The sequence below is a fragment of the Epinephelus fuscoguttatus genome, linkage group LG7 (genome assembly GCF_011397635.1).
Source record: "Epinephelus fuscoguttatus linkage group LG7, E.fuscoguttatus.final_Chr_v1".
Classification (NCBI taxonomy): domain Eukaryota; kingdom Metazoa; phylum Chordata; class Actinopteri; order Perciformes; family Serranidae; genus Epinephelus; species Epinephelus fuscoguttatus.
The window spans coordinates 23645003-23787724 of NC_064758.1; the positions used below are offsets into that span (position 1 = coordinate 23645003).

A 142722-nucleotide genomic window follows, 5' to 3' on the forward strand; every position below is an offset into this window, starting at 1 on the left:
TAAAGACTTTAAAGGTAACACGGGGTGTCCAGAGAAGTTCAAATAGATACTCTAAATGTAGATATTACAGGAAACCTCTCTTTTTTTCCAGAACAATTGTAGGAGGAGTCAGCTCTTGGGGTCAGCATTTGGTTGAAATTGAGTGAAATTATGAGTAGCCCACCCCTTCACCTAACAATCCCCCCTCCTTCCTCCCTCACATCTCCTCTCTATTGACTGGCTCTCCTGCATCATACTGGAGACCCCGTTGAGAGGATCTTTTCTCTCTATAAAGAGAAGATGCAGCTCAGGCGCCTTTGAGATGATCGCAAGGATTTACTGCGCGCCTCTCTGCCTCTAACTTGAGACGGGCACCCTCGGCTGCTTCAACGCCAAACTATCTGGACTGCTAGCACGTTTAAAATACTTACCTCGCGGACTGAGGGACACTTGAATGACGCGGGATTTCCCAGTCTACTCTGCCAAACTGTCTGAGTCATCCGAGACCCGAATGTGAGCATCTCTTTCTTCTGCGCTCCGAGCTGTTAGTTTAGACTTTGTGCGTCGTCGCCTCTCGGCGCAGTTTGTGTTGCAGGTGCGTGGAGAAGGAGCGCGAGGACAGATGGCTGCGCTGGCGATACAAAGGACTGACAACTTTTTGCACACCTTCTTACAGGTTTGTTGTATTATCATCATTTTGACGCATTGCACGCGGATGTATTACCTGATTTAATGGCGGCGAAAGCTGCAGTTCATTAATACGCAACTTGTGCGTAATGAATAAATGCTTCACATGTTTTGGGGGGTCTGTGTGAAGACAATTAAACTTGTTATAGTGGTAAAATTATTTTTAAAAATAGGGATAACAGTCAAGGTGACTAGAAAATATCAGAAGAAAACCAATTAAATGTTAAAAATTGATAATTATTTTAAACTTTTTTGGATAATATAAAGTGCCAAATTCAGAACATTTTATGATCATGTAAGGAAAAAAAACATTTATTAATATCAATCAAGATTTTAATGTTGTCTTCAATGCATCTCATGATGTGTGTTTGTGTATGGCTACACAGGACCGGACGCCCAGCTCCTCTCCAGAGGGAGCACCCAACGCCCTCTCCTTCCTAGCCACCACCTGTAGCCAGGCCTGGCAGGTGGGAGGCACAATGGGCTCTGAAGGCTCCCAGTTCCCCTACGAAGGCACTGTCAGCTCCACATCAGGAATGTTCCAGCTCTGGAGCAACGACATGGCACCCAGCACAGCCCTCAGCACACACCAGATGACCTTCACGGTGCCCAAGGTGCAGTTCCCTGGACACATGCAGCCTGCTCTGGGTCACCATCATCATCACCCCCATCATCACCACCACCATGAGCTGCCTCTCACCCCTCCAGCTGAACCTCCGTCTTCCTACTCCTTTGAACTCTCCCCTGTCAAAGTGCTGTCCTCGCAGCAGCAGGCCACCGGCCCCTATTACCCTCAGCACAACAGTGTGGGACAAAACTTCCCCAGCTTCCTCCAGAACTCCTCAGCCAGGCATCACCTGCCTGGAGGCCATGTGGACGACGGGCAACAATGGTGGAGCCTACCCCAAACCAATGCGACCCCATCCAACCATCCCTTCTCCATAGGCAGACAGCTGGTTTTGGGCCACCAGCCCCAGATAGCTGCTCTTCTCCAAGGCACCTCCAAGGGCCTGCTGAGCTCCACACGCCGCTGCCGCCGCTGCAAGTGCCCCAACTGCCAGGCGAATGGCGGGGGGTTAGAGTTTGGAAAGAAGAGACTGCACATCTGCCACATCCCAGAGTGTGGCAAAGTGTACAAGAAGACCTCTCACCTCAAGGCACATCTGCGCTGGCATGCCGGGGAGAGGCCCTTCATCTGTAACTGGCTCTTCTGCGGTAAAAGCTTCACCCGTTCAGACGAGCTACAGCGGCACCTCCGTACACACACCGGTGAGAAGCGCTTTGGGTGCCAGCAGTGCGGCAAGAGGTTCATGAGGAGTGACCACCTCTCCAAACATGTCAAGACCCACCAGACCAGGAAGAGCCGGTCTGGGCCGCCTTCACAGAGCACGGACCCTCTGCTAACCAACATCAAGAGAGAGTAATCTTTGTGCTCCATCATTCAGAAATCAACAATGAACAGACTGTGTGACTCACACTTACTGCCATAGGTTTGCACTAGAAGGTGAGCACCAAGCTCTCCGAACATCTTCTGTTGTCAAAGCCCTACTTTTTGACTTCAAGTAGTACCATAAAAATATATTTAGAGACCATTTTTAATCAAAGTTATTGTGTGCTGTTTGAGGCAAGGCACCTTTAAAGAATACTTGAAGCCTTTTTCAGTGATATTGTGACACTTTGGCTGAACTCAGTGTACTTTCCAAGATGCCACACAAACTGGTTTTATGCCTTTAACAATTTTAAGATTTGTTTAAATTGCAACTGATGTGAAAATCTAAATTTTTTCAGCGTTCATTTTGTAAATATTTTATCCATGTGAAGGACGTGGCTTGAGCGAAGGCTATCCTTAATATGTTGTCCTTATTATCATGTTCAAAATAAATGTATGCCTTAGTACAGCTAAAGGTTGCTGTATAAAAATTAGAATTTCTTCGCTGGAAAACAGGTTCAGAATGGAAAGATGTTTCTGTTGCTGTTAATTAGATTTTTATTCCAAAAACATATCCTAATTTGTCAGCTTCAAGGTCGTGATCTTTTTTGAAATGTAAGTCTTTGATCTACAGATTTATCTCGCCTGCTCTTAAGCAGTAATGTGAAGCACCATTGCTCCAAGTTAGCAAACATTTTAAATGTTTAAAGTCTTTGTAAATTATGTATAAATATCATGAACAATTTTATTGGGGTTATGGCCGCATGTAAATTTTAATAAACATTGTCCTTGCTAAAACAATTTCCCTGTTTCTAATAATGTTATTTTCTTACACCTTGGTGACTGATTGTGAAGTGAATATCTAATATGACTGACAGTGAGAGTCAATGGTGTTAACTCCTCTTAGCTCATACAGAAAATGTGTGAATTCCCGATGCCCCCGGAGCTCCTTAAGATCTAACATTTTATTTAAATGATAATTTGATTGCATTCAGAATACAAATGCTGCTCTTTGTGCTGCTGGTGTGAAGGAAGAAGCTCCTAAAGAAGCCCTAACATGGTGGGCTGTTCAAAGATTTTCACACCTCAAAGTAAATACTCAATCCATTGATGGGGCTGTTTGTCTCGCCTGCTGCAATCAAGTTCACAGTCATGTGGCTTTTAATGAGTGTTTTCTTTCTCTCAATGGAGAAGATTGAGTCAACAGATGCAACAGAGGGCAGTGGAGAGGAATTCCCTGTGAATGGGACCCCTGTTGCTGAGACCCCCTCAGTGGTGACAGGAACTCCCTTTGATTTTGCACCCTTGTGAAAGTTAATACCCCCTTCTCCCCCCCTCCGTCCCCAGCCTCCATATATCACAGCCGTGTTACGATCGGCCCTGCTTTACTGCCCAGAATGGGGCTTTATTCAAGAGGCCAGCCAACCAGATGTCTGCTCATCCAGGGGTTTCTTCTCTTTGTTTTTAATCCTGTTTGAACTTTCTGCACGGGGGATGTCACAGCAAGCAAAATGCTTTGCCTTTGTCTTCGTCAAAGATTCCCAAATGTGGAGTCTGAGGACCTCCATGGGGTCTAAAGCAAAAAAATCTATACTTGCACTATAGTTAATTTAATAAGAAAGAGCACACTGTGAGAATGAGTAAGGGCAACAGTATTAATCATTATAAGGGGTTAGAAACATTTACAGTATAAGAAATCAACAGAAGAGAAGATTATTCATTTAGAGAAACACAAACACTGCACTCTGTTTCAAAAAGTCACTTTTTATTTGATATGATACAACAGTTTCTACACAGTCAAACATGGCATTAACCAACCCTCTCCTGGTTTTATGTCCTTGCTTTGGTTCTCTGTAGTGGTATTATTGAAGCAAAACTGCCTGATCAGTAATTCCCATGAACACACGCCGGTTCACATTAACTGCAGATGGATCCTGTGAGATGCTTCCACTCACCTATCAGTTTGTTTTGTGTCATTTATTATTGTGTTTCGGGACAGGTTATTGAGCAGCTTCGGCATCACTGTGAACACTGAAATATGAGGCCTATTGATCTTTGGTGCAGCTGTATGATCTAACTGGAAGTCAAAGCCTTGTGGGGACCTCTACTGGCCACGGAGAAGAACTGACCTGATATTGACAGGATAGCCTCCCTCATCTGCTCCGCTCTCCTCTTGTTGTCATTCAGGCGTTAAAATCCAGATAGTAACACAGGTATCTACAGTTGTTTTGTAAGAGTAGTGGCAAACTGAACTATAAGTACGAGCATGAAACATTTGAGTGGTGAGCTGCTGTTTTGTTTTTTTGGCACTGTTGTCTGAGGAAGAGGGAGCATGCAGATTTATCAGCATCACTCTGTTTATCCAGCAACATATTATCCTTCATTTTAACCAACTGGAACAGTGACACTTCTTGGCATGCCGGGGCCATTCTTCATCTTACAAGTGGAAATGTGTGATTGCCTTTACGGTATGCACTGTACAGTATTTAGTTCATGAGGGCAAAAGCTAACAGAGATTATAGAAATGGTGCACAGCCTTGACATGACAACAGTGGACTAATAAAACAATTCATATTAGTTTAAACCAATGTACGTTTAAGGACTAGTGTCCCCAAAACCACAAGCACTCCACTTCGGCCTGGAAAGAAAGATCTGTGTAAAGTAGCAACGTGTCAGTCAATCACCAAGGAGATGTTGCATGCAACACTTTGGGTCAGCACAGCAGTCCCTTTGAATGCACCTACTGTATCTCGCAACTCCTCTGGAGTTGCCCAAAGAGCAAAAAAGTATTCCGAAGTGACGTCATACCCACAGAGAACCTCCAGGGGGCTCCCTCACGCCTTTTTTGTCCAGATCAAACGAGGGCCAGTCAAACAGAATAAGAGAACATACCGGGGCTCTCAACGCTGTGGCAAGAAAGAAAGTTCTTCACTTTCAGTTGAAATTCGAGTGAGTAAAGTCCTTGTGGCGTGTTCACATCAAGTGTTCTGCCTTTCCCATTCTTGTCGACACAAACAGCAGTTGTCAGCAGGGGAATGACAAAATGTATTAATGTAGCTGTCCTTGTCTTCACAATGGGGCATCAGAAGAAAAAAAAAAAACGTTATCTAGGAATTTACCAGAGGGTACAAGAGGAGCCACTGCCACTCCTTGCACACTCTCACGCACTCAAACACATCCACACTTAGTTGCACACACACAGGCACACACGCAACTCCAGTGACCGCCCCAATTAGGAATGGATATTTCTTCAAACAAATTCCCCTTGCCCTTTGAAAGAGAGACGAGTATGGTATACAAACTCTCAAAAAGGTAAAAAGCAGAAATTGTCATAACACTGAGTGTCCACTGAGTGTTTTCACTGAGCCCAGTAACATCCCACTGGGTGCTGTTCATGTACTCTCGAGGTGGCCAAGTCTCACCACCTCCCACTGAATGGCTCTCTAAAAACAGGAGCAAAGTGATTTTATAGTCCATAATTCCTTCATATGTTCAGGTTCCTTCATTGTCCTGCAGAAATCATGACTGAACCAGGTAAGGGTCCAGCCTGGCACACACACAGTAGACAAGTCCTCTTGTCTCCACAGCTGTGGCGTTAGCCGCTGTCCTCCTGACCCAGGAGACAGATAGCATCAGAGTTCATAGGTCATCCTCGGCCAGCTGAGCCAGGTTGCTGGGGCGTCGTCCTGCTGAGGGGCCCGACATTGGAGCCTGGCTCCCAGCCTCAGCAGCCTGACCTCTTCGGCAGCCCTCTCCTGCTCTCTGCTGGGGAGAGAGGGAACATTCATCACACAGATAGAAAGTATTTCTATGTTTTGACTTATCTACTAAGAAAAGTTTACTTTCAAGAGCAAAGAACTTCCGCATGCTGTCTCCTACACTTGGAATAATGATACATTATGGGGAACAATGTTTCGGTGCAGAGACCTTCATCATTTTTTTTTCTTTTCTTTTTTTTTTTTTTTTTTACAAGTCAAAGGGAAAGACCATCTAAAATAGTTTGTATGACCCATCTGGACAAATCAGGTCACACTATAGACTGATGCGACTCCTTAAATAAATCATTATGGCACCATACAGTATGCTGCCTATATATATATATATAGACAGAAAACGTCATATACAAAATGCACGCCATGGTGCTTGGATTCTTTGCTCTTGTACAGTCAACCCATGGTCTTCGTCTGTTAACCTACAGGTGTACAAAAGTCTTGCCAGTTGTTTTTTCACTTTATACCAAACTAAAGCAGTAGAAATGAAACCTATAATATCAGCTATTTCTCATTTACACCCACAGTCTTAAAATGCGCTGGCCCAGCAAAAGTATGGGAAACGATTATCTGCCTTTGATAGGCATCTCTCTGACATCCTCATCTGGCTCAGCCTGCTTCCTGTTTATTATGTACCAAGCCTATCCAGCCTGAGTAAACAGAAAGAGAGCTGGAAAACAACAACTGCCGGCCTGTCAACAACAGCCCAGTGATGACAGAGGGAGACGTCGCTAATGGTAATGTAAAGCCCAACAACAGGATGCTCCCATTATTGACCGGCCAGATGGCTAAAACCTCAAAGTGAGGGCAGACAGGCTTGAAATGGAAAATGTTACATTTTGTGTATATCACTGAGACGAGGGAATTTCCCCTCTTTGTATTCAACTAAGTGAAACAAGCACAACTAACACTGTAATCTATTTCCTTCAGAAACATCCAGATTTGTATTGATTCCTTTTTCATCCAACAGGGGGAGAAATAACTCTTCTTATGACTCAACAAATCCCTTCACTGTATGTGTCTAAATAAATGGTTACCATTTACCAAAGTCTTTCATCTTTTAATTACCCGTAATGAGCACATTGGAATTATTGTTAGTCGTTTTACAATGGCCCATTATTTCCCCGGTGGTTAGCTTCCTGTGGCTTGTTTTGTCATTAATTTTTTTCCAATGTTGGTGTTGAATAATGACTGCTATGCAGCCCAGGAGCACCATGTTCAGCTATGTGCAAAACCATTCCATTCTGAATGTAATACTGAGGCCCCCATTTAGACAGCTGTGTCTCTATTAGCATGCATATACACTACCTGTGCACTTTGTGTGGTGGGTGTGTACAGCCCATTTGACACAGCTTGACAGTTTGGCTGATCAGTGAAACCCAGTTGGACATGTGACGGAGAAACAGTGTGGGGGTCAGCAGGGCATGGCTGGACCACAGTGGGCTGCAGATGCAAATAACAGGTAGGTCACTCACCAACACTGTAGTGCATGCACACAATACCATTTGCTGTTTTTTATTATCCCATTTGTGCGACAGACCAGTGCCGCAGCCAAAAAAGCTTTAGAGATAAGCAGGCCTGGCGGTGTCTTAGGTGTTTCAGAAATAGAAATACTGAGTTTGAGTGGGCAGTTACTGCAGAACAGTGTCGCTGTACAGTATGTAAGGCAGAAGGAAGAGACAGCTAAAGAAACCTACGTCCCGCAGTGAGTATGTCTCGCTGGGTCCTTGGCCCTGGCCTTGGCTGGGCAGGTAGAGCGTGGGCAGGGAGGTGTTGTGAGAGTGAAGGGAGGGCAGCTTATGACGGTCAATAGAGGCGGAGGAGTGGGGCCGCAGGGCACTGGTGGCAGACAGAGGGGGCCTCATGCTGCGGCCCAGGCTATTAGACTTGCTCTCTCGTCGCTGGTACTCAATAGGAGACTGTAAGGCTGAAAGACACAGAGGAACAGAGACAGTTCTTATGAAGCTTAGATATATCTTTTGATATATCTTGTGAAAATGTAGCTTTTTAGAATTACGGGCGTTTTCATAGTAGGAACGAAAAATTCGTATTGTGCCTGAGTACAACCTCCTCCAACTGTCACTCAGCTTTCACATCAGTAATGTTGTTCCGTACCCAGGTACACCTGTGTCATCATCTGCATGACATTTTGTGGTGCTACAGTGTAGAAAAAGACGCCACACATGGACACTGTTGCCCCGGGAACTATCATCAGCGGGGACTGTCAGAGCAGCGAGGCGAAGCTCTGCTCCTGGCCAGAGGAAAAGCTGCTGCTGTCAAGTGTGGAGCTCTCCAACTGCAGATTGAAGGTGGCAGCAAAACTGGAGCTGGGTCTGTCAGCGGCAGGCTGCGCTGCTGTCTTATATAAAGCCACTAATATTAAATGACACTGTTTCGCAACTGGTTAAAAACTCATTGTGGTCACGTTAAATAGCAGTCGACTTCATGTTTCAGTGCAGATGGTGTTTGAATCTCTGTGTGTCGTACTGGAGTACACATGAATCGTACTCGAGACCAACTTTTCAAGTGGACCAGCATGCCGTGCCCAGGTGCAGTACAGTGTTCACCCTAATCACACGGGACTTAAGGGTCAAGTCAATTCTGAGATTCCTATCTTCTCTTTTTTTTGGCTGCAATGGGCTTCCATAGCCCAAGACTGCAGGGTCAAACAAAGCACTCATCTCAACTAACACTGATTCAACTGTGAGCTGACAACAAAGTCAATAAATGCCGAGCTGAAACATGATTTATGGATCTAGGCGCACTTACCATTGAGGAAGTTGCGCTGGCTTTCCAAGATCTGAACCACGTCATTGACCCAGGCCCTGCCGGTCTCCGGGGAGGACGCCTGCAACTGGAAGCGCACCACACTCCCGTCGGGGTTGCGTGACGTCAGCACAAAGCGGGCGTCATCGCCATCCACGCTGGGCTCCACCCCCAGGCAGCTCACCTGGAACATATCACATCTGATTATCATCTATGAGAAGACCTTCCTGCCAAGTTGCTTGTTAAATACTTCACTAACACATGCAAGCCTCTAAAATGTCCCTGCTCGGGGATTATGTAAGATGTGTTGATTGAGGCAGAAATTAGTGTGGTGGAAATCTCTTGTGTAACTACTAACCTGGGAGTGAAATGTATTTTCTCATTATTTTTGGTGTTCTGTTTTGCTAAAACATCCTGTGTAGCTGATCTGAGCTGAATGAGGCAGAGCAGGTGCTCACCTTGATGCTGTTCTTAAAGATGTATCCAGGGATTGAGAAACCTTTCTTCCTATCAATTGGCTCACTAAAGATGACCAGCTGCTCAAACAGGAAGATCCGTCTTTCCTTGGCTCGGGACAAGAAACCACTGTCCTGCTCCGTCACAGTGAAGGTGTCCTGCTGGAGCAGTTTGCCCTGGGCTGTGATCTTCCCCTGGTACCACAGCAAAGATAAACATAACAAACCGAGGAAGTGGTTACGGTTTGAGTTTCTTGAGCTGAATAGTTGGCATGAGAAATGTTTTGAAGGCTTTGAAGGATGGTTTAAATTCCTGAGACGTACCTCGAAGCCTTGTAGTCTGCCCACATTCATCATGTCATTGCAACGTTTTGGCACAAAGCACATCACTTCTACTGCTTTCTGTTTGAAAGACAAAAGTGAGGTTGTTACCAAGAATACTAATAAAAAACATGACTTTACACACACACGGAACATCACTATAAACCTTATATTTATAAATCAGGACACCCACCTCCAACTCCTCCGTGTCCATCCCAGCTTTGGTGTAATACTTCAGGAAGTCCTGCTCAAATAAACACAGCATGGTCACCAGAGCATTCCAGGTTTACTACTCAGAGTAAGGTGAGGACATCTGGAGGAGTATTTATGGGTGTTGAACCCAACTTTCATTTGAATGCCAAAGGGCAAAGTTTTAAATTTAGACAAAGTTTTATGCAAGGGGTGTCATTTTATGGTCATCTTCAAAGGCTTTTTACTTATGATTGTTTAAATCCTCTGGTAAGAAACTCATTATGTCATTTGCCTCTTCCTCCGACTGGAAAGTAGCCTGAGCAGACATTGAATACACCATCAGTGTTTCTGCACAGAGGGGGGTGTGTGTGTGTGTGTGTTTGTGTGCATGCTTATATGTTTACAACAGCGTGACTGACCTTGCTGTGTGTCAGACAGCTGCACATTGTGTGTATGTGCGTGTGTGTGTGTGTGTGTTGGTGTGTGATCAACAGCACAGCAGTGCCCTGCTTTTCACCTTGAGCAGCAGCTGGTACTTCATGATCCTCTGGACAGGTTTGATGAGCAGGTCGTTGAGCTGCAGTCTGTGGCCCAGCTGCTGCCGCAGCTCCTGACAGCGAAGACGGACACGACAAGACGCCAGTTAACATGACAGTGACAGCATAAAACATGGCAGCTAATGGCCAATATAATCCCTCTAAGACTGTATATCACAGGGACTATACAGTTTGCCTGATAGTCTTCTGTTTGCTGTCAAAGGCAGGGAACTGATTACAATCTGAATAATAAATGGCAGCTGAAAAGACACCCACATGTATAATATATAGTATAGGAACAGTTAGACATCCATGCATATTAAAGGCCTTATTAACTACAGGCCCGAGTGGCAGGTGACCAGCGTGTCATTGACATGCACATGTTTGCCCTGAATCAATAAGTAATTCAACTGAAAAGTTTAAAAAACTTTAATAGTTGAATAACTGTTTAAATTTGTTATATAAAAATCCCAAACATTTGCTATGGCTTTTAAAATGTGAGAATCCATTTTTGAAAATGTCATATTTTGGGGTTTTAGACTGTTGGTCACCTTTTTGCAAACATTTTTTTCACTATTGCTGACATTTAGAGACATAAAAATAAGTAAATATTGATTGTTTAATCATAAAATAAGGCACTCACCTCAAAGTAAGTCTCAATATACTCCGAGACGATATGTTCCGACTTGGGCTTGTTCTGACAGTATACAACGTACATATGCAGACGCCTCTCCTGCATCACAAGCCAAACAAACATCTCATTACAAAATCATTCAGCTGAACCTTTGACATAAATGAGCCACAAAATGAAAAAGACTTCACTGTGAGAGAAACATATCCGAAACAACATATCTTTAATTGCATTACAGATAAATGAAAATACCCCCGAAACTGTTAGAAAACAACAATGGTGCTGTCTCAGCGCAGAGCAATAATGATTTGTGGTGGAGTCCTTTGAAGCCGACTCTGTCTAGTTAGCGCTTACTCTTCTGTGACTAATTGGCATGGGAGTGCAGATGTTGCAGTCCCCAGAGTCCTAATGGAGCTACATGTAGATGAGGATCAGGTTATGTATAATTCACCCAGGTTACCCTCAGTGTAACCGGAGCCTTTTAGAGACTGCCGATATAAGGCTGTACCTAGCAACAAGCTGCACGGCTCTGTAACCTAGAGACCAGTGAGCTGCTCCACCTGAATATGGACATTGTGTAACACTGCAGGAGAGGGCTGCATGTGAAATATATGCGTATCTGTCTAAGCAGCATTCAATGTGCCGGCGTGGCTGCATGTTTACATGTGTTTATATGTTGCATGTGTGTGGGAGTGAGCACACATGTTGCACATTGGTGACACAGCTCTTGTTAAAAGCAGATTGGGCTTTCTGCTTTTCATTAGGGCCGCGTTCCCAGTCTGCTTGTTTTCACAGTTTGACACCGTGCTTAGATTTAGTTACAAGTTTCTTTATTCCCCCGCAGGCTTTATAAGTTGATTATCCAGTGGGCTGAGCCTTATTGAATTGTTTAAAGAGCTACATACACATACACACACACACACACACACACACACACACACACACACACACACACACAGAGTGAATATAGCAAAAGAAAGACACAGACATTTCACTTAATCATCTTTAGAGAAGGAGCAAAGACAAGTTGGTCAAATTACGCGTCATGTCTGCCCCGTCTGCATGTGCCACCACTTAACCAACATATATAAATCTAATTTTGCTCCCCATATCAGCCCTGTGACCCCGCACCAGCTCAGGCTCTATTCTATTCTAAAAACAACGTACTTCACAGTGAATCTTTCTTTGCATGCATTGCTTTGCTTCATTCTTGCGCCAGGACATGTAGGAAGAAGTAGGTCGCCGTTTTGGGTGGAATAAAGCCTTCATATCAAAGAGGCTGAGCTGCGAGTTTGTTATTTCTCGCCTTATTCATGTTGTCTTTTCTGGCTGTTTTTTTCCCCTGGTGTTTCCTGACTGGTCCAGCCCAGACTGGAAATGGGCCAGTGTGTCATTGGTGTGTATGTGAGTGTTTGCCGTGTGCACTGTTGTAAAAACACAGCCAGGACTGAGACGTATCAGTAACAGGGAAGTGGAAGGAGAGACGCTGGCAGAGTTGAGAGTAAGGGAGAGAGGTACGGTATAGCATAAACAGGAGCTCTGAATGTTTTCTTAGCTCTATTTACCTAGAGCTAAGAAAATGGACTCACTTCCACTGATGTTTGTGTGTGTGTGCGTGTGTGTGCCTACACGGTAGTCATACTCACATGTTTAATGAAGAGCTGAGCCAGCCTCTCTGGCTCTGCTAAACACTTCTCCAGCTCTCCCAGGAAGTAGCTACAGAGAGAAAACACACACACACACACACACACACACACACACACACACACACAGCCACACACACACACGTAAGCACAGTCATCCCCAAAACGGAAGGTCAGATTTGTCTCCTGACCTATTGTTCCTTTGTCCACCACTCAGCCGCAAACACAATACTCTGCAAGTCACTGTTTGTCTTTCTCTTTGAATGCAACTGGAGCAAGCAGAAAAATTTTCCACATCAAATGCATTTAAAAAATTAGAGACTTACTCTTTATGCCAGTCAAATATTTGGTGAATGTTCCCAAAAACGATCTTGTCTTTTCCCTTCATGTCCTCCGGTATACCTTTGGATTGCATCGTGGCCATGTAGCCCTGCAAGGAAACAACAGAGCTGACGTCTGTTCACACCCACAAAAACCAACACCTGGCTGAGAATAACACCAGTAAATATAGCTAGATTAATATAACACACCGCAACAATCACACACCCACTATTTCTGAGCTTTTATTAACTTTAACATGGCAAGAATTCTCCTCTGAACCAAAATATCTCCAGCTATTTAAGGCACCCGGGAGATGGATTGCCATGCAACATAATACTCTTCAAGCTAATAATTCACAAAATCTGCTTAAGACTGGAGACGGTGGGATGGAGGCAGACAAAAGTGTGGAGGAAAGTGGAGGAATTGTGATGATAAGGATTTAGGGCTCTCTCTGACAGACTGGGTGGATGACTAAGTTCCTTCTTCTCTGTCAGGGCAGATTGTGTGTTCTTAGCTGGCAGACTGTGAGGTTTACCTCCACTATGAGCCCCAGGTCCACCACATAGTGCTTCTCTGTCTCGACGAGCTCCTTCAGTACATACCTGTGACCATACAAATAAGGAAGGGTTAGTGTTAGAGTTATGCTAGCAAAGTTATTTTGCACACAACAAAAATCTTAGTAACACTTTATTTTACAAGTCCCAGTTTGCCTTATAATTCTCCTAATAAGGACGTGATTGCATGTTGTAATTTTCTAGGAAGTTTCCTGGAAATGTGATGTGCTACTCTTTACAAGGAAAACTGAGACAGTGTTCAACGGGTACACTTTCAATGAAAAAAATCCTATTTATCAGTGTAACCCACAGAGTCAGCAAGCATGCAAATTTTAAGCATGAAAGTTTACCCTGGAAGAAAAGTTTAAAGAAATAATCTTAAATCTTCTTTTTTTCAGAGCTTTGAACTATATCTAACAGTCTTCATCAGGTAATAGGGTTTGTTCTGTTGTCATGGAGCTGGCTCAGTTGTCAAATGACTCAAGTAAGGATGTCCGGACACACGAGAGCCACTGAAATAAGCAACTGCTAATAAAGTCAACACAACCATTTAACTCGTACATATAACAGTGGATCTAAACCAGGGGGTGTCCAGAAAAATAGGGAATAGTTTATTTTCATTATTTAATTCACTATAGTGGTGAGCCCGATGTGAGTTAGAGTCATAGGTTTCACCTCCTCCTCCACAGTTATCTGCTCAACTGTAGTTGACAACTATAGAATTCTGGTCTTCATCATATCTGACAAGCAACATCTTTTCAGACAGAGGTCCCTGAAGCAAAGACTTGTAAAATGGGGGGGTCTGTGACCAAATGTGTATCAGTTTAGCCCAGAGGAAGATTTTTTTGCTGCTCACAACAGTCTTTTCTTTGTCTCATCAGAAATAAATCAGTTTCTTATTTGGAGCTTACTAAATTATGATCTGTTTCTCCTAACCACCACCACCCTTTGGAGAAATAAGAAGCAAGAGAAAAAATCAGCAGAAGTTTTTTTGCTGTGCTCACAGGCTTCTCAGAGGTTTCTCAGCTCTGAGAGCAGAAAAAATACACAGCATTCAGACTTGAATTTGATCACTTGGACAAATTTCTGAAATTGTTCAGGGTTTTTCTGGGATCTTACTGTTACCTCAAGAGCTGATTATTTCAGACAAATAACAATTTCAGATCGCAAATTAGGATCAGGGTGAGACAGGAAGGCTATTTCTCAGGGGCTGAATTGAGGAGGTATGAGAAAATGGACAAAATCTCACATTGATGTTATATTGAGGTCAGTTATGTCTTTGTGAAACAGGCTGGACAAAGAAGACATCTTATTTTGAATTCTCTCCTTGATATGAAAAAGGTTGAGCAACACTGATATATATGACTATAACTACTTCGAATTATGTCCTGGTACTTTCTTAAAAACTCAAATGTGAGTACTTACTTTATGTGTAGCCTACAGTCTCAGGACGCTATTTTACCTAAAAGTAGTTTCAAATTACATGTTTCTCAGGAAATCTACAGATAGTCTACAAATAGTAGCATGCTAACATGCTAATATAGGATGGTGAACACAGTAAACACTAACATCTAAACATCAGTGTGTTAAAAATTTCAATATTAGTATGACAAGATGGAAACTGTAGTATAGATGGTAAAACTGTTACATATACTTGAGCTAATATGTGCTTGGTTGTTTACACTGACAAAACACATACATGCTTTTCTCTAAGGCACTCTTCCTCTCCTCCTCGGTGTCGGCCGCAGCTGACCATTGGCTGGAGGTGTCGTCCATCAGCACAGAGCCGCTGTCATCTGGCAAAACACTGGTGGACTGAGTGTCCTGAGGAGGCAGAGACAGACAGACAGACAGACAGACTGTTTATCAAAGGTCCAGTGGCAGTAATGGGGATCATGCCAGGAATAAAGTAAGCAAGGGGAGATAAAGAGCAGGAGAGAGATGATAATGATGCAGGTTGCCAAGGTGACCAGAAAGAGCAGAGAGACACGAGGAACAGAGATTGGATGATAAGGAGATCAGATTCAGATTGTCACCGTTAATGATCCGTGCTGTGCACATCAGCCACAGATAGATGGAGGGAAAGAGATTAAAAGATAAAGAGTTGGAGGAGCAACAGGCTCCATAGCTGTAGGAGATGACAAATACAGCTGTGAAGGTTCTTGATGGAGTTTCTGCGTCAGAGGAAGAGGAATACATTTACTGCATGCCCGCTGGCTATTACGTTTCTGATTTATGTGTAAATTACTATTTTCTTGTTTTGCCACCTGAGCATTCAACCCTGCATGTAAATACATCACAGTATTTTTTTTCTGTGTCTGCAGGTGCTACAGCAACATCTATGTCAGTATTTCCTACAACTGCCTTGATGGAGTAAAGAGTGCAAACAGAGATGCATGCAGGATAAACCCAAGGTTACTCTGATCTAATCGATTGTGTTCAGGCGTTATATACATGACCTCCTTTTCATGCTTTTTCCTGGAATTGATATCATTTCCTGTGGGGGTCATGGTGCAAATATAGAGTCATTGTGCATGCCGCTGATGACTAAAATCATCACTAACTCAATGGATACATGCACACGACCCTCATGTTTGTGTAACCCATTTCTCTTGCACAACAAGCACACTTGTCCGCATTATATGGCCCTAAAATGACTCAGCGCCATGTCTCTGTACAATTGTATCCACCAACAAAGTTCATCCATCTATTTTTAGCCACGCTGCTCAACCATTTCTTTTTAGGCTATTCACTCTCCGACTGTGTAAACTTATAGGAGCAGCTGTCTGTCTTCACCTAAATCCCTAGTCAAGCAGAACCTCCCCACCTTAAACACATACACAAACCTGCACACACACCGCAGACAGCCCTCAGACACCCCTTGCAGGCGGCTGCCCCGTAGAGAAATAAATACATAGATTGGATAGATAGACATTTAAGCAAATGGAAAAACCTACGGAACTTTCTCCTCTTCCCCTCTGGCCTAGTTCAATTTGTTCACCTGCCATCTCCATGATAAACTTGTTGACATCTACAAGTTGTGAGCTTTCTATTCTGTCACAGTGATGTGTGTGAGAGGGAGAAACATAATGAAAGAGATAAAGTGAAGTAGAGAGAAAGGGGTGTAGGGAAAGACAGAGAGGCTCCATAAAGACCCTTGCTCCCCCAACTCGTCTTGCCCCACTAGGAGTGCTCCAGCCTGGCTGACAGGTCTTCCTGGCTCCTTGATCACTTCCAGATGTGCTGTGGCAAAGCCCACAGGAAAAATTCCCCCCTTGTCTCCCTCTGTTGCAAGTTTTGTTTTTCTACTCAGAAGCCCACGAAAAAAAAAAAAAAACTGACAACAGTTTCAGTAACAGCCAAAGTTATGCTTTTGTGTAAGACCTTAAAATAAAATCCATCCAAACAATTCCATCAATCAAGAGAAGGAACAAATTGTAATAACATATTTATTCTCAAAGTCTGAACAAGTGTCTGAGTAATAAAATCTTAGGCTTTAAGTCTCACTTAAAAAATGACTTACAATAAAACAACTGTTATTAGTTTTACAACTTCTGCTGCTTTTATTCTTGTCCCAGAGCACAATCAATAAATCATAAACTTTTTTCTTTATTTTATCATTTTATATTTATCTATTTAAGTATTTTATATGTAGTATTATAAGTTCTGCATTGCTGCTTTAAGCACTAACAAACCACTAACTGTTAGAATACCTTAAATGCCATTAAAGAGATTTTCATATAAAGAAATGTGACTCTGTCTGGCATTACGTGTGATGTTTTTAACACCAATTGTTGAGTAATATTTGATGATGCTTAAAGCTGATGTGTTTTTAAATTTCCAGCGTCGCCATCGGCAATTTCTTATTTTTGGAATGGAGCAGACTCAAAGGGCCCATCAATACTTAAACATGCAGGCACAAATCAAACATATGGTGCTGTGCCAACGACAAACACACTTACATCACCCACTTTGTATGTTATCACTCAACTGAAGGGGTGTTATCAGTGGTTTTCAGTCTCATATATAGATATGGGTTAGTGGGATCAGAAGGAATTATCAGCCATATAGTCATTCAGTCATTAAATGACCATTGTCATAAAATGTCAGTTGTCATTAGGAGCACAGGCGGCAACCTCTGGTGGTCATAGGAAGTCAGATGAGGCAACATAAAGAGCGACAAAGTCCATCTACAGAGGAGGTGGGGCTGGTGGATGAGTCAAACTAACACAGGACTTTCATCCAACCCGGTCTCACTCCCAAATCGGCGAAATCTGGTGCTTGGGTAGTGATTTGTGGCGTCAGACACAAATGAACAAAGCTGTTCTTTCACGTTGGCATGATACGCAGCCAGTCGCCGTTATAGCTTAACACAACTCAGCTGCGTCAGGGGTAAATGTGGTGGGACAAGAGTGAAAGATAGGGTGACTTAAGCCTGAGTGGGGTGGGCAGGAGGGGTGGTGGATGGGTCCAACAAACACAGACTTTCAACCGTGTGAGCAGTGTGAGCGTCCCGTAAAATTATAAAGCCAAACCCTGTTCTTTTTCCTAAACCCAACCACGTGTTTGTGTTGCCTAAACCCAACCATGTGTTTGTGTTGCTTAAACCCAACCACGTACGCTGGGCAAAAAAATGTCAATTTGCAGTGTTATATCAACGTAGTGTGTTTATTTGTATGTAAACTTTAAATTTCCTGTGACAACGGAAGAGTATTTTGAAAGAAGACAATGCATGTAACAGGCACAACTTGACACAGCATCCCAGAACATCAACAACCAACGCACCCAGGGTACCTTGCATGTCGCATCTGGACATGGAAAGTCTATGACCAAACGTCGATATGTGACGAGGCTGGAGTAAGAATGTGTTTCATCCAGAATCAGCGCTAACTTATTTTAACTGATGTACATGAGTTCGCCATGTTACATTACATTACATGACAAATAAACTTATTTTAACCCAACCCATGGTCTTTTTTTCTAAACTTAACCCATCAGTTTTTGCAGGTAACCTAAGGAAATTAGACACGAAATCTAACAAAACTGTATCAATGTTAATTGACTGATAACACTCTTCTGAACCTACTATCAGGTGTAGATGGCCCTTCCTAACCCATATCTATGGGTTGATAACCACATGCCCATTCAATCAAGTGATGACATTCGAAAGAGGTGGTTACATGGTCTCTAGTGCTGAAAACTGCAATTTGATAGCACTGTTGCCAGTGTTGCAAATCAAGGCATTGGGCTTTAAAGAGATCTCACAGCACCATCTGTTTCTTTTCAATATTTCTTTTCCCGTTTCACAGGGAAACGGTTTCTAAGTTATTTGTTTGTCTCTTTTTTCTTTATCTGCAGGTCGAGATGACAGACTGTACAAATTGTTCCCCGGGAAAAACTGTTTATTAAATACTATAATCTGCAGTTCTGGCTTCCTTTTTGACACCACATCTTGTTTAACTGCTGACACACAATCACAAGAACTTTCCACTGACCACAGAAACATTCAATCAAAAAACTATGTTCTGCTGAGGTTGTAAGATTAGAGATGACCGCATAAAGGAAAGGTGGAAAGACAACAACGCATTTAACAGTGGACATGAGGCCACTGAATGTGGGGTACAGAGACAGAACCCACAGCTCGGAGATGACTGACCTACATAATTTAATCTCCCTACCTCTACCTCTCTCTTCTCTCTGTTTCCCTCTCTCTAAAGATTGGCAGTAAAAACACCAAAGCACTGACCTCATCCATCTGATGTAATCGTATTAATGGCTTTTGATGTGTTGTTGAGACTGAAATTAGGATTTAATTGCTCTGGTGTCGATTCACCAACGGGAGACACTCCACAAGGCTCATATGCTTAGACATCATTATTGTTTCACCGTATATCGACAGGGTTAAGGCAACCCAGTCTCTGCCATTCCTCCACCTCACAGTAAAAAAGAGACCTTCTGAACACTTGAGATGTTCCTTTGCCACAAGCAACTGACTCAGAGTGTTTGATGGAAAAATGAAAGCGTATGCGCACACAGGGTTCTTTGTCAGCTCACACAAGAGGAGTCATCTTTCATCACATCTGCTGTTTTGTGCTACAACCTATTTATTTCCAGGCATGTCCTTTTGTAGCATGTTGAAAGTGAGTCATGCATCACACAGGTTGCTGACAAGCTCTGCCCTCTGGCCCTGTGGTGCATCGATCTGCTCTGAGAGAGCCTTGTATTCATTTGGACTCCCATACATGTGTGTGCTCTACGTCTGTATGCATGGGTCTATATATCTTTGCATCCATGGCTGTGTGAGTGTGTGGTTGCAGGAAGCAGTGCTCCTGTGTGCATCTGTGTGTTTGTTTTGCTTGATAGTTGAACTCCGCCCGCAGCAGCAGAGTTAGTCATTTCCAGATCTGGCTGGAGGGCCATGGAGGCAAACAGCACTGATGTCACCTCCCCACCAGGCTGAGTCCTTACTGAGAATGTTACTGCTACTCTCTTTAGAGACTGTCTACAGTAAACTATCAGCTAAAATGGACTGTAAGTGTATTTCCTCCTCACAGTTCAATTCTCATCATTGCCAATCACTGATTGTATTAAACAGAGGGATACACTCAGGTACTCTGGCATCCTGTCAAAAAATTACAACTTGTATTTAAGCCAGAAACATCAGCTCTGCTTGATGTTATTTTTACGTGACAAAAATAATATTTGGTGATAGAAAAGGTTGCATGGTGTCAGACCTGGGTGTTTGGCAGTGACGTGCAGCCAATCAGCGAGTCAGTTATGTAGCTGGGGGACTGGAGTGTGGCTGGTGACAGGTCCTCAGGGCTTGCCAGGCCATCTTTCCACTCCTGAAATACGCACACATAAACACACACACAAACAGACACACATCCTCAGCGTCAGAATAACACACTATCAACATGATGCAAAATGTTTGTAGCATTCCGACACACAGGCAGCTGCGCAACAGCAAAAGAGAGCACATGAATCACAGAACATGGCGGCGTGAGCTCCTGCGGGCTGAGCCAGCAGTGTTGCTGTTATGTAACAGCCTCGCCACCTGCCATGATACTTAGTCCTCTGTCGAGCAACTCTACATTAAACCTGTGTTTGCACTAATATTCTTGAGCTACCTCGTGTAAACAAACCGCCGTCAGGATGTTGGCTTTAGTTTCAATTTATATAAGACTGAAGCTTTGCATGTTTACTTCGGAGCCAGTTTATACAAAGGCCTTGTGATAAGACAGTGTGGGAATAAATCCAGTTGATGAGTTTACTTATGAGGTGGTTCATCTTAAATGTGTAAAGGGGAATTTCAAGCACAAAGCCGACATGCCATCCCTTGTTTGATTAGTTCACGTGACCAAGAGAAAAAAAAGATGCATCTTTGCAACAACTTTTCATTTCTCACCAGTTCTCTGTGGGTGACGGGCAAAATGGTGAAGGTCTCATCAGGCCTCAGGGGGCTGCCCACATCCTGGCTCTGGCTGTGGGATGGAAGAGGTGGAGGCTTTCCCTCAAGTTTGCGGACCTGACGCTCCCCTTTGCCAGCGGCCCCGACGCTGAGTTTGCGGACAGGGTTTGTGAGCCACTTCTTCAGGGTGCTCACAGAGCGTCTGGAGCCCGGGGAGCTGGGGGCCGAGCTGCCTGATGCCTGCGGGGGCAGGGACGCCACAGATGTGGAGATGCTGCCCTCGCTGCCTGCTGCCGAGTATGAGTCTGGAGAGAAGAGACAGGGAGAGAAAGAGAGCAGAGGGTTATTGGTAAAACAATGAGTGTCTGAGGAGGAATAATGCGGAGGTGGAGATCTGGTAAATAAGGTTTTTATGGGTCAAAGTGAAGAGCAGAGTACATCCTGACTCTCTATGCTCAGACCTCCACAATCAATGAATCAATTCATCTATGGACGAAAGCAACAGTGCAAAAAGAGCATTTTGTTCGAGGCAATAGAACTCCTGATTGACTATTAAATGAGGGCAGCTATGCTGGTCAGTGAGGTGATGGAGGGCTGGAGGCAGACATGTCAACACCAGGAGAGAAGAAGTAAACGAAGACATAAAACAAAGGGTGGATGTATAAATAGCCTTCCTCTTCAAACACAGCTGTGCAGCTGTGAGCCATACTATAAAAGACGCACTGTTCTGTTTATGTCAAGCAGACCATGGTTTTTATGTTTGAGCTGTGCATCCAATCACATGACCAGCACACTCTGATGCAAAGCAGACAGCAGAGGTCAGACCGGTGGATGTGAAAAATACCCCAGACCGGTTGCAGGCCGGCTGCTGCAAAGTGGTGTCAGGAGGACATGGGAAGTAAGCTGGGGGGGGGCAAGTCAGGACCGGACATCCACTTTAAGCCTTTGTAGAGGGGAAGATCCTTGCTCGGGACTGTTTGTTTTTTCTGTCTTGTCCCCCATTCCCATCCTGCCTCATCCACCAAACCCTACCGCCCTTCCTGAGTCCTGAGATAGCTCTTCCTCTGAGCTGTGTGTCTGGAGTGTTTTATCTGTGCAGGGTTCACTCATACCTCCCCATCCATCTCTTTGCCCTCGACCCGACCTCCGACCCTCAATCACCACTCTCCTACAGATGGAGAAACACTCTGTCCCACTAAGACTCACTGTCAAGGCTTATTATTGTTCGCATACAGCTGCTGTTTCACACCAATCTTCAGTTGAGTGTGACAAAGCTGATAACTAAACAACCGTTTGTTTCCAAGAAAATGCAATTTTCAGAGAGCTTGTATTGAGTTTGTGAATTTGTTGTTCATCAGAAGACAACACTGACCTCATTTCAGTGTTCCTTATGTGAGCCACAGAGGAAGATCTTATCAAGTGTACTCAGCAGTTAAGAGCCAGACTGCAAGAGCCACACTGACACAGCGTGGCCCATTTTGTGAGTGTACCGTCTTCAAAGGCAAAGCCAGAATAAATTCCCTCAGTTTTAAATACTTAAAGCGATTGAGCTTCTCTGCACTTTATTCATTCAGTTACTTTCCCTCAGAAATGCAATAGTAGCCACTGTACCGATCAATGAAAATGAGCTGAGGAAAAATGTCCCCGACTCTCCAGTGCACAAACCACAGTCAGTGTGTCTGAGAAAAGGCTAACCTCAGAGCTAAGCAACTCACGCTCACGACATGCCATCGCTGCCAGTGCACACAAGTTAAGGTGAAATACGTTGTTTATGGATCCTGCAAACAAAGAAACCTCTGACTTGTCTGTTTGTGTTTATTCACCACAGAGACAACATTTCCTCTGTAATCTTTCTCTCAAATGTCTCGCCATACATTTTACAGGCATCGAGCATGTGTGAGTGATCCAAGGGTGGCCAATTTCCCCATCGTCTCCTCCCACTCCTATCCACATGAAAGACTGGAGAGTGTAAGGAGATCTGAGCCTGGCAGGATGGGGGGTTAAACAGAGGGAAGAGACAAGGAGCAGAGAGGGGTTCAAAGAAGGGAGATGACTAAACCCTGCAGGGGATGGACAAAAACTCTGAACAAACAGCGGATGGGTCCACAGACAGTAAGACGACATTAAAAAGAGCAGCAGTCTAAGTTCATGCTGTCGGCCTTTGTGAAGTATCATAGCAGCAAAAGACAATAGGATATCAAAAGCATCTGAAAGCTATTGAATTTATGGCAGGAGCTGTAAAAAGCCCGAAGCAAAGCATACACCATATCTGATGGTCCCCAGCTAGAGAGAGGAGAGAGAGAAAATGATGCTGAGCACATGTGATAACCCCAACCCCAGCTTCTCTGACCTCTAACAAGGGCCAGGCCTCGAGGTTTGTGTTTCCCAGTGTTCCCTGCTCAAGTTCAGTCAGGCCAGGGTTTAGAGGGTCACAGTGCAGAGACACAGCCGCAGTAACACAGTTTCTAACCAGCTCCAGACATCTGCTGAGATAGCTTATCACAAGAAAGAAATGGGGGAAGAGAGGCTGACACCCTCTCTGCGCCTGGAAGCAATTAAAAGTGAGTGGAGACAGCAGTGCAGCCTCATGATTTGAGGCCCTGCGTCAGAATGACACAGTGGCTCTGTCAAATGTACAGATTTACAACGTGCAGAGTGTACATAATTTACTGGTTTTATAATCAAGATCATTACATCTGATTCTGTCACCATGGCAACTCCGCAGTTCCCCTACTGATCATCGTGCTCATGGGTTGGTTTCCCTGTTGACCCTGGAAAGCTTCATCTCTGTATTGTTGTGAGACCTTACACTCGCCACTACAGGGACATCATTAACAGTTTTTCCACAGTAACAGCGAGGAAACTGTAAAACACAAAGGGAAATGATGAGCTTCCCCTCGGAGCAACATGCCTCCGCTCTCCCTACATATTACAAGATGAGAGGAGTTGATACCATTATACACCTACACAGAGGAAATTGGGGGAAAAAAACATAATTCCTTCCCACTCTCCCTCTGTGTTGCTTCACACTGATAGTTCCCAGTGACATTCATCTTCATAATGGCTCTGCTAAGAAAAGATTACCCATGGCTGATTTTGTTAATGCAACTTGACTATTGTTTATGTGCTGGCGATAATTAACAGTTGAAGGCACAGGGCAACAGGGCTGCATTAAGCTGGCCAGATCTGTTGTGATCAGTTAATGCTGGGCTTTCACCAGTTGCCCACTCACTGTCTGAAAGGCTGAGCGGAGGCCGGGTGGGAGGCTCGCCCAAAAAGTTGCTCCACTATGTAACTTTAGAGCTGAGTGGGTTTCTGCTACAAAGTCGTTCCAGACCTTTTCTTGATGCTGTTCACTCACAATAGTGAAGTTTGACAGCACTCATCGCCTGAGAGGGCAACTTGAAAGAGTCAAATTTAGGCAGTCTACGCTTCATTTATCCATTACCATTTTTTCTTGCACTAAATCAAGCTTTTGACCCCATGTCTGCTCACATTATTCTGGGGCTGCAACTACTGAGTATTTTTTATATTTTCATCATCAATTCATCTGCTGATTGTTGTCTGATTAGGTGATTATTCATTTGGTATAAAACTTCAGAAAACTGCCCATCAAAATTTCCTTTGGGCCAAGGCAATGTCATCAAATGTCTTGTTTTGTCAGCAGTGGTGCCCACAAGGGGAGGCCAATGGTAGCTATAGCCATTCTAATAGAATCGTTGGTACCCCCAACTGGCAAAAATAATAAGAGGCCGAAATAAATGACTAGATTGAAACTAGACAACCACTAGACAAAGTCATCTATTAGTACCATTTTAGCATAGCTTGTCAGGAAGGTGGCTAAATTACACTCCAAATGTTGGCTAAATTTTGGCAAAGCAACAACAGGCAAGGCCATTTTCAGAGGGGTCCTTTGAACCCTCACCTCACAATATCTGAATGTAAATGGGTTATATGGGTACGAGTCTCCCCTAAATTTGAGGAGGCACGTTCCCCGTAAATGTCTGTTAATTACCAGCAATGTCATCAAAGCTGTCTATTTTTCTTTATAAGGAACTTATTTATAAGGGCAACCAGACGATTGGAAGAACAATGAATCGCCTAAAACAGTGGTTCCTAACTGGTCCAGCCATGGGGTCCAGATTTCTCCTTAGTAATTAGTTCAAGGCCCACACAGTTTAATTCAGCCTCATGCTTGAATTTGGTCGTTCGGTCGTTGAGCTAGTTTGCTGTCTCTGTCAAGTAGCTGTCCGTTATTCACGCACTCTACAACAGGAAATGGCACTTCAAAATAAAGACACTGTGCCGGAAATTCACTGCACTTAAAAATAAAGTATGTTGTTAACAAACTTGACATATTTGTGAGTCACTTGGACCCCTGACCCACGTTTGGACCGCAACCCACCATTTGGGAAGATACAGACAGATACATAAATCACTGAAACAGGATTGCTGTAAACTCAAAATGTTAACTTTATCTTTATTAGTTTATGCACATCAGATAATTAGTAATATTAACTGTAAAAACAAGAAACCAAAGTATATCAGTATGCGATTCCTTTATTCTCATGTTGACATAGTTTTCAACTTGTCTTTATACTTCAACAGCATAACTGAATTCCTGAAATTTAGTTATGACTTCGGTTTTGGTGTGCCACCCCAAGATTCTGGCAACCTCTATTAAAAAATATCTAGGGGCGCCACTGTTTGTCAGACCACAGACCACAAAAATACTCTATTTACTGTGATACAAGACAAGATAAAGCAGGAAATAGTCACATTTGAAAAGTGGGAACCATCAAATATCTGACATTTCTGCATATAAATTGAGTTAAACTACAAATGATAAAGATTGATTAATTGCCTGGTTGTTGCAGCTCTAAATCATTTGATGTTCATCCGTCTTTTTCATGTGGTTTACAGTGAACCATGAAGGCTCAGCAAAGTTTTAAATTTAATTGCAGCTGAATTGAATTACCCAGTACCTATTTGCAACACAGCTTTCTCAGTCATGCGGAGAGGGAAAACATCAGATGCAATAATCGCATGAAGGTCACAAAGGTCTGATTTGGATGTGATTGAATAAAAGATACATTTCCTGGTAATTTGTGTTTGAAACAGAAAACTAGAGGGCAAAGAAAATAAGGGCAAAATCAGCCTCAAGTTTGTGGGTGGATGATGTGGATGGATGGGCTGTAAATGTTGGTCCCCCTGAAGAAGTTTGGTCTAACTTCCCTTTATTGATTAGTTGATAAGTGAGTGCTGCTGAGCCAACAAATCAGGCTAAAAGCGTTGGCTGTAATGGAGCAAACTTGTTCACAGCCGCTTCGCTCTGGAGCTCTCTGTCAATCCCACTGCCTCCTGGGAACATATAGGCAATTTAGACATCACTGGAATCCACCAGTGCACACATACAAACAGACCAGAGGGTGCCCACACACAAAAACGGCACATGCGCATTTTCTCCAGGGTAGCTGTCCAGATGTATGGCTGAAGACTGTTCACTTGTGATATGAGCTGTCATCAATCTGTCACAGTAAACAACACGAAACACATCAGAGGCAGGAGACCTGCTGGTCTCCACAGTGCCAAACATGTCAAGCATCCAGCTGAGTCTAAGAGACTCTTAGTGCTGCCAATCAATGCCAGCACCTCACAGATTACAACCCCAGGGGTCTGAGAGTGCAGTGGTCAGCACACAGGCACCAGATGCCCACCTGAGTCATCGCTAACAACTCTCAACACAACAACATGCTTATCTTCTGTATCCTCCATCTCTCATTCATTGCCTTCCCCACCTTATGCACTTCAGCCCAAGCTCGACTTGTATATTACATTTCACCTACTCAGAGGAAATGGACACTCTTCCCATCAACTAGCAGGACCTGAGCTGAACCCAGGCACTCAAATGTGCAGACTGATAGACCTTTGAGACAATGAGGCACTTAGTACCTGAAGCATATGACCGGAAACCCTTTAACTGTCCTCTGATGAACTTTTACAGAAACACAGTGCAAGGCAACATTTAAGATCTCAATGTGTCCTCGCAGGGCTCCAGACTATCTTCAGCTGGGAGCACTGGTTCAATCAGCATCCTCACATGGTCACACCAACATATGATTCGGTTGCTCCCTTTTGTCACTGTTATTTGAATCATTTCAATAATCTTTTTTTATCCAGTAGCTGATGCTCTCATGCAGCAGCCTCTCTCTGTCATCACTCTGTAGTTTCACTTAATGTCCCGCCCACAGCACTATCTGTTTGGTCCAACACTGCAGGCCTCTGTGCTACAGACGGGCCAAGAGACTTGAACTGCTGCTTCTGTCAGCAAGAGGAGCTGTGTGTCGAATGTCAGGCAGCAGATAGTACTGAAATTGTAATAAACATCAAAATCCCCTACACTGAATTTACAAAAACACCCAGTGTTTCCGCTGTTGTTTCTAAGACTAGATACTCTATGCAACTTTGAGGACCACAGGGAGAGGAAGAAGGAGTGGGACTGTGCCAGAACGAAGGTGAGAGGTGTGACGAGTTTATCATTATCATTTATAAAAATGCAACGCAATGACAATACAGACTTTTCATACACTAGATGTATGACACAGATCTGCTGATGCGCATTTAACCCATGTTGGACCTCCCATCACATTGTCACTGTAGACTTCAGTCTGCAGTGTCCTTAGTTACACACTTAACTGTTAAACCAAAATGATATAGCCTTTATGATGTAGCCTACACACACTGTGCGTAGGGTTACGTGAAGGCAGGGGCGCCAATGATAATGTGACCATGTTAAATTCTAACTCACACACTCACAAAAATGGTCACATATGCAACTGTTTCTGTCCCATTTTAGATCCCTGTCTTGTCAGCAGTGACTCCCAGTGAAAAGCCGATTTTTGGACCTTTTGAAACTGCTGCCTTTTTTTTTTAACCTCATATCTCTGTCTCATTCACTTTTTTCCTCATTATATTTCATCCTGTTGGCCCCCGGGCTGTTTCATGTGTATTTTGTTTGTGTGCTGCTTCTGATTAATAAATCTTGGCACTTGGCTGTTCTCTCTTTCCCCTGTCCTCCCTCTTCCCCACCTCTTCATCTTGACTCCTTCCCTTTTACAACATGTCCCCCCCCCCCTTTTTTTTTTCACTCCACCACCTCTTTTGCACTCTTACCCGTTCTTCCCCCCTCTCTGCACTGCAGTGTTTTTCAGACTTTAGCAGGGTCCTGTCCTGGGATCAGGACACATAGCTCCCTCCTCTGATGCAATGCCCCGCACTGCCCCAAAGCTGCGGAGACCAGCACATGCTCGACGTGCAAAAACCAACTGGCAGAGAAGACAGTGACACAGGAGCAAAGGAAAAAGTGCTAGGAAAATCTCTCTTCTCTTCTCTAGTGGGGATTTTAACAGTACAACTCGAGTAAATGAACTTTCAACCTTAGAAATCCTCTGGAATTATCTAGCTGATACATCTTTCCAGTGAATATGAACGTGCATATTAATGAACAGCAGAAAGAGGAAGAGATGGGATGATGGGAAGAGCAGGGATTATTCATGAATTAGGTAAGCAGCAAATGAAGGTTAAGCACAAATGCCAGATAGATTGAAGCTAAAACCTTGAATCAGAGAAGAGAAAGAGATACTTAGGAGACGGAGGGAAGGAGGGTAGTTAGGGCATGTATCCTTTTAAATATACTTGAGAGCATATAAGTAATGTCATGCATCGAAACATGCATGTGCAAAAGGACAATGTTGGCATCCTTGTTTGTGTGCCATATGTGAGTGTATTTGCATTCAATAACTTTTGGAGAGTCACACTGCAGTCAGACAGACAAGTGAACAGAGATTTCCTGTCCTCCTACTGACCTAGTTTATGCAGACACACATGCACACGCACTGCTGTGATTCCAGGAGCACAGAAGAAAATACGTGGTAGACACAGTCACACAAACAAGCCATCAGGGTCGATCTCCTGCATCAGCACTCTCAAAAAGACTCCGTGGCGTATTTTTCATCAGCATAACGCATCAAAGCAATGCAAGTTACAGAAAAACAGGCCCGAATATGACGCTGGCATTAATCCTATTGTCTATGGGGAACAATGTGAAAGAGTGAATCAGACACTTCTCCTGATGAGGGCTTACGAAATGACCCTAAGTGATAGATCTAAACCACCTTTAGGGCCATTGACTGTCAAAATCAGGTCAATATGAGTAGAGCGATGCATTTCAAGTGGCAAAGGTTGTGCATTTACGTCACAGCTGCTGCTTCCAAGGTTTCAATCAATCCTACAGCACCTACTTTGCATCTGAATCGTTCTTTGTTACAAAAAAAGATGCATCAGCATGGGTTGGCAGTAGGGCTGGATATGGTTTAAAAAAAATAACAATACCAGTACCCTTACAGTGATACCAAGTACTTCACTTGATACCTCAATTTTCTACTTCATTCGATACTAATCATGGCAGCATTCAGTTGTGTAAAATGCCACCTGATGTCCAGGCCTGTAGTAAAGCCATACTTTCAAACATTTTGGCGGCATCTCGGCACTCCGAACTGTCAACCCTCTGGAATACACGGCACTCGACTTCACCACACCGCAGACTGTATGGGTTGTAGCTGCTGCAGTAGTGGGCCAAGCCACTGGAGTAGTTGATTGTCTGCGAGCAAAAGCATACAACTATTTTTTTGATGATCTAAAAAGGTAGAACGTAGATATGTTTTGACTGCAGAAGTTTCAATACCATCTGGCGCTGGGTTTTTTCAGTCAGTACCTTCAGTGCAAGTAGGCAGCAGTATTTTCACCGCAGACCCGAGTTTTTCCTCAGCCTATGCAGCAGTAGCAGGCTCCTGGCAGTGTGAGACTGGAACCATGTTTGTGGTCACTGGGCCTGAAAACTCCAGACATTCCTCCAGAACCATTCAGAGAGAGACTTGCCAAGTCCCTGGCACCATCTGCCTTTATTTCTCTTAATGTAAGCTCTGGAGAAGCGAATGTGTCAGATTCAGGGGATTAAGGTTTCAGGGTGGTCCATTCCACGCTCACTCTGATGTTACAATTTAGCACCGTCAACAGGAGAATACAGAGACACTGATTATGATTTACTAGTTTCATTACTGAAACTATCAGGAACCGTCAAAATCAAAGCTGCAGAGACCGAGATATTCTAACTTTTATACTCTAGTATGGATCGAGCTCTAAAAAATATAACCAATACTACATTCCCCATAATGAAATGTGTCTTTTATTAGACCCTCTATGCCTGGTAAATGCCCACAACTCCATGTTCTAAGTTTCTTTTAAAAATCTTTATTCTGAATCCCAGTATGAGATTTTTCAAACCCTGAAAACTCCCTTCATGTCAAATAATGGCCACTTAGATTTGAATTTCAAAGTAAAATATTTCAGTGTAATTAAAATCAGTTGTATTTAAATTTCAACAGCAAGCAGCGATAACATTTCAAAACTAAGTATTCAGCTGCTTAGAATAATATTCAAATCTTTATGGCCGTTATTTGCTTCATACCTTCAGAGCCATTGTGGACATTATGCAGCTGTTTCCATCATTCCTCTGTAAGTGTGTGTCTGAATGATGTCTACCTATTGACGTCACAAATCGTAACCTTTAATTTTCCCATGCTGTGTTTGAAGTAAATATTATTGACCCGCATTGATCTGTGAGAGAGAAATCAGCCCCTGTCAGCATGGCAATAAATGAAAGCTGCTGATTCTGAGTGTTTGCACCTTGCTTTGTGTGTGTGTCTCAACAATTTTGACTCACATCAGTGTTTTTGTCTTCATAACACAAATTCTGATAATTTGGGTTTGATTTTGTTGATAAGGCTTTTTAACTTAATGTAACTGCAATGAACAATGTTTTCATAGTCAGACCTGAATTTTGATGATTAGGAACAAAGAGCGGCCATTATAAGGTCGGTATGAATCTGAATATGTTGCGCTGCCAAAGTATACGGAGATGAGAAAATCACACACAGGTGTTCATTCTTCTGTAACTTCCACAGTACTGTTTTCTTCTTCTTTCAGAAGCAGCAGATGAGCATGAGGCCTTCATCAAGTAGCCTGGCAAAGAATATTCGCTTGGCTCATTGTGATCTGAAAAAGAATTTATCAAAACCGATGTCCTGTCAAGTGCAAAAGATGATTTAAACTGAACCATACTTCACTTTATATTTACAACATGTAATTATCCATGAAGGTTCCAGTTCAATTCAAATCTCCATGTAGTTCACTGATTTGCAGTGGAGAAAAAATGTACTCCGATGCTTTTACAAAGTAAAAGTAGCAATACCACGGAGCAAAAAGACTCTGTTACAAGTAAAAGTCATGCTTTCAAAAGTTAACTTATGTTAAAGTCCCTCTCTAGACACTCTGAATGGCATAAATAGAAAGTAAAAGCATACAAAGAAAGAGTGTCAGACCTGCATCAGGAAGACAAAGCTAGTTAAAGTGAAGTGAACGGATACCTTTTTAGCTTTCTTTTAAAAATATTTAGCAAGCTAGCTTCCCTGATATCTATAGGTAGCGTGTTCCTTGTTTTGGGGCATAACTGCCAAAGGTTTCGTCCTCAATATTGTTCCAGCTGTTGCGGGGAACCTCCAATAAACCAGCAGCAGATGATCGCAGTGTTCTTGAAGGCAAACAGCCTACAGTAGTTAACAAGGGCGTTAGCAATGTAGCTCGGTCCCAGCCCATGAAGCCGAGCTGCAGATTTTTGAATGAGCTGAATTCTCAGTGACCATCAAGATGGCTAGCGTTAGGAGGAAACATCAGTGAGATTCAGCCATACATGTCTGAGCCTCAGTCAGACCCAGACTCATATAAAGAGTCTGTTGCGCACCAAAATCGGCAATTAGCAAAAGTATAAGTAAGTAAGAAGTAAGTAAGTAAGTAAGAATAGTAGCTAAGTTTAGTTAGCGTCATATTGTTTGCTAGCTTGTTAGCTTGTAGGCTAACTGGTAGTGGCTGACGCAGCGTTAGTGGTTGTGAAACATAGAATAATATCTGCCACCATGGAGGTTTTGGTAAATAGTGGAAGGAAACGCCAAGATCCGGTTTGTATCCAGTAACTGCACACTCTGCTGTGTTTGCTGTCAAAACTTTCTGTACTGACAAGTCTGCTTTGAGCTGGAGGTTTCAGGTTTCTTTACTGGTGTTGTGTCAAAGTCTGTTCACCTGTTGATTTGATTTCCTATATATGACAGTGATTGGCTTTCGTATTAGTGATGTACCTATGAATCAGTATAGTTAAGTTAGGACATTCCAGGAAAAATAAACACATATTTGAGTTGAAGGGGAGTACAAAGTATTAGCATCACAATATACTTAAAGTACCAAATGCAAACGTGCTCACTGTGCAGAATGACACATTTCAGAATAATCTGTATTATTGGATTATAGTTGTTGATGCATTTGTGTGTACATCACTTTAATACTGCAGCTTGTGAAGGTGGAGCTAATAAATCAGAACACTTACATGACCTTGCAGTGTCTACATGGCGCTCTGTTTTAGTGGATGTGTGTGTGTGTGTGTGTGTGTGTGTGTGTGTGTGTGTGTGTGTGTGTTTGCCTGTGTGTGTTTGATAGTGTGTATGTGTGTGTGATAATCATAGTGATGATCAACACTACCCTTTGAGCCTCTTTAGCAGCAGGCAGCACCAGCGCACACACGGTACTGTTGATCATCACTATGATTAACTGGGCAAATAGACACACACACAAAAAGAAAGGAAGTGAGAGAGTGGCTCACACTCCTGTTTAGGGGTAAACAAGGCTGCCATTAAGCCGGAGGTGGCTGAGAACACAGAGCAAATTAAAAGCGATTGTGATTCCATATGGCAGCTGTGGCAGTGCCAGTCAGGAGGCCTGCAAGGAGAGCTGGAGACAGAGCTGTGGTGCCTGCTGGGCCGTGGGGACGTGGAGCCTCTCCTCCTGGCCCCAGTCTGCCTGACAGCTCTAGTCTTCTCAGCTCTGGGGCTCTTGCTGTTTTTCACGCTAGCCGTATACAAGGTCACTTCTGAACTGCAAGTAGCCGAGACTACTGTTTATAACCAAAAGAGTGAGATGTGAATTATGGGCAGGATTTGTTTGAACTTCGTAAACTGAATTCTGCAAACGTGGCATCTTGTGCAATCACGTCTTTAGCATCCTACACATTCAGACATCCTGTTTATGTGATCTTAGCATTAAAGGGTTTGTGTTGAAACCACAGAATGAAACAAAGAGGTAAGTGTCGCTCTCATGCTGATCTGGCATGCTGTGTTGACCTGCAGATGTAAAGATGTGCTGGTACAGTTTCTCTCAGTCAGACTTGATGGGCTTTCCAGACACATATTCTCATTCCTTTCCATGGCTCTACACCTCTCCCCGCTCTAATTGCCATAGCAACGAAACCCAGAAGGGAGAGAGAGTGGGGACAGCCGCACAAAAGATTAGCCATCAGCAAGACATAAAATCAACCTACATATGTGGGCACACACACATGTACACACATCTGTCTGGGGCAAACACAAGCACACAAACAATAATTATCAACAGATTTGCATCAGTGTTTATACAGTAACACACCACTTAATATTATCATGCCTTATGATTATTTGTAAAACAATGCTGTCTGCACAAAGGATGCCTTTGAAATTCTAATTCAAGATTAAAGAAAGCCATCTGCACCTGTCAGCTTTTGTCTATTTCAGATCAAATCCTGCGTTTGGAGGAGGAGCTCTCCATATGGCCATTAAGAGGGTGTTGTATGAATACGCAAAATCCATTCAAGTGTTGCAGGAAGACTACCTGTTACAGGTCCACCTGGAAGTCCATGGATTAAACAGTGTTGACTACTTTATGGACTATCAGTCCTGGATAGGGTTATACAACCTCATGATGAAAGTGAAGCAAAGCAATATAGGGTGTTACTGCAGTCTCGAAAAGCTGTTTATATCCTCATTGCTCAGTGAACGGCTTTGTTAGCAAACATAAACCAAGTCCATGTTTTTCTCCGACTGTAGTTATCAGCAGGTTTCATTTGAGTGTTACCACAGAAACACATTACTCTGATAAAGCCTGAGGGTAATGTCTTAGAATTATTAGGCTATAGCTTTTCATGTCTTAGTTTTACTGCTGCATAGAGAAAGTCAGCTGCACAAAAATAAAAAGATTATGAGGATTTTAAGAGGGGGAGCTTTGCCTTCATTATATAGTTTGAAGTGAAGATGCTGACAGGAAACATAAGGAGAAGAGGGGCTGACATGCAACACATTCTGTGTCGCAGTAGTCCTTTGTAGTTTTTTGTTTTAACCACTAGGCCACCAAGACAGATTTTAAACCTCAAGTATTATCCGAAACAGACTAGCTGCTGTGTGTCTGTGGTAACAATCAATGTGTACCTGCTGGCAACTGACAATCAATGTCGTCTGCTGACAAAGAAGAGGAAGACAGATCAATTTTGGTTTTCTAACAATGTAACAGAGCAGGCAGAAACTAGGGGAAAAGTTTAGCGAAGTCTGAAGGGATCAGTTGGAAATGTTTCTTTTATCCTCGGCTTTCTTTATCACTGAACTCCAAGAAAAAATAGACACAGCTTTTCTGCTGGAGTGAACAGAGCCAAGAAGCTAGGACCATCTTGATTTACCCAGAATTCATTTGATGATTTTGTGACACGTTTATGTGACTGATGAACTTGTTCAGCTAGCCTCTGGTCAGGTCAACACAACAGCAGTACCCCAGCAAACATGGCCGGACGGTGATGTCGTGATCCTGACAAAAAATGCTTTGACAACAAAAAACTGCAACACAGACCCTCTCTTACGAAGCATGAAATCATTTTTGATATAAAAAAGCAAATGCATGTTTGTTTGTCTTTTGTTTTTAATACAATGACATTTTGTTGAAAATTTGTTTAGGTTGTGAAATAGTTGCGATCTGGTGGCCCCACTGTGACATCCACTCCATCTACAAAGACTAGTATTACTTGAATGCAATTTCTAAAACATGAAAAACAGACCATTTTTTTGCCATTTATGTTTATCTACATGTAAATTATATTCCAGTCTCATCGTCTGAAGCCTGTGGTGTTGTTAAGAGCCAAAAGTCTTTATCTCAACTGTCTTTGATTGTGCATGGGAGAAGGAGACTTCAGGGGTTTTGCCAGAAATTCAGGTTATTATTAACATTATCATATTTCAGCGTTGCTAGGACGCCCAGGTAACATCCTGGACATCGGCCCAACCTCTATTTTGGAACCATTTTTAACCATGTCCATGATTGGACATTCAGACAATGGTCATTCAGCATCTCAGTGTTTGCTGAGAACCCAAGTCCACTTCTTTAGCACAACTTCACATCGCTTTCAATATTGTCACTTTCCATTGTTTGCTTTGCTTTGCACACTGTTTTGGAAAGTTTCTCAGCGAGGCCTCTATCAAGTGTTCTCTGGGGAGAACTGCAGAGGAGAGCGGCCAGAATCAGAGCACCTCTCTACTCTCACAGCCTGCGGGGTCACTGAGGCAATCGTTATAGTTAACCTGCCGCTGAGACTTACTGTAAGCATGTTCCAATCTCACTGGATGAAAAGATGTTCTAAATAGAAAGTGAGCAACTTTTTTCCAATGTACTCAGTCTACCTTCTGTTAGAGTTTGACAGAGCATAAGAAGGAGTGAGTAACACACCATAAGGGTTTTAATAGAGTAAAAACAAATGTCATAGACACCCCTAAAGACTGCAGACATAAAAAGAGCCATATGGGCTGAAAGTGGGGGTTGAATCGTGGGGGGAAGTGGCTCCTCTCCCCCTCTGCACTGTAGGAGAATTCTTTCTAAACAAGGTATGGAATGCACTCCTGTGTTTCATAATTTGTTCCCTCATTCTTCTCCTCTGCACATTTACAAACAGAGCCGTGAGGAGGAGAAAAAAGAGAGGGAAAGAGAGTAGGAGAGAGTAGGAGAAGGGCATGGAAGCCCTGGAAATATGTCAGGGCAAGGCCGTTTAGTAGAGCAAAAGGGAAAGGAGAATGAACTGTGAAAAAAGGGAGATGGCGAAATGAAAAGGGGAGAAGACATAATTAATAACCGTCTGACTGGCTGTATGCCGACCAGTCTGAAAGAGAGAGTGAGAAAGAGAGATCAGTAAAAGAGGAACGAAGGGAAGAGGAGGAGAATGGGAGAAATGAGAATGCCCCAGGAATGATCTTAATGCTCCACTTGGTGTTCACATTCCAAGCCAGCAAATCATGCAGCATTCAGCCCCAAAATTAATTTCTTCATCCAGGTTTGAGACTGGGAACACTGGTTTACTTCCTCATCCTTTCTCCCACTCCATTTCTCCCTCTCTCTCTCTCTCTGTTCTTTTCTCTGTTGCATGTGCGAGAGAAACAATATGGAGGAGATCAGTTGCACAGCAGAGAGGAGACAGGGGGCTGGGTGGGAGGGCAAGAGGAGATGACGAGGTGGAGGGTGGGCAGGGGTGCAAAGTTTAAAAATATCTCAGACTGCCGAACACAAGGCTGGGCCACAGCAGTCCAGCAGCATACCTTCAATTTCAGCTATTTTTGTTGCTTTTTCCATAATGTCTGAAGTCTGCCTTATAAGCTGATGACAAAGACAGTTCTCCAGCTGAGACATAAAAAGACACACCGCTTCTGTCACGGCAATTTTCCCTCACGTTTGCCAACAAGGCTGCTTTCTGTCAAAAGCACACTCCACTTGTTATCAAGTGGGTCTCGGGGGTCTCAGGGAAACCTGGGGATCAAATTCCTGCGTCTGAAAACAACCATATACCGCAGAAGCGCCTTTGAGGAAGACACTGACCCCTACCACCTCCAGGGGCTGTAACACATCACGCACTCTGACTGGTCTGAGAAGGAGGACGAGGGGACAGAAATAATTTTCCTACAGTGATCGAGTATTTTATTTTAAATTGCCTGGAAACCACAACAAATGAGCCGTGTGTTTAAGCTGAACATGGCCAAGAAGCCGTACAAGTACAAGGGTTGGACAGAAATAACAAACACTTTACGAAGAAATGCAATTTAACATAGAGCTGAAATGATTGGTCGATAGAAATTATCGAAAAGTATTTTAATAATCGCTTAATGTATTGTAATTGTGAGAATTTGCTGCTCTTCTTTGTCTCATGATAGCAAACATATTATTTTGGGTTTTGGACTGCTGGTTGGATAAAACAAGCAGTTTGTAAGTTTTTGACGTTTCATAACAAACAATCAAATTATAAAATAAATAATTAGCATTAGCAAATACTGATTTAATTCTACGCGAAATGTGTGTATGAGTTGTCTGCACACGCTTCTCAATACTGAGGTGGCTGAGCTGGCAGCTAACAATGCTAACTCCATAAACAGTGCTAAACAACAGCAACAATGCTAACAGGGTGTAAGGTGTTAACCACGGCTAAACTGGAGGGTGGGGCTACGTTTCTGCCAGGCCACCACCACAACATCAGTGGAAACCACTGTATGAGAGCAGTGCAAAGCAGTGGCGATGAGCTAGTCAGTGAGATACACACATGCACTAACATACACACACACAGCTGGACAGACTTACAGCAACAAACCATAGAGAAGCTCAGATTACAACACACACACACAGACGTAGCACGATTCCATTCTAGGCACAGGACGCCATTACTCCACTAAATCTTTACATAGCAAATAGTGGTTTGCTGCTATATTAGTACACACATACAGAACCTTTAACATTAGGTCTAACTGCCAAATGCACATACATATGGTTAAACAATGGAGTGTGAGGCTGTGCTATTTAATATTCTGCTTTTTTATATATGTCTCTGTTTTCTGTGTCTCTGCCATTCACCCATGTAAATATATGTGTACGTGCGTGTGTGTCATTGCTGGGGGGGATCCTTGTCCTAACTCACTGCATGCATGAGTCAACACCAGCCCCCAACACTCACAAATAAGCACACTCACAGATGCACAGCAAACAAATATAGATGCACGATGCAGCACGTAGCCTCTTCCTTCTGTATGGGGACATAAAGGAAGAGGAAGATAAAGAGAGAGAGAAGAAAGTGATGTGAATGGGGAGATGGAGAGATAATTGTGGAGGAACAGATGGATATTTTAGGTCCACAGATGGAAAAGTTGGTTTAGTTGCTATGCCACTGTTGCAGCTGCAGCCAAGTCATCTTTAACCTAAACTCTCAGACAGATAAATCTGCTTTCTACCTCAATGGGGGAACAGAGCAGGTCAGGGACATGTTGAGGAAAACACAATCGAATGTACGGTTAAAAAAAAGCGTGAGACAGTGAAAGAAGGCTTGAATAGTCAGAACCTTCTTGTAAAGCTAAAACTTAATACTCAGTTTTTCATTCCCTGATTATTATTCCCTAGGAAACCAGAAATATATTTGGCATACAGTACACTTTCTATATAAAAACACATGTAAGTGTGTCTTGCCTCATACATTTTGACAACATATTGTAAAGCTTATCCAGTTCAAGTGCATTTCCTGTCTCTGTGCATGTATTTCTTATTCAAACTCCTTCATGTCTTTGAAATGCATTTTAACACTGCTGCAAATGTATGCCAAACCAATTTGAAACACATTTCAGAAGCTCATTGTCTTATTCAATTGTATATTTATTTTTGCTAAAAGCTGCTTAAAAAGACATTTTAAATGTATTTTCTTTGACACATTCAGGTTACATGCTTTTTTAAACCACATAAAAAATTGTGCTTATTCTAGCATGGCCTTAAATGTATTCTAATTACAATCTGTGATCTCACCTCAATCCCTATCTTTCTTTTGTTTCTTCTGTCTCTCTGTCAGCGTCAGATTTACCTCAGGGTGCATCCCAAATACCATTAGGTGTGTGGGAGGCTGTGCTGCAGTACAGATGCGATGTTGAAATGATTGTGTTGGCTTAGACTGACGTCGTCTATATCATGTTTAACATTACCATTTATGTAGAGGGAAAACATTGTGAGAGTCTTTGGGAATCTATATGAGCTTTTTATGTGAATTTTTTCCTTTGTTTCATAGTCGCCATTTGATCCTCAAAAGGGAATGCACATTTTGCTGCATGCTGTAGGACAGAGGTGTCCAAACTTTTCTGAAGAGGAGCCAGATTAGATCATGTGAAAATGCCAGGGGACCAGCTTCTTCTCAGATTATATGGGTTAGTAAAAAAAAAGACATACAAATAAGGCAAATGCAATGGTTTCATCTTCCAGCAAAAAGGTATTCAACTTTTTATCACTCGCTGTTAACTTTATGCTTGTTTGCTGTGGCCATGTCAGCTACTTAGCGGCAAATGTCTGCTGTTAGGTAACCATTTGTTTGCTTGTTTAATTCAATTCATTGAAACACATTAGTATCGCCTGCATATTTCCTCCTTGGTGCATGTCTACAAACTATATGACAGTCCTGTCATCATGAGGTGAATGGAAAAAATGCAAAGTGTTTTTGCTAGATTGATTGTATTGATTATATGAACCGACCATGAACCCTTGAACAATCATGAGCAGCTAACGCTAAATCACTGTGTGGCACTGGTTCATCACACCAAGGTGACGTAGTTGTCAAACTGTTACATACTATTGAAACATATTGGTCAATAAGCTGTATTATTTCAAGTGTTGGGACATTCTTGAAAGCCACAGTTTTATAACTTTTCAAGCAACCGTCCACCTCAGAAACCACCGGTGAAAGTGCAGTGAGTGAGGCTAACGCACCTAGCCATGCTACAACTGCTGCTGACTTGGCAGCTACCAGAGGCTGTATATAAAATGTGATTACAAAACAACTTCCCAAAGGTGAAGCTCAAACATCTCAATCACCCCCTAGTATCTGGCTGCAGCAAAGGCCTTAAGCCCCGCCCCATACTAGAGGTAGTTTCTGCCATTTTAGGTAGTTCTTATCATGTTGCTGTATGTTGACGTGTTCGTTTTTCTGATAAGTTTGGATTTAATTAGTTATTTAATGCTATAAAAAGGTGTTATGACATCATGATTAGCAGCTATGTGTGCCAATCAGTGTGCTCGTGTTGAAGGCGCTGTTTGCGATTGGTCAGGTGGGGCGGGAACTCAAGACCACAAAAATCGCTACTGCAAAGACTCTGGCTCCAAATGACATTACCAGGGCAAGATGGTAGCCATATCCGGGATCCTTTGGCTTCAATTTTTTACGTTGTCCATCTTTAAATACAGTCTGACAGCTACAAGCAAGCACTAATGAGAGAAGACCCGGAAATATTCAGCAAATTATCTCGAGTGCAACTCAGTTTTATACGATATCTTTGAGCTCAGACGTCCTTCTCAAGAAAAATATTGAACCCTACTCTCTGATATTCTAGATACTAGCAGCAGCAACACCTACTTTATTCCACCCTTCCCTCACATATTAAAAGCCTCTCCCAAAACAAAGCTCCTGCCAGATCTGATTTGGTGAATCCACAGGTTGTGTTTCTTCCCTCTGGCCTATGGAGCCAGTTGACTTAAGACAATATCAAACAATGGCACACCATCTATTTTTAAATGGTTTGTCATCAGTATTTGCTGGGAAGCAGCCCTCACTAATGGCCCTCTGGCAGACAATCTGCTAATGTGCCGTGCAGAGCAGCGCCAACATCAGAGCTAAAATGATACGTGCTTTTCTCTTTATCTCTCCACCTGTCCATCTCCCTGGGCTTCTCTATCAAGTTGAGTACTGCTGCGATCAATAATCCCACCCCCCTCCCACCCCTCCGCACTCATGTTTATATATTTCCTCTTGACTCCATTTTTCATGCCTTCTGGCACTTGTCATGCCTATAATAAACCTGCAACACACACCCTGCAACAACAAACTCCTACACACATATCACAGATAATCATGCTTAGCTACGGACTCTACAGTTCCTCATTTAATTGCACATTGATTAAGAACTAAAAAAAGAAATGTGTTGCAGAATAGTCCGTATAAGGCCACGGAGAGCCACTGATCGCTTGTTTTTTTCTGACGCACTGCAGTCCCTTTTCTGCATAAAAGTGAATTGGCTAGAGGCAGGACTGTCGGTCATTTAATCTGAGTGACAGCAGCTGAAATTACTTCAAGTTTAGTTATTTATTCACTGATTGCTTCGTGTGAATGTGCTGATCTGAGCACGCGTGTGAATGGAGGCACACGCCGGATACACATATGGTGTGACATAATGGCATACTGCGCTGTGTGTCATCATCCAGCGTACAAGTAAGTGTTATTATGCCTAAGTAGGGAATGAATCATGCGATACACTATCATTTCCTCTCGTGTTGTTGGAGTGGCTTTTTTAGAATCAATGAATGGTGTAGCTGCATCATGGACAGTTTTGTGTGATACAATAGACTGAGACAGCCTGTCACTGAGATGAAAATGACTACAAAGAGGAAACATCTTTGTTTGTTGTTGATGCTAGAGTCACATTAGAAATCTGGCAGCTCACTCCAAGCCATTATTTAGTATTTTGACCCTGATTATTTCAGCTTGGAGAAAGCAGTCGGCAAGTGTTTTATAAAAGAAAACTCTCCTACAGTTAAACATAAACCTTTTTCACACATAGTTTTCTGTAGATCACTCGGATAACCTTCAGTCACTGCTAGAGATTTTCACCATTCACACATGCACAACATTCAGGAACATTTCAGATTTGCTCCTTTTCACACACGCATAGATGAAGATTTCGGGGGTGGGATGCAGAGGACATGTTCCCTTTAGTATTTAGAACATGTGCGTTTGCCCCCTTAATTAGGAGAGTTTTTATTCAGACAAAATTTGAGACATTTACACCATAAGATGATCCAGGAAAGGCAAAAACCAGTGCATACAAATTCACCAGAATGCTTAAAATGTTCAGACGAGAACCCACAAAGCCCCTATGTCATATGTGTGTCCCCCAAATTTGAATCAAAACCTACACCCTTGCACACATGCATGGCAATGCCAACAATGCAACATTTCTGGAAGTCAACCGCCATAAAATTCAGCCTAAGAAGAAGAAGAAGAAGATGGGGTAAGGCCGGATGTATGTATGTACGTGTACGAAAGATGTCTTTATTTGTTCATAAATATAGTTCATAAATATTGTTCGGAACACTTAAACTCAGGAAAGCTCGACTCGGAAAGAGCCTGATCCCAGCAGCCATAGCTGCACTAAACAAAAGATCCTGTTAACTCAAAGTGTCCACCTCTGTGAATGAACGTGTGATGTTTTGTGATGTCTGTGATATGTCTGTGCCTGTGATATTTGTGATCGATCTCTGTAAATGTACAGTTAGTTGAAACGAATTTCCCTCTGGGACGTATAAAGTAAGTCTAAGTCTATTTCCTTTCTTGAAAAACACGCTTATTTGCAAACAGAAGAACTTGTTTTATTGTTAGTTTCCAAATCACCCACAAAAGCATTGGCGGAAATGCAAAATCATTAACAAGTCACGGATTCAACAGATCATCAGCGTGGTCTTGTGATTTGGCTTTCTTGCTTTAGGTGAGAGCATCTTTGTTTATATAAAAAAATATAGAGTCTGTGTGACTGTGTGGTAGAAACATACAATGGCTTAAAAAACACACCTAAAGAACATATAAAAGGTAAAACGTACAAAATCAGCAGTACTTTTTAAATATTATAGTGCTGAAAATTTTCACCTAAAATAAGTGCATTATAGTTAAAACAGGAGGAAAAATGGAGAGAAACAGTACAGTATGAACGTTTTTTGGCAGAAGGGCATTTTAAGTCCCCAAAAAATTTGTTGGGAAAAAGACCACAGGGTGCTTTATACACTTGTCAGAGCGTCTCCCATCAAACCGATGTAACCCTTTACATGCTTGTCCCTGCAATGTTACTGCTTTCATTCACAACACAGCCGTACCAACATTTTCTTGGGGTGGGAAATTCTAGGCACAGATTTCCCTGAAAATCAGTCCCTGCTCACATCCACACATGACCCCATGCAGGAAATGTTCCTGAACTGCAAGTGTGAAAGAGGCTAGAGAGTATTTGACACTGTGACGTGTTTAACCTGCATAAACATTGTCTTGGGACTGCCGTAAGTACTGAGGATCTTGGCGAGTGAAGTCAGACCAGCATTGTTCAGTGTTTTTCCTGTAAACACCACAACAGAAACAATGGGGTCCTCGGTCTCAGCTTAGTTCCCAACACAGAGAGACACAGTAAATGAGTTTGGAAAGTCAGATGTATCAGATAAAAAGTCAGAGAAAAGACGAAGAGTGCACCACAGCTGACCCTTTTCCCTCTGACATCGTGTTAATTATAGAAACTGCTTTACAGTATCGGAGAGCACTGTACAGCACGTGAGCTCCGAGTGGGACCAGACCAGTGGTGGCAACATAGAAATGTGCTTTACATGCTCTGTGAGAAGGTTTTATAGAGCACACGGCCTCACATTAATAGTTAAGTTACTCTAAGAGACTACTGTAGTTTTTATAATGCAGTGTCTCCAGAGGGGGTTGAGCGCTTACATTTCTTCTGCTCAGATTGTAAAAGGAGATCAAGAGGTTTTCTGGTTCGAACTGTAAAATATAAAACATCCCATCTTGCCATGTTGGACCAAAAACAGCCTCCTGATACATTACTACTGGCTTGTCGGAATACACTGTATGTTTATTAAGATTTCTTTTAATAGCCTGAAATGTTTCATTCTTCCAGTCACCCACTTGTTTACACATCATGATCTAAGCGTGCGTGTATTTGCTATGATAACAAGGTAGAGGTGCAGTTGGGAGCTGCAGGCTATGGAAAGGGAGAATATCCATTACATAAGAGATTAAACTGAAGGAATCTGAGGTATGCATCCAACAACGCTGGCCAATAATATGAAAGCCTACTTCATGAGCCCCCCCTCAAGTGCAGAGCCTCAGCGGGTAGGTCCACTGTTTATCCCTTTGATGTAGGCTTGTAAAAAGGTAACAACCATGCAGCACGGCACCAAAGCGTTCACTCATATTAACCAATGTTGTTGTTTTAACTTTGCATCCGAGCCACGGGAACAAGAGGTCGCATGAGTGCACAAGACAATGCAAGTTAGTGTTACAATGAGTCTCGAGTTTTGTTTAAACTTTAAAGAACGCAGCATCCGCCTCGTTGTTATTACATATCATGCCACCCGCTGCTTTTACTCAACCACACTATTCTAATGGGCCGCTGCTATGCTGCTGCACTTCATTACAACAAACAGGAGAGGGATAGAGAGAGGAGATTACTGCTGTTTTGTTCAGCTCCCTCTGTCTGGGGGTGAGTGATGTTTCAGCTCAGTCCCCCCTGTGTGTTTCATCCATCCACGTGCTGCACATACCTGAGTGACACACACTTATCAAGATGAGGACAGTCACTTTCCAAATCCCACACATACACACACACAGTCTCTCTTTCCTTTCCTAATGATAGAAATGTGTGTGTTTCCTCCTCTTCCTCACTGTGTACTCATCTGTAGGAAGGAGTCTTTTTTTTTTCCTCCGCCTGCTCTGATGTGTATGTGACACACATCTGTTGCTTTAGCTGGAGGCAGCACAAGCAGGCGAGAGGACTGAAGCTTACACTTAAACCATTAGCATACGCTCGCAGGAATGGAGGGAGAGATAAGGGGAGAGGTGGGTGGACATGTAAGAAAATGTGGAGGAGAAGAAGAGAGAGTGAACGTAGAGAGGTGTTGAATGGAAGAGGAGTTATTGCCTCAGTTCAGTATGATCAACAAAAACACACACGTACAAGTAAGTGCTCACACACAAAATACAACAACCAGCAAGCATTGAAGCATTTTTAAAGTACAGTAACAAGCCTCAAAATGAAACTTCGACTGACAACAGTTACTCGAACATATGTGTGTTTGTAAGTGTGTGACACTGACCTCTGACTCGGGCATAGCAGCAGCCACACTTGGCCAGGACTTTACGGAACAAGTGTTGGCAGCCACAGCCTCGGTGGTGGCGATGATGATGGTGGCCCCCTTTCATGTTGTTGAACCATGAGCAAAGGTGGGCATGGCCCGGCACTCTCTCTTTCTCCCCCCTCCACCCCCCTTCTCTCCCTCTTTCTCTCTCTTAGTCTCCCCCCTCTCACCCTCACACAAGTAGAGGTTTACTCCTCAAAGTGTAAATCCCCCAAAAGGTGTCAGTTGATCCTCCTCCTCGGTTGACTGCAGACAGACTTAAAGCCCACATCCAGACCGAGAAGAAGAGAAAGAGTCCACAAAAGCAGCAGCCAAGAAGAAATCCACACTCACAGGGTTTTTCAGATGGTGATAAAAAGCCAAGGAAACATTCCAGCAAGCTTATCGTTAGATTGAATGTGCTTCCCTTCCCTCTGCCTCTCTTTTTCCCTCTGTTTTCTATTTGGTGCTGAGCTCTCGCCTCTGTGAACTGCCTGGTCAAATGACAGACTGGGAGACTGCTTCAGAGAGAGAGAGAGATAGCGAGGGAGAGAGAGAAAGAGAAAGAGAGGGAGTAAGGGGAGGGGTGAGAAGGGTGGAGTCTGCAGCTCTAGTTGCTGGCTATTCCAGGATAAGGTTCCCACTCCCCTAATTTTCTCTCTTCCTGTCTTCTGTTTCTCTCCTCTCAGCTGTTTTTCTCCGCTGCCCTCTGTTTCCTCGCCCGTTTCCTCTGCCGTCCCCAACTATCAAACTCCGAGACCAGACGTAATGCCCCCCCTCTCTAATGGAAATATAGCTGTCCTGGAAATAGTAACACCAAGGTCTGTAATGATACATAATGCTATTTGCAGAGGAGAGGCTATGTTGGGCTGAAGGTGTCATGTATTTCCCAGTAAGGAGGCGACAGTGTCATCACCAGCATCTGTAAGTGTGTGAGACTGACAGTTTAAGAGTGTGTGTTCACTTCATGGATCATAGAGGGCTTTCCTTGCTGGGACAGATCCAATATTGATTTCTATGTTCACTTACGATCATGGGGCCAGCACAGCGAGGGGTTTTTGTGTGTGCGTGCGTTTCCATGGAACGAGCAGGCGGTCTCAGATTTCACAATGCTGGCATGTTGGCGTGTGTGTGTGTGTGTGTGTGTGTGTGTGTGTGTGTGTGTGTGTGTGTAAAACACTTTCTATTAAGCCTGACAATTCATACAGAGTACTCACTGAGGCACTCTGACCCAAAGAAATCTACAGATCAAGGAAATACCAGGTTTACTAAAGAGATTAAGCCAACACCCGTGTTTTTTCCACCAAAATTAGCGCATACATGCAGGTGCTTTAAACGTGGGAAAATCTGAAAAAAAATAGGTGATAGACTCCCTCTTTTCCAACTGCAATTAGAATAGACAGCTCTGCAGTACATTAGACGCACAGGAAAACAGGTTACTAAACAGTAGAAAGCAGCATCAAGGCATCTTTCACACTCTATGCCAAATAATTCGGAATGTTCAAGCACTGCTTGGACGGAGAAAGACAGAATTTGTGGCACCACGTCAGTGCATAATGCCAGGAAAAGGTTGAAATTTTGTACTTTCAACAGGGTTTAATGTTTCCCTCACTGACAAAAGGAGCCAAAACTGATAAATACCCATGACTACTGCTACTACTACTGGGACTATTTGTCCCAGGAATGAAAGCCAATTGTAACCTTTCCCGTCTAATAGAAAAGCCAGATGTTACTGGGTGTTAAGGGTTTTTTTGTCCAGTGGGAAAGAGGGCTTGATACTGATCCTCTGAATGAGTGATCATCTAGGATGATGTTATGGAAACTGAATTTTATAAAAACATTAGCCCTTTTTAAAAAGGAATTGTGCAAATTTGCAGGAAAGCCCAATCAGTCTTTTTTCTACATTGGCAGTATAAAAACAAAATCAGGGAGTGCCGCAAAATGCCACCTACCTACTTTTGTTCATACAGAATGCGCCTTTCTCGGGGCAATGGGAGGCGTGAGCAAGTAACAAAACGTGTAGCTCAGAGTGTGACGTAAACAGTGACGTACTCGAGAGAAGCCGCGACTGGTCAGTCGTTCGGCGATTCTCTCATAAGTTGGCCCGTCCTTCACAGTCCCCATCATTTGACGATTAATGGCCTCTTCGTTTGCGAGGGCAAGGAGAGCGCGCAATTCTTTGTCTCCCCAGTTGCTCATCTTTACTGTAGTGTCTGTCAGGTTTGCGTTTATTCTTGCTACTAGTAATAGCTGCTCATTCCTGCTATCAGCTGTTTCCTGTTTATCCACACTGAAGAAGACTTTCTGTCGAAACGTCTGTGTTTCTGGTAACGCCACCCAAGTTGGTTTATTAAATTTACCAAAAGGACATTTGTGAGTGCTGGCTTCTTTTCTTTTTTCTGCTGCTTTTGGCCGTGCACCTGTTGAGTGGATTTATTTTTGAGAGTGCTTGCTTCTTTCCTATGTGATCCTGTTTATCCACCGCCAGTGGGTCGCACGTGCGGCGTCACCAACAGCTCCTCCCACAAGTCATCAACAGCCCCTCCCGTGGCGGAAGGGCGCCTTGTTCTTTTTAGCCAATATGACTACCCTGTGATGCGGAAAATTGGGCACCTCGGATCAACTCGCCAATCCGGCTCTGTGTGTCTAAACGCTCGCGTGTTACCGGAAAAATGGCCCAACATTTGCCGAAAATCTGGCAGTGTAAAATAGGGCTATACAGATAAAATAACAACATGCTAATATCTGGGGTTTTTTGCTAATCAAGGAGCATGCATCTGAACAAACAAGATCATTTTACATCATCATGCATAAACCCCTTACTGCAAGAAAGCAGTCTTGTTCTTACAACAATAGTTGATGTGGTATGGTCAATGGCAGGTGGTACAGAGAAATCTCAAATTCATCAGGCTATATACCATCACCAAACGACAACTTCCACAGCTGAAAATTAAAGCCGATGTGTAAGTGCCAAAAACTGCAGCTCATTTAATGGCCACTTGAGACTGGCTCCAAAGCAGGGTCAGTCCTCAGAGACCCTTATGTTAAATGCCCAACTTTACAGCAGAAATAAACATGTGTACAGCCTGTACACAAAAGGTTTTGGTCTTGATAGCTATTTTCAACATTATGACAAATGTTTAGGGGATGAATTTTTATATAACTCACACATACACTTTTTACATAACACACACATACACTTTTTATTTAGGCTTAAAGTTATGCATATTCATGGTTGGGGCCATTTCATTGAGAGGCGTCGCTCCAGTCAGCTCCACCCTCTCGTCTAAATATGGTCACCTCTGACTCCAAAAAACCAAACAGCCAAAATGCCGAACTCAAGGCTTCAAAACAGGAGTCGAAAAACAAACACATCCATTATTTTATGCAGTCTGTAATCATCTCATATCATCAACTGTGCTCTCATCAAATGCAGCAAATTAGCAGATGCTTTTATGAGGTTTCACTCATCAGTGCCTTTCACCAGACGTTTACTTTAAGACTTGCTGTTTCTTTGCTTTATTCTGTCTTTTACTTTGATTCCTTACGTGTTTGACAAATCACGAGCATCTGTGTGCGTGTGTGTCTGAGAATGAATGAGTGCTTACTCAGACAGTGCATACATGGACATTGGTGACATCAGTGTGCATATCTTATTGGGGAGATGTGTGAGAACATAGCACTGTATCCATGCACACACACGCAGACATGTACGCACAGACACTTTTCATTCAGCTTTTCATCATCGCAGTCATTGTGTTGAACCTGGAGGCTGCAGAGGTTGTCTAATCGTACCATATTTAGATGTGTGCTTTACATCAGAGCACATTAAACTCAATCAACACTACGTTATGACTCATCAGCCTTCCTTACAGATGAAATCACAGTCTGTGGACATGTCAGTATGGTAGGAAGGAAACAACTCTAGACGCAACCGACAGAGGCAGGGAAAATGAAAGAGGTTGGTGATGATGCTATTGTGAAATGCTGCGTGTTCTGAAACCCGACCAATTATTTTCTGACCAGCAAACATCATTTCTTCAGCCTGAAGCTGCTGAGCTTATGACTCAGTTTGTGATCTCATCTCATTTTTGTGGCACTCATCACACCATGCTCCTCTCACACGAGCTACAACCCGGCCGCGTGGAAATCACTACCTTGTAACTGGAACAAAGACGAGCACCCACTCAGGTTCCTCTCCGGGGGCATCGACGGAAACAAGAGTATCGGCTGGCACTGAACCAACGTGCACGCTTAGAAGCGCGCACGCACATCCCTGAGGTGCACTGTCAAGTGTTTTAATGATTGGCAGGGCTGTCTCTCCAGCATCCATCTCTCCACAGTGACAGGGTGGTGGCAGATTGCCGTCAAGATGTTTCTGTCGTCTACAGGAGACAGTCAGAGCAAACAGAGAGGCCTGGCTGCCTCACCCATTAGCCACACAAGTAGAGTACACACACACACACACACAGAGTTGCATTAGACACAAATACACAGAGAGGACTAAAGCAACTATAACATATAAAAGAAGAAAGTTCTCCACAAGAGAAAGCCCCACAGTGACAGATATTTTATCTATCCTCGGGTTCAGACAGCACACTGGTTTGCCATATGCAACACTTACACTCTGCACAGATTTATATCTCCCTCCCTCTCTCCCTTTCTTTGCTTATAATGGATGCTTTAAGCGACTGTGATTGAAGGGGCAATTCACCAGAGGAATATTGAACAGCGCTGCTGAATGTCTCCACTTGTCTGATGCCGATATGGCTGCAGCACTGTCTAGGCAAAGGAGCAGGACTCTAAGAAGGCTTGAAAAACAATGGATTTGACAGCAGAACAGAAGGTTTAAAAGAAACGAGATAAAACAAAGACACCAAGACGAGAGAGCGAGGGCAAAGCATTACAAATTGAGCGCACGCCGCCTGCACTGTCGTTCTACACAAACGCCGACTACACAGCGGAGAGATAATGAAGAATACACTGCTCTTGGGATGCATTCAAAATTCATGAAGTGAATGCAGGGGAATCTTTTCATGTGCTCTTAAGTTAGAGGATGTGAATGTGTTTCTACAAGGTGCCCAGTAGGGGGCATTTGTACTTGTTGCATAAGGCTGATGTTGGTTCAGGCACTTGTCAGTGCTGCTTCAAAGCACTGCAAACATGAACATTTTTGTTTTATTATACTTTCATTGATATTTTTTCTGCAATAACAGCAACACAAATGTTTGTTTTTATTACAACACACAGAATGGCCAAATGCTTATTTGTGACTGATCTTATTTCTCTTCAGCCCTGACGTTCACCTACAGTATCACTTTCTCGATATGGAATGAAACCTTTGAATAAGCGAACACCGAAATTGGCCCAGGAGACGTACAGAGCCCTGAATGTTAACAGAAATATGGAAAAAATGTTCCTCCCCTGCCTTGAGGAGGGGGGAGCAGGGGATGTGAGGTGAGGCGTGCATTAACACCCATTCATCTCTCCCCTTTCATCTCTCTCCCCTCATTCTCTCCATCTCCCACACGAGACACACTAAAAGATGATTCATCTGCACACGTATGCTTGCGCAGACGTGGAAAAAGAGAGAGACCTGAACTGCCACAGTGATAGAGGATAAATAAAATCCATACATGTACATTCACACGGGACTGGATTTAAAGGCTTGTCTATAAGATAAGCACGCCAGTAGATGGATGTGTGTGTTTTTGTCTGAGCCAAGCCAGCCAAAAAGGGAGACTGTATCGTCGTTCCACTCTGTGTAGGAGACAGTCACATTTAGAAGGCGTGTTCAGAGTGGAATTTCGAGTATGATTTATGAATGTAAATCAGCTTGTGTAGATGCATTTTCTAATGCTTATTTGTAGAGACATTGTTGGAATACAGATATTGGAAACATAACACACCCTGCTGGATTAGACTCATTCATAATGTACAGTATCAATGCACACACACTTGATCTGCAGAGGGAACAGGAGAATACGCAGAATTCATATGACATAAGCATGCATACTAATAGCCACAGCGAGTCTCAGTTCAGCAGATATGCAGTTGCTTATTCGCAGTGTTCCCTAACCCCCCACTGACATTAGCCTCTCCTCACCCCATCAGCCAGCTGAAATCCTGCCAAAATATGCTCACTTAGATTTTCCTTCCCCCGTCTCCCTCGCTTTTTCTCCCTTAGTTCCTCTCTCTTTTTCTTCCTCCCGTCATCTCTCAGCTGAGCGCCAATTAAGGCAAACTGGCATTCTGGACAAGCCGGTGTGAGGGGGAGGCTTTTGGTTTTTGGCTGAGGTCCCATCATGGAGCAGAAGTCACAGAGTAACTGTCCTATTCTCTCCTGTGCTGCTGGTCTGCAGAAGGCTGCTGTTTTTTTGTTCTATTAGAGCTACACCACACTGCTGGCATACACCAGGGAGACAGACAGGTGGGTTGCTCTGTCTGTGTGTGTGTATGTGTGTGTATGTGTGTGTGTGCACTCTACCATAAGTACCACTCAGTACCTCCCACTGTTATACCTCACTATGCAGTGCAGCTCCCAGGCAGCAGGAGCTCTGCACTACACAGAAGGGAGGTACACCACCCGAGGAGACTTGTTTCTCAAAACATCACATACCACCCATAATGACGAGCACACACACCCAGACACACTTTGTACACTCACACAAACACATTCTCCTTACCCATCCAGCTCCTCTTTTTCCAAAGAAAAAAAAAACAAAAAACGGTGATAGTATTTAAACTGGAGCTTGTCGGAGCTTTCCTCCTCTACCTGACCCACAGCCTCCCTCTTTTTATCTCCCTGGGACTGGTCTGTGAACCTTGCTCCAGAAGCAGCACTGCTAGCGTTGAGACTTTTGGGATTGCTGCTGACTGTGTTCAAGGCTTAAGCCTGAGCTAAAACGCCACCCAAAGGAGAAAACGTTAATTAAGCAAAAGCAAACCCAGGGACCACACATGGAGAGACATGCTGCTTTATCTTTGATTAATAATTACTGAGACCAGAGGTTCTGCCGACAAGGGAAAGAGATTTTCTGTCGGAAAAAGAGATTTACAGATAGTGTTTCTGCTACATTGAATTACAGTCTGAATCATGCTGCAAACCCTTACATATACACTGATAAAATTGCATATCAGTATTCCTGATTTCTGTTGGGAGTGTGCATGGCACATTTGGGAGCACATTAATGTGTGTGGATACTTGTGTGCACATGTGTGCCTGTAAGACTGTGTTTATGTGCCTCCATCTGCTTCCTTCCTTCCAGGTCAGTCTGTGGTCTGAATGCCAGCTGTGCTGCGGAGCAGTGACCTGTGAGGTGTCCTGCCTGACCTACACCTTCCAGCAAGTCCAGCCTGACCCACTTTGCTGAAGCACAACATGAACTCCTACAATTTAACACTACAAAAATACACACATTCAACTCTTTTTTTTTCCAGCCTATGCACTGTAAAAGGGCATGGTTCACGTGTTTCAGGGGTTTTGGCACTCGCGCAGTCATATCAGGACAGGCCACATGAGGTTTTGCCTGTGATAGACCTGTCATACTCACTTCTTTAAAGCAGCAATAATGGATATTTTTATAACACCAATGTATCAAATGTGAAAGGGGGTCACTCACAGTGATGAACCTACGGAGAATTATCACCCGAATCTGCAGCTCCCCTCAGCTTATAGCGAGTTTCAGGTCATTGCAACTCAAGTGTTTTGGTTCACTCTCGTCTTTTAGACACAGCAAGCAGCTATTTTAAATCAAATAAAGCTCTAAAAACCTTCTGTACATCTGGTCAGCACCAAACGACAGACAGAGCAGTTAGAGAATAGCTGGTGAACATGGAGCAGCATTTAGCAGCTAAAGACACAGAAACTTTCCTCAGGAGTTGAAAGAAACCAAAAGCTGAGCTAAAACTTAAATTCTGCAGTTGGCCACAAGCATCATTCCAAATGAATGATAATGTTGCTCAGTAACTGCTGGATATGTAGATAAGCAGTTCGCAAACAAGTCCTCCGTATAAATTTGCAAGGTAAAGATATGTGTCTGGTGTGTCAGTGTTGGGTTCACAGCTTATTTCCCCTGTTGAGGGGCCGAAATGTCAGTTATTGCTGGCTCAACAGCGAGCTTAGGAACTTGAACAACACTGCCAATTGAAGGCAAATTGAATCCATGTGGTAGGAAGTGCACATACACTTGTGGTTAATTACCATTATTTCACAATGAGCTCTGATCTATAGGTCAAAGGTGCTGATAACTGAATCAGGACTTTAGTTTGTGGACTGTTTACAACATCTGGGGTGCATTGCAAAACAGACATGGAAAACTAGACCATCTTGACAACACACAGGAACACAGGCAGTGCTTGGAAGAGGATTTCAATTAGAAATGACAGCTATATGACAACACAATGTCCAATAATTTACAAGTCTTCATACACATAGGATAGATCTGCTATGAAAGCAGGTAGTGCTACATTCATTTTTCAGATTCAGAATGTATAAAATCATCTGACTCTGTAAATCTATTTGGCATTACAACAGAAGGCTCATTAGATATCATAATCATGTAAATAAACCCACGTTATTACACTGTCCACCTTTGTGAGGTAATTCTGTCTAATTTCTGGCCCTTGCAACACAAAATGTTGTAGCTTCAGGTTGATCTCTGCCCATTTAAGGTCACACACATACAGTTCAGTCTCAGGGTCCTCTGGGATCAGCACTCCTCCCTGGATGGCACACTCTCCCAGCCTCTCGTAAACCCAATATGGACAAGAGCATAAATTTTCACATAGTTTACCTCGCATCTACTCATGAATACGGTGAATGATGTCATTAAATTTGCACCCCAGTGAGGTGTTGAGTGATGGGCCTTTGAAACTTAACTGTTCTCATAGGTATTGCTTTTCATCAGGAGATGACAGAAGAGGCTGATTACTTTTTAGAGACTTTAAGAGACTCTAAATTCTTGTTTTGATCTCTAGTATTTCAAATACATTCAGCAATTCAGGATGTTATTTGTATAACTGTGTGTTTAATACTGTAAAAAACACCACTCTTGTACTGACTATGAAGAATGTGTCGTACAGAGCGTATTATGCAAGTGTTCCTCATATTATGTTCCCATAAATGTGCATCATCAGTTCTGTATGTCTAACAGAATATTATGTTTCCTATAAATAACAATTCATTGGCATAACTTTCTCGCCAAGAATAACAAGCATGTGTTGTGTGCAAATGAGTACAGTGAAAGTTAAATAGAGACGTGCATAGTGTGTGTGTGTGTGTGTGTGTGTGTGTGTGTGTGTGTGTGTGTGTGTCTGTACACATGAGCAGTGTGTGCATGCAGTTATGGGTCAGATACATCACTGTTATTTTTACTGGTTCAGTGCAGTTTCCTGTTGATGTGGCTTCATGCATTTTACCTTTAAAAAGACAACATCGTAAAAAAACAACAGAGTGTTTGACCATCCATCACATATCTGTGTTACGAAACAGGCACTGTAGACACATATTGTCTGGGGAGAGTGAGAGTATATGGCTGCTGGGAGTCTGAGAAGACAAGAGAAAAAAGAAAATGAGATTTGAGAGAAATATGACCAGCAGCTCTGTGTACTTGGAGGGGAGGCCAGGTTTAAAATACCACTGCTGAAGATATTGCTTTGAGGAAAAATAAAAGGAGATACATGGGGATTGGTGAACAAAAGGGAGGAGAAAAACAAAGACAACATGATCAGAGGAGAAAAGACAGCCAAACTGTAGTAAGATTCACTACCAAGAGGGGGGAGGAAGAATACGCTGGAATTGACAAATGGGGAAAAAAGGATCTGAATTTGTGGAGGTTGGCACTGTCCTGTGCTTCCTGGGAAGCCACTAGCAGGCATGTTGTGTCTAATATATAACAGATGGCCCTTATGGCCCCATGAACCACGACTTTAAAGAAAGCAGGGGCCTCTCCTCTTTTCCCATCTCTTCCACTAACACAGCAAGGGATGGAAACAACACTTTGACCTCTGCCAGTCAAACCATAGCTAAATGGAGTCACATGCCTCACATGTTTCATGTTTGAAGATTGACTTTAACAACTATTATATTAATTATATCAATAATAACAACAAAAAAATCTACTTTATGGCAAGTGTATTATAGCCAAAAAGATAATGTAGACCAGAGCTATTCAGTTGGGCCAGATTTTAAAACCAGGAAATGTGCCACGGGCCAGATATTTTCAGCAACCTATTCAAAACCTCTCTTCTTTTTTAGCTTTTGGTTATGACACATTTTAAACACATGCAAACGAATGTAGTAAAAAAAAACAACTCTATCATTTTTCTTTTGAAATAAACAGGTGACAGTCACTCATCTGACCCAGATACATCACAAAGTGCAGAAACAGACACAGTGCAGCTCTGTGCCATTAAAGCACAGAACCATAACAAGCGGCAAATATATACAAGAGAAAGTGTTTGGAAAAAGATGTGCTTTGAAATGCGTCACATGAGAAAACACTGATTTGTAAAAAAAAATATCAATGACGGTGACGCTACACTGATCCTGCCTGACCCATACAGCACATGTGTAACTCAACAGAGATGAGAGGCGGGATGGCTCACTCGTTAGCTACTTTCAGACACTATATGTAGATCACATATTTTGTCATACTGGTATATCAGACTTATGTATGCTGGGCCCCTCAGAGGTTGCCTCTGGACCGGATGTAGCCCACTGGCCACTAATTAAAGGGTCAGTGTGTAGTATTTGGCATGGTTTATTGTCAATCTGAATCTGAATCTGAATATTCTACCCATTAATATGTTTATGCAAGTGTATGATCGCTATAAAATAAAATTCATTTGGTTTTCGTAGCCTTATAATTATGCTTTTATATATATATATAGCAAGGGCCTTGCTTTAGAGAGGTCGCCATCTTGCGCCGCCATGTTTGTGGGGCAGACCGAGTGGACAATCCAGCCAGCCAGAGAACGCGTTTCGCATGTATAAATGAACCAACGAAGACAGCGGAAGGAAGGAAGAAGGAGGAGGAAACAGCAGAGAGTGTTAGTAGTTCGTCGATAGAGAGTAGTGAAAAGTTTTTTTAGTTCAGCCTCTCTTCTCGCCCGCTCAGCATCAAACACATGGAGTTCCTCATCTGTATGCTCCAGCTCAAACAGGTATGGTTCTGGGTCTGTGTCCGCTACAAGAAACTCTTCAAAATCGCGTTCAAAGTCGTCCATTGCAGCTACTATAGTCCAGAGATATTGTTACGCTAAATAAACAGCTGAGCTCTGTTTACCGGCGACGCTGTCAGTCAGTGTGCGGGCTGGAGATTGGCGGAGCAGAGAGGGGAGGGGGGTCCCCCCACATACTGGTAAACGAGTATGTGTGTAAAGCGGAGTGGAGTGTTACCGGAGTTTCTGGAGTGCTCAAATAAACTGGCCTTTTTCCCGAATGCTCCTCTGGTCTCCTGCTCGTGAGGGATTCATTACAATATCGTCACATGGTTTAGATTTCTAAATCAACATTCACCTCATCGCTAGATAGACCTACTCCTGAAAAAAAACTTGTGCGCAAGGCTTTTTGTCCCTACAAGGCCACCGTCATTTACCCGACGGGAGGGGTGAGCGAGTGAACCCTGCAATCTAGAATTTGACCACTGATGTCACTGTTTTCAACCCATTTTACACACTGGCCCTTTAAATAGGCACGATTTAGACTGTATAATACTGCCCACATCATTAACCTTCTGATGTTTTGGGGTTGGGTTTAAGGTTGCCAGACCTGTTAATAAGTGCGTAAACATTACGAATGTGAATACTCTATTGGGTAAATAAAACTATTGTGGAAAAAAAATGAATTTTTGTCATAAGGTGTTGTAAAAATTCAAGGTTTTGTGAGGACTACGTTTTATGTCTTCTGCTTTGTGATCTCTGTGCTACAGGTTGATGATACAGGTAAAATGATATTGAAATAAGTATCAATGATTCATATTGATACATTATGGTGTTAACTAAAAATGCTTGCATTGAATTCCATATGAAAAAGCCATTAAGCTCGAGGCCGTGTATGCATCCTTTTTTAAAGATCATGAGTTAATTATTTTGTTTTTGAGATAATAAAGCTTGTTACCTTGTGATAACAGCTTAATTTATGTCAATTTGAGAAAACAAAAGGCTAATTCCTTGAGAAAAGGGGATAATTTATCACGAGAAATGGCTTATTCTCTTGAGATCACGGCATAATTATGGAGAACTCAATAATAAGTTCATTCACCTGATTTCAGCCTGTACAAGGATTTAGTTGAATGTTGTCTCCAGCAGAAAGTCACAATGAAATTTCTGCCTTGATCGAAGTACAGTCTGATGTGTTGATCAATAACGGGTACTCATGGGTACTCCTTGATCTGAGATTTCATCTAAAATCTGTTGCTACTGTTGTCAAGATGCCATCAATACATGCTGGCATGGCACTCTGTACTTATCGGACTCCAACGTTATCTCAAAATAACAAAGCTTATTTTCTTGAGATAACTAAATTGTTAACTTGTGATCTCATGATAAAGGCATGTAAAAAAAAAAAAAAATATATATATATATATATATATATATATATATATATATATATACATATATATATATATATATATATATATATATATATATATATATATGGCAAGTAGGGACAATCTCCGCTACCATAGAAAAAGTAATTTAAAAAACTATTATTTTCAATAATTCCTAATATTAAATCTGTTTATTTAGTCAATAAAACCATGACCCATGATTAAACATTACAAGAATTCTGTCATGGTTCTATATGAAGAGCTGATGAATGAAAACACATCTTGTTCAGCCCTATTCTATGCTACGACCATGTCTGTGTCTTGTTGTGGTTCAGATATTTTTCCACCTTGTGTTTCATTGATTTTCCATCCAATTTCCCATCCGGAGGAAATTGGGCTATGAAAAAACAATTGAGCAAAGGAGCATGTCTGGGCCTGGAATAAACAATCTCCCTTCAGGTCATCATCCTTCCACATGGCCCTGAATAATGCATTTCTTTACTTTTTTCTTGATTTTCTGAGCACCGAGCTGTGCACTAAAATAATATTTGGCAGCATTAACCTCAACAGCACACCCCATCCGAGTATGACCATTACAGATAAGCATCGCTGACAGCTTCCTTTGGCCTCACTCACACCCCTTCTGTACGCCATGTACTCTTCTGCACAACAGTTCGTGGTCCAGCCACATGGTACTTGCCACCAAACCCCCCCCCCCCCCCCCCCCCATATATACACACACACACTCCCTCTAACCCAAACCCAGATCCAGCTACAAAGATCCTTTTGTTCCATTCCACTCAAGGAAAATGGCAAAGCACGCAACCCTTTCACAGGGAAATCAGAATAAGTGCAACCAACAGTGTTGGGGCAGAAGGGGAAGGGAGTTCAGCTGAACATGTTTTCTTGCCCCATCTGGAAAGTGTTGCATGTGTATACACACAAGAGCTCTTTCTCGAACGAACGTACTTATATATGGTACATTACAGCGAAGCAATTTACTGCTATCAGTGCTAATAGAGGATACAGAGGGTGGAGTTTAATAAAAGAAAACTACCAACACTCAGGTGACTCCAATCTGATACTTTCCCTGAAGTTATTACTGCCTAATGACCACCATCAGATATGGCAGATGGGCCTGTTTTTATCCTGAATTCACATATGGCTAACATGCAAGACCAGGCTGAGCTGAAACTGAAGGCCTGGCGATAGCTCACGTGGCATGTACACACTTATAGATCCAAGATTGTGTGAATCAAGAAATCATTACTGCATATTTATCGACCCACACTGCAGCAAGGCAAGTGATTGAGTGGCTGAGCAGGCTGTTTAAGACGTCACCACGCAGAAATCTGAGACCTTTCACACAAAGAATCAAAGCTGAGTCTGGAAGTTTGTGTTTCGGTGGGTCTCTAAGCTCTGACTGGTTTGGTGAGGGACAATGTTTGGACTAGCATTGTGGGTATGTGGTCACAAAATGGTTCAGTGCAGCCCTTTCAGGTCTTACCTGTTCTTTCTCTCCGCTCTGGGATTTCTGTCGTAGTGGCCTGCTGCTCCCAGTCCAGCCCCTCCGGCTCCCACTGGCCCTGCACAGGCCCCTTTTCCTCCTCGCTTGATGGGAGGTCCGCCTCACCCCCTTCTGAGAGCTACACACAGAGATGCCTTTGTCAGCGGCGGAGTCCTGCTCTCAAGGAGGAAGTGATGGTAAGATTGTACAGAGTGCTTATGGTCACATAACCACAACACATTATACCAGTGGCTGTGTTTTTCCACTATTCCCTGCATCTTTTTCATCCTTTTCTCCATTACGCACCAAGCAAGAATGCAATAGAAATCGTTGAGGTCCAACTTTTTGCCACAGAGCTTGGATAAGAACTGCCTCTCAGACAGCACTTTCAATCTATTTAAAACCCAGCAGCACCAGAGGTTAACAGAGGCAGTTATCAGTCCTCTGCAGGGATGGAGGAAGATTCTAATCACTGTTATGTTTTTTACCTCTCTCTGCCAGGGAGGAAATGATTTATCAAGATAAACATTTTTCAAAGAGAAAGCAGAGTTTCAAAGAGAAAACCATTTGGATCTTTTGGTACACCTCTGACCTCTGTGTGTTTGAATCTACCCTGTAGTTGTTGTGTCCAACCTTCCACTCTGCAGTTCAGTCAAGTTCATCGAATCCAATTTGTGTAGGAAATTACGTCAGACTCCATATTGGTTTTGTAGATCTGCATTTGAAGAGCACAATAGTAGTAATTATGTTTATATTAAAGAATGGAAATGAATGTGGCTGCCTTGGTTTCCTCCAACCCACAATAAAACGCATTACTTCAGGAAACCAGATTGCCTCTAATGCAGACATTTTCTGTTTTAATGGCAGATCAAGGAAAGAAAGAAAGTAAATGAATTTGCTGGATTGCAGTGGAGCGTTAGACCTGCATGGGTTTGTTTATGGTCAGAAGGTTTAATCACCACTACTCTGCTTCCTGTTCCTCTGAAACATCCAAGATTCCTCCCAAGCACTGAACAGAGACTAGCAATTCTTCCATTTCTCTCTCTCCTGTCTCTCCTCTTGTCCGGCTTGACCATTTTAGGTTGACCAAGTTATAGAGATGCCACAAATAAACTTGGAATGTAACGGTATGGGCCAAACACAAGCTGAGCCTCATGCTCCGCAAGCCCTTAAAAATACCTCCATATGTGCCTCCTTTTCAAATTTGTGGCATTATGCTTTTTGTACAAACAGCCAGTTACAATACAAAAACAGATCTGCAACTCACCCACTGTTGATTGGGCATGGCCACGGAAGTAAGCACATCAGCCATGGCTCCCAACATCTGGTCAGTGCGTCCCTGATTCTTCTGTAGAGCCTTCATTCTTTCCAAGTGGCAAACAAACACGCTCCTTAAATTACTTTCCCCTGCTGTTGTGACTCTCTCTTTCTCTTAGGGTCCCTTTTCTCTCTTGTCCCCCTGTTTTCTGCTCCTTCAGCTCTTGTCTCGCGGTGCACTGTGCCACAGTTTGGAGCCGAGCCACTGCAGCCCTCCTTGCACTAGCCTGACACACAGGAAACCTCATGCATATGAATAATTGATCCTGGAAGAGGGGGGCATGTTTCTGTCTCGACAGGAGCCTAAGAGCTTGTCCCTCCTTGTCCCTCTCTCACCTCCCCTTATTCAGACACAGGTGAGCTAGATGGAGGTGTCTCTAATTCTTGATTAGTCCAGTGAAAATATCCACCTTGTGCTCTCAATATAACCTTCCCCTGGAAACTCAGAAGATTTTCTTGGGCCTTCTTGAGCAGAGTCAGCCGTCCTCTTCTTCTGTCATCCCTCTAAATGAGGAGTCCAGACAGTGTGGAAGTATTTCTCTGTGAGACTGGTCTTCTCCTGTCTTGTCTGAATGCTGAAACGGTGAGCCGTGACTTCAAGAGCTGAGCACATCACCCTCCCTGGAATCCCTCTTTCTTGTTCTTCATTGGCTATAGAGGATCACCACCCCCCTTTCCAAAACCTCTCCTCCTTCCATCTTTCCTTTTCTTCCTTTATTTCCTCCTCCTTGTCTTCATTACCTGGATTTATTCCCAATCTGACTTTCTCAATCTTTCCTATATCTCTGTCTTTTGGTGTTTCTTTGAACTATCCTGGCACCCTATGCTCTCTCCTCATCTTTGCCCAAGTCTCAGGCAGTGACACATGGATTGTGTGAACTCTTGAGCAGCGGGGCAGCCCCAAATAAGGTATGAATACACAGCCCATGAAGCGCAACTATTTAAGAGACTGTCACCGATTGCACTCACGCACATCTTACACAGCTTTTTTAACTTGTGAGGTACTGATTAGTCATACCAGTAGTGTCTGTTTGTGGCACCTTGAAAGATTATTTGCCAAAGAAGAAGTGTAAAGGCTTCCAACATTGTTTACTGACAGACTGATCCCGCAGGCCATGAGCAAAAGCCTGTATAATGGAAACACACACACACACCCTCCATTATTAAACTCCATTCATGTTTTACAGCCAAAGTCAACATTTGGGCAACAAGACTGCTGGATCATCTGTTATTGAGAATTCATCTGTAGTAATATTAACAGATTACTTTATTGTTAATGATCATGCTATCCTACTTTCAACTTCTATGACCATTAAAGTTATCTAAAAGTTTCACTGCTGCATTTAATAGTGTTCCTCCAAGAGAAACTCGTAAATCACACCACTAATGGTTTCACATTTTGACTTGTTTTATCACTTGGCACAGTAATTGTGTGAATAAATTCACAAATATGAGACCAATGGGAATATGTAACTTGACAATTTATGTTACTGATATACATGGTATGTATTATTAATATCGACAATTCAGTAGCAAAAAGGAGACAAAGAAGAGGTGAACAGGAAGAATGCTGCAGTTGAATAACCCTTTTTGCTTAGAGAGGTTCCTCACTGAGTAAAATGACCCGATGGCAGCCATGATGAGAGCTGATCAAATTCTTTAAATGCTTAAGAAACTTGCTTCAATGCCTCCTTTCTTTTCTCTTTTCGCATAAGGTTCACTGGACCATCTTTTATGCAATTCTTGTAGCAGCAACAGTGACCCACGTCAATAACATCTGCCATTGCATAATTACATAGCCCAGTGTAAGTGCAGTTGGCTTCTTTTAACTTCTTTTCCTTATAAGTTCTCCACATCTTTCCTCCACCTCAGGACATTTTCCATCAAGGGTAATGAAAATGATTAGGAAAATACATGGGACGTACTGTTTTGACTAGCCTATTTGACGGCAAACTAAAAGGCCCAAACACACAAAACTGACATCAAAGGACTAGTGGCGACAAAGGCTGACTGTTGTGTTGCTTTACGTTGCCTGTGTCTGAACCCACCGCAGAGTTTACAGCCAATGGCCAACTATCATCTATGCTCTGCGCCTGCGTGAGAGGAATTAACTCTCCATACCAACAGGCAGGGATAAACTGTACTGGTCATTCAAAAAGGGAAACCAGAAGACGGATTCGAGATGCCAGATAGCCAGTTAGCACATTAACAACACAATCAATGTTAATAGAATAAATTATATTTACTGTGCGCCAGTGAACAATAACACAAGCAGTTATGAACCGTTTCTGTTTAAGAGCTCAGTAACTAAAAATATAGTCTTGCCTAATATAGCAAGTTTGTTTCAACTTCAGTGGTTTGTTTACTTTCCTCACTTCCATCTCTCTTCTCGTGCACTGTGCAGAATTGCTAATCAGTGATTTCATTCGCCAGTAGATTCAACATGCTGAATTTGCCAAAAGGATAGACTGGTGCCATCATGCCGTCGACTTGCTGTGTCGGGGCCCAAACAATCTACAGCCACGTTAGCAACTGTATGCTAAGGCAGGGTTGGGGTTAGGATTAATGGTGCTTTGAGCTAAACGCTAACATGCTGTCTTTAAAGTGATATGTTAGTATATGTCACCTCAAAGCAAGAGGGTTCCTGGTTCGAACCCAGGAGGGAGCCCATCTGTGCGGGGTTTGCATGTTCTCCACGTGTCAGCGTGGGTTTTCTCCGGGTACTCCGGCTTCCTCCCACAGTCCAAAGACATGCAGGTTAGCTGGGATAAGCTCCAGCCCATGATGACATGATGTTGACGTTAGGTAAAAAGTCAAGGGATAACCAAAGACATTAAAATTCATCCTTCCCCAATATTTCATTCAAAACCACAAATGTCAACTTTGAGGTGGTGGGATTTATCCTCTATGCTTGAACTACATTTCATACCAATCCATCCAGTGGTTGTTGAGATATTTCAGTACTAAAGGTATCTTCTATCTCCCCAGAAAAACAGCAGTTAGTCATGTTCCTTACAGCTCATCTTTTTGAAGTCTGTTTTACTCACACTGTGAGTTATGATGACTTATGGCTGCGATTATACTAGAATTCCTCAAGATTTAAGTATAATTCATGAAAGCTGTAAGGTTGTAATTTTTGATAAAAATTAAAAGTTTGCACAGACACTGACCATAAATGCCTCTTGTCAAGGGATTTATGGTCAGTTTAAAACCTGGAGAAACCTACAAAGCCTTGTTAAACAGGTGTGTTTGCAGCAAATCAGCACACCCTCAGAAAGTATTTGTCTTTTAACAACAGGGAAACTATTATCCATGTTTTGCCTATAAATTCTATGAATCCTTGTACAACCGTCTGGGGCAGCTGACTATTTCCAGATTGCAGACGGTCCAAAATGTTGCTGTTTATGGACAACCTATGTTGCGGAGTTTTTAACTTCCACTGAGCCCAAGTGCAGCCTGAGATCCTCATGCTGTCCTGTTTTGGTCATACACAGTCTAGGCTAAGGGTGAGTGAACTTCCACCATGAGAGTCTCTACAAAATCTGAAGACCTGCCCAGCAAAAAGGTTGCCCTGTCCGTGTCTGCATTTATTTCTTGATATCATTAGTTTATGTCTTTTTCTTCATTTTATTATGTTATTTCCCATTATTTATCAGTCACATTTTCGAGGGTATACTGCCAAAAATAAATTAAAAGATGTGAAAGGTGAAAGCTAGCCCACAAGTCACGTAAAACGTCTCTCCCTAATACCTTGGCTGAAAAGCACCTACACACTTCCCTTCACTGCATATACCCAGTTCCTCTGAGCTGTCAGTCAAACAGACATGTCCAGCACACAGAGAAGAAATAACCTCCCCCAGGGAGAGGAGGAGTCATCAGTTTTCAATTAACACACCTGAAGCAATTAGAAAACAACACACGTTACGTATGATCTTCTTTCATTCCTTCATTTCATCTTTTAAACTGGCAAAACATCAAGAGAGACACAACAAAACACTACAATCTAAGGGAAAACAAACACATCTAAGGACATGAGACACAGCAAAATGACCTGAGAAAAACAGGGTGCAAAGTTGTCGTAAATAACATAATGATCCATTGTCAACAAAGGAGGCTGCTACAGAACATCAGAGGGCTTCAGTAATGGAGCAGGTTGTTAAGAGTCCAAAATATGAATCCAGGAAAAAAAAATTTTTTTTTTGGTACTGCTTAATTCTCATCTTTGTTTCTTGCTGATGTCTCCACCACTGTCTTGTTGTTTGTTCTTGTGATTTTGCCAAAAAACATATTGTCTTAAGAGCATTTTTACAAGTAAATCACATCTCAAACCCAGATGACAATTTTTTGTCACCTTTTAATGGGAAATATGATGGTATATGTTTATAATTTTGTGGTATTTAAAATTAAAGATGAAATATGGATTTGAAAACTCTGCCAAAGGGAATACTTCTTTCTATTTTTGTCCTGTTGCAGCCTCCTTTGTTGACAGCGGATAATTACGTTATTTATGACAGTTTTGCATCCCATGTTTTTTCAGGTCATTCTGCTGTGTCTCATGTCCTTAATGTTTGTATTTGTTTTTCCTTATTTAATCTTTAATTTTAAACACAAAGCCACAAACATGTGCCTTCTTATTTAGATTATAAGATAAGATAAGATTTTATTTCCATGTGCTCTCAGTGTAATGTGTATATTGGCCAAACGTCAAGAAGCCTTTAACAACAACACAGTGGAGACAGCAGCAGATACAAACTGACAATTATCCAGTGACATGTCACGTTAATGAATGTTCTCTTTGTGTTTCTGCCTGATGGGTTTGAAGTATTTAAAATTAAAGATGAAATATGTATTCAAAAGAAGATTCTGCCAAAGGGAACATTTCTGGATTCATATTTTGGACTCTTAACAACCTGCTCCATTACTGAAGCCCTCTGATGTTCTGTTGTGTTATTTATGGTAGTTTTGCACCCTGTGATTTTGTTTATTTGTTTGTCTTAGACTTTTCATCATATTGATGTATTGTTGTGTTGAGTTTGTTAGGTATTTTTGTCAAACATTAATAAATAGGGCTGCACAAATAATGGAAATATTATCAACATCGCAATACAGCCAAGTGCAACTCTCAAATTGCAGGAGTTGCAATTTTTCCACTAAGGTAAAATGTGTCACAACATATTAGTATTAATCAAGAGCTGTTTTTTTTTTACAGAGATGCACCACCAGCCTACAAATCAAACTCCAGACATAAGGGATCATGCTTGTTTGGTACAGACTCCAGCAAAAATCACATTGTTGTCACTTTATTTATTTTTCAGTGAAAATTAAATGCAAAAATTACCATTACCTCTAAAATAGCAACGCATCGCAATTGCAACATCTGTCAAAATAATCACAACTTTTTTTGCATGTCCTGCAGCCCTTTAAAGAAAGACACTCATAAATTTTGACATCATTTAAAACAGGTGTGTGGCTTCAGTGCTTCATGTCTGTTAATTGTAAATTATCTCCTCTTTCTTGGAGGTTATTTCTTCTGTGTGTGTTTGGCATGTCTCTGTTTGACTGAAAGCTCAGAGGAACTGGGCGTATGCAGGGGGGGAAGGGTGAAGAGTGTGAAGATGCTTTTCATCTGAACTATTAGGGAGAGATGTCTTTACATGATAAGTGGGCTGCCTTTCATCTTTATCAGGGCTGAGTACAATTAGTCACCAACAGCAGTGAAGTCCTCAGAGAAATTACTGGCAGAGGTGAAGATGTGAGAGCATGAGGAAACATAAAGCTTTGAGTTGGAAGACAACGATTGCTCTCAGCAACCACTTTGTGGTTATACAAAGTTTCCACATCACTCACACCGGCCATTAGTACAAGGTCAAGATTGTGTGTGGACACATCAGAATCACTTTCTCTAGACCAGGACGGCTACAAGTGAAGCCCACAGGCCAGTTGTGCACAGTTCAAATGAGGACAGGGACTTTTGTTACATCCCTCTACTTTCACTATGTAATAAAAAGCCCATTAAAATAATATTGTACTGCATTGCTTTGCTCTGAATATTTCATGTGAATACATCTACAAGAACATTTTTAAAAAACCTCAATTCAAGTAGGATTTGTATTTCTTTGTTGAGCTGTGAAAATAATTATTTTCAGTAATTGCTGATTATGCCTTATCATCTTACAGTGTCAGTCCACTCCATTTAGTATCTGCATGACCTACATTCTTCATCATTGTGAAAAAAAAAAAACAATATGAATTTTATGTAAATGCACTTACTACAAAGCACAAAGAGTGAAAAAATATATTGAGTGAGCTGCGGTGCGCATTTTCATAGTTCATGCTTGACCTAACCTGACCCTAACCCAGCCTACAGTTGCCGACTCATTTGTTACTTGTACCTTATTCATCCACCCTTAAGTCTGAAAGCACAAACACCACCAACTTTAACTTCCCATTGCAATCATTTCTGCCAAATCCCCCAGAATCTCCTCCTTGCCTTACACGAACAAGTTGAGCTTTGTTTCCTCCCTGCTTCCTTTCATTCACCTGATCCCTGCAGGCTTTTAGACGCTTTAAAACAAGTAGTGTAGGGGGTTTATGTCTTTTAACCACATAGCTGGAAATAATGTAGCAGATGCTCATAGAATCTGAGCAAAGTGCTGGTAAGACCGCTCCTGGAGAGACTGCCAACAGTCTAATATTAGCTGAGCACATGGCTGTCTATCAGTCACTAAGCTGGCTAAACTTAGTTCGTTGCTTCCCAAGCCTCTTTCCCAGTTCTTTTGCTCTACCACTGACCTCTGCTGGGTACTCGAGTGTCTGGGGAGAGGTTGGGCTGCCTTTTCCACTGATGAGTGAATGACTCTGTGAGGAATTTGCAGAATAGGAGGGAAATAACTCTGACCGTAAAAGGAAAGTGTGAGTACTATCAGGAGGTGGGAATCAGAACAAAATGTTCTTTAACTTGTACATCCGATTAAGAATCATCTGTAAAAACCTGCTGGATTTTCCTCTGAGACAAACACAAACTGCTGCTGCTGAGCTGTGCTGCCCTCGTCTGGCAAAGCTGTTAGCTCATTCTTGAATATCTAACAGGATTAAGGAAAACACACTCACCACTACCCCACCCTTTTGTGCCAAACAGACTTCCCTTTCCTCTGCATGTCTTCCTATCAACTTCATTTCTGTTTTGGCCTTTCACAAACTATAAATCTCCCCCCCTAAGCATACCCTTTCTTCCTCTTCCTGTGTTTCATATCAGTACGGAGTCAAGACCCCCCCACCTCAGGCTCTTGTGTCTAAACATAGCACCTTTGGAGTAATTAATCAGGTTAGTGTGATGCTACAGGTCTGATCTGGTGGTTTACAGCTGAAGAGGCAGCCCCTGATGAAGAACTGGCTCGGGCATATGATGGGATTTAGTGAAATTATGTTACTGGAGGTGTGTACCCTTCAGCTGGCTGGTATCAACAGCAGTTCTCTGTTGGTTAACTCTTCAGAGCAGATCAGCAGCTATAATTCTCAGGATCAAAATGCTTTAGAATGAGTGTCCAATTTGTCACAGTGGCTTTTCCCAGTCAAGACCGAAGTCATTTTGCACGTTAATAGTGCTGGGGCAAAGCATTTGATAATTACTTGTTAATGGTGTGTTCCACTCAAAGCGCAAACTGGAGAAATGTGAGTTCAAAGTGAACAAGATGCACCTTGTGATAAGTTTGTGGATATATTTGGAGGTTGTGTAAACAGCAGCTGTAACCTACAATGAGGATTAATTAATTCTATGGCTATTTTAGCCTCTAAATATCTTGTTGAGTCACATAAACAAGGTTCATGTCCCAAAACTGCATTACCCAGTTTGAACAGAAGGGGGCAGTGTGCACATCCCTCTAACAGAGAGGAGCTGAACAGGCTACTGCGTATTCACATGCACAAAATCACAGATTGGCCCTACCCCAGCTCACTATCAGGGTTAATCTATTCACACACACCTTTCATACCATGTGATTGATGCTGTGATGCTATCAATAAACCTGTTGACATGATATTTCTGTCCACATAGGTGTTGGCCATCAAAACAAAACAGTTATGGTAACAGTTCAAGCAGAGGACTTGTTTGCTAAGCAACATGAAACTAGGAAAAAGTTAATTCAAGCATTTTAACCTAGCTTCTGTAATTGGAGTATAAGATTACAGAGTAACCAGGTTAAGGAGACAATTACATTAACTATAGGCTAGATGAAAATGTGGGAACTCTCAAAATATCATGTTAGAGCAGCATCTTTTTCGGCATCTGTGTGGGTGTAAAATGAGTTGTGTTTGTGTGTGCCTAGTGTCTTGTACTTTTTTTGCAGGAGCGCATCACAGAATGTTCATGTGTGTCTATGCGTGTCTCTGTGTGAGTCGTCCATGGGAATAATTACTAGCAAGGCCCCCTGGCTTAAGTAACAGCAGGGTTAGTTTGTTGTCCCAGCAAATGGATTTCCATGGGAAAACAGACCCAAGACGCTGTCTCCCATCACGCAGACACGCTGAAATTATTCAGGCGGGGGGTCCTCAGCAGCACAGCCGATTTGGGAGCCATAGCCTCCATGATTCAGTCACAGGCAGCACTTATTTGGACAGGGAGGTTTGCTCTGACACAACAGATTGGCAGCAGAGCGCTGTGGACGGACAGATTCTGAGAGAACTGTGGAGACAAGTGAGGGAGAGAAGAAAGAGAGAGCAGACTAACTCCACAGACTGTAAGCGGAGCAAGGTTGGCTGCTGTCTGTTTCTTTCTCTTAATCCTTAAATCTTCTATAATCAGGATGAGAGGGAGAGAGCATGTTGCCTGACTTAGGACAGCAGAGTCTATGTTGGGACCAGGACGGATTGCCAGCTGATGAAGCAACCTAACTGGCTGGTAGGAGAGATGGAGGGAGGGGGAAGGCATTCAGCTAGTGTCAGTTTGGGAAACTTTAACTTAACCAGTTTCTACCAAGAGCCAACAGGAATACAGGAGGTCCAAGATATGAGGATGGTTTAACTACTGAGAACAAGTAAAAAAAGAAGAGGACTAACCCATGGCTGGATTGTTTTAGGGTGAGACTTTACCATTACCATTTCTCCTAAGATTTATTTTTCACTTTGCTTTGACACAAATTGTTGCATATTCTTTACACTTTAACTCCACAGCTCATATTTAGGATTTCGAGGAAGAAGCTTGATCAGATTGCAAGGTGCTGGTCAGCAGGAAGTGCAGGCCACAATGGCAGAGTTAAAATAGGAGCTTTCTATGTTTGTGCAGACGGAGGAAGAGAGAGAGGGAAAAGTTTGTGTGATAGTAATCTTCATTCTTCTACATGACACAATGCTGAAATAGGAACATATGTTTGTGGGATTAAAGGGGTTGAGCAGTCCTATCTGGCATTTAACAAGCGCTTATCCAAAAGATGCCATTACTCTAATAAATTGTCAGCAGGTGCAAAGCTGCTTCTGAGCAATCTGTGTGAATGTGTGCCTGGTGTGTATGTGGCGTAGGGAGCTACGCAGGGCCAAGGCAGCTTGATGACTGAAACCCTCAATCCCTCACTGGCAGAGCAATCAAGCTCTGTCTCACACTCATCTGCACCTCCTTCAAAACATTACAAATGACTAAGTCTATCCCATTCTAAGCCTGAGCCTAGAGAAACAGTGTCATCATTGGTTTTAAAATACTTCATACAAATTTGTATTTGCATGGTTTATTGATTTATGCCAGAAACCAACTGGATACCTGTGAGTACACTTGTATTGCAGAGCAGTGTGACACAGTTAAGACACCATTACAGATGCTGTTAATAGCCTAGCCTCCAATTGCTTGCAGCACCATGGGGCCTTTCTCAACCCAGTACACTCCTACTATGCCATCGTTCACAGGACTTTCACAGACTGAGCATCTGATGATTTTCAGTGTTTCTTGACCATTTACTGCACCTGTAATCTGTAAATATACACCCATCTTACATTCATACCTACTCCCTCTCTTCTTCTGTTCTATAACGGGCTGAGCTAGTTAACAAACGTCAGCAAAAAGCATGTTGTACAGTCAGCTTACCCATCTTGTAAATCAGACTTGCGGATCAGTCACTCTAACAAGAGGGCGGAGGTGAGCTGAAAGCTTGTCATCCTCTTTAGGCATCGTGCCTTTTACACAAGGCCCGTACAGGTCATCAGATCTATTTAACACGCTAACTTCAAAGGCTGCCAGTCTTTTGTTGTTAGTTTCACAGTCATAGTTGAACTAGTGTAAGAGGCTGATTTTGAGGAGAAGAAATCATACACCATCCTACCCTGCATGGCACTGAGCAAAATGCAGGTGCACACCAATATTTTCTCAATCACTGACACCTTTCACATCAGGATAAGCGTAGTGTTTTTTGACAGAAGCTGCTTTGGATCATGAGATATGTCAGGTCAGATTCTCACTGTTGAATTTTAAATGCTCAAATCAACAGCCTGTGGCCATTAGCGATATTTTTCCATCACTGTAGCACCCAAACAAGCCACTGTTCACTATAAATAAGCTGTTTGATGGGCATACAAGTTTGATGGAGTTAGGTAATGCCCTTCACTACACCTCCTTTTAGAAACTCAGCCTGATACCAGAGGAAGCGCATGGCTGTCTCATGGATGGAGGAACGAAATCAAGACACTGTGTTCATTTTGTATCCACAATAACATTAATGTTTCTTATTCAAGATGTGGGTGATGTGCAGAAGACCTGACACCCAGGTGTGAACCCAGGCAGAAGGGGGTCCGATGGCCACTGCAAATTATGACCCCGACTTGGGCGAAGGCCCGTCCGAGGACTTGGATAGCCTCCTGGATGATTCTGAGTCAGGGAGTTTGCTTTCTGAAGACTCAGTGCTTCCTGACTATGACAGGGATGAAGAGTGTAAAGAGCCAGCTAAAACACTGTATGAGGCCTGTAGTAGGAATGACCCCAACTCCATGCGCAGGATCCTGGAGCGAGGAGTCACTAAGGACGAGGCTATGGAGCTGGACATCAATGGCCGGGTGAGATTTATCACACATGGAATGAGTCTGACACAAAGCTAGAAATGTAAATTTCTACAATGACTAGTTTCATGAAGGTCAATTTATCTCTGCCCTCCTCCCCCTCAGAATGGACTGATGCTGGCTGTGGTCAAGGGATACGTAGATATTGTCACCATGCTGCACACATGTCCACTTATAGACATCAATCACCAAGATAATGATGGCAACACTGCCCTCATGATTGCTGCTCAGGCAGGTATGTCTGTTGACCTGTACAGCACATAAACATAACATCTAGTCTCAAGTCAATTCTACCATGTTAAAGTTTTTTTTTCCCCCAATCCAGGTTTCATCACCATTCTGAACTTTATTCTAAACTATTACTCTGGTGTGGACACCGAGGTCAGGGATCCCCGTGGCTTCACAGCCCTCATTAAGGCAGGTCTGCAGGGCCGAGCAGAGTGTGTGTCCGCCCTGCTAATGCATGGTAAGTTTACAGTACATAAGACCTACTATAAACTTTGCAGTATTTTTTAATTCAGACGGGAGGAACATCTGGTGTGTGTGTGTGCATACATGGACAATAGATTTATGCAGAGGCAGTCAGCCCAGAATCTTGAGACAAAACAACCCTGTCTCCTAGAAATTACAACTATATACAAATAATTTGAAACAGCAACTCTGTGTTTTTCAGCGGATGCCCAGCAAATTATGTTTTTTTTTAGATAACACTGCATTATGTAACTCTGGAGAAAGATAGTGGATTGTTGAGTCTAATTCCCAGGTTATAAAATATGACACTTTGAGTTGGTGGTTCAGTCTGACAATCGGGAATGAGACTCAACTTTCTTTCTCCAGAGTTACATAATGAAACACTATCAAAAAGAATTAACTGCTCGGCAGTCCCCTAAAACACTTGAGGAAATGTGGGAACTTAAAAATTTGTATCAGTGAGTATCATATCAGTCCCATATGGTCTAGCGGTTAGGATTCCTGGTTTTCACCCAGGCGGCCTGGGTTCAACTCCTGGTATGGGAATCTCTCTTTGGTCCAAGTTCCTATAGACTGAGTCACTGTCCCCATCGATTCAAGTCCCCACCTAGACCAGATAGACAGTGTGGACTGGTAGCTGTAGAGATGCCATGCATGTTAAGGCCTTTTTGTACATATGTGTATTTTGGGCCTGTGTGTATATGACAACAGAGTGAGAAAAATTTAAGGATTAATAAAAGTATATCTAAAAAAAATCCATCAGCAAAATGTTGACTGACAATGTATTTCATCTGTTGCCACCAAAACAGGCAACTTGCAAATCACTATCCACTCGTAGTGACTACAGCATAAGGTTTTTATTATACCCTTTTTATAAACATTTAACCAAAATCACGATCTTCCCCTAACCTTTACCAAAGCAATCTTGTTGCCTAAACCTAACCATAGACAGAAGTCTGGATATGAGCCTAGGATTCTGGTGTCACAATCCTGCACCACAACATAATTACGAATGCAGTTTAGTAATATACAAATGTCATTTTTAGAGGAGTTGGATATACAAGTCTGGACGTCTGACCTGTGAACTAATCTGGTCTTTCTCTGGGCTGCAGGGATTAGTCCTGTATAAACAGTACAGGGACATATTTAGGATAGCACGAAAAACAAATTCCAACAACATTCTACTCAAAGTCGAGTCAGAGACAAATAACTTGGCAGGCAAACTTGAGCCAAGTGTGGAATAAAAATATATGTCTGGTATTCTTGGATTTGTTATAAAGCCCTGATTATTCATTAAGTGGATTGCCATAGTCTTTGAAATAGACTCTATACTCTAAGAATTGTGCTCCTAAAGCGACCACATGGTGGGGTGATTTTAGTGATGAAGCAGCTGATTTCCCCACATCCCTCAGCATCCAATCATTATAAACTTGTATCCTTATTTTCACCTCATTCTGATGTGTCCTCCCCTTTTTGTGTACAGGTGCAGATATGAATGCAATGGACTTGGTCCAAGGGAGAGGGCTAAAGGACTGGGTCCTCAGGACAGGAGGGTTTGAGACTCTTAACAGAATACGCCGCCTGCAGGCTCATTGTGTCGCTGAGCAGTTCTGTGAAAGCTACATTCCTGAGTGGCCTGATCTGAAGCAACTGGTAGCAAAGGCCACTGCCGCCAAAACAGCCAGCCAGAAGCTAAGGCAGCGCTTAAAAGACAGCATTACTTTCAGTTTCCCTCAAGACCCTCAAGACAATGGGGTCATGGACCATATGGTGCGGATGACCACAAGCATCCACAGCCCCCTGATAGTCACTGGTTGCCATCCACTCTGTCCCACTAGCCCCCCAGAAATTGGCAAGCGACGATGGGCTGTCCCTGAACTGCTTGAAAAGCATGGCAGCAAAGAGTTGGAGGAGAGCACAGTGTCCCACAGCAAAGGCCCAATCATCACCTCAGCTTCTCCCACTGCTGTGTCAGCCGCCTCTGTGTCTCTGACCTCCTGCTGCCAGGACTCAGAGCGCAGGGACAGCATGCCATCAGGTGGCATGAAAAGCTTCATTCCCCGCAGCATAGCACACAGGAACAGCATCTTCCCCTCAGGCTGTATTCCTAAGATTGAAGTGACAAAATCTGGGGAGCCCACTCCAAAGAAGGAGAAAAAGAAGAAAAGGCAGAAGGGCTACCTGGAGCCTCCTGTCTGGAAGTACAAGGAGGCCAAGGAGGAGAGAAAGAAGGAGAAGAAGAATCAAGAAAAGGAAAAAGAGCAAGAGAAAAAAAACAAGGGGTCTAAACAAAGCCACAAATGAGGAAGTCTTCTCTTTTTCTCAGAGAATTTCACTGTGATAAAGTCAGGCAGGAGGGATCAGCATGCCATTACAGTGAGGACAGTTTTACTAAGGAATTGCAAAACCAGTTTGGAAGTGTGCAGCTGGTAATTAAACACTGATGGATTGGAACTTGGGCTTGGGATGAACATGAGAAAACTGGAGTGACTTGAATTTGCTGGATACAAAGTATTTATGTAAACCAAATGTTATTTGGTTTTGGAGATATATGCTGACATGTCTTAGCATGGCTGTTTCTCATTTCAGCGTCTACCTGGTGGTAGATTAAGTCTCACAGAGATGCAAAATTACACTGATTGCAGACATCTGTCGATGACATAATTTTGTTTTGAAAACTTTATTTTACCAATCTGTGTATTGTGAATAACGTCCAAGTAGCGTGCTATCATGGTATCCAACTGCAAAGTAGCCAAAGCAATAGCAAATACTATACATACAGCACATAACAGCAATGGCCTTCAGCAAATAAATGTATGTTATAGTTAATGAAAAAGACTGTGATGTTGAATGGAGGAAAAAGATAACACATCATCAGACTATGTGCTGTGCTCCTCTACAACACAGGCTCAAAGAGACAGTGGTTACTTTTCGTAGGACCAAGCAATGGGGGGAATGTGTCGGCACCCAACTATTTTGAGATTCATAAACTCTTGTTACTTTTTCCACTCTGCAATAGGAGTAATGCTGTTGGCACAGCAAAGAAACTATTTGTGCATAATGTTGCTCAGGAAGTTTTTTGTTATATGTTGGGCATTATACTTTTAAGGGAAAGTCTGGATCTTTTGAAGTGGGGTTGTATGAAGTACTTATCCATAGTCAGTGTGTCACATATCAGAATCAGAATCAGAAATACTTTATTGATCCCTGAGGGGAAACTATTTATGTTACATATAGTAGATGTCTGTTGGCACACCACCAGTTTGAGGAAGCAGGCAGGAGTACTGTACTGTGGAGGGGTCAAAAAATCCATATGAGTTTGTACGCTTGTGTACACTATATTTAGAATATTACTATACTTTACAGACAGTGATTTCCATTTACATCGCTCTCTGTAAAGCCAGACTCCATTGAGAAAAACAGTAATTTTACAATGCTCAATACAGGAGCTAATGGGCTAACACTGCCTCAATCAGCTAATTGTGTGACTTCACTGAATTCAAACTAACAATTTTAAATGCCAAACCCACACAATACCTGTAACTAACTAGCTGATTGAGGCAGCAGTAGCCCAGCAGCTCCCTTCTTAAGCGAGCTAAAATTAATGTTTTTGCCAAGGGAGTTTGGTGGCTTTGACAAGAGCATGGAAAGGCAAGGTGCGGCAAGGTAAAGTGGTGAAAATATTCTAAATATAGCATACCCTTAAAGTGTTCCGGATTATTTTAGGTGGCTTAAATACGTTTTGCTGCCAACCCCGTCCACAGCAGTACATTGCTTAGCCTCTTTAGCGGTACTCTTGCCTGCTTCTCCAAACTGGGGTGTGTGCCAGCTGACATCTACTGTATGTAATACACTGACTACCTCATGCAACCCCACTTCAAAAGATCTAAACTATCCCTTTCACCACCTGTCAAGGCAAGAAATGTATTTTGGGGTCCAGCTTGCATTGGGGCGTTCTGTACATAGATCAACTTGGTACTTGATAAAATCATAAGTAATAACTCAGAAAGCTATCTCTGCAATATCTATTCTATTTACAGCAAAATATATGTAAATGTGTTATCTAAAAAATAATCTATTTTAGATACCTGTTCTTACAAAATGCTAGAGCATCGTTCTGGGGTTATTTATTTTGAAGTGGAAGCAAGAGACACAGGAAGCTCAGGTCTTCTACATCTTGTGTGTGAGACGGATGAAAATGTGTATTTGTATGCAAGCTTGGAATAAAGTTACTGACCTTTTCAAGTCGGTTTGTTTTTCTTCACCGCGCTTCGCCTCTGATTTGTTGATCTGAAAGAACCACAACACTGTGTGTTAGTATGGTTAAAAGTGCAACACTCTAGATCAGACTCTCCCAACTAGTGGGTCGCGGTTTAAAAGTGACTTGGAAACGTATCAACTTTGTAAAAAACACACCTTATTTTTAAGTACAATGAATTTCCAGCACAGAGATCTTATTTTGAAGTGCCGTTTTCTGCTGTAGAGTGAGTGAATAACAGACAGCTGCTTAACAGAGACAGCAAACTAGCTTGAGACAAACACAAGTATGACACAGAATATATTAAACTGTATAGACACTGAACTAATGACTAAGGAGAAATCTGGACCCCATGGCTGGACCAATTGGGCACCACTGCTCTAGATGACTGTTACACGGGGAGCGGGCACAAGAGGCTTGAATGTCAAAATTGTTCTTTATTAAAACCATGCTTGGTTCATAGATAAAGAACTTCTGCAGTTCAAACAGCTGAGGAGGGAAAAAGGAGTTTAAGTCAGTATTGAGCAATGTTAAAACGACAGTCCCCAATCTGAGAGAGTGATCTGAAAGAACCACAACACCACCTGATAGAGTTTTAGGTTTGGTTACAGTCCCCAATAAACATTTCGTAATGTACAGAAATACACTCTTACACAACTCCCTGTATTTACACGATAGAAATGTAACACTCCCGAAACGGACATGCATGTGATGGATGAGCCTCTTGCCTGGCACCGTGGCAACTCTCTCACAATAAAGTTACTTTGAGCTTCTTAAGGAAGCCTATAATGCGCTCACTGGAGTGGCATGGGATGACTCTTGAACCCTGGTCTGTAATCTTTTAATCCAATGTGCACTATCATTATATAACAATTAGCTTTTATTGGTGCTAACATGAAATCAAAATGGCCACTTTGATGTGTTACATATTTCATTGAAATTATTACAGGTCAATTTCATGTTTCATATGTCGTTAAAAAGCGAGAACAGATCTGCAAACATCGTCACATTGTATTTTCAGTATTGGGCTCACTTCCTCTTCACAGGGGGGAACTTGGTGTGTGAAGGTCAGCTTGCAAATAAATATCTCTCTAGACTTCAATGAAGCGAGACGTTAGACCAGCCATGTGTAGGAGAGACAGTAAACACATATCCTTTACAGTCTTAACATATAGACTGGACCAGAATGTAGATTTTAACCTCTGTAAGGCTTGAACATAAGCCAACATTATATTTTGATTTTATGTGTCATGTTTTCCACAGCAACATATTCACAAGTACTTAAGTGGGGGCAAAATGAGTCGCCCTTTTATCAAGAATAAGCTTTAAAAAACTCAGTATGAAAACATGTCTGTTCAAGCAATATCACATTTCCTCTACTCTCGTAGATAACACAACAAATAGAGGCTTTTTAGAACAACCTTAAGGGAATAAGACCATGTGGCTTTTTGACTCACAGAGATTAGCAGAAAAGAAAAATAAGTGCTGATTAAAAAGAGGGAAACAATTTGCTCTTTTTCCTACATGACAGCTGATGTGAAGGCTTCCAGCTGGTTCTTCAGCCATAAGCCAAAAACGGAGAGATTACGGAGCCTGAGAACAAGGAGGGGAATTTATATTACAGACATGAGGCCATCTCTCAGGCTCTGCTGAATGAAGTGTTTTCACACGGCCAAGTCTGTCTGGCATCCAAGAGACAAATGTATTTGCCATTAAGAGACACTTTGAGTGCCACAACTGCAGTATCAGAAAGGCACTCGAGAACCACTGTGTTATCCTCAATTTGAGGGGAGATGAAAGCTTCATAACACTCATCAAATGCATTAAACACACAAATTGGAAGAAATATTATAATTTCTTAAAAAGAAAAATGTATCTTAAGGTCCCACTCCACTCAAATATATGTTTTGCTTATTTCTATTTTGCATGGATGTTTTACCTTCACTGTGCAGAATGATTTACGCGCAGCGTTTGACACTAAAAGGCTGGTCTGAAATTCATCTTCATCTTTAATGACGTCACAATTAATTTGGAAGTAAATTCAATATGCAACCAACACAAATGTGATGTTGAACCTTAAAACCTCTGATTCACTTATGAAGTAGGGGACAGCTTGTGCAGGTAAAGCAGCTATAAATGATATTTTTATAATAACAACATATCAAGTGACAACCTGAATACACTGTTAATTGCTTGTAATAATGAATCTGCAGAAAATGACCACCTGGATCTGCAGCTCCAGTCGTTCCAGGCCATGAGCCTGAAAGACAGCTCAGGCCTTTTGCCTTATTCTATCCATAAAGCATCAAATAAAGGAGGAGATTGTGAGGAGCTCCCCTCAGGTTTACAAAGATTTATAGCGAGTTTCAGCTCACTCTTAGATTGTTTGGCTCACTTCACCGCTCTCATAGCATTGTTTTTGACCAAAGCAGGCAGCTGCTTTCAGTAAAATAGCTCCAAAAACCCACTGCACACTACCTGTTCAGCTGACAGACAGATAGCAACTAGCTGGTGATCACTGTGGAGCATTTGGCAGCTAAAGAGCCAGATATTTCCATTAGGAGCTGGTAGTGACCAAAAACTCATCTATCAGCTTAAAAGACTTTAGAATATGTAGGAGAATATACCCACTTCTTCCTCAGTAGCCTACCAATCTACCTAGTAGTAGGCTACACCCACCTCATCAACTACCACTACACTACTGCTGATATGGATCTGTTTGCCAACATGTTCAACATATCAGCCTATATCGGCATGGTGGTCTCACATAAGGGAATGCAGGCACATGACCCTCACCTGCCAAGGCAATATTGGTCCTAAATGTGGGCAGTGACGGATGTGCCACACACGGAAAGCTAGCTTGCGATTATACCACAAAATATGATGTTATTTGTAGGCTACATTTCCAAATTCTTACATTCCATGCATCTCTCCCAGCCAGGCACCATCTCTCATGTGGGGCAGTTTGTATTTTTCTTGGTCAATATCGTACACTACAGGTACGATCGACACAGCAACAATCACTGCCTATGTCTCCATGCATACTTGTTAGCTATTTGTTGAGGCAGCGACTTTGCAGGTCAAAGTTCACCAAGGTGGAGCTCCATGCAATGCAAAGATGTGAATTTGCTTTGCCAGCCCTTCGCTCACACTGAATGGAAGTGAACAGGAAGCACACATGGATGTATTAAGAGACAAGGCCCCCAGGAAGCAGCTGGGCTTTGAAGCCAAATTTTGTAGTGGCCAAACAGTGGAATCACAACTCCCAGGTCTGTCACGTGATGCCATTAGGCCCAAAAAAGCCTTTTTTCCCACAGACGTACCTTTGACATCATAACCCCCACGAAATTACTTGTTTCACTATCAGGATTTAATCCATTCAGTCTGATAACATTGGGAAAGTCTAGAAGAGCTGTAAGATTAAACCATTTTATCCCTATTCAAATTAAGGCGTGTACACCAGAAGTAGATGGATCAGCCAGCCAAAGTCTGTAATGTGTTAGCTCCATTGGCCCAATGATGCAGAAGCAGTGCTGATCATACAGGTAATTTTCAGGCTCCCTGAAATGCAGCTCAGCCTTGCAGCCAGTGGCAACTCACAGTATTGCAACAAAAATAATCCCCTGCAGCCCAAAAAGCATCTTCCCCACAGGCTACTAAGATATCCGTAAAACTGATGACAGGACACCTCAAACTGCAAACAAGGTCAGATATGACTCTTTCTATTATGTTTTTTTAACCATGGAGGTTTTATATTTGTAAAAAGTTCCTGCTGCCAAGAAAAGTGATTTAAAAATCTGTGACATCAAGACAGATAGATCACAACATATCATTAATGACACTTTCCGTTAAGCTGTTAACATTTCTGGCATTGTGCTGGATACATTTACACTTATGCATATTACTGGTAACCTTTACTGCAGAGATACTCAACTTGCTTTGCCCGGGGGCCACTTTTGCAAGATGACAGGAAGCCATGGGCCAGACCTCTTTCTGGGGGTTAAGGGAACTTCTTTTGATCAACAAAATGCTCTTTAATGCACTCTAGCACCTTATAAGTACCAAAAAAAAACCAATGTGAATCAATTTATTTTCATTGTGATTTTGAAAATGGTTGGGGGCCATCCAGTACACCACCCAGGGCCTCATTTAGCCCACTGGCCTTAAGTTGAGTATCACTGCTTTACTGCTAATGTTTTGCTTATTTGCACTTTATATATCTGCACTTTTTTCCACTTTGTACTGCAACTGCTGCACAACAGTCTTCCTTGAGATAAAGTTTCGCCTTATCTTCTATCAGATTCAAGTCATTATTCCATTTTCCATATCCTAAAAAAATGCCTGGAGAGGATCTTTAAGTTCATTACTGTAGCTAAAATACATGATAAAGTCTCCACTGACATCTGAAATTAAAAGAGTGGGTAAGGTACTGAGCTGTTCTTGTTTTTACACAGAGAGAGATGTTATTATATGGTGGGGTCTTTGAAGCACATTCCTGTCAGTGCAGTGCAGACAGCAGTCCACAGGGGAAAAAGGAAAATGAGAGGTTTAGCAAGCAACAGGAAAACCGCTATGAGAACACATTCCAGGCAGAGCAGACCCTGTACGGGACAATAAGGGGTGGGACAAAGCTGTGTATACTATTTAAAAATCTCTAATCTTGCCCTTAGATCAGGACCATGGACAACAGCTAAGAAACTTTCTTACTTAATGGGAGAGGACTTACAGAAAGCCTTCACTTGTGGGGCTCTCAAAGCGGAAGCAGGCTGGTCTGAGTCCAAACCGACGACGATGTTGTCGGTTTATCAGCGCAGATTTGGACCGAGATGAGATAGGCTTCAGCCCGCTTTCTGTTTGTCGTCCTGCCAGGACACAGCTGCCAGCTCCTCTCATTTTTAAAATGTCTCACTTCTTCCACGTGTAGAGGTTTCGCTTGTTACTAAAGGCTGTTTTAATTTTTGGAGCAAAGACGAAAAACTGCGGACGAACTTTTTTCCCAGAAACGGCGGTTGGTCGTCACCGAAGCAGGAAAGGATGTGAACATCTGCAGCTGAGACGACAAGTAAAAAAGATTAACTCCACTGTTGTCGAAATGGAGCCTGTTGTATTTTAAACGTTTCCTCTAAAGTTACTTCGTTTGCCTTAAACACTTGGGCAACGGAGGGACACTTCAAGCTAACTTTGATATGGGAGACGTGCGGCGTTTGCGTCTGTCGAGTTAAAAGGCGAGTAGGAAACAGGTAAAGCGTTATATTTCTCTTTCTGTGGGTGTTTTATGATGTGATGTGATTTTAACTGGCTTAAAATGTAAATTATTGTTAACACTGAACGTTAAGTCACAGCTGACAGCGCCATACATCACTCCACGTGTTTCCAGATGTGAACCAACAGGTGTCGAGAAGTAGCCGTACCTGACCAAAGACAAATTAACAACAGTGAATCATGACCTTAAAGCCACCATCTGTGTAGTGATGCTATTTTTCCTACATCTATGTTTAATACTAAGAATGGCCACAATACATTCAGTTTATTGAACTCTATATTCTGTATACCAGTGGCTGAAGGTACTTTAAAGTACATTTAGCTTATATAGTTTAAGTATTGTACACTGTTTAGGTATTCTCGCCCATTTGATTCTGCCTAGCTAAATTTTACTTTACTGCACTTATCTTACAGTCAGCTTGATCGATAAATCAATAAAGCCACCGATATTAGCTTACTGTAGATATCAGGCATCATGGCTGATATAGAGAATCTACAGCACAGAAAATATGTGTCTGAAGTAGAGGCATATATTTGTTATGTGTGCATGTAAAAATCAAAGACTATATTGGCTGATATAATCGTGGCTTTTTTTGAATGTGGGACTTGTGTGAAGTGCTTTTACATTGTTTTATGGCTACTTATGCTAAAGGATCTGGCCAATATCAGCTTATTGTAGATATCAGGTATCATGGCTGATATAGAGAAACTGCAGTACACAAATGCCAAATATATGTCTGAGGTAGAAACGGTGTCGTCATTCTATGGGCCTACAGTGGTTTGTCCACCAGAGACCACTGAAAAGTTTATTTATCAACTGTAAAATGTTAGATATGTCACATATCTCGGCCATAACTCTTTAAGAAATATATGTAGACCTATTTGTTGTGTGTGCATGTAAAAATCAGAGACTATTGGCTTTTTTTTTCTCTATCAAATATTGGTATCAGCCGCAAACAATCTGTTATCACTTGAGCTGTAGCCTAAACAAACCACTTTAACAGATTAAGACTTGACATAAAAGATAATACAATCTTATAAAAATTAGTTGGTATAGATTGAACAACTCGACAGGATTTAAAGTAGGCTAGATAAAAGTAATTCCCCCTTAACTACTTACATGAACTGCTGCTTTAATATTAATCTATCAGTAATAATAGTTATAAAATACATGATAGATAACACTTACAGGTGCCATTCTGCTACATTATGAGTACTTTTGATGATTTAAGCACATTTGGTCATGATTTGTATTTTTTACTTAAAGGGACAGTTCACCCCTAAATCAAAAATACATATTTTTCCTCTTACCTGAAGCACTGTTCATCAGTTTAGATTGTTTTGGTGTGAGTTGCTGAATGTTGGAGATATCAGCAGAAAAGATGTCTGGCCTCTCTCAAATATAGTGGAACTAGGTGGCACTTAGCTTGTGGTGCTCAAAACACCAAAAAATAGATTTTAAAAAACTCAAAAGCAATGTCTCTCTTTTAGAAATCATGACCTGGTTACTCAAGATAAATCACAGACCTTGCTGTGAGAAGTTTCATGTAGGAACTAGGCCTATTTTCTGTCTACTGATGTACACCTGCCAACTGTATCACTGCACAGAAGGAAGTGTGCATCTACTCATGGATAGAGATTAATTTAGAGCTAACTGATACTGCTAGCTCTCCCAACAGCACAGAGCTAGCTAACATTACAGCTCAGCTATCAAGAATACGTGCTTTGCATCCATGAGTAACTTCCTCACTTCTGCAAAGTGAGGGCGTTAGCGGGTGTAGTTCAGGAGAAAGAATATAGTTCCTACATAAAACTGCTTACGACTGTAGATTATCCCGAGTAACCGAGTCAGGATTCCTGGAAAGTGACACTTCTGTTTTTTGGCACTTTGAGCACCACAAGCTAAGTGCCATCTAGATCCATTATATTGGAGAGCAGGCAAACATCTCTACAGCCAATATCTCCAACACTCGGCAGCTCACGCCAAAACCATCCAGACTGATAAATATTAAATAGTACTACAGGTAAGAGTAAAAATATATATTTTTACCTCCACCAAGGAGGTTATGTTTTCACCGGCGTTGGTCTGTTTGTCTGTTTGTCTGCAAAATAACTCGAAAAGTTTTGAACGGATTTTGATGGAAGGGTTGATAATGGGACAAGGAACAGATGATAAAATTTTGGTGGTGATTGGTTGAAGCGAAGTGGATGAAATAATAAAATGTCGGGAAATCCAAGCTGCTTGGCGGAGGTCTGCGCTCTCCAAGTGCTCTAGTTGATTTTGGGGTGAACTGTCTCTTTAAATAAGATTTTGAATGTGGGACTCTGACTTGTGTGGAGTGCTTTGACATTGTTTCGTGGCTACTTTTGCTAAAGGATCTGAATACTTCCTGCACCACTGGCCTGTACTTTGTGGCATGATCCTTCTCTCAAAACATGGTTGGGTGAAAAGTTCATACCTTATGAAATGTGCAGAATTAGCATATATCCTGGAGAAGCTGGTCTGTATCTTAGATCATGAATCATAACTTTATTTCACCTCTCTACACATAAGAGAGAGGTTTACTCTGTCAGTGTATAGGTCGTGATAGATGTGACATAGGCTCTGTCTAGGTGGGTGCTGTTGTTTTTCCATTTTTCAGGCGTGACACTCATTCTCATTCCCATACCCACACCTACACCTTTTCACTTTTAGTTCTTCATCTCTCGATGCAAAGACTAATTTGTGTGCGCATCATGTCTGAGGTATATTCATCCTCCTCTTCCCCAGACACGCATTCATTGTAGGTATGCATGTGAGAGCATGCAGACAACAACTGAGCCGTAAAGCCTGCCAAGCCTGGCTTTGTCTATGAAATGAAGATACAATCAGTCTGCCGCTGCAACCAGCAGACAGTCGCAAGAGGTTTCTTAACACTTAAAACACACAGAACACAAGCGTTTTAAATGTGTGGCTATGTCATTAAAAAGAACTGAATGTGATGTTTTCTTGCCATTGAAACCACATAATAGAAGCTTTTACAGTAACACTGCTTTAAGTTACTTTCCAGAGACAGAGTTATAGGACTTTTTGGTGTGATGAGGCCCAGTGGAGGGGCTGTTAGAGGCTGCTGTGCTATGCCATGCCCCCACCATCCACCACTATAACCACACAGTCATCCAGATGGAATGAGAGATCTGCCTCTCTTAGTTAAAGCCCTGTAGATGAGAGGAAGAGATGACAATGGATCTTTTCCCCCTGGGTCACGAGGGTGTAGCGTTGGACAGAATGGAGACAAACAGGAGAGAGCTCAAAGAGGAAGTGCGCTGGAGTCTAAAGTCAGGCTGCCTATGATGGAGGGCGTGATTACTGCTCTCTCCTATGTCAGGATGATAAAAGTGATAGCCAGAGAAACAAGACACAGTCATGCTCCTCTTCTGGGAATATGTTCATTCTGCGGGTGGAGTTGTGTTTAGTATTCCTCCAGTGGACCCACAGATTAACCACCACCACTGACATGTAGGCTGCATGACACAGGAAGTGCTCTTTTTTCTGTTTGGTAAAATATGGCTTGTGGTTTTAGCGAGTCAGAGCAGAGTGCAGTGGGTTCTCATCTGTTGAGCTGGAGCCTGACAGCTAACCAATGTAGGGGGGAAGTCTAAAGATAGTTCGTCAGACATTTCTTATCAGATTTCTCATGTGAAACAGAAATCTAATAGCAGAGATTTCACTTTGATTTGACACTTTGATAAATATGGAAAACTCCCTTCAGAACATGCTCTCATTTCGAGACAGCCAGCTATGTGAAATTATAGATCAGATGCATTTAAAGAAATACTTTTAAAAAAATCAGATACTCATGCTTCACACCTTTACTCTGGTTTCTCCCCAGTGACATTTGACATGACTCAATGAAATGACTTAATGCAATGGCTTCCTGTAGTTTGTACTTAAATATATCTAGCTAGATGCATCAAAACTAAAGGAGGATATCCGTAGTATTGTGCTGACATGCAAGTTCCACTGCCAGATGTGCGCAGTTCAAGGGTTATGTGCTGTGAGAGAAATGAGGTAGGATCACTTTTTCACTAAAAAAGATTTGATGATAAAACATGCTGTGCTGTTCAGTTGCAGCAAGTGATAGCTAATGTAGAAAACATGCCCATTATAGATAACATACCACCAGTTTCATTTACACAGCCTACGGCAGATAAGCAAACGGAGGATTCTATGTTCAACTGCACATGAAGTTTGTTTTTTTGTTAGTTGTTTTGTTTTTTTAATGAAAGTTGGTACAGTGATCTGTCTTTTTAACAAACACCACATGGTTGAGTTTGAATTTTTACAATATGGCCAAACAGGTTTGACAGCTTTACCTGTTTGACTGAGTCAAAGTTGAGCAGACTGTCCGACTGGTGGGATTTTTTCCTCACCCAGTAGTTGCTTTTTTTATTTTTAATTACATTTGTATGTTACGTCTTGAATCTGTAACCAATAGCTACATTCACTCTAGGCTGCAAAACAACTAAAGTGGCATATAATACTAGTATTGTAAAAAAAAAAAAAAAACAAAATAAACAAATAAAAAATTGAAATTTAAGTATTTTTATGTAATTGTTGAAGCCAAGCCTTATAACAAGAGATGTCCCAGTCCCAGACTTGTGTGTGAATCAGCCGATACTGAGTACCAATCCAATACCATTACATTAACAAAAAAAAAAAAAAAAAAAAAAAAAAGCTGTGTGCTAACTCTGTATGGATGTGAAATGATTGCTATCATTGTATGGCATGGCTTATGCTGAACCATTTGTATCATGTGAACAAATACACACAGAGAATAGTGCAGTACAAGTTTATTTTATCCGGTGTAAAGCATTGCCAAATTGACACTTGTTAGCAGTTCATTGTCCACTATTTAACGGTGATCAATTCTTCTTCACTGCTCTAAAACAGTAGTCGCCAGTGGCTGCAAAGCATAACTTGTTCTGTAGGCTACTGTTTTGGAGCAGTTCAGATGAACTGATTTCTGGGTGAGGGTGCGGAGCTACTTTAAAGTTTATTAATAAATGACTTGTTGCATCGGTGTATAGCCTCGTGTACTTGCCAATACTAGATCCAGCATTTTAGGCAGTATCCGAGGCATTTCAGACACTGGTATTGGTATTGGAACAACTATACTTATAGTATAACTGATCCAATGACAAGTTACAACCCAGAAGCATAGAGTATTATACTGTAGGTTTTCTGAGAGTGATGAATGATTTTTGCCCAACTTTCCTCAGCTTCAAGAGATTTTTTTGTGTTTTTATCCACCTGCCACTGGGGCTGGTGGATTCCAAAATCTACTCATTAGATGACCATTGTTTTGATCTTTTGGCTGGTGAGTGAAGCAAATCAATTTACAGCTCTGGTAAATGTCTACCCTCAGGGCAAGAAAAGTGTATTACAGATAATCAATGTAACCTCTGCATAATGGTTTGCACAAGTGGTTCTAAAGATGCTCGAAGTGCATCTAAAATGTATCTCTATTGAGACATTTAACCTGTACAACTCTGAAGCCACGTGCTACTCTGTGTTGTTCTCTGGGCAGTGACACAGAGAAAAGACTCAGAAGTGTCAGCCCTAGGAATCATCTTGTTTCCTTTTTTGGACTTTAGTCATTGTCTATGGCAACTGTCTCTTGAATCTGAATGCACACAGGCTAGTTGATGCCTATCTCAGTCCGTACAATTCCACACATTTGAGACTTCATTTAAGCTCCATTCACCTCAGAGGTTAGAGGACAGACTTCAGGTGTTGCATAGAATATAAAATACAGATTGCAAGCATCATTTTCTCCTTGCACTCTTATGATTAAAGAAGCTGCCAACAGGCCCTAGTAAATCCAGAGGCTGACACAGGCAAATGGTGTCTAACTACATTATCCAGCTATGCTGATCCTACTCTCAACACTTCTCAAACAATAGCATGCCTTCAAAGTGGTAGGGATACTGCTGCTAAACAATGGTGAAGACAGACCTCAGGGTTTATGTGGGTGCTTGTGTTATTGTGTGCTTTGTCAGACATAAAGTTAAAAGCATGGTGAATAAATCACCATTTTTGTGGCTTTTATAATTCCTTGGTGACAGACAGACAGACAGACAGATTCAAAAATCAATTTAAATGAAATCACAAAGAATAGAGTCTAAACTGTGCACGAGCATAAACTCAAGGGGCTTTTAGGAAACATACTAAATATGAAGTATTTTACGTACTTTATATGTAGCACAGTGTAGGAATGAAATAAACATTTTGATCGTTTGCAGTGTTTTTAACTTAGTCTTGTCACTTTTTACTGTTTTTTTTAATTAAATGTATCATGTCTAAGCTCACCTGGGTGTCAAGTTAAGAACTAGATTGTGCTTCACCAGTGAGAAAGGCTGAGTCGTGCATGAAGGCCCTCCTCCTTGCGTGACCCTCAGCACTGCAGCCCTAAACAATGAGCAGACCTGCGTCTCGCCGGCCAGCCGGGTGGGGCCACTCAATGGCAGGAAGCTCAGCCATCAATATTTACTCTGCGAGCAGGGTAGTCGAGGAGTCGACAGGACTGGAGCCTGGGTAGCACAGCGCCACACACAGCCTCAGCACACATACACAAACACTCTGGAGTGCTGTTACAGCCTCCTTCCCCTAAGCCCCCTTTTCCCACCCAATGCAATTACAGCACAGGCAGACAGGCTGGGCCCTCGGACTGTTGTTTTTGACCTCATAGCTTCCTCTGCCAAAGAGTCCGGGCTTTAACCACTGCTCGACTCCTCATAGACACTATTAAGTTACAGTCTGTAAATTCCAATCACAGCAGTTAAAATGTCAGGGAAATGGCCTTGTTTTTTCTATTATGTCCCAAATGAAATCTTCGGTTTCTCATTATGACAGCTCTCAATAAAGGGACAACACTAATTCTATTATCATCGTTTGATTATATTAACTGTTATTAATTATTTTGTTCCTGTTTCACAGAGATGGGAAGCTCTGCTCTGCTCACAGTGGTGCTAGTTGGGGCGTTGCTGTGGATCTCTGCTATCCACGCAGGTGAGTTAACAGATATGGAAAATGTTCAGTGCTGTAAAGAGCATTCAGTTAAAGCTCCATTACAGGAAACTTTTGATTTTGAATGTGAAAGGTTCACTGGTGCGGCAGAACCCACTGAGTAAGCAGCTTTTAGTCCTTTGTGCGAACTGGAGAACCAAAACACAGACTGTATGTTTCAGTCTCACAGTTGTCACCAGTCCTCCAGTGTAAAACAATAGGTAGCTGTTTGCAGCAAACAAGCTCAGACAGGCCGAGTGCACACCACCCACCTGGCATGAAATGCAGAGGCAAAGTAAATGAGTGGCTGTTGAAGACAGCTGAATATGAGCGCAGGTATTGGTGGACCAAACCACAGCTAAAAGCCTCAGGTACATTGGGCCTCCATTTGTCAGGTGGTCAGACAGCTCTGAGTCTTTCTGCCTCCTAGTGGTCAAAATGTGTGTAACGTAGCTTTAACCATATCGAACATATAGTCTGTTTCAAAATTCAATTCTCTTTTCCACTCCTTGGTGGGTTAAATGTCTTTTCTGCAGAGCTTGTTTCAGACAGAAATGTATGTATGAGATATGTTAAAACTAACATTAACTTTAATGCTGCTGTGTGTAGTTCCTGCCCATTACTTCCTAAACACACACTGGGCTCCAGATTACCTCAGTTTTAAAGTAACAGGGTGTAAGATTTAGGGGGATTTAGTGGCTGATTGCAACCAGCTTAAACATCTCCCAGTTTCAATTCCTTCCCTGTTTATTGTTCAGGAGGTTTTCACCAGGTGCTGAATCATCCGCAGAGGTCTCTTCCTCTCCAAATCAAACAGACCAGGAAATTTAAACCAGAAAAAACATGGATTAAAGTGGTTTAACAGTACACAACAGTGCTTCTCTTACGTTCTTGTCAAGGAGGGGCTGCTAACTAAGGCAGGAAACACAAAAACTCAAATGGCCCTGCCTAGAGCCAGTGTTGGGTTTGTCCATTCTGGGCTACTGTAGAAACATGGTTGTACAAAATGGTGATCTCCATGAAGAGGACTCCATTTAAGTAGATATGAACGGCTCATTCTAAGGTGACAAACACACAACAATTCTTATTTTCAGGTGATTATACACTAAAGAAACTTAATATATTGTTTTCCATTTCTGCTAATATATTCCCCGAAATCCTACAATAGTAAGTACCATAATGCAGAGGCTTGCAATGTAAGAAGAGTTCAGGGTGTGAAAAGTACCCTAATCATCATGAACATCACACCTCTTCATTTAGTGTCTGTGTCTTGTTATTTTCATGGGGATTCCCCCTTGAGGAAGCCAAGGTCTCTTTACGAGAATATTTTATCACTTTACCACTCATCTTTAAATAATGATTTGTGTGATGAATGTTTGGCCATGCTTTTCCATTTCCATTTCCCAGATCACTCATCTGTGGTAGGTTTTTCATTTTACTACTGACGGGTAAGACTTGCCTTTCTGTCAACACTGTCTATGTGTACTTCCTTGTGCTTCAGATTCCGAAGACGATGGGAAGCTACTGTGTGCGTGCGAGAATGCCAAAGGCACATGCGTGAATGGAACTTGCAGAGGAGACATTTGCTTCTACACTTGGTGGTACAGCAATGAGGAGAGGGGCTGTTTCTCCGCAGTTAACTACAGGGAGCAGTGCTTCACCTCCTTCGACCGCTTTTTCGTCCACTGCTGCAAAGACAATCTGTGCAACACCGACACCACGCCACCTCCAAATATTAGTCAGTACCCCAAAGCCTTTGCTTTACAGTATTTGATATCACATCCATTAAGCTGATCACTGAGGGACTGAGCCTCCTCAGTCACACAGTTGAGTGCACATCCTGCATTACTGTGCTGATGGGACTCAGAGCTTCCCTCTAGATAGTAACTGGTTCCCCCTTGTGGTCAGTTACAGCAAATTGGTAATGTTGCTTTTTGGACTGATGATGTACTGCATGTCATATAACCAGCATGTTTACCTTTAATTAAAAAGAACAGCAAACCTTTTCTCCTCAGTTTACTGAAGTGTTCTCAGCTGGTTCCACCAACTCAAAGACGTGTGTGTGCCTGAATGTGTGTGTATCCAGATGGAGTGCCAACAACAACGCCCCCAGAGCTCAGTCGTCCGGAGCTTTGGATCACGTTGTCTTTGCTGCTGTTAATCACGACTGTCAGCGTGTGTGGCCTGGTGCTGTTCCTGCGCTTCCGACGTGCACATGGCAGACTGAGAAACGTTGAGGACCACGATGTCACCATGCTCAAGGTCCCTAACGGAGATGAACCCACATACGGCGTAAGGGACATTCGACGTGTGACATGAGACACAATATAAAAGATGTTAAAGTTTGGGTTCTCACATTTGAATTATTTCTGTGTCTCTGTCTCAGGATATCTTTGATGAGTTTTGCACATCAGGAAGTGGGACAGGGCTGCCCTATCTGGTCCAGAGGACTATGGCCAGACAGATTTCACTTGTCCAGTGTGTCGGTCAGTCCCCTTTCTCACCGCTGTTGCTCTTCTTTTCCCTGTGTTTTTTAAATACTTTGCAGTTGTGTAACTGTGTCACTCTGTTTCCAGGTAAAGGCCGGTATGGGGAGGTGTGGAGGGGAACTTGGATGGGGGAGAGTGTGGCTGTCAAGATCTTTTCCTCTAGGGACGAGCAGTCCTGGTTTAGAGAGACAGAGATCTACAATACTGTACAGCTGCGACACGACAACATACTGGGTACGGCAGCAGATTAAAGTTGTGAAGAAATGTTTCTTGTGACATGTTTTCTGTGTAAAGAAAAGTGCATTTTCATTTAGGGCTGGGCGATACAGAGAAAATCAGACGACACATTATTTTTGACCAAGTAACTATTGATATTTTGACAATATTGTAGGGTTGACTGTGTAATTGTATATAGTTACTAAAGCCCTATTCGCAAGGGCTAGTATTACCTGGGGACGTCATATGATTCAGATATAACCAACCCCACACCTTGTTTCATGCACTCATTCGCACAGGTTAAGTCTAATTTACTGACATTATCCCCTGAATGTGATGTGCACAGTTATTTATAACTCCACTCTACACAACACTACTAGCTGTGATGTACAGTTTTAACCTCCTTTTTTCTATTAAATGGGGTTTAAACAAACAGAACCAATTCTTCCACACACTGTCACATGTTATGTATCTCATCATCTTTCAAGATTTCGCTCCTCTGATTGATTTGAGCTTGCTTTTGCTGCAAACAGGTCTCCATGTTGTGTAGCAAGATGAGTCTCCTGCACCCAGAATGCAGTCAAAACAGATTTAGAATTGCCAAAGCAGCCTCCATACTTCTCGATGAGAAGAGAGGCAAAAACAAGGCGTGGATAAAATGGAAAACGTAAATAGGACAAAGCACTGAGATGCCAATTCACACAGGACTAGTATGATTACAGAACCTCTGTGTTTGACTTGTGATGGCAGATTTGCATGGGACTAAGATAGTAGGTGACCTCCACAGTTATTACAAATTACCAGAGGTCCCCAGGTAATACTAATCCTGTGGAGGAAGGGCTTTAGTCGGTAAAGGCAAATAATTAAGCAGCTAGAACAGTCTGGTTAGTTCAGAAAATGACATCACTTTAATGTAGTGCAGCCTTTAAATCTAGGAGAAGACAACACTTGCTGTGTTCTGGTATCCAAAATCTAAGATGACATATAGACTTACATCACAAAATCAATATATTGCCCAGCCCTAATGTCATTTTTAAAAAGCATTAGCCAAAATACAGATGTGTAAATGGTGATCTCCTGTCCTGGCTTTAGGTTTCATAGCCTCTGACATGACATCTAAGAACTCCAGTACCCAACTGTGGCTCGTCACCCACTTTCATGAGCTGGGTTCGCTCTACGACTTCCTGCAGTACAGCAGCTTGGAGCCGGAGAGTTGCCTGAGGATGTGCCTGTCTGTGGCCTGCGGCCTCGTTCACCTTCACACTGAGATTGTCAGTTCCCAGGAAAAGCCAGCCATCGCCCACCGAGACCTGAAAAGCCGCAACATCCTGGTAAAGCGGAACGGACAGTGCTGCATCGCTGACCTGGGTGAGCTGAGTTGTGTAGAAGCAAGGACAGCAAAATCACAATTAATCCACTAGACTTCCAGTTGTATCTGTTTCCAACTTCTGCTGCTAGTTATGATTAATGTGTTGAGACAGAGCAGCTGGTACACGCTGATTAACTGTGAATTAAAAGGTTGCGTCTGTTCTCTGTGCCTGCTCGCTGGTCAGGTTTGGCTGTGATACACTCTCAGTCCCATGACTACCTCGATGTGGGCAACAACCCTCGTGTGGGGACCAAGCGCTACATGGCCCCTGAAGTGCTGGATGAGACTATTCGTATGGACGTCTTTGAGTCCTACAAGCAAACGGACATCTGGGCCCTGGGCCTTGTCTTCTGGGAAATTACCCGCAGGACCATTGTCAATGGTAAGAAGACAGCTGCCTGTTAGAATATCGTGCCTTTAAAGTAGCTTTTTGCTTTCACTTATCTAAACGTCATGGAGAAAATGGCACACAGTGTGTTTATATATCAGTGTATCTTCTGAAAGTTGATATGTTACCCATCCTCTCAGGCACACCATGTTGAAAATGTGTTTTCTCCGTCATGTCTGCCTGGCTCTGTGTATATAAGAGGCAGTCAGTCCCGTGTCTCTCAGCACCCCAGTGTTTTCCTAGTCTGTGTCTGTCTCTACTATCCTCTCTCATGATTAGCACTGCAGTAATTATAAACAGTCTTATCTGGTGTCAGCACTCACTTGTACATAGTCCAGATGCTCGTGCACACAATTTGTAGATGCAAGCACACATCAGCGCTCAAACGACCACGCATACACACACAGTGGCGCTAACACAGTTAGTCCAGATGGGTAGACCTTCATAACTTTATGAGTGTGTGTGTGTGTGTGTGTGTGTGTGTGTGCGTGCATGTTCTCTCACAAACACACACAGTGAGTAGGCCTCGCAGATCTCCATCCCAGTGTAATCGTCAGGGAATTGATATCTTTCCCTGCTCTCTTGTTTAGTCAAACATGCTTTACAAAATTCCCACTGCAGACTTTCTCAATTTCCAAGTGTGCTATTTCAGGCTTTGCGTGAAGAGAAATGTACGTTTTTAAAAATGTATGAGGAGGTAAATTAGGGGTTTAATGTTGGTGATGAGTTTTCTGATAATGTTAACATTACAGTTATCCACTAAATCCCACAACCAATAATGATGTGATAGCTTGGTAGTTGCTCATCTGCTCAGCTGGAGAAGAAACAATGCACTGACGAGCGAATTCACAAAAGGATTGCGCGGGTTTTGTAGACACTTAATGTGCACAAAAAAGACCAAAGATAAAAATGGTTTAATTCTCTGAGCACCCACAAAGTGTCTGATACACCCCTGACTGTGACGCCAAGCAAATAGCGTCTCGGTGCTCCTGTGCTATTTGCACATATGTAAATTAGGTAATGTACCGTGTATATGTTTAGCGCAAAAGTGGCGCCTTTCTATGCAAATGAGCCTGCCCTCCATGGAAAAGCAGTCAAATTCATAGAGATCAGCACGAATAGCCACACGCAGTCACAGTGAAATGGTGAGTATCTTCAGAGAGTTGGTGGTAACTGAAGCACATTTATAGTGGGTGTCATGCCCAGACTCTCAAGAGGTCATGGCAACAATGATTGAAGCCTGGCGAAGCTTTGAGGAATGCCTCTGCACCTCATCGGTCAAGACCCTGTAGCTTGCTGTCTTTACATTTCTGTTTTCTTTTACCCCTAGCTGTTGTTCTGCCCGCTGTGTTCTTGGCCAAATGAATAATTTCAATCAGGTGCAATAAAATGAGCAAGTTGCACTCAGCTGCAACATTTTATGGGCGTGTTTGCGCTGTAATATCAGAAGCACAGTATCTTTTATGAATCTGACCTTGAGAAGGGGCAGATAGAGGTTGCAAGTGATGTCCAATTCATGGTGCTATCAGTAGCTGCAATCTATTCTTTGTGAATTTACCTGTCTTTTTTTCTTTTTTGGATTGTTATAGGGATCGTGGAAGAGTACCGCCCTCCCTTCTTTGACCTGGTGCCCTTAGATCCCAGCTTTGAGGAGATGAAGAAGGTGGTGTGTGTGGACCAGCAGAGGCCCAGTCTGCACAACAGGCTCCATTCCCACCCTGTATGTCATCTGATGACACACACATTAACGCAAACATACACATAAATGTAATTGTAACTGTTAACTCAGAGCACATACTCTACAGGACACACAATAACGATGCCACATGTTTCATCCAACTGGGATGCCCAGGTTGTATTTTCACATTTGTCTCTTTGTGTTCAGATCCTAACGGCCATTGTGAAGATCATGAAGGAGTGCTGGTACCAGAGCCCGTCGGCCCGCCTCACTGCCCTGCGGGTGAGAAAGACACTCTCCAAACTGGACCAGGACAGTGACTTCAGCATTGAGAAACTCAAGCGGGACATCTAGACCAGAGGCATGAAGCTGGGACAAAAGATTGAAAGCGCCAGAAGGGATTATGCGCCACATTCCAACAGCACGAGGTGCATATCATTAGCATATTTTTGAGCTAATGACTCACACAGTCACGGTATTATATTAAAACCATATGACTTTCAGCAGTAGTGTCTAGACTGGCTCCCAAGGCTATTTTTTTTTCTTTTCTTTTTTTTTTTGCTTAGCATAGCCTAATTTTCATCTGCCATATTCCTCAAACCAAAAGGCCCCCAAAAGACAACCATTAAGACCACAATGTTTTATCAAGGTATATTTATTTTATTATGTTGAGCCAATAAAAAGCATTTCCAAAGCTAAATAAATTAACATCGAACAACTCATGGACTGTTCTACACACACAGGGTTTTATTCATAATTGTCTAAATCCCCCATCTTCATAACAGAAAGGAAATCTGGCATTACTCATCATCTTATCGGGAAGAGAAGGAGCATGACATTTTAGACTTTTCTCTGAAATACAGTGTAATTGCACAAATGGTTTTTTCCCGAAAATTACCAAAGAAAAGACAGAGGCCTTTGTGTTGTTGGGGGTTTTTTTTCCCCTAAGAATACAGGAAGTATGTAAGTAATAACATGCTCATACCAAAGCACATTACCTGTTGTGTAAGCATATTTAACTTATATAAAATGAGCATTTATTATCTGCACACAGGCACATTGAGCTATCTAGTTGTACATATTCTAACAGCGCTGAAGCTGTTGTCTTGTATCACCATTAGGTTTACTGTAAATATATTTTTAAAGGGATCCAATATTGTCTATTATACAACAATGACACATTTTATAAACTTTTTTACAACACATTTTCAGAGATTTTTTACATTTCTGTAGGCCAATAATTTCCCATCACCATTAGTATGGTCAATAAAGGAATTCACAAACAGACATGTAATATTGTATATGTTGAATAAAGGATTGTATTTTTCAACAGTTGGCGCTGTACATGATGTTTTTGCACTACTGATGTTTACAATACCCTCCCTGACCAGTAGAGGTCATCAGATAACAAAGATTGATCCATGTTGATTACAGTCGAGCAGTTTACCTTTTTTATTTGCGGTGTACTCATTTCATTTTGTTAAAGTTGTTAAACAAAAAAAGTTTAGACCATCACAACAATGAATTATAATAAGCACAATGTCAGTGCAAGGTAGGGAATTTAATGTTTTATAGGAGTCATATTCATATTTGAACAACCGTAATAGCCCACGTGTCACTCTGTGCATGAAATGTCATTAAGGTAAGATAACATGTTCACATTTTCTCTCAGTCACACTAACCTCATGTAGCGAGGCGCTAAACTAGGAAATATAAATAGACTCATGGAAGACAAGCCTGACTGAATGGGGACTTCATGAATAAACATGTAAAAAGTAATTTATATATTTATATTTCTGCTTCATTTTAAGAGGAGATTGATGTGATACTCTCTTTACATTGAAAAAACTAACATAACCTTCCATTTGTTTGTCATTTTTTAAAACAATGTCAATTTTGCGGTCTGTCCACTCTGAGGGGTTTCATTTCAAACAAATGTATAGATCCCGTTTAAAAAGGCAAAAATCTGACATATTTTTGTGAACAGAAACGATTCTGCTCTCAGAATCAAAACTACTTGTAAACATCTTTGTTTACACTTCAGATGAGTCACAAACCGACACCCACAACCATTTGGTTTCAGCTTTAACCCTTGCAGCCGTAGTGTACGATCAGCTGTCACGCTTATCTCATTTTATGAACACTTACATAACAACAGTATTTTGCTGTATCAATGAACTGGTGGGGGGATGTGGGCAAACTGAGGCAGAGAAGCAACAAGTTTACAAAATATTCAAGAAGAGTCAAAATTGGCAAGAACGTCCAGTATTCGGTTAAAATAATTGTTATCAGCTCCTTCATGTAATATGTGCATGTCAGTGTTTTCTTTTTCTATCTGGTGTGCTTGTTCTTCCTTTATCTGTTGATGTGTGAATGTGTGTGTGTGTGTGTGTGTGTGTGTGTGTGTGTGTGTGTGTGTGTGTGTGTGTGTTTTCTGTCTGCCTGGTTGTTGAACAAACTCCAGAGAGATAATACTCCCTCAAAGCCCCAGTCTGTCTGGTCAGTCAGATGTAGAGCTGGTTATTTTTAACACTGCAGGGGGGTTGTTCAAGTATCAGAGAGGCCAAACTCCCTCTCTGTGAGTGCAGAAGCCCATCTCACTTCTCCCTCTGTGTATTCTTTTTCACAGCAGGATCATTCCAACTGGCTCGGTAGAGACAGAGGGATTTGTTCGGCAGACAACGTAGACTGGAGAAATGTGGAGATAAATTGGACAGGGCTGATAGCAGACAGATATAAAGCCACAGAGGACACTATGCAGACACAATTAGGCTTGAGGATAGATCAGTGAGAGTGCTAGCAAGAGGACAGGTGATAAAAGCAGGCACAGATAAAGTCCCAAATGCACCAGGTTACAGGCGGACTCACCTCAGCTTGAGCTACATTCTCAAGCAGTGGCAGCTATGTCTGTTGGTTTAGACAGGTCGGGTCCCCAAGCTGAGAAAAAAACTTTAAATGAATCTGGACCGAAACAGCCTTTGTGATCCTTACGTCCAAGATTATTTTATACTTTCTGACTTCAAACTGCAAGTGGCTGTAACTTTCTGAAAAATCTGATACAGCAGTTGATGTGTGATCAGATCCGCTGGAATTGTAAGGATGAAATGTGGCAGGCAAGGGTGTCGGTTTTGTTTCAGTGTATGAAATGGAGTTTGAGGGTCAAAAACTTTGCAGCAGCAAACAATTTCCTGAATTTTCATTCATTTTTATGCACCAATTTGTGCCTTTGTGTCACAATTTATGGAGTAAATGTTTTAAATTTTGTCAAAATAAAAGTCCTCCACCACTTCTATGTTTTTCTGGAGGGGACCAACATGTCCTTATACAATGGTTCCTGTGATATCCTACTAATTAGCACCCAACGAATGGCGTTACGTCCTTAACGTAAAGTTATGTAATTAAATAAAGTTGCAGAGCTTAGGTGTAAGCAAGTTACTATAGTTAGTTTTTGGAAAAGAAACATAGTGCAGACATAAAATTAAATGTCTCAAAGTTCACTTAAGAGTCAAACAATTCTGAAAACCAGTCTCCTTAAGTTAGGTCCGGGGGAAAGTTCTGTGTTTTTTGACCAATTGACCACCCCAAGAAGGCTGGCTAGGCTCAGCCTTAGAGATAGGGTAAGGAGTAAGTATAAGTAAGTATAGCCACTACTCCTTCTTGTCGAAAGGGGTCAGTTGAGGTGGTCCGGGTATCTGATCAGGATGCCTCCCGGGTGCATCTTGTTTTAGGTGTTTCGGGCACGTCCCACTGGTAGGAGGCCCTGGGGCAGACCCAGAATAAGCTGGAGGGATTACATATCTCGTCTGGCCTGAGAACGCCTCAAGATCCCCAAGGAGGAGGTGGAAAACGTTGCTGGGGAGAGGGACATCTGGAATGCTTTGCTCGGCCTGTTGCCCCCACGACCCAGCTAAGATAAGCGGTTGAAAGTGGATGGATGACCACCCCAGCCTTCATCCTTACTGGATGACTTGGGACTGCTTCCTTCTTTACTCTGGTCAGCACATTGGTCACATGATTTCAGCCTTCCACAATAAATGGGTTATGCCCAAATTACTGGCTCATCATTATGTGGGAAATGTACAAGTTTTGGTGCATTTCTTTTTGTAGGAAAACGCACGAACAGTTCATGAGCCCGAGTTGAAATATGCACGTTCTAAATATTAAAGGGAACGTGTCCCCTGCGTCCCCCCCCGAAAAATCCACACCTATGGTGGCAGGCTCTTTTTTATGCAAGCCAAATTGGTCTCACAGGTTTTTGAGCAGGGGAGAGCTGGTGGAAATATAGATTAGACAGCTGCAGTGCCCTGAAGCTATAATATCAATAAGGGATTAGTTTGATAACTGATCAGCCATTGAATATGGATGGACAGACACATGTGTTTGTTAAAGATGAGCCTGATGCTCCCAAAGTCACCCACTGTGCATATATCAGCTCTTCCCCTGCTGCCTTCTAACCTACATCCATATTAAGAGAAAAGGTTCAGCAGTCAGTCACATTAGATTCCTCTTCCATTTGCTTTTGAGGACGATGTCATGCCTAACTCCAAATGTCTACTCTGAATGGAGGTGTGGCCTGCTTTAAATTAGAGTCATGAATTTGGTGACTGACCCTTTGTACACATTTTGAAGGAACAAGATGTTATTGGTTACCGGATATGTTCACAGTTTCTACCATTGTTTTAAATTATCTTCATCAGACCAATGTTTCCTGTCATTAAAAGAGACATTCAGTTATTTTACATTTTTCAGTCATGATGCCAGTGGACGGTTGCCAGTTAGACCCAGTTCCCTGAACACATTTTTGTTTCTAATGGACCACTCACCAAAAGTCCTGTCTTGAGTAATAACCTTAATCAGGAATGCATAAACTTAGCATGACTAAGTTAAGCAATGTAACCACTTGATACTGTTGCTGTTTGTTTCATGCCAATAATCAGATTGGGGGGAAATTTGATTTACTGAAAACATTTAGTTTGACATGATCTGTAGGAGATAACATTATGTAGTCATACAAACTAAATCAGTAATGCAGAAATGTAATCGTAGTTTTCTGATTTTTTTTAAATAATTCTGACTGAAATCAGATTATTAAATCCCTGCTACATAATATGAGGGAAACCGACACTCATTGTTTTCACCGTCTTTAACATCACCTTTATGTGTGAAACCCACTTTTTATGTCATGAAAAGAGAGATTAAATGATTTTAAATTTTCATTAGGCGTTACGATAACAGTGGAAGGTGGCAGGTTAGACCCAGTGTGTTCCCTCAGTGCATTTTTGTTTCAAATACACCATTCACCACCAGAACAATCTTGAGAAACAACGCTAAATCAAGAAGGCCAAAACATATCAAATTTACCAAAAACATTTAGTCTGATACAATCTTAAGGATATAAAAAGGCATAACAATGTAGTCTTTACCCTATTCCTCAGCAAATGGGAGAAATGGACTGTCTTTATTTCCAAACAAATGGATGCAGCTTCGCCGTGAATGTCTGGGCAATGAAAGGACACTTAGCATGTGGATTTATGAACACTCAACCCTGGTGGCCCCACACAGTGTTTATGTTTTGTCTAAACGGCTAAAAATAGGCTACTTTAAATAAAGATTAAAAAAAGGAAGAATGTAAACATTCAGGCCTATCCAGACTATAGAGGTTTATATTAAGCTAATATAGAGATCCTATTTTAAAAGGGATAAAAATATGACAAATCAAGAAAAAAAATATTTAAAATTTCAATTTTATAATATGAAAAATAATTAAATAATTTTAAAAATTAGTCAGAATTTTCTGTTTTCTAATAAAGTACTGATTGGATGCAGATGATTAAATCCCTGGAGGAAAAACAACAAAGATTTTAACTGTTTTCACGTCTAACGTTATCTTTATGAGTTAAACCCATTTATAATGTCATAAAAGGAGAGAGTTAATCGTTTTACACTTTCATTGGTGCATCAGAGTATAATGTGGTATGTTAGACTCAGTTTGTTCTCTAAATATATTTTGTTTCAAGCAGATCATTAACCAAATGCAGTCATACATGACCTCAATCAAGGCTAAAGGTTCAGTGTATTCATCCATAAAATCATGTGCGCCCAAAAATAAAACTTTCAGGAACACATTTAACAGGTTTTTAATCTGACATCAGTCTTTACACATAATAAAAAATCATGTTACAGACATCACAGGTGAGCTGATAATGTAGAGATGAATACGTTATTCATTCAAAAAGATGCACACATTTTGGTAGTGCTCCCTCTGTGTTGTGATGATGTGAATCTGGAAGATTGTAATTCACCCACAACATTTTTATTTACAACACAGAGCCGTGACCTCGGTGGCAGAAGAGGACATGCAGCAGGCAGCCCTCCCCTTTAAACATGCGCGCACACGCACACGCACACACACACACACACACACACACACACACACCCCTTTAAACACGTCACTCGCCAGGCTGGCTGGCTGGCTAGTATTTGGCGGTGTGGTGTGTGCGGTCGGACTGTGGTTGTGTCTCAGGTCTGGGCGCGTTGATAACGACACACTTCGGACGCATTTCCTCGCGGAGAGATGGGAATTTTGAAGCAATGGCTGTGAACGAAATTGCCCTAACGCTGCTGGCCCTGCTCGGCTCGGCGGCTGTCGGTAATGGTAAGTTTCATCCGAGCACCTCTCCGGCTTTTGTCTCGATGTGTTTTCCTGGACTGGGCATCGCCTGTTGTCGCTCATCGTCATGGCGCTCTGTATCGGGGATTTGGCTAACCGTGTCTAGCTAGCGTCGACCTCAAGACCACTGTGGCTGTTCGCTTGAACATAAAGTCACGCTTTTTGTGTTTGTTTGGGTTGAATGTGATTTTTATTGACTGACGAAACCCGCCGTGTTAATGGTCGTTATTGAACAGGGAGCTAAACCACAACAACAACATGGTGGGGCTGTTTGTTTCGAGGCGACGGCTAACGCTCGCTAGCTAACTGGATAATGAAGTGTTTAAAGTTAAATATAGTCGATAATTGAGCTCCGTTTGTCAGCGATAAGACTGAATTAAATTAATTTTATTTGTATTATCTATTACATCGTATACACACAGAAATAAAGGCGAATGATAAGCGACAGTGTACTGTTGATGTTGAAGTTATCTGTCGCTGTTATGCTAACATATTTACAAAACAATCTCCTGTTGGCTTGTGACTGCTTATCGCTGTGTTGCCCGGGTACGGCTCCCTGTAATGATAGCAGACATTAAACATGTGCAGTGTGGTCTGCCACAGTGGAGGGAGCAGAAAAGAGTCGCTGAATGAAGGCCTAACCTACTTTGTGCATGAAATGTGTTTTTGAGAGTAAACACTGGCAGCTCTTCCATTGGTGTCCATTTGTAAGGAGTGAAAAGGCTGCTTAGTGGCCTCCAGCAGAAAGTGAATGCTGGCATAGGGTGACAACAGCCGTGCATTCAGCCATCCCAGACAGAAGTCAGAGTTGAAGTCTGGGTTCATTGTGATGGAAATGTGGCAAGTGGGGTCTTTTGAGGCGCCAGTTATGGGGCTGCTTCAGTCTGAATCCTCCCCGTCTGCTGGGGCAGCTGATACCCAGCTCCACACCACAGCCTCAGATGGACATATGTTGTGCTAAACTTGTTTGCCTCTGCATCACATCTTTGACTTCACTCACTCAAACACCACATTTGACCACAGGAGCTCATAGATTTTCATTTGAGACACAAACATGTTTTTGGTTATGCATACCTCCATTTGTCCTGCCCTGTTGCAACTTGCCACCCAGCAGGTAAACTAAGTAATAAAGAGACAACTCAGTGTGCCAGAACAAATATGCTGCATTGTCACCTATTAAAGTGCATGTTGTGCTTTAAACAGTTGAGTCATCATTCCAAGAATCGTATAAATATGCCTCCCACGCTTGGTTTAGGTAAGGGTGCAGCACACCCAAGTCGATCAGCTCATTGAAGGCACGCTAGCAAAATTGTCACACCTGAGTGATCAGTTTGTTTGACTGGGTTACTCCAATATTAACAGTGATGTGTGAGTGGAGAGTGGGGGTGGGTGTGTGGACTGAGCAGACAGGGGGTGATGATGGGTTTGTCCAGCTGGCGGGGTCTGTCGTGTAAGGGGCCCACAAGTCTGTCTGGAGCCATGGTTTCACGCCATATAATGGATTACACCATGCAAGGACTGAAACCAGACAAACCTGAAAGTAGCAGCACTAGAGCGGATTCCACGCTTTTTGCAAGTGTAGTATGCATCTGGGAGAATACACTTTACTCACAGGTTTGATGAATCTGTCACGTGTTGTTGACTTCATTAGGATTAGGAGTCACTGGTGTTATGGGCATTACATGCCTGTGTGACGCATTCAGCCTGGGTGCGTTGAACACAATAGCAATGTGATATGGGCACTGTCAACCACACTGCCGTAAGGTAGGGCGCGTCCCTGTCTTTCTCCTTTCCTCCTGCCCTCGCCATTCTCTATCCCTGTCATATAAAAAGCCTGGTACTTTATCAGAATTTAATCTGTACTTTGTTATCTGTGGTCCCACTTCTGCTTTCACTTACTCACAGCCACCATAGGGTGCTGAAGCAAGTTTTGGCATGGGCTGTTTTTTCCCTGGGTTAGATGAGCTCCTGCTATCTCTTGAACTCTGCACTCACTCTTAGTAGCCCTTCCACATACTACCAAGACTGTGCCAGAGTCTGCCTCTGTGTAAAATCAAAGACAGGACAACAAAAAAAGTCCCTGCTTCTCAATTTGCTCAGGGAACTGCCCGTGCAGAGCTTAACTCCGCTACAGGTGCTGTTTCATGTCAAATTTGATGTGAATGAGTTCAGGTGGAGGAAGCATGAGCTAGTCAGATTGGAACATGTGTACACCTGCCCATTAGATCAGAGTCAAGAGAATGCACTGAGAAAGGTTGAAACTTAATGGGTTCAAAGGTGTGTGTCTGTAAAGAAACAAGACTTTGGACAGGGGAGGGGGAGCGGTAGTAATTCCAGGCTTAATCTTGAAAAGGAGAAAGTTGTTTTGTTTTTTCTCCCTAAATGTGTAGCAGTTGTTGAGGCCTGTTCTAGATAGACAGATGTTTTGGCTCCCTCATCCCTGCAGCTAAATTATGATTAAATGAAGATGCACGTCCTCTGTATAAAACAGGTTATTCCCTGGCACGGACACCTCCACCTTGAAAAATCTGTGTTTACTAAGAGTTTCTATAACGTGGCGCTGAGCCAGTCAGGGTCAAGAGAGGTCTGGGGTGGTCTAGTTTTTTCCTCCATAATGACCAGTGCCGTTAATGACCTCCGCTGGCCCAGAGGCACAGGGCCCTAATTGCTACAGCAGACAGCGTAGCCTCTGACTGACCCAGCTCTGCCATTACTGATGTTGGACCACAAGGGATTACTGCCACCACAGAGCCAGCAGTTTCACCTTCAGTTGCCCACTTCTCCATGCTATTAATTTACTGTGAACACTTTGTCTTTGTGTAAAGGGGTTTTTTTTTTTGGTAGCCTGTGTCAGTGGTGAAATGACATCTGCTTTTTGTGCCATACCTTAAACGTACCCTGAGAGTTGTTTATTGTCACAGTACACCCAGACCGACCCGGTAGCTATGTGAGTTCACGTCTATAGGGCTGAACCTGACACCTATCCTCCATTACATGTCTCTTTGTAGACGTGCTTGATTTGTGTTTTTGGCTGTTGTTGGAATGCAGATTAGGCTTGGTCTGCCTCCTGATTTTCTGCTTGAAGGTGTGCTGTCTACTGACTGGTGTGATCCAGGAAAGGACAGTTGGTAAGAAAGCTTTTGCGTAGGGAATATAGTGTGAGTGTGCATTATCCAGCAAGTGCTTGAAGTACAATTTAAACCTCTATCTCTTACTTTTCTCCAGCCTCTGTGGTGACACTGGCTTTGACAGAACCTGTGTTTCTCACTTGGCAATAAGCAACCACCCTTGCAATAAACGTCACTATACAACATTGCTTTTTTTAAGTTGTAAATGTTGTAAATTTTATAAGAAGCATATGATTTCAATATGCATGTGGCAGAGCCCTTTGTAACAGCGCATTTCGTACATCAACACTAGTATCGGACTGTTTGATGATGATAACCAGAAGAAGCTGTCATGCTGACAGAACGTTATCTGATTACACACTGCATGCAAAAGACAGTAGATAATATCTCTTTTATTCCATGAATGTTATTGTTTTCTACATTACATTTTTTGTTTAAAAATGATAGTCCCGGTCTAGTTGTCTTGTGAAAATATTTTTTATTCTATTTTGTTCTGTTGGTTATTTAGACCAGTGGTTCTCAACCAGGGGTTCAGGGACCCCCAGGGGTCTCTGAGGTAGTTCCAGGGCGTCCATTTAATTCACTTGGAGTGACTTAGTGACTCGGAGTGTCACTAAGAGTGAAGCCAGTGTGAGTAAGAGTCATGATAACCATGGTTATCTCCTTAACTGTAGTTGAACTATAGAATTCTGGTCCTAATCATTATCACCAAAATGTTTTCTGATGGAGGTCTGTGAAGCAAAAATTGAGTCTGTGATCCAATGTGTATAAATTAAGGGTCCTTGATACGGAAAGGGTTGAGAACCACTTGTATTGACAATTAAAGGTTGTGTCACCAAAAATCAATGTCATAAAATATGATATTAATATGTTTGTTTTAGCACTGATACTAAATTACACATATTTCTATACCTTACATTGAGAAGTATAAAAATGTTTTTCTGTAAGGCCCTTTTTCTTTTCATTTAATGTGAAAGCCAGAGTTCTCAATTGTTAAATGTTGTCGAGATACAAGCAAACATACAAGAAATTGGCTAAATAAAAATTGTGTTTTGTTTAAATACTGGAACTATTTGATTGAAAATTAAAGGTCTAACATGTAGGAATTTAGTGGCATGTAACAGTGATGATGCCAAACTGACAAACTGTAGGAGAACTGTGGTGGCTGGTGCAAAAACGCAAATGGCCTATCCAGAGCAAGTGTTTGATTTGTCAGTCCTTTGCTACTGTAGAGCAAGATGGCAGCATCTATATAAGAGGGTCCTGCTGCATGTGTAGACATAAACAGCTCATTCTGAGGCAGAGTCCTGCACTGGGTCGGGTACCCACGGGTACCCGCAAAAACAGCTGATTTGCGGGTGGTTTTTAAAAAGCAATTTTTTCCCAGGTTCGGATCTGGGTGGAAAAAATAACATGTGGGTCGGATTGCGGGTTTTAGATAAACACATCAGTCATTAGTTCGGTAAACTACAGATAACTACCTTGGTTATTATTTAGGCTAGTCTCTGAGGATCGCCTCTGCTATTTTGCAACGGTCATTGGTTCAGCTGTTTACACACGTTTTACCATAATAACACAATTTGTGATTGGACGACAGAATCAACATGGCTGCCACCGTCTAACAAGTGCCGCTTCCAAAACAGTAAATAATTATTTAGGTATTTGAGAAACAAGTGGATAAAACGTACAACTATCACTTTATAATGTTTCTGAAGTGTTTCCCTGATGGATTACTTCTCTCCTCGATGGATTCTAAAAACACGTGATGGCTCGTAACTGCTGAACGTCGCTCTGGACAGAAAGTAAGTCTGTTATTACACATGTAAAGTTCCTTTACATAGATTAAAAGTTTAAAAGCATTAAACGTAACAAACGAATGCTTTTACGCTCGTATGGGAGAAGAACACAGAGGGTTGATGATGGAGCTGAAGTCAGGTTTTTATTGTGAGAGCTGCTTCATTCAGGTCGTTGTTTACTTACTGGCACCTTAACTGTGGCGATATGCTGTTCAATATTCAGCCAATATGACCCAAAATGATTACTTTAAATCAGGGTTACGGGTCGGGCTGCGGGTCGTGTTTCAACGGGTCGGACCGGGTTGCGGTACTAATTGGCCTGATGCACGGGTTTGCAGTTCGGGTGCGGGTTTGTACGTCCCCGGGTCGGGTCGGGGCGGATCTTGAAAACTGGACCCATGCAGGACTCTGTTCTGAGGTAACAAAGACACAACAAATCTTATTTTCAGGTGATTCTAAACTAATGATAACATTATTATGAATATTACATACCATTCTGCCAGTAGATGCCCCGAAATCCTACACACTGCACCTTTAAGTTAATAACGTTTGATATAGCTAATACTTCAGGTTCTATTGCTCTTTACCAAAACATCTTTGGGGTTTGATTGCCAGTTGTAACTGTAGTCAGGGTAAATCTTATTCAACAGTCAAAGAAAGAAAAGGGAGTAATTGTTAGATTTCTAGTCTGCTTAGACTCAAAGGGGTTTTTAAGCTCAAGTCACATGGCAGATGCCCTGGCTCAACAGTACTGAAACATACTGGGGCATTATAGAGGCAACATGGACCAGTTTGAGAATGTGAGCAGCAGCATGAAATCCAAAGTGAGCCAGTACTCACACTTGTGTGCCTTTGAACTGATCCAGGGCAGCCGACAGACAGACAGACAGGATGGGATGTAGCCTAGAGGCTGGTGGTTAGTAGAGATAGTAGAGGCAGCCTCGGCCCTAGAGACTTCACTTTAGAATCAGATCAGTAATCTGACCCTGAGATGCAGACAAAGGTAATGACTTTCCTCCTTCCCCTAGCATTGATTAGGACACAGTTGTGGTGTGTGTGTGTGTGTGTGTGTGTGTGTGTGTGTGTGTGTGTGTGTGTGTGTGTGTGTGCGCGCGCGCGCACGCGCGCCCCCGTGTATGTGTGTGTGTGTTTGCACTCACACTGTCTGGTGGCGTCTGCTTGTCTTGATCAGCTCTCAGTCTGGTATCTGTATGGATCTAATTTCAGCCAGTGCATTTTGGTAATGGTGCTCTGCTCCCCGCACACACGCATGCACCCGACTGTCTCTGTCTGCGTCGCTTAGCTCCCAGAAACCCACTGTGTTTGTGTAACCCTGCTGCCCTGCACCGAGCACGCGTATTTTCCACAGACTTTATCATCTTCCCGTACTAGAAAGTTCACCTCCTGTTTTGACTGGGTTTCTCCCGCGTGAGTAGGTCTGAGCAACACATACACACACTCACGTACACGCACAACACAGTCATCAGGGTTAATGTGTAAAGGTGTTTGGAGTGGGCTCTGCTGTGGTTTTTAGTTTGGTCCCAGTTAAAGCGATGCTGGTTATGGCAACAATGTTTTATTAATCCCCTCCTCACTGTGTCTGCCATTTCCTGTCTCAACATGAACGGAATGATAGGAACTTCACACACTCGCGGCTCAAAGGAGTTGCTCTTTGCGCTGAGTTCTCCCCTTTTTCCTCCACCGTTCCCTTTTCCTGTTATTTACTCCCTCCCGTAAGTCAAAGTCTAGACTGGGTTTTAATGACGGTCGCAGCTGGTCACTTGGGCAGACCCCAATCGCAGCTGGGGGGCCCCTGCTAGTACCGCTTGTTACCCCCTCTGCCCCCTCCCCTTCGTATTATCCCGACCAACTCGGGACCAGCCCCCATCCTGTCTGGCCTGGAGCAGCCCCCAAATATCGGGGTTGTTACTGTTAACCCTGGCCTGTCCCCTGTGTGTGTGTGTGTGTGTGTGTGTGTGTGTGTGTGTGTGTGTGTGTGTGTGTGTGTGCCACCCATCCCCCCATCGCTGCTCCACACAGAAGTGCGCTCCCCCACTCCACTCTGCTCTTTGTTCGTGCAGGGCCAGTCCAATCCCTCCTCATGTCGTCTTAATCTCCACACAAAGGACCAGTGTAAAGACCACCAATTATGTGGATACAAGAGCAGAGTTCACTCAAAAACCGCATACACCAGGCCTCTACTCATATCCATGTGTATTTAGGCTTGATATTATTCCCTCAAGTCCTAGCTTTGTAACACTTCTGCTCTGAATCCAGTGAGATATGCAGAGCACTGTGCAAACAGCATGGCATTTCGGCAAATGCCAGTGGGCCACGAGTTCAGTGCCCTCCCTGTCTGGCATGACATTCATTTTTAAATTTACCTTGTATTGTAGAGGTCTTGATTTTGTATTGTGCCATCTTCTGAGAAATATTGTTAACGGCTGGGTGATATGATAATGTATTCTCTGGTGTCTCTGTAATCAGTCAGCCAGTGGAGATTTTCCTTTTTGGAGGTCTCCCTTTAATATTTCTGGTTGTATGAGGTTGTAATGAGCAATGTTGCAAATCAATGAGCAGGACAGTTTTGTGACAGTATTGGATTGTTACTCCAGTGTGATGAATGACCTTAATTTGCTTGGTATTTGGGTAACTAGATCAGGCTACTTTATCTATAAATGGTTTCTATCTCTATCAATATATAAAGGCACATTCTGTCATTCAGTTTCTCCATGTTGGCCACCCATAGTGTCGACGCTCGTTTGTGCGGAAGCAGGCTACACATGGTGTACTCACAAGGTAGCCTTTAACGAAAGGGAAGACTCGCCACAAACCAAACTCTTGGTAGACCACAAACCATCGGCGGCAGAGTCGAGAAGGAGATGTGTGTGTTTTTCAGCCATGTTTGGTTTCCTTCCTGAGCTTCTGTCTGTAAGTCTGTGGACCATCTGTCTTACCACACACAGAGTCTCCATGATGGATGTGCCTGTTCATTTCAGATCACGGTGTCCTTATCAGATCACTGTTGTTACTTTAATGCTGTTTATTGGTGTAATGTGTGTTTCGTAAGAAGTATTTTGTAACCCTCGGTTTGATTCTCATGAGTAGAATTAAGGCCAATAAATCTAGTTAACAGCAGTGTGGATAAGAGATGAAACTGTATAGAATAGAATGATCACTATGACCTAAAGTATCACAGTTATCAGGATTATCGCAGTGTCGTTAAAATGTACTAAACATGTTCAGTCCTGAAACACACACTGAAATGATTGCACCAAGTTTTACTTTGTATCGGTCCACAAGCAGCCGGTCTTTCAAATGCTTGCTCAAGTGTCTGTCGCCCTTTTTACACAAAAGTTGCGCTACAAAGTCCCTTCATTACACCGCCTTTGTTTTTTTGCACAGAACCAAACAACAACGGCGTCATGACGCCCCAGTGTGTGATTTTTAGATAGCATGCCAGCATTTTAAAAGCTACAGAGGCATGACGGGCGTGACATGCAACACAACAGCGTCAGCCTCCAGTGTGACATATAACATACACGTCGGCAGCTTTTTCTAAACAACAACATAGCTAGGACAGTCATATACTATCTCTGTTATATGGTGGCTGATCTTGTCAGGAGCTCAAGGACTTCATTGTCTTTCCAATTTGCAGGCATTTTGGGACACTGTTTTTCCTCTTTGAATTAGCTGCTAATTGCTGCTATCTGCTTTTTAAATGTCCCACAATAACTCGTCAAAACATCACACCCGTCCTGTCCATGGTCCTGTACTACTCGCTGTCCCTTTTACACAGATGTTGATTCCGCTCTGTTACTGTCTCCACTGCCGGCTTAAAAGCGAGACAGTTCTGTCCCCCCACTCCGCTATCGTACCTTTCATAAAGAACAGTGAGGCAGAATAATGGGGGACATTCCTGCTTGAACAGGTAGTGTGAAAGGCGCTTCTATCACAGTAGATGAGGAAGCGGAACTGGTAGCATCACCCATTCTTCAAATGCTATGGCTAAAAAATCTCGAGAGCACTGTCACTGCTTTCTGCCATGTTTTTATTGACACAACAAATCCATGCTAGTGTGCTGAGCCTCTGTCTCAGACTGTTGCTAACTTTGGTCGATGCTGGACAGTATGTACTGTGTGAGGTAACAAAAAAGGGCTTTAATCATAATGAATGTTTAAAATGGTAATCGTAATTGTCATAAATTTTTCCATGCTTTGTCATAAACTGGTAACCGTTTCACCCCTAGTGTGGAGGTAGTTTGTTGTGGAGAATTGCTTCTCTCAATGATGCATGTTTTTCCTTTTTTAAATGCCACTCTTACTTTGAGGATGGATTGATCAAAATGCCTCCTGTCTGGACTCACTTGCTGATTGATTTATTTCCCTGAGAACCAGTAAACATCCAGCCAGACAAAAGAGGAGTCTAATGGAAGAAAGGATTCAGGTTGTCTGAATTTGATGATGGATATTGAGCGTCATCCAGCTTTCCGACATACAGCTGTTGCTCCCGTCATCTGTTTTATTTGGCTAAACTATTTGCTCCATTAATGCAGCAGATTAGCGTGATGTGGCACACAGCTTGTTTTTCTCTCTTTATCAGGCCCAGCCTGCTTCACCTCCGTGTAATCTGCAGGAAATTCCATCTGCATGCGAACTGTGGTGAATTTGGACACACTCCACTAAGAGTTCCTGCCACTTTCCCGCTCACCTCCTCGAGAGCCACACACAAACATGCTCACACACAAACATTAACTGATGAGAAATATCACTGAAGCAAGTCCTCCACATTTCCAGTTACCACTCACTGGACAAGCATAGACACATCAGCATACACGCTACATGTGAAAAATGCTCCCACACAGATTACAACCTCCCAGAGTTCAGTAGAGTGGAAACCACTCCTATGACACCAGGGTTTGTGGTTTTGGCCACTTGGATGTTACATTCTGATGGTGCAATCACTGTATCAGTCATTTGGAGTATTTTTTTTTTAAAACTGCTCTGAACAAGAGCCAAAGTATGACGACTCAGATGGTTCAAGAATGTACTAAAATCTGCTGACACCTTTTGACAGAGACCAAAGTTGGTACAAACAGGGGAGATCAGTGAGCTCATCTGGTCAAAGAAACCCTCAGGATAAGACACAGAGGATTAGTGGAAGCTTGCCACTCTTAAAATCTTTTCTTTCCTCTGGGCCAGACATTGTCAGTGGTCCAACCGCTGCTGAGCCTCCTCTTTTTGAGGGAGAATGGGGATTGAAATTCCTCTCTGCTTTGTGTCTCCTCCTGTGTTGTTGTTGGTACGACGGTCTTGTCTTCGCCAAGTCCACAGCGATTAGTCTTGAGTGGTCTAGCCTTTGTTTACCGACCGAGAACCAGCTCTTGGCCTGTTACGCCTCACTCACGGCCCTGTTGTCACTCAGACAGTTCGTCATTATTTAGCACTGACAGGGGTTCAGCTGAGTTTAGCAGCTTCCCCTGTGTTTTTCCCACGTGAAAACTAGTCCTACATTCATCTAGCCTTGCCTGGTCCAGCCATGCGCTCTGTTTGGTCACAGCAAACCTTGGAAGAAGCCTTTTGTGCTGACCTTACTCTAAATGAGAAGCATGTGTGCTATGACTCAAAATCACATTTCGCTCCAAATCTAATCAGCTTGCAATTTCTCTACTCTCTTCATTGCCCAACCGACTCTGGTTTTGTTTTAGATGTGGCAGATTTGTGCGGACTTTCTGGCACTGACCTCATTTCAGCGTGTAGATGGACCACCGTAGTTTTATTATGGCAGCGGCAGGAGTTCCATTGTGTCAGCTTTAATAGGTCCCCGCGCAGGAGTGTGCTGTGTTTAATAAAACTCGTGTCTCATTAGCTTAAACAGTGGCAGCTCTCCCTGTCAGTGTGAGAGAGACAGAGGAGAGGAATGGAAGCAGAATGCTGCATTGGGGATTTGGCAGGAGCCCTCTCCCCTTGTTGGGTTTCACTTTGTCTGTCCCACTGGGCAGGTCCGTCTCCACCCTGCGTGTTTGGGTTCATCTGCAGTGAAGGATCTGATTTCAGGGCCGCCAGGGCCGTCTGGCTGCTGCTGCTCAACTCAAAGCTCTGTGTCTGCATGTCACAAAATGCTTACAACTGAATGGGACACTACATGCTTTACATCCTGTTGAAACTGTGGGGTTAGTTTGCCCCCTGCTGGATACAATGGAGAAGTGAAATGGATCTGATAAACTGATATTTATTTACCTCTCTGTGTCTTTTCCCTCAGCTCTACGTTGTAACTGCACAAACTGTGAGAAGACAGGCTATGAGTGTGAGACGGATGGCGCCTGCATGGCCTCTACATATTTCATCCAGGGGAAGGAGCAGCATGTACGCATCTGTATCAACCGGGACAACCTGATCCCCCCTGGACAACCCTTCTACTGTCTGAGTGCTGAAGGCCTGCTCAACACACATTGCTGCTATGTAGATTACTGCAACAGTATTGAAGTCCCCGGTGAGGCTGCGTCACCAAACATTAGAGAGCTTTCAGTTCAACAGTGCTGTCAATTTAAAGTAACCACCTCGTTTCGTTTTGCCCTCCTAGTTCCAACAAAGGAGGTGGACTGGACGACCTCAGGTAGCTCCTGGGGGCCGGTGGAGCTGGTAGCAGTCATCGCAGGGCCAGTGTTTCTTCTGTGTGTGCTGCTGATGGTCGGCGTGTTCCTGTTCCAGTATCACCAAAGAGCCTACAGCCACAGGCAGAGGCTGGAGGTAGAGGACCCATCCTGTGACCATCTGTACTTGGCCAAGGACAAGACCCTGCAGGACCTCATCTATGACATGTCCACCTCCGGATCAGGCTCTGGTCAGTACATGCTGTTCACCTGATGTGATGTAACAGAACAGTCTTCAACATGTCATTTCATAAATACAACTGCAACACTCAGTGACAGTTACTTGAACTAGAATTTGTTGAGGGTATGTCTAACAAACCCCTTCTACAAAACAAGTCTGCAGGTAATATTTGCCAATGTTTTGTTTGTCTTCCTACTGCCCCCTTCAGGTCTGCCCCTGTTTGTGCAGCGGACTGTGGCCAGGACCATCGTGCTGCAGGAGATAATAGGGAAGGGTCGTTTTGGTGAGGTGTGGAGGGGGAAGTGGAGGGGAGGAGATGTGGCGGTGAAGATCTTCTCGTCCAGAGAGGAGCGCTCCTGGTTCAGAGAAGCTGAGATCTACCAGACAATCATGCTGCGCCACGAAAACATCCTGGGATTCATAGCAGCAGACAATAAAGGTGAGGAAGTTTGTGGGTTGTGTGGAGACTTGGACTATTGACACGAACATTCAGGCATTTATCCACAACACTGTTAAAGTGGATTCCTAGACTTCACACATCAGCTTGTATATACTCTTACATCTTAATTGATTGTTTTCTTTCTTCTGCTCTCTTTCAGACAATGGTACATGGACTCAGCTGTGGCTGGTGTCAGACTATCACGAGCACGGCTCTCTTTTTGACTACCTGAACCGCTACTCTGTCACTATTGAGGGCATGATCAAGCTGGCACTGTCAGCTGCCAGCGGCCTGGCACACCTACACATGGAAATTCTTGGCACTCAGGGTGAGATGGACTGTCACGTTAGAAGAGTACTTCACCCACAAAATGACCATTAGTATGTCTGTTACTCACTCCATGTTATACTCAATTTGTGAAGAGGTCTCAGTTTTTCTCACATTGCCTCCACAGTGAAGGAAGAATCCAAAAACTGAGGAAATTCTCATTTATCTAGTCATAAACACAGTTGTGGCATGCGAAAAAAAAATTCAGTCAGTAAGTAATTCAGTGTAATACAGGGTGAGTAATTAATACACAGATGATCATTTTGCGAGCGAAGCATTTCCTTAAAGAGCAGCACGCAGTGAAATCAGTGAACAAACAAATGAACACAGCAGGGACATGAACGTGCACACAGTCAGTGATTCACATTCAGCGAGCATGTGCTATTCCTGCTGAGCTCCATTAAATGTAATGATGTGTTGTCTGTTCTCCTGCAGGTAAGCCTGGCATTGCTCACCGTGACCTCAAGTCTAAAAATATCCTGGTTAAGAAGAACGGCATGTGTGCCATAGCTGACCTCGGCCTGGCAGTCCGCCACGAGTCCATCACAGACACAATCGATATAGCACCGAACCAGCGCGTGGGCACTAAGAGGTAAATGTTTCCGTGCAGATTCACCCAGAAGCACTAAAATGGAGATATTTATCAGGGATCTTTGAAGGCCAAGTCTGGCTACACTCTGTGTTTGTCGTACTGTCTACATGAAAAGATGAAAAACAACAGTGAATATGAATGTGCCACTAACAAGTTTTTATATGTTTTAGCCAAATTGACCAATTTGCCTGCGCTCTTTGGACCTTTTAGAAAAGCCCAGTGATGGATGTGTAATTTTGCTGATATAATGGTTGTTGAAAAGGGGAGGAAATTGTCATGTATTATCCCAAACAACATTACAATTTGGATTCATTAAACCTTAAATTTTATGAAATAAGATAATTTAAAAGTCTATGTAAAAGGTTTAATTGGTCATATAAACGTCTCATCGATGCTGTCACTCATTGCTGCCCTTTGTCTCCACCTTCAGGTATATGGCTCCAGAAGTCCTGGACGAAACCATCAACATGAAACACTTTGACTCCTTCAAGTGTGCCGACATTTACGCGCTGGGCCTGGTGTACTGGGAGATAGCGCGTCGCTGCAATGCAGGAGGTAAGACCCCAATCATCAGCTCAAAAAATATCTAAATGTTCATGTGACAGGGACTGAAAAGACTTCCTCATTGTGTCCCCCAGGTATCCACGAGGAGTACCAGCTGCCCTACTACGACCTCGTACCCTCTGACCCCTCCATAGAGGAGATGAGGAAGGTGGTGTGTGACCAGAAACTGAGGCCCAATGTGCCCAACTGGTGGCAGAGCTACGAGGTATTTCACACTGCAGCATATACACCAACAGCTGACAGTTTTCTAAAAATACATGTACGGGCCGTATAGAAAGGCAGTTAGGTATAATCAGGTTGGGCAGTACAGGACGTTCTGACTTGAAAATGGACTAATATTTTCTAAATCACTGTAGTGGGGGGGTATTAAATTAAGTTATTTACAGCCTACATCCTATTTTTTATAACCTTTTATAATAGTGCAGGGCTCAGCATTGAAAAGTGATACTGTGTTTCACAAATTTCCTGATGTTGCTAAAAAGCTCTCTCTAAAAGTTGGCCCCTTCAAACTCTGATGGATCAATTTTTTCATAGACAGATGCTGCTCTCAATTTTTTTGTTTTGTTTCCAGAGATATCAAGCAGATCAGGTTGAATTTTACAGGAAATATTCATGAAATAATACGCTATCTAATTTTTAATACCTTCATACCTTCCTGAAGTTTCATCGGTGTATATAGTATGTGATGGTATTAATATGCAGCCTACCTACCTGTATTTTTGACAGTTTTGAAAATCATATCTTAATACTGTTATACCGTCCATGTCTATGATACTCTAAACATTTAGAAAACTTCCACTTTATCAAATAGTGCCATCGTTGATGGAAATTTATAATAATTGTTCTTATTATACGATACATTTGCCACAGTAGTTAATGTTACCGGTGTCACACTGTGTTTGGGTATACACCTATTATTTTACTTGCTTACTGCCCCCACCGTATGTATTTCTTTTTAATCGATATGTACTAGGATGACAGACACTGGAATTATAAATTGAAAGTGACGGCTCCGTACAGCAGCAGCAGAGTCACAGCACAGAGCAGCAGGAGTCAGATTTCTTTTACCAGTGAAAAAAGTTCACTGTGAAGAAGATGGCAGAGGATTTGGTGTTAAAGTGAAAAGTAGAAGCGCCTCCTTGGCAGTATTTTGAATTTCAACCCAGTGCTAATAGGAAACCTAATAACGCTAACAGGGAGAAAAGTATGTGGTTGCATCATTGAGAAGTTGGAGGTTGCTGCCTATCGCCTGAGGCTAATCCTTCTTGTTCCATTGCTCCCTGCAATATCTCAAAGTAATCTGCTGTGAACACTTCCCCAAAATGACTGTTGTTTTGTTTTGTAGATGCATCTGTTGATTAAAGATAGTGGTAGTGCTGATGTCACAAAACATGACATTTCCTGTGACTTCTTCAGAATAAAAGTCAAGTTATTTTGCCAGTCAGATGCTTTTAATGCGAAGCTGCAGCAGTAGGAAATGTTTTGGTTGTATTAGCAGTAACTAAAGGGGCCGTACACATGCTGCGTTTTTTGGCCCCAAATTCATAATTTTAATGTGAATGCATGGCTAATGTGCTCAAACGCTAGAGCGATGTCATTGCGGTGGGCAGGCGTTCCTGAGTGCATATTTTTCATGGCGCAAGTTCAACTTTTGGAACGCAGCAGCACACACCACATCATGTGATGAGGAACAGCCAATCTCAGCCGACAGATATCTTTCCCTTCATGCGTAGATATCAGACGGATAAATATGGAGAAGTTGATCATGTTAGTGCAGGGCCACTCAGAGCTTTACATCTGTCCTATGGACGATAGGCGTACACACCTATAAACAGTGCCTGGAACAAGATCAGCTCTGCACTCAGGATTGTAGGTAAATAGGCTATGATATGGTGCTGGTTAAGGGTGCTTAGCAACCTCATACACAACCTGCCGCCATGCTCTTGAAAGCTCTCAGAGAAAAGGCATAAGAGTAGCATCCAGCGCCTGACCTCGCGTTTTCCGGGAGGTGTGTACGGCCCTAATACAGCGCTCTACAGATAGTGCGCATCATTGTATCTTTGCTTGTGGTGTAATCTGTAACACCAGTGATGCCTGTGGCGTCCCTGTTATCAGTCAGCATTATTGTTACGTGTCTTTGTATATCTAACCTATGTCCCCTGTCCTGCAGTCACTGCGCGTGATGGGGAAGATCATGAGGGAATGCTGGTACGCCAACGGAGCAGCCAGATTGACGGCCCTGCGCATCAAGAAGACCCTGTCTCAGCTCAGCGTGGAGGAGGACGTCAAGATGTGAGCGGCGTAAAGACGCGCTGGAGACGCACAACCAGACCACACTCCCATAGGAAACAAACACTAAAGACAGACTGCAAATGAAAACCCTGCCAGTTTTAAAGCCACACTCCAAGTTGTGACAAGGCCTACCTCACCTTTTTAGCCAAAACTACTGAGAGTCACCCTTCCCCCTTCTTGACGTTTCTGCCCCTCGCCCCCTTCGCCTCCCTTTGTTCCTCGTGTCTCCTCCCTGTTCCCTCCGACCTCCCCTTCTCCATGGGCCACAACACTACAGCACTACCACTGTTAATATCATCACACTCAACCTTTTGTTTCATTTCCCATGGCAGGAATTACTATTGTACAGCGACGGGATTTTTTTTTTGTTCAATCCTTTTTTACCTCTCTGAAATGTGTCCCATGACGGACTAACCTTGTCCAGAAGAGCCAAGAACGTTGTGGGTGTAAGAACAATAACACTTCATATTGTGTTGGCTGTGCAGCATCACACTGTGGTACTGCGAGCGTGAGGGAGGAAAGAGGCTGAAGCACTGTTTCTAGTCATGTGTAAAAAAAAAAAAAAAAAATGGTGTCTGGACTACTAGCATGTTTCTATGACACTAAGATGTTCTCTGGTGTAGGCTGTAGCTTGTTAGACAAATCCAGTAATGGGACGTTTGGTAATTAGGCAGACAGATTCTGCTTTTTAATCCCTCACTTGAATACCCTTCAAACCGAAAATGAGTTGCACTCAACTGTAGCTTCCTCATCGCGTGTGACACCGGCAGGTATCACACGGCAGATGTGGTCCAGTCCTGGTGTTAGTCTGAAATGTGGCAGGGATAATGTTTGGGATGGTTTTATTTATTTGTCGATAGTTTTTATTTCATATTGATGAACACTGTGAGATGAGATGTGACAAGCCAGAGTCGAATAAGACGTGAAAATTAGTTCAGTCCAAGTCTTTCACCATCTTTCAGGCGTTACATTCAGGGGTCGTTGCATTCACTTTAATAAGATACTGAGCGCAAACATGGATGTAGCCATAGGCCCCTGTTGGTGACAGGCGATGACATCATGCACACTGAGCAAATAAGAGGCGTATGAAATGGCAATGAAAAATACTGTTGTTTTTTGTTTGTTTGTTTTTTTTAAATATATTTTTGTGTTTTGTGTAAAGACATCATGATGGGTGTTTTCTTTTGACGTTGACATTAGACACTACTGATGATGGGTACATATGATTTGTATATAAAACATGCATATGTTTTTTTTGTTTTCCTTTTATGCCACAAGCAGCGGTGTGACATCTGAACAGTGATTTTGCTTGAACGGTACTTTCAGAAGTTTCTTTGATCTGTCTGCATGGTTTCGAACTGTGCCAGGAAATAGACTCTGTCATCTGCTGGAATTTGTTTGCTCCTCTCATGACAATTTGGTGGTACTACTGATCCCAGATAATTTTGCTGCAACCTGTTTTTATCTTCTTTTTTTTTTTTTTTTTTTTTTTAATGCGTAATTGTTGGAATTGAGCTCTTCTCGGAGCTCATTGATGCAGATCTGTTTCTACATATGTTCTCCCGGGTGACATCTCTTTCGCATTGACACTGGAATATTTAGGAGCGTCACATAACCTTGAATTCTGATACTGCCAATGGCTATTTATTCAGAAGTAAAGACAGCTGCTGACAGTTCACACACACAGGGAACATACGGATAGATGTGAAAAGTAGTCGCGACGTTTTCAGAGACTGACATGCTGTAAAGTGAAACTGCATGTTTTCATTCTACTTTGTCGTCCGCAGACAAAACTTTGAAAGTATTACACTGACGTTTGTCACCATTGGGCTCTGCACTGTTAATGTCCACATGGACTTTAGTTAATGTTAGTTATGTCATCACTTGATCCAGAAACCATGTGTCATGTTAGTATCCATTTTGCATGCTGTCTCAAACACTGGGTCCTCTGCACTGAGGAAGATGAACTTAAGTCTTTTCCCCTCTTCCTCCCCGTTGTTTTCTTTCTTCCTGTTTTTTGTTCGGGTCGTTGGCTGTGTACCCCAGAAATGTTGCTGCTACTGTTAACATGGGTGGAAGTTCAGCGGGCAGATAGGAGGAGGAGAGCTGTGGAGGGAAAAATAGGGAGACTGCTGTCAGTTGAACCAAAATTGTCAAAACACTCCTGTCCATGTTTGGTTTGTTGCCATGGGTATATGACCATCAGACATCATCCTGTTCACGAGTAATACTTTGAGATTTCAAAAATCATGTTGTGCAGATCTTTTCAGAATTAGTTGAAAAGTGTATATAGATGATATACAATAAATTCCTCTTTTTCTTATTTGTGACTTCAGCTGTGGTGCTTATTCAAGATGCCATGTAGTGTGTTTATTGTCAACTGCTGCGCTAGTTACAGAGGATTAACAAAAAAGACCACTGCAATGAGCAAATGCCCTGTGTCATAATTTTAACAAAAGAGAAATCATCTTTGTAGCCTGTCTACCCCTTAATCCAAAACCACTCTATAATGTAATGGGTTGCTCCTTGGGTCATGTCACACCCTTCCACCAAGTTTCATCAAAATCAGGCCAGTAGTTTTTTTTTCCATAATCCTACTGAAATCAAACAGACCAAACTAAAAACATGACCTCCTTAATAGAGGTAAAAACCATTATTTAGGATTAAAGGATAAGTTCACATTTTTCCAAGTGTACTTTTAATGGGAACTACACCCATTTTCAAAATTCATACATTTTTCTTATGGTCTAAGACAGTCCGAAAAATATCAGTAAATACGTACCATTGAACCAAACTATTGCTGAATAAGAAATTGTGATATCATTAAGTATAAAGTCTGGAACTGCTTCATAGACAATGAATTAGGATAGATATTCTAAATCAGTCCAGCCACGGGGTCCAGATTTCTCCATAGTCATTAGTTCAAGGTCCACGGTGTTTAATATGTTCAGCGTCATTCTTGGGTTTGGCCATGTTATTGAGATAGCTTGCTGTCTCCGTTGCATAGCTCTCCAGTGTCCAGCTGTTAGTTACTCACACTACAGCAGAAAACAGCACTTCAAAGTAAAATCTTTGTGCTGGAAATTCACTATACTTCAAAAAAGTTTTTTTTTGTTTTTTTTTTTTACAAACAAGTGACTTGAGGTATATTCAGAATGGACCCATGACCCACTTTTGGACCGCAACCCACCAGCTCGGAACCAGTTTTAGATGACACTGAGAGCACCAAACTTCCCTGTGACTGGCTGTTATTTGACACCATATCTCAGGAACCAAAGACGCTGGTCAGATACTAAATTGGTGACACAAATCTTTGTGTCTTCCTTAAAACTGTGGTGATTTTATAGGCCGGGTGATACTCAACTTGCAGCCCGTGGGCCAAATCCAGCCCGATATAGAGTGCCAGGTGGCCTGCCAATTGTTTTCTACTTCACAAGACATTTTTTTTTATTATTTTAAACAGGTTATTTTTTGTTGCCAGAATGCATTAAAAGAATCAAAATAGAGCTTGTTTACAAAAAAAAGTGCCAGGGGAGGATCCTCTGGACCCCCTGACAGATGTCCAGACTATTCATTTATATACATTAATTACGAAAGTGTGTCATTAACTGCCCCCTGGCCTCCCGGCATTTTGCAAATGTGGCCCCTGGGCACAGCAGGTTGAGTATCGCTGGTATAGATATTCTGTTCTGCTGGTGCATAAAGCATCCATGTTTTATTTAGAATATGTAGCTTCTTTGCAACATCTATATTTCAAGCACTGTCTGTCATGGCTACGGAAGGGTCTGCACAGACATGGATACAGACTATAACTGCAACTTAACTGGTTCAAGAATCAACCTTAAAGCTCAGTGTTAATATTGCTTCTAAAAAATGAAGAAAAAAAAGGACATATTTAAAATGCATTTTATTTTCCTTTACAAGAAACAAAAGCAGACAAAGAAATAAGATGAGGGGGAAAGGGAGTGGGAAAGCTGTATATAAAGAGATGCAACCTCTGGCGTCCTGAAAAAAATATGTACAATTCAAAATAATATCCATACAAAACATGCCACATACAATAAAAATGATCATTATATTTATTCATATTCCCTAAAAGTATCTCTGCTGTACAGATGCAACATCTTTTTAAAAAGTAGGTGAGGTTAAAAAAAACCTTCAATTTGAGCAAACTTTTATTAAATTATAAGATATGCAGAGAACTTAAATTAAGATTCAGAGAAGTTAAAAATTATTCAGGCTAAAATCCAGTGAGCGGCATAATGTCTCGTCATGATCTTCCCTTGAAATAGAAACATACCAAAAAATATATATATCACTGCTTCGGATACTTGATCAATATCTACCACTTTAGAGAAGTTCTCCGTTATACTATGAGAGTGCAATTCATTACCAGGTTAAGTATGGGATTAACTTTGAGTATTACATCATAACATACATTAGGCCAAGTAACCATTTCACAAGGTTTACCAACACATTCACTTCTATAGGGAAGATATAAAAAAGCAAAACACTAACAATAGTCTAGGGAGTTCAAGATTTTCCATTCAAGAGTATATTAATCCAATTGTGACCGATTAAGGGACAGGTTTTGGTAATCAACAAGCAGTAGCATAAATAAAAAGAAAAATAAACACGAACAATATTACATAAATACAAATGCTATGCACCATTGTACTGCTTTACGCAAGAAAGTGATTCTCATGTCTAATCGGCGACCCTCCACGTGAATCCAAACAGGCTTCGTGATCACACCGGCCTCTCGTCGCAGGTGATTGGAGACGACCGGACATTTTTTCTCAAACCTATTTTTAACAAACTTGTCTCTGAGAGCTTATAGCAAAAAACACTAATAGAAAAAACAGGTAAATGCAAAACACTCTGGTTCATATACATAAAGATATTAGTTTGCCATTTTACATATATTTATATTTATATACAGCTTTATCTTTGTTAAAATGATATCCAGTGGTTGGTTTTTTTTTTCTTCAATTTTTATTTCTCTACACTTTTTGACTTTATTGATTACAAAGGGGCTGGATAAAGAGTTGCTGTCCCCCTAATGCATATACTATATATACAGTTTGTACAACTTTGCATTTTTAAAATCATGTGAGGTCTTAGGTTAGGGGGAAGGAGGAAACAAAGTAGTATGGGAAGGTGGAGTTTTTAGTAAAGCTCCCTTTAAAGACTTTTTTTTCATTCATCTTACATAGAAATGAAAACAAAATGCCCTTTTTTCCAATAAGTCTTTCCCTGCCATCCGTTCAGCCTCGAGAGGACAGTACCAGCACTAGAAAAGCACACTACAGGGTGGGGGGGGGTGGGGGGGGGGAGTAGAAATACTGCAGGCTGTACTCAGGCAGAGGAAGACTTACTACAGTAAAGTTTAACAACAGTCCACTAAATAATACAGAGAGGAAGAGGCATGATTCAAAGTTTAAGGTTGAGTCGTGAGAAGATCGAGTTGTGGGGGAATTAAAAAGCATTAAATGGGACAGTAGTCATGCATCCACCCGGCTGGGTCTGCAGCAAAGTGGAACTTCCAATGTATGAAGCGACAAGCAAAATGTGTACTTGGTTAATTCTGTGATCCTAGAGCCATTCACTCACACCATTACTGTCTTGAAGCAACTTAAAAAGGTGGATGTTATTGTGCTTTCACACAGCTGATAACACGGTTTCTTGAGATGCATAAATAAAACGAAAAAAGAAAAAGCTACATCAATATCCAGGAGGATTTGGTGGCATACAGGACACCCGCTAAGCTTCTGATTGTGATTCTTAATGCAATATCTTATCAAAACTGTCATATATTTCCTCTGTATAAACAATTCATGAATAATAATTATGTTGGCTCATTATTGTAAATCATCATCAGCATAGAGTAGATAGAGCAAACCTGCTGCTTAAGATTCCCTGCTTGTCCGAGAAGGCTAAGCCCATAAAAACATTCCCCCCTTTCCCTCCCCTCCCCCGTTCCACAGTAGCAGTTAACAGTTTTTATACAAAGCAGTCGCTTCCCGCTAAATCAATGAGGTAGACTGGGTCCAACTAACCCACCTTGGGACTCCACACAGTCAGAACATCTGGTGCCTCTGGAGCCACAGATCAATAGCATCTCAGATTTTATATTAACTTACATCTGTTTTTTGTTTTTTTGTTTTTTTGTATTTTTTCTCCATCGATCATATGTAGTTCTTACACAGAGCCACATCAGGATTGTCTAGCTAGCCAATATCCGTGTTGTCTTCATTGATGACTTGATGGGGAAAGTGCCTTTTCTGGGAGGTGAGGGGGAGGTGTGGTCAGGTGGGACGGGAAATAGGTCCGACTTAAAACATAAAAATGCATCATTAGTTCATTCTTAGTATTTTAAAAATGGCTTTTTGTCGGAGCTCCAGGTGAGCTCTGCACTACGGGTATTGAGATCAGAGGGTCAGAATCATTTGGTAGATGTTGAGGATTGTTTTCCAGCCACTGTAAGGTTATTGAGAACAGTCGAGGGGGGGGAAGGGGTTTTGGCTGAGGAAAAAGGTGATTGACTAGTCCGAACATGAAAAGTTAGTCCCGCCATCGAGCTGCTGCCGATGGAGGTGGTCGGTTGCTTTTATTGATTAATGCTCTTCAAACCTTTGGCTACAGGTGTCAACGCTTTAGTCTTTCAATGATGGAGGCCAGCCTTCCTCCACATCTTTCAGAACAGCTTATGCACTGGCTATGTAGGATTCAAAGGCTTTGGCGCAGGAGTGTTCTGGCACCAGTGAGAGGGGAATTCTCAATTTGTCTTTTTCTGGTTAGTTCATCCACTTTCGGCAATTCCAGGCTCCGCAGTGGCAAGGGATCTTGTGCTGATCGTCCTCGAAATCAAACTGGTAGTCATAGGTCAGCTGGAAGTGAAAAACGGAGACGGTTAATGGGTGTTGAGATTTAAAAATTAACTTCAAAAACATGGTAAAATTAAGGGAACGTCTAAGAGTGAGTGTTTGCTTGTCGTATGCACTGCACCTCTTCTCCCTTGGGAATCCTGCGGCTGGAAATGATGATAATCTTGTCTTCTTTGTCAAATGTTACAACTTCTGCAACACAGTTTGGGGCACAGGAATGGTTGACGTATCTGGAAAGGAGAAAAAAATAGGTCAGTTAAAAATAGGGAGTGCACTGAAAGTTGAAGATCAGTCGGAGACCCCTCATTCAACTGAGAGTCTTCCAAGTTGAGCAGCTGAAAGTGAGTGCCCTCTGCTTTCACACTGCTCCCCGGTACAGGAAGCTACGGACGCAGATCCAGGCTGAGTCTGAGTGAGACGGAGGCAGTTGCCCGCAGGAAGAGAGGCTTTGCCGGGTCAGGCTCCGAGATAATGTTATCTTCCGCATTCTGTTTAGAAGTGGTGAATTTATAGTTCACAGCAACTTAATACAATACAGTCTGTGGCTGATCCATCGTTAGCATGCATTAGCTCTGAGGGCTTACTTGGCTTGTTATCTTATGTATGTGGATATCACTGTCACCCTGAAAGTCACACCAAACCCTGTTCAAACTCTCAAACTCCATATGGAAAGAAAAAGGATGGAATAGTCAAATCCCACTTGACTGACATAATTCTGAGTCGGGCACAGTCCTGGTTAAAAATCATACTAGACTCAAGGGTTAACAATGAGGCAACCAAAAACAAATCAACACCTACCGAGCTGGGCCTCCTGTCAGAGTGGCATCAATCACCTGCTCGTTGTTTATGCGGAACATGTAGATCCCACGGTTCTACGTTAGAAGAAAGAAATGAAACAGAAAAAGGGTGAGACATACTTGTCAATTCAAAGTTTTTATTTTTTACAGACCTATATTTCTTGTTGGTTCTCAAGTGTTGTCAAGCTGTGGATTAAATTTGGGCAGCTCACCCAAATATGTATTTCCTCACCCCAAAAAGGGTCATTTATGTGTGTACATTTTGTCCATTCTTAAACTTTAATCCGAAGGAACACTTTATATGTACTTTGCATCATGTGCCAGTTATAAATTGGCATACCTGCAACTCGTAGATCTTCTCACGGCGATTCGCCACTTCATTGCGTATGACAGTGCCAATGTACTCGATGACCATGGTGTGCTTCTCCAGATCCTTAGCAGCGTACAGACCCAGGCCCTGAATGCGGGATCGTGCCAGATACACGTTGTTCTTCCACTCGGTCTTCAGGCGCCGATACTGGGACGACTTGGAGTGGACGAACTGCTTGCTGTATGGTGTGTTGAGCTCTCCAGTGAAGGTGCTCTGGTAGGCCTTTGACACGCTGGTGCTATTTAGAGTGTGAGGCCTTGAGACAGACAGAAAGTGAAATGTGAGACGGTATCCAGTCATTCAAGGTTCTTTGGTCAAAATGTCTACAACTGTACAACAAATAATTAGTTTTAAAAAGCTGTGCTTTGGTCCTTAACATGTGACTGCATTACTTAATATGTAACACTGAGTTAAATATAGGGATATCATTGCTATATCATTAATATATTAACCGCAGAGAATATTTTTGACCAGTTAGCCGTGTCAGTCTGCAGGTTTATTTTGCTACAGTTTTGTAGCACTACTAGCACTATGCTGTACCACAACAGCACTATAGTACTACACTTTTTAGCTAGCAGCCACTGCGCTAAATTGCACACCTCCCCGTTTGTATGAGAGCTTGCTATGCTAATGTTTTCCCCACCCATGATGCTGTTGTTGCTGGTCCCCCCACAGGCCGCCCCAGTGAGTAAGCAGCTTAATTTTGTACTGTTAACCCCTTTAGCATTATCAACTACGTTATCACTGTTAACTCTGTGTGCACCTTCAGCGGCATCAGCAAGGCTAGTGGTGCTAAGATAATAACCATGTTTCTGTAGCAATGCCATGTCACTAGCTAGTCCCTGCCTGTCCTGTGTACAGTGCAGAGTTGCTAGCTAACCAGTGGAGACCTGTGGGTGGGTAGTGAACACCATGTTATCCCATGTTAACACAGCTAACTGGCTCTCTTACAGCATAGCCAAGAAAAAATGAAATAAAAGACAAGACATTTACATCACAAAACATAAAAATTTGACACCTTTAACTGGAGAGCGCTTTAAAATGTGGTGCTAAAGTTCACACTGTGTCAATGAGTCGAACTGTGAATGAGTCAAATGGGTGTCAGGTTATAGAAAGCAGGAACTAAGTGAAAATCACCTAATGCCTGATGTTAGCAAATTTTTACTTTTTTTTTTTTTTTTATCTACTGTGAAGGACTATGTTGCCAGATGGAGGACAAACTTTATAATTACTGAAATAATAAATAAAAACTGTATAATTATAATGCTTTATTGTTATGCTTTGCTGATAATGATGTGGTAATGAGTTATTGTGCAACACTTCTCAGTTTTAAATCAACAAGCCTCTTTAACAAGCAGACATGCTTCAAATCATTTCAGCACAATCTCACAGGTTTCTCTCTGCCTGATAACGTGCCTATCTGTACAGAGCATGTGTTGCTGTAAAGTTCACTGTTCATTTCTTGTGACTTATTGCTAAATGTAGCTGCTTTACCTCTTGCACTGTGTGGGGACTTTGGGCTCAGAGCGAGCACAGCCAGTGGGGTTGATCATGAGGGGGAGCTCCATCAGTGGGTGACGGCCGTATCGGAACTGGTAGTTCTGACAGTTCTCCACTCCAGGCAACTGAAGCACAACAAACACAAATCATGTTAGTCATGCACTTTGATGTACAGGAGAACCACCGTAGCTGTAGCACACACGTCTCAACTATTGGGCTTCATTTTGGGTCTGGTGAAGCGTTCTGCATACTGTCATGCCTGTTTTAGTCAATACCAATCAATCAGGTGACGTAGGTCTTTTCATCAGTTGTCAGCATTTCAAGTATTGAACAGATTTGGCAGTTATTTCAATTAAAATTTGTTTTGACCATCTGCTTGTTAATTCATAAGTTTATTACCTACCCTTGGATGTGTGAATACTGGTTTTTAAAGGGTATGAATTACATCGGGGAGAAAAAGACTAAATCAAATGGGAGACAAAGTGGTGCTTATTCTCGCTGCACGTTCTTACCGACTCCGTGATCCGCATGACAGCATGAATTGTGAGGCCGTACATCTCCTCTCCCTTGACATGTTCGGTGAAAAGCTTCAACATGGATGATTCATCTCGTAGTTTAGCAACCTGCTGAACCACTCGCTCCCAGATCCCTAAAGACAAGGGCGATGAATTAAACACAGTGAAAGTTTCAAGTGAATAAGTAAAACACTGAGAAATACTATGTCAAATAAAGTGGGAGCAGTGTGCGAGTTCTTACCTTCTGGAGTAGTGTCACGGTACTGCAAATCCTCCATGCCATGCTCCAGGACACGCACCTCGAACAGGGGACGACCTTCATCCTCATTGATGCGGCAGCGGTAGCGACAGCGCTTGTTGGGCACACGGGTGCTCCAGTAGATGCGTGTGGCCTCATAGCCAACAGGGAAGATGGCGGTGGGTGAGTGGAAGTTGGCCATTTGGGATGGTAGCAACTGACCAACGGCATGAAAGATGAGACCACCAACACGGAACAGGTGGATACGGTCGCCTCGCTGTAAGATGCTGGCGATCTGCTTCACCTCATCGCGCTCGATGTAGACCCGCCGCAAAACAGCAAACATGCTGAGTTCGTCTTCACTGGGGCCCTTCAGCTTGTGCTGGGTGCACAACATGGTCTTGTCCTTGAAGAACATGCAGCGTGCCCGGATGGCACAGGCGAAGTGGTAAACATTCGGGCAGCGAATTCTGTTGCAGCTGTTTGTGGCACCTGTTTTCTGGCAGTATGCGCAAAGAGTCCGCAATCCACGACGCAGAGCTACCTCCACATTGATGAGGGCACCCCCCTGCGTCTCATACACCTCTGTGGACCACAGGGCACAGTTGAGGTGCACCCACAAGTCCACATCAATGTTAAGCAACCGGGCAGGCCCATCTGTGGCTCCATCACCTTCCTCATGGCAGAAGCAGCATTTGCGTTTATCCCGAGGCAGCTTGTCTGGTCGGAGAGTAATGCGCAGGCGTTCCATTAGCTCAGACACTTCACGGCTGCTCTCCTTCTTGGACCCACCCTTGCGTATTGTGATGACAATCTGAAGACGCTTCCAGCGAATCCCCTTCCATTTTTTCACCTTGGGATGTACCACCTCCTCATCAGGGGAGAGAGGCCTGCGCTGCTTGATGGCCTTGGGGGAAGAGTCCATATTACTGGGAGAATTTTTAGGAGGTTGAGCCTCATCAGTGGCCAAGTCCTCTTCCTTGATAACAGTACTTAGATTATCTTCAGTACGAGCAGCAAGGGCAGTAGGAGCAGCAGGAGCAGCAGGGGCAGTAGGAGCAGCAGGGTCAGCAGGAGCAGCAGGGTCAGCAGGGTCAGCAGGGGCAGCAGGAGCAGCAGGGTCAGCAGGAGCAGCAGGGTCAGCAGGAGCAGTAGCATCTGGGACTGCAGAGACTGTTGCTGGATCAGTAACTGACTCTGGAGCAGCAACTTCAGGCTCTGTGACATCAGTTGGTTGAGCAGCATCAACAGGAGGAACATCATCGTGTTCAGGCTCAGTCGTGACCTGGACTTTGGTGGGACTGGAGGGAGGTGGAGATGGCGAAGCTGATTTTTTGGAAGGTTCAGCTTCACTTGCTGGTTCAGGGACAGGTGGGGGAGGATGTGGAGGAGACGGTGATGGGGGTGGAGATTCTTCCACTGGTATACTGGGAAGGTGCCGCACATCCAAGTCATTTACTTTTGTTGTGTAACAGTGCTGGGCCGGTTTGTCTTCTTTATCTGGGAATTCCTGAAAGAAAAATGCGCATAAGAGATCTTCAGCTTTCAAGACATATATATTGCCTGATATATGATGATTAAAAAAAAAAAAAAATCAATAAATAACAAAGTTCAAGACTGTAATGACTGACCTGTTTTATAAGTGCCAGAATGTCCACTTGTTTCTTTAGTGTACACCCTGGTAGAGACACGTCAAATTGCCTTAGCCACTCATCCTGACTGGGTGAAGCACCGTCCTTTGCACACAGAGCCCCTGGAAAACATGACCACATTATTATTAGCCTTTATTTATGAATTAATAAACTTAGAAAGTCTTGCAAAGCTAAACACAGATATGTTCAAGATTATGCTGTTTGGATAAAGTGTACATTTTTTTTGTTTAACCAGAAACAGTGTTGTTCCTATTAGCCACTTAGACACAAAACAGGGTCCAGGCTCAGAGAAAAAAAATCTTAACCTCTGGATTTTTAAGTTTATTTGACGTGTAGAAAACCACACAGCAGGTCTTCAGCATGGTAGCGGATTTGTTTCCCTGTCAGTGTAAAAGTATGTCACGTTTTGTGGACACAGCAGTACAATCCAAACTAACAATAATCTCTACAGACATACCTGACTGGTTGGATCCCTTCCCAGGCCCATCCACTCCAGACATGTCAGGGTTTTGGGGAGGGAAAGTCACCTCATAAGAACCTGGCATCTTAATGTTAAGCAGCTGGGCCATGTGCACCATGACGTCGTTCAGTTTCTGGAAAAAAATGTTTAAAATAGTTTAAGTTCAACAATGCAGGAAAATAAAGAAAGCTTAAACAGGGTGCAATGATATGGCTTAGTACCTTTGCTGCAGCAGAGGACAATGTGAAGGTAACAGACACTTCGTTGTTTTTGGCCTTGTCCCAGTGGTTGGATGTGGAAACTACCTTGCCATCAGATGCTTCAAATGGTTTGTTTTCTGGGAACGCTACAACAACAACAAAAAAAAGCATAAATACATTTTTTGGGCACTTTGCATTTTACCTGGCATCTTAATAAAATCAAATTGGACTTGAACAATAAAACTTAATGCGACACATTCAGGATGGATTTCACCAGAACATGTACACATAGATATAATACATGAGAGATGTTGCTGTTGTTTTTGAGAATTACACCAGGATGTTGTGTAATACCTGGGATGGCAGTGCGAGGTATGAGGGGGATGATGGGGGATATTGCTCTTTCTGTCTCCTCCTCTTTAGGCTCCCGTAGGTGAGGGAAACGTGGCGTTTCATCTCCTACGTTACTCTCTGGGGATGATGCTGGGATGATGCTTTCTGGGGCATCCTCGTCGTCACTCTCCATCCTGTTAGAAAGACATTTTGTGCATTTTTAGCCACTAAACAACAAGAAATCCATGTATTCTGTTTGACAAAAAATAGAGAGGATCATTCTATTGTACCTGATGTCCTCATTCTGGTTATGTGGTGGGGTGGGAAGAGCTGCAAGGATGTCTACACTCTTCACATCCTCTTTAACAGAATCTGAAGGGAAAATTATATTAGAATATTTAGATAAGATATTCAAGAAAAACATTCATTTAATGCTAAAGCCCAGATTGTTTACCCATTGGCTCCACTGCTGGCTCCGTGTCTTTCTGACCCTCGGACATCTCCTCCCCAGGAGTCACTCCATTCAGCAGCTTGTGCTGGACTGAAGGTGGAGGAGTAGGTGGCAGGGAGGATGGAGGTGTTGGTGGGTTGCTGAGGTTACTCTGTAAAGGCACGGAACATTATCCTCATAAAGCAACTTTGCTTTTGAAACTTAACTCAACAACCAAATGTTATCACAGCCTGCAACAGCTGAGTGCTGGTAATTGTGCAGCTTATGCCCAGTTCACACTAAACGACTTGGAGCTCCCCAACAAAAGCTAAATGACTTTGGGGATTCTTAATGGTGAAAGATCTTGTAGTGTGTGGCCCCGTGTTGCTGATAAGTCATGTAGTGTGAAAACCACAACTTCAAGACTCCCTGATACAAGATGGAAAGTTACGTACTGTTAAATTAGCTTTAGTTATACCTTTGTGAGTAACTGAGAATAGTAGTCTGGGATGTTGTCCAGCACTGCATTTCCAAAGGATCCTTTGAGTTGGGCTTTGCCATTAGCTGGGCTGCTTCCAAAAGGGGCAAACAGATCCAGACTGGCCGTGATTGAAGGCTCCATCAGGGGCAGCAGAGAGAGACCCTGGAGGGTCAATGTTCATTAGTTTACATGTTGAAGAACCACTATTTGAAACATCAATTGCAAATATTATTTAGGAAATTCATTTTAACATCCTTTTACCTGTTTGAGTTGTTTTATCAGAGCTTCGGCACTTTTCCCGACTTCTTCCTTCTTATTCTTCTTCCGTGCGTTAGGCCCTCGGTCTCCAGCTGCCTTGTTAGTGCGCTTTGGCTTTTGTGGAGGAGCCCTTTTTGTTATAGACTGTAAATCCTATAAGAGTCAAGACAAGGAATGAGGTCCGTCCCCCACAAACAACAACACGATGAGGGCAAAAAGAATGAATTCACTTAATAATAACATACCTCCATATTTCGTGGAGTCCCTTGAAGTTTTTGCTCCAACATTGCTAGTTTGCTGTTGATGTGGCCATTGATCTCATTGTGGATGCCTTCAGACGGCCTCTGAGCACCAAGTTGAAGGTTCTTGGTTCTCAGGAGTTTCTGTAGTAGTTGCTGTCCTGTCTCAGATCGGGGACCTTGAGTCCCAGGGTCGCCAGCCATGTTTCCAGCATTAATAAAGCTAGTGTTGTTCCCAGAAGTAACTGCCTCGCCCGTTGCTTCTCGCTTTATAGCCCCAGGATGATCCTCTGGTGCACCATCACACTGAACCTCCCTTGGCTCCTGTTTAATGTTCTGAAGGGTCATCTTGCATAGTTCCGCTGGTCTAGAGCCCTGTTGTGTGTGAGGACCATGGCTCTCTGTGACCTGCTGCGACTGTTGCTGAACATTAGTGCCTTTCTGTGGACCGTTGGGGATAACTGAGGCTGAATGACATGTTTCACTGCCTGATGTCTGAGCTTCTACTTTCAGTCCTGGACAATCAAGCGGACTCTTGGCTCCAGGTGACCTGAGTGGAGATGCCTTGACATGGCTGTACGGACTTCCCCTTCCAGCCCTACTGTCGGCTATAGAAGGTGAGGAGACATGGGATGAATGAGGTGAGGCCGGGTGGGCTGGGCTCATGCCAAAGGGACCTCTTGGAGAATATGCATGGGATGGAGAACCCTGCATGCGGCCTGCTGCAGCTGCCATTAGTGCTTGTTGGTTCTGGTTGGGAGTGGGTGGACGCATGCCCATCCCTTGATTAAATGCATGCCGTTGTGGATCCCCAGGAGAGTTAGCTATGGGCTGACGTGGAGATGTTGGCCGTACCATGCGGCCCTGGTCCACAGGGGAAGGTGGCACTGGTACCTGGCCTCTCATAATATGTTGCTGCATCATCTCCCCTACTTGTGGTTGTTGCTGCCCAGGGACCATCATCCCCTGCTGCATTTGGGGAGCAATGCCAGGTTGCTGGCCCAACATGCCTGCCTGCTGCTGAGTGCCCACTGCTCCTGGCTTCCCCATGGCTCCATATGGCATCTGTGGCATCTGTCCTGGTGGCATGTGAGGCCTCAACTGACCTTGCTGGCCTTGCCCCATTGACATCCGCAGCATCTGTCCCTGTTGGAGCTGCCTCTGAGCAATCATGGCCTGGATGTGCTGTATCTGCTGGTTCGGTGGAAGATTGCGGAGCTGAGGGTTTTGGGCAATAATAGCCTGGATGTTAATAGGGGTGCGGATCTGTCCAGGTGGACCCACAGGCCTCTGTGCCATCATCCCTTGCTGCTGGGCTCTCATCATGCCCATCATGGCCTGTTGTTTTTGCTGCTGGGCCATGAGGGCTTGTTGTTGTTGTTGTTGACTATGGCTCATCATAACAGGCTGTGGCTGCCCAGGATGGTTCTGGCCTATCTGCTGCTGCATGTTGGGATCTTGTGCCTGCTGCATGGCATTTTGTACCGGTTGCTGTTGTTGCTGCTGAGCTAAGAAATCAATTTGTTTTCCTTCCTGTTTAACAGTATTCAAAATGGGCTTGTCAGCACTGAGGGAACCTTGCCTCTGGTGAGTGAGGGGATGTTGTTGCGGATGTTGCTGAAGCACACCAACCTGTTGGGTTCCAACCAAACCTGTTTGTTGCTCAGGTACAGACTGAGGATTTGCTTGCTGCTGCTGGGCCAAATACACTGAGTTTTGATGCTGCTGCTGCTGCTGCTGTAACTGCTGTCGTCCCAAGTCTGTTTGATGATCAGTTGCAGAGCCTAGTTGGGACATCTGATTGGGAGTGGAGGGTCCACTCTGCTGTGGTGGTGTTCGTGAATCAGGGCTGAGGATCCCACCCTCTTTGGGACCTGAGTTTTGGTTGTCTGTAGCTCCCTGTGGCTGCGGCGTGTTACTTCCTGCTGAAGGCGAGGAGCCCATCTGAGGGGTCGAGGGTTGGGAGAGTACTCCTTGCTCTTGGCTGGATTGACTGATCAACTGTGTTTGTTGTCTTTGCTGTGCCATCTGCTGCTGCTGCTGAAGGTGGGCCAAATTCTTTGCAACATTTTGCTGCTGCTGCTGCTGCTGCTGCTGTTGTTGAGATGCAAGCATGCGTTGGGCCAGAATGTTCTGTTGTTGTGGAGTCAACTGGGCCTGAGGACCTCTGAGGCCAGGATGACCAGGAGATCCAACCATTCCCTGCTGACCCATCATCAGCTGAGGCCTCTGTTGCTGGGATGGTGGAACTTGCGGGTTCCCCATCATTCCTGGTTGAACTGCCATCATTGCTTGAGCGTGGTTAATAGGTTGGCCTCCTGCAAGGTTCTGTGGCATTGGAGCTACAGACTGACCTCCAACCATTCCTTGTGGAATCTGCACCATGGTCTGCTGACTGGCCTGGGTGGCTAGCATTCCTTGTTGAGTGTTTGTTTGTTGCTGGGCCATTAGTGGGTTCCCCATCATACCTGACGGTGGCTGAGCAATTAAGCCTGATTGTTGATTTGGGTGTGGCATGGGTTGCTGGCCCATCATTACCTGCTGCTGCTGTTGTTGCTGGAGCTTTGCCATTTGCATCCTATGTTGAAGTTGTCTTTCTTGGAGAAGCCTGGGGTCTGCACCTTGCACTCCAGGCCCCTGTGGGAAAAATCCTGCTGGAGCCCCAGGAGGACCTGGGGCTCGGGGACCACCAGGTCCGAGAGCTGCAGGAAGCTGGGGTTGGGCTCCACCAATAAAGGGCTGCCCTTGGGGCATCCTGACGGGCATTCCACCTTGGGGCATCACAGCAGGGTGCTGGCCCATAACTGGTGCTCCCTGTTGGCCCATCATCATCTGGCCCGGCATTTTGGGAAACATGTGAGGGGGCCCTCCCTGTGCAGAATGACCAGGGGTAAGAATACCTGAGCTCTGCTGATGCTGCTGCTGCTTGCTTCTATACTCTGCAATGAGATTGGTGTGCTCCTTCTGCTGCTTGCGTACCTAGAGCAGAATGATTATGAACAGATATGAATTGTATGTCAAGATGCAAAGCAAACTTCTCATAAATGGCTCATGTAGTTGTCTTTACCAGTCTTTAAAATCTACAAACCTGGTCAAGTTGTTTTTGAATTTTGCTCTGCTCTTCTGTAACCAACTTCAGTTTCTCTGCATCTGCCTCAGCAAACTCCCTGCCAGCTTTCTTTGCAGTGCGCTGTTTAGCACACAGTGCCTTGCGTGACTTGCGGTGAACTCCAATCTGTTCCTCCAAAAATTTCAACTGCATTTGTAGTAACTGCTGAGTGTGAAGAAGCCATTCTTCATATTGATGCTGTTCTGCATCATCTGTAACAGAAGAGGATAACTTAAGACCACCATAAAAGACTATTATGGAGACAGCAATATAACATTTCATAATATTCCATTTTTAATAAGAGACACTATTGGTAGAACATACTGATTATTCCTTGCACAAACTGAGGAGGGTTAGGTCTTGACTGGGTAGGATCACTTGGTTCTCCCTCCTAAACACAAAAAGAAAGCATTTAAATAAGTCAGCTATATAAGACTTAAAATGAAAGTAAATCAATCATCTCTGAAAAGCAAGACAGCATACCTTTGGGGGTCCAGACGGAAGTTGACCTGGGTCTGTGCCCGGGGCGGAGGCCAGCCTCTGAGCAAGCAGAGAAACTTGTTGCCTGACGAGACAGCAAAACATAACAATGTATTACTATACCTGCAGCATACTGAACAAGGGCCTGTAAGGGCATGCAGTTTCCAAACCACTGAGCAAAGCAAAGTGGTTAACTACTGAAATGTTATCACCACCTGATGGGTGTCCTGTGATGATATTACATTAGAGAGTGAAAATATGACACTGCTGCATACTAGGTTATTCCCTTTAGAGGAGGAGTGGAGAACAGAGGGAGGAATCAATGGGAGTGGCACATTGTAAAAACGAGCATGACTTCGAAATGGACTTGCCAAAGATTTTGTGGAAAGATTGGTCAAGAGCCAAAAGACAGCTGATAAACCATTACTTCTCACTGGTTTTAAATCATTCTTAACGTCTGCTTCAGTAAACAGTTGTGACAGTAATACTAGCAATTCTATAGCTGAGGTGTTTAGTACATGTATAAACACATCTTCTAAGTAAACACACTATAATGAATCACCATTGTCACTAAATCAGAAGCTCTTAGCAGCTGACCTCCACTTACTGGTGACTGGTAGCGCACTTGTCAGCCATGACACATGATATGTATCACTTCCTTCTTAAATTTTTATAAGTATCTGTCTGTTTCTATGATACAACAGCAGTAGTAATGTTTCCGTCCAGATATTAGCTAACAAAAATGAAAATCAGAATGTGTTTCCATTTGTTAGTTTTGAAGAGGGTGTTGCGAGACTACATCATTTAAAGAAAATCAGTACAAGAGTTTTCCTGTCTCTAAGGTCTAACCTCAGCTGTGCCCTGCTGAAACTATATTTACTCATTTATAGCTGAAAAACACTTATCTGGCTGTATTTATATAAGTGGCTGAACAACTTGGGTATGCAAAGCCTGAATGGTGATGTTTTTTATAACAAAATTATAACAGAATAATTCCTAAATGTCAAAACCCACACCAGGACTGCAAAAGTAAAATTGAGTATGTTGACTATGTAACCCCCCGAAACATATTCCTTAATACAAGCAACCACTGACACGTCAAGGCAAAGGGGAAAGTATTTTTTTGGTCTCTGTCAGGTGTAAACAGTTGGACAGAGGCTAAAGAGTGTTTAAACAAATTTCTTCCATTTCCATTCAGACTTTTCTTTGTATATTAGAATGAATCTAAAAACTATTAAATGAAACCATACTGACTGAACTGACCCTAAATAAAAACGAAGAAATGTCCAACTAATGTATAAAAGTTGTTAAATAAAAGTACCTGTTGATGCCAGAGGGTACAACCATTGGGTCCTGTGCCAGCACTCTCTTGATACCCTTTAGTGCCACCATCTTTGCCTTGGCGATGGGATCCATGATGTCATCAGTAGCAAATTTGTCTAAATCTGAAATAAAAGAATAAGAAAAATGGTGGTTTAATATGAAAAGAATATCATTCCATAGAGTGATGACAGACAAGCCACAGTGCTTACCTTTATCTGGGAAGAAGTTGTTGGCCAGAGGAGGTTTAACTACTGGCTGCTGCTGCGGTTGATGACCAATACCCGTATGGATCCCTGGCTGCCCCATCCTGACCATGGCTTGTTGCTGAGCCATGTTCATGTGAGGTGGAGGTGCCATTCCAGGTCCCATAAGCCTTTGTTGCTGCTGTTGTTGTTGCAACATGTGCGGAGCACGAGGTACCATTCCTGGCTGAGCCATCATTCCTTGGGGAGGTGGTGGACGATGGTGGTGTTGCAGCATTATCTGTCCAGGTGCCTGTGGGTTCGGCTGTTGACTTGAGAGGCCAGGAAAATGAGGTGCCATGCCTCCCTGGTGGAGTGAACTAAGCTGTTGCTGCTGTTGCTGTTTCTGCAGCTCCTTCTTCTCATGCTCCAGCAGATCCTGTATTAGAAGGGGCAGTTCACCATCTAAAGAGCTCTCTACCTTTGCCAAATCTACAGCAGGGGAATGCTGTTCCCCTACGTCAGGCAGCCCCAGCGGATCATCGCCAAGATCTGCATGTGGAGCAGCTGGAGGAAAAGGCAATGCATCAGCTTGGCCTGGCAGAGGATACGGAAGTCCCCCTAATCGAACAGAACTGAGTGAAGCTGACTGGTTTTCTGATTGTGCAGGCTTGGCTGATGGTTCGGTCCCACCAAGAAGCATTGACACAGCCTCTCTTATTTCATCTTTCACCACAGTCTGTCCTGGGTGGAGCTGAGGCGTCAGCCCTCTGTCCTCTACTTTGACTTTGGAGTTATCAGCAGTTACTGCAGAGGGTGGCAGTTGAGTATCAGACCCCTTTTTAGAGTCAGGGGCTGCTGTGACCGGCTTCTTCCCTGGCTCCACCTTGGCTTTTCCTTCCACTTTAACGGATCCAGAAGAAGATGACGGAGCTTCACTTTCTGCTTCCACCAACCGCAGCTGGTCTGAGAAGACATCTTTAGGGTCTCCTTGGTCCAGTTCAGGATCAGTGTAAGCAAGCAGGTCAAACTCGTCACTGTTGAGCAAGTCGTCTAGATGTGGATCATTGGTTTCAAGGTTGTCCAGGTTGCCCAAGTCATCATCTCCTTTGTCAGGGTCCAAGTCTAGAGCCAAATCATCCTCATCCTCCACACCTCCATCCCCTGGGGCATCCCCAAGCCCTTCAAGGTCAGGCTCTGGCAACTCCTCACTGTTTTCTGCTGTGGCAGGCTGGGGCTGTGTGACTAGGCTTGGTTGTCGTAGCTGATGCTGCTCAGTGCTAGGAATGTTTGGAGTTGAAGTAGCTGCCTGGGGCTGCATGTGGGGCTGTTGTGTTGCAGGGCCTGTAGACTGCTGAGGCAGCAAAACTGACAGTCCGCCCTGCTGTAACCCCAGCTGTGAGTTGCTGCCCCCCTCTGTCTGAATGCCACCAGCTTGAGCTATGGGATGTTGCTGAACATAAGATGCTGCCATCTCTTGCTGTGGGACAAAGAGACGTGGTCTGGGCTGGGGTCCACGGGGCATAAACTGAGGTCGTAGGGGTAGCCTCTGTGAGTTGTGTCTTAATTCAATGAACTGTGGTGGGGGTCCTTGACCCATTGGTTGCATGTTCTCTCCTCCATGTCCTGGTATCATGGCGTGAGGGTTACCCATGCCTTCCATACCCTGGATGTTGACAGCAGGGTTGAGATTGTGCCTTATGCCCATAGCCTCCATGCCAGGTTGGGGGAACCTCCTTGGACCTGCAGCCTGGCCCTGCCACTGAGGCGGGAATGGTGGACGGGCAAACATGCCCTGAGGTCTGGTGGGCCCTGGTGGCCTGAATGCCAGAAACACACAAAAGAAAAAAATATATTTCAATCTAACAAGCATATACTGTATTACAGATTTTTGAAGATGTGAGGGGTGCAAATAATTTAGGAATGATTTTACTTGGATATGTATAATCCTACAAATACACTTTAAACATGCTAAAATGTCTTGTGATGCCATTATTAAAATAGTGGGGGTACATCTGTAATTTCTGGAAGGGTAAACTATATCTTATTATTTCACCCCAACTGTGAATTTACTTAAATGACGTGGTTACCTTAGTGCACTAGGATCCATGATGGCAGGGGTTCCTGTAGGTGGTGGGTGAGGGAGCTTGTCCTCCATACCTCCAACAGCCATGGGCATCTTCCCTGCCACAGAAGCCTGAGGTCCAGCAGTTGTAGCAGCAACACGATCCTAAAGGCAGCAATAGCAGCAAAAAGAGGCAAATTTAACATTCCTTTTATTTTACCAAACTCACTGTCTTGCCCAAAGACACGTCAAAATAAAGGGCTTGGTACTGAACCATCAACTCCGTGATAAGTGGACGACCCACTGACAGCCACCCCACTCACTGTGTTCTTTTGTCATTGAACTTGCACCAGCCACAGAGAAGTCAAAGTACAGACTGAATTGTAAGATTGTGCACTTTCAGTTAATACTTCAGTTTTTTCGTGAATTCTTCAGCAGAGCAGGTATTTGCTGTAACAGTAAACAGGCCATACAAAGACGTCTTCCTAACTGCTATACCACACTGTTGTAAAGTTGTAAAGTAAAGTTTTGCCTGAGTTGTGTACCTGTGGATAAGGTGGTGGTGCTCTGTGGGCCTTGTCTTGCTGAAAGGCTCCCATCTCTCCTCCAGACCAGCCAGGGGATGCACTGCCAGCTGCAGCAGCAGCAGCCTCCTTCTCTTGTCTGATGGAATTTCTTTGCATTTGTTGTCTGATTAAAAATTCCCTCAGTCTCAGTCGCTAAAAAACACAAGAAACATTGATTAGCAAAACACCTAGGAGGTGCATAGCATGACTGTTCACTGGCTAATACTTTGTACCTGTCGGTGCTTCTCCAGCTCAGAGGGGCTAAGGCCTACTAACGCGGGGTCCTGCACTGCTGAAATGTCAGGCATTTCTTGAGTGCCTGGCAAAGCTGGCTGATGAGGTGAGTCTGGAGGGCGGGCAGCTGGTAGTTCTTGGGATCCAGAAGGAGGTGGCACCCTGGAGCTGAAGTTGTCTGGCCCCATAGTCTGCTGAGTTTGTGGCTGGGATTGCTGAAGCTGTCCCTGTAACATCTGATTCTGCTGTTGGTTTATTTGGAAGCCTCCCGTGCTGGGGCTGCGGCTGAAAGTAGGAGGTGCTGACGGTTTACCAGAGAGAGAATCCCCGATGGAACTGTTGGTGGGATGGGGTGGAGGTGGCTGGTTAGGATGAGGTGAGCTTTTATAATTTGCAGTTCCCTCTGGGGCAACAGAGGGGGGGCGAGGGGGTTTGTGGATAGTAGCAAAAGGGTCTCTAGATTGTGGCCTTGAAGGTGGCTGAGAACAAGGGTCTGGGGATTGGAAACGAGGGGTAGCAGGAGACTGGACAGAGTAAGCGTCATTGGAGAGGCCACCAGGAGTGTGAGGAGACTGAGAGCTGCCCTGGGACTGTGGGCTGGAGGCCACTCTAGGGCATAGTTCCTGCTGAGCTACAGGGTGTCTCTGGGGTCCGAGAGAACAATTGTCGCCTGACTGCGGCCTGGGAGCCAGTGGAGGCTGAGGGTGGGGGTCAGAGAAAGAATGGGAGGGAGACTGCCTGTAGCTTTCAGAGGGGTGGCTAGGGGAAGCTCCAGGATGAAGTGCCCCACCCTCCCCTTGGTGCATTCGTGGCGTCATAGGTGCCTTAAATAAACCATCTCCAGACTCCAGCATCCCAGCAGGAGAGCCAGTGGATAGATCGGGTCTTCCAACTGCAGAGGAGCGTGGAGAAGGTGCACTCATATCAGCCCTATACTGTCCTGTGCTTGCAGGTGAGGAAGCCACTGCAGAGGGTGATGGGGATGAGCCATATTCTGGCCGTCCCATCCCTTGCTGGGTTCTGAATGGGTCTCCATAGTGGGTATTGTGGGGTGGTGAGAAGATGGGTGACTCCCCAAGCCCTGCGCCTCTTGAATGAGGACTTTCTGGAGGTCCTAGAGACTCCTGGGAGCCTTGCTGTGATTGCGGTAGATGACCCTGTTGCTGCTGCAGCTGTGATCTGAAGTAGGGGTCAACCTGCTGAGCCCGTCTGGGGGTTCCAGGAGTTCCTGGTTGCATGTCAAAGGGGCCAAGACTGGCTGGCCGTCCCTGAGGAGGACCCTGTGGGCCGGAAGCGGAATAACCTGAGGAAGAGGCCTGTAAGGGGCTGGCCCCTGCATGGGAGAAGGGTGTGTTTGGGTGAGAGTGAGAATGGGGTGACTGAGGAGGAAGCTTGGCCAAGGGATCTGTCCGGATTTCAGCTGACCCCGGGGTCTTAAGAGGTCCATCTGAGAAAAAGACAGAGGATGATCCTGAATCTGGAGGGAAGGGAAATGGGCTTTCTGCTGAGCTGGGCTGGGAAGAGATCGACGTTGAGCCTGAAGGTGGAGGGATCTGGAGGTGTAAACTGGGCCGTTCTGTCTTCACACGCACTCCCTCTGTCTTGACTGGCCTGCACACCTGACTCTCTGCCTGCTGTGGGAAGAGGAGATTACAGAGGAAACATGAACAATCTGTACCACGAATCTGCACCAAATCTTTCAGTCATTTTGACAATACAATAGGATGCTGCTGTTTTAATCACCTTCTGCGCCTTGTTGATCCTCTGAGCTGCTCGGTTATCTTTGGCCTTTTGCTGAAAAAGAACATTAAAATAAATTTAAAATGTAATTTTTACCTCTGCATAAAAAAAATAGATTGTGTTGGTGTTGTTTTGTTTAAATGCACAAACATGTGTAGGCTGAATCTGGATAATATTAATGCCACATTTCCCATTAGGGTTCTAATATTATATTTCTGTGTTTGGTAATCTTTCACTTGAGGCCTTCTGCATAGAAGTGAGATACCATAAGCCACAGGGGACAATGTGATCAAACAGAGAACAACAAAAACCTGGCATCACTGACTACATTTGAGAAATATGTGTTACAAGAGAAGCACAGGGGAAAAAATAATTTATTATATTTTTGTAAACAAAAAAACAGAGAGCCTACCAGATATGGAACCTTGTCAGCAGCTGACACCTTCCTCCAGATCTTCATGATTTGCTTACAGCGACTAGCCCAGTCTGTGACAGGAGAAATATTTAACAGCTGCTTAATATCTAACAGAGATGTAAACCTATGAAAAAGCATTTGCTTTGTTCGGTCTAGCAATAGGTTGTACATTGGTACAGTACTTCTTCCATACTCACCTGGGTAGTCCTGTTTGAGAGTGGGAAAGTTGGTATTGGCGTAAAGCACGGGGGAAATGGTTGAAAGTTCTCCCAGCTCCTCATCTTTCTCCCAGCGCTGGAGACTGCGCTGGTTGTAGGACAGTCCATCACCCTCTGCCTCAGTGGGCGTCGGTGGGGAGGACGGGGTTGCTGGGGTAGAGGGAGTGGCCCAGGGGCTCTCCTCACCCCCATCTGGACTGAACAGTCCTCCTCGGTCCCTGCACACCATATGAGATGTCATTGTGTTAAGTAAAATAAAGTGCTTTAATGTGTCAGCAACACTGAAAAAAAAAACGACAGAAAAAATAAATTGCACATATGCTTTTACACTATGATCTACAGCACAATACCACTGTAGTTGGTGTCACCAGTGTTACAAGATGTTTGGGCATACATAGATTACAAAACTGCTCCCATCACTGCTTTACTTTTTTTATATGAATAAAACCAATTTAATTAATTTTTGCAAATCAGCGCCCATGTTCATCAAATGAACTGCAATTTGTTCAGTACTAAGCCTGTTATCAACACGACGGACAGTGTAATTACAAACTGAAAGTGTCAAGTGCTCCACCAGAAGCAAGCCAAGACCTTATACACAAGGAAATATTCATGGACCCGCACTATCAGGGTGACTACAACCCAAATGTTGAGGAGAGCAAGAGGATGATAGAGAGGAAAAAAGTCATCCTCAGGCAGAGAGCGCACCCCTTGAGAGAAGAGGGAGATAAAAAGGAGAAGGGTGCTACCGTCAAGCCTGAGCTGCAGTCTAACAGAATAAAAAAACTGCAAATTTATTTAAAAGAATAGCAGATGCTGCCACAGTCACACCACTTGTTACTATTTGTTATGTTCAAAGTAATGGAAAGATATCAAGATCCAACACTAGAAATATCTACAGATATTGAGCCTCATCAACAAATACCTTTTCTTGTAAAATGTCGCTGTAATCGGTAACACTGGTGTTGTGATGAGTTTTTTTAACCCGTGGGAAGATTTCCTCACCGTAGCATCCCAAGAGCTACATACAAAATATTGTTGTAAAATAAAATTTACTAGGCAATTCCGTATTGGTCTTACCGCATATCAAAGAACGGTGACTGAGAGAGGCCAGGAAAGGCATCCATCATTCCAGCTGAGGGCAGGGACCCTGCAAGAGATGTTCCATGTTTGAATACCAAGCCAAACTTCACTTAAACCTTACTTGTGTA

General features: G+C 43.0%; 6 protein-coding genes and 1 non-coding gene across 15 annotated transcripts in view; 5 read left to right on the forward strand and 2 right to left on the reverse strand.

The window, feature by feature from the left end:
• The first annotated feature begins 201 nt into the window (after positions 1–201).
• Positions 202–2843, forward strand: sp5l (Sp5 transcription factor-like). Its single transcript, XM_049580904.1, has 2 exons — positions 202–655; positions 1053–2843. The coding sequence occupies exons 1-2, from the start codon at positions 602–604 to the stop codon at positions 2088–2090; spliced, it is 1092 nt and encodes a 363-aa protein (XP_049436861.1). The 5' UTR covers positions 202–601; the 3' UTR covers positions 2091–2843.
• A 996-nt stretch (positions 2844–3839) lies between these two features.
• arhgef25a (Rho guanine nucleotide exchange factor (GEF) 25a) lies at positions 3840–61222 on the reverse strand. 3 transcript variants are annotated; one of them, XM_049580086.1, is made up of 17 exons: positions 59916–61222; positions 58649–58787; positions 20693–21000; positions 20019–20129; positions 14984–15108; positions 13266–13332; positions 12736–12839; positions 12413–12482; positions 10779–10868; positions 10117–10209; positions 9601–9651; positions 9411–9488; positions 9090–9281; positions 8635–8815; positions 7563–7792; positions 7174–7308; positions 3840–5857 (listed from the first exon to the last, which is right to left on the reverse strand). In XM_049580086.1, the coding sequence occupies exons 1-17, from the start codon at positions 60009–60011 to the stop codon at positions 5735–5737; spliced, it is 2193 nt and encodes a 730-aa protein (XP_049436043.1). In that variant the 5' UTR covers positions 60012–61222; the 3' UTR covers positions 3840–5734. The 3 variants fall into 3 exon arrangements, with proteins under 3 accessions (XP_049436043.1, XP_049436042.1, XP_049436044.1); XM_049580085.1 differs by having other exon boundaries at positions 3840–5860; positions 59916–61218; XM_049580087.1 differs by lacking the exons at positions 58649–58787; positions 59916–61222 and adding an exon at positions 44567–44770 and having other exon boundaries at positions 3840–5860.
• A 7556-nt stretch (positions 61223–68778) lies between these two features.
• On the forward strand, positions 68779–75697 carry ankrd33aa (ankyrin repeat domain 33Aa). Its single transcript, XM_049580090.1, has 5 exons — positions 68779–69040; positions 70679–70996; positions 71105–71234; positions 71325–71465; positions 72954–75697. The coding sequence occupies exons 2-5, from the start codon at positions 70739–70741 to the stop codon at positions 73772–73774; spliced, it is 1350 nt and encodes a 449-aa protein (XP_049436047.1). The 5' UTR covers positions 68779–69040; positions 70679–70738; the 3' UTR covers positions 73775–75697.
• On the forward strand, positions 71945–72016 carry trnae-uuc (transfer RNA glutamic acid (anticodon UUC)). Its single transcript has one exon. It is a non-coding gene; the product is annotated as a tRNA-Glu (tRNA).
• Positions 75698–80306: 4609 nt separating the features above from the next.
• On the forward strand, positions 80307–95510 carry acvrl1 (activin A receptor like type 1). Of its 2 annotated transcripts, none has more exons than XM_049580088.1 (10): positions 80307–80968; positions 87970–88041; positions 89540–89776; positions 90125–90330; positions 90425–90524; positions 90615–90761; positions 91836–92111; positions 92297–92494; positions 94090–94220; positions 94386–95510. In XM_049580088.1, exons 2-10 carry the CDS (start codon positions 87972–87974, stop codon positions 94530–94532), a joined length of 1512 nt encoding a protein of 503 aa, XP_049436045.1. In that variant the 5' UTR covers positions 80307–80968; positions 87970–87971; the 3' UTR covers positions 94533–95510. The 2 variants fall into 2 exon arrangements, with proteins under 2 accessions (XP_049436045.1, XP_049436046.1); XM_049580089.1 differs by having other exon boundaries at positions 80307–80953.
• A 5128-nt stretch (positions 95511–100638) lies between these two features.
• acvr1ba (activin A receptor type 1Ba) lies at positions 100639–119142 on the forward strand. Its single transcript, XM_049580888.1, has 9 exons — positions 100639–100833; positions 112034–112264; positions 112355–112615; positions 112814–113044; positions 113205–113372; positions 113807–113963; positions 114394–114518; positions 114602–114732; positions 116698–119142. The coding sequence occupies exons 1-9, from the start codon at positions 100770–100772 to the stop codon at positions 116821–116823; spliced, it is 1494 nt and encodes a 497-aa protein (XP_049436845.1). The 5' UTR covers positions 100639–100769; the 3' UTR covers positions 116824–119142.
• Positions 119143–120711: 1569 nt separating this feature from the next.
• The window catches only part of kmt2d (lysine (K)-specific methyltransferase 2D), a 36640-nt gene continuing 14629 nt past the window's right edge, over positions 120712–142722 (reverse strand). For 5 of the 6 annotated variants that reach the window (XM_049580066.1, XM_049580068.1, XM_049580067.1 and 2 more), the window contains exons 28-55: positions 142592–142661; positions 141491–141729; positions 141291–141364; positions 140882–140932; positions 139138–140772; positions 138884–139057; positions 138364–138503; positions 136301–138093; positions 136090–136213; positions 134772–134853; positions 134613–134679; positions 134268–134500; positions 131186–134158; positions 130944–131093; positions 130680–130844; positions 130226–130373; positions 130062–130143; positions 129793–129965; positions 129460–129584; positions 129236–129371; positions 128758–128879; positions 127130–128636; positions 126886–127022; positions 126368–126498; positions 124844–125129; positions 124505–124578; positions 123828–123936; positions 120712–123709 (exon numbers count right to left, since the gene is read on the reverse strand). In XM_049580066.1, the coding sequence (XP_049436023.1) occupies positions 123617–123709; positions 123828–123936; positions 124505–124578; positions 124844–125129; positions 126368–126498; positions 126886–127022; positions 127130–128636; positions 128758–128879; positions 129236–129371; positions 129460–129584; positions 129793–129965; positions 130062–130143; positions 130226–130373; positions 130680–130844; positions 130944–131093; positions 131186–134158; positions 134268–134500; positions 134613–134679; positions 134772–134853; positions 136090–136213; positions 136301–138093; positions 138364–138503; positions 138884–139057; positions 139138–140772; positions 140882–140932; positions 141291–141364; positions 141491–141729; positions 142592–142661 (11093 nt within the window). In that variant the 3' untranslated portion in view covers positions 120712–123616. The remainder of the gene's footprint in view (positions 123710–123827; positions 123937–124504; positions 124579–124843; positions 125130–126367; positions 126499–126885; positions 127023–127129; positions 128637–128757; positions 128880–129235; positions 129372–129459; positions 129585–129792; positions 129966–130061; positions 130144–130225; positions 130374–130679; positions 130845–130943; positions 131094–131185; positions 134159–134267; positions 134501–134612; positions 134680–134771; positions 134854–136089; positions 136214–136300; positions 138094–138363; positions 138504–138883; positions 139058–139137; positions 140773–140881; positions 140933–141290; positions 141365–141490; positions 141730–142591; positions 142662–142722) is intronic. The other variant, XM_049580069.1, reaches the window with a different exon arrangement.

Coding starts and splice junctions, on each gene's coding strand:
- acvr1ba (XM_049580888.1), top strand. CDS start 100,770: ATGGCTGTGAACGAAATTGCCCTAACGCTGCTGGCCCTGCTCGGCTCG. Junction 100,834..112,033: donor CTCGGCGGCTGTCGGTAATG/GTAAGTTTCATC, acceptor CTTTTCCCTCAG/CTCTACGTTGTAACTGCACA. Junction 113,964..114,393: donor CAGCGCGTGGGCACTAAGAG/GTAAATGTTTCC, acceptor CTCCACCTTCAG/GTATATGGCTCCAGAAGTCC.
- ankrd33aa (XM_049580090.1), top strand. CDS start 70,739: ATGGCCACTGCAAATTATGACCCCGACTTGGGCGAAGGCCCGTCCGAG. Junction 71,235..71,324: donor CATGATTGCTGCTCAGGCAG/GTATGTCTGTTG, acceptor CCCCCAATCCAG/GTTTCATCACCATTCTGAAC. Junction 71,466..72,953: donor GTCCGCCCTGCTAATGCATG/GTAAGTTTACAG, acceptor TTTTGTGTACAG/GTGCAGATATGAATGCAATG.
- arhgef25a (XM_049580085.1), bottom strand. CDS start 60,011: ATGAAGGCTCTACAGAAGAATCAGGGACGCACTGACCAGATGTTGGGA. Junction 58,788..59,915: donor CCATGCCCAATCAACAGTGG/GTGAGTTGCAGA, acceptor CTCTGTGTGTAG/CTCTCAGAAGGGGGTGAGGC. Junction 13,333..14,983: donor AGTGCCTTAGAGAAAAGCAT/GTATGTGTTTTG, acceptor GTATGGTCACAG/GTATGTACTGAAGGAGCTCG.
- acvrl1 (XM_049580088.1), top strand. CDS start 87,972: ATGGGAAGCTCTGCTCTGCTCACAGTGGTGCTAGTTGGGGCGTTGCTG. Junction 88,042..89,539: donor GATCTCTGCTATCCACGCAG/GTGAGTTAACAG, acceptor CTTGTGCTTCAG/ATTCCGAAGACGATGGGAAG. Junction 89,777..90,124: donor CACGCCACCTCCAAATATTA/GTCAGTACCCCA, acceptor GTGTGTATCCAG/ATGGAGTGCCAACAACAACG.
- sp5l (XM_049580904.1), top strand. CDS start 602: ATGGCTGCGCTGGCGATACAAAGGACTGACAACTTTTTGCACACCTTC. Junction 656..1,052: donor TTTTGCACACCTTCTTACAG/GTTTGTTGTATT, acceptor ATGGCTACACAG/GACCGGACGCCCAGCTCCTC.